The 144,179-nt window shown below is 37.5% G+C and overlaps 1 pseudogene; it reads left to right on the top strand.

The window, feature by feature from the left end:
- Positions 1-57,887: 57,887 nt before the first annotated feature.
- LOC109490385 lies at positions 57,888-121,119 on the top strand (annotated as a pseudogene).
- Positions 121,120-144,179: the final 23,060 nt, after the last annotated feature.

The raw sequence follows: 144,179 nt of genomic DNA, 5'->3' as shown, positions 1-144,179 counted from the left end.
ATTAACAGGGATTTCCTTTCGTTATTGTTGCTGCGGCTGTTTTGTTCCGTTTTTATTTTTCCAAAGTTGCCTCTTCTTTGGCTATCTGCTTCAGTACTGACAAGAGTAAAGGAGAAGGAAAGGATAAACTATGCCTTTAATTTATTACATAAATTAGATATACTAAAGCTTATTTTATAATCCTTTTCCTGTTTTCTTGAGCTCCCACACATGGTAAGGACCTAGTTGTTTAACAAAACAACTAATGTTTAACCTGCACTTGCGGGCTGAGGCTTCTTGAAGACTCTTGTGATTTTAAACTTTCCATTATAAGCGAATACAGAGATCTTTTAGGTGTCCACCAGATGGCACTGTTGACCAGAGAAATGTGACTTGCTTCAGCTCTGAAACAAACAAGCGTTAATACTGATTTAATTCCAAAAATAGAAGGGGGAAACTGTCAGAGAAAAGAAACAAGTAGATCTACCATGCAACCCACCTTAGGTCAAAAGTAACAACTTTTCACTTAGGCGAGAGGGAACAACTCTGCCCTCAGGGCCCCGGAACGTCGTTGGTGAGGTGCTTTCACATTTCACTCACATTGGACCGCGCAAAACTCTGACGGGTAGACTGGGCAGGTGCTTCCGTCAGGCCCCTTCGCAGGGCTAGACCCCTGGAAGCTTAGGCCCTGAGCTGCCCCTGAGGCCTTGTGATGAGAACATCCGTGTCCTCGATCAAGTTCTTTCATAATCTGGCCTTCGATTTCTTTGTCTATAAAATACGAGTTTGATTTTGGTAAACCTTCCAGTTTGAAAATGTAATCCCTGCTTCACAGATAAATTTCAGAGAAATGCCTTTCTCAAGGTCACCATTTCTTATCTTCTGAGTATGTACTAGAACTCAAGTCCTTCACCCCTGAACGCGGCCAGGGTCCCCTAAGACATGAAACTTGCCCTAAGCTGTTCCTTTCTGCATGAACGAAAAGAGAGACCCACGGAGCAAACTACCTTTTGCAGCCATTTTTCCATATTCTTAAATTTTTTTCTGTCTTTCTTTTTAATAGCGAGCGCGAGCAGGAGTCAGGGCAAGGGGAGAAGGAAGGGGGAAAGAACTCTCCAGCAGACTCCCTGCTGAGCACTAAACCCAGCTCCATGCTGGATCTCAGGACTCTGAGATCATGACCTGAGCCCAAATCGAGAGTCAGGTGCTCAACTGACTGAGCCACCCAGCCGCCCCTTAACAACATATCTAATTTAAAAAATGGACCTAAATAGGATTTATTGGAATATTTTTCTTTTAGCTTTCAGATGTTTTTAATGTTTGGGAAAATGGCTCAGTTTTTTTTAATGAATTTTTTTATAAATCAAAATATAATGTGTATACAGATATATTTATGAATAATAAAGTGAATACACATTTACCTACCACTCAGCTTTACAAAATAAGACATCTTTCCTACCTTACTACACAAAAAAATTCAGTCCTTGCCTGTTTATGTAAAATCATATCAAGATTTGACTTTACTCCCTCCTCCCCCTGAAAAGGAGTTTTTCTGCTAACAAAAGACTATTTCCTCCAGGATTTACTGTTCGTGGCTTTATATACTCTTAGCTTATCCATAAGCTTCAGAAGGCAAGGGCAGTCATATGTTCCCTTAGGCCCTCTTTCCCCCATTACCTTTTTCTGAGAGAGAAAAATCAAGTTAATATTTAAACTGCACTTTCTTCCTGCCTATAATCTTTCTATTTAAATTATACTACATTGTAATTTTCATCAATGCTAAAATATAAATTATTTACTTCATTTCTGGAGGAGACTTAGGGAAGAGAGAAGAAGCAGAAGAAAAGAGCTAGGGTTCATAGTGGCCCAGGAAAGAGAAAGAGCCCATGAAAATTTTTTAAGGAGGTGGGTATTTTCCGGGAAATGTCTGAAGCTGGAATGCCTACCTATAACATTTCAGCTTACTTGCCATGAAGTACCTTAATTTAATTCTTCTGTTGCACATAAACTTTCCACTGAAGCTCACATTCTGTGGAGGTTAGGGGCTGAAGAGACTAGTGCAGAATCGGAGCAAGGCCTAGAAGAGAGGTGAATGCTTCAGACAAAGACGGGAATTCGAGTAGGAAAGGAAACTGAAAAATGTAAGCTCTCCAGATCGCAGTGTATTTAGGGTGATTTTGTAAGCCTTTGAATTCAAATGTTACTAAAAAGGTTATCCTCATTATGCTAAAAGATTTGAGATAGCCAGAGAGCTGATATCCAAGTTACATTATGTGCAGAAATACAACATGCACTTGTTGGAAATATCAAAGTATCTCCAGGTTAACACACAGGAATGGTAAGGTTCACTAATAAGTTCCTTTAATTCTCTTGGAAATTCAAATTCTTTGAACTTTTTTGTGATTCACTTATGTCTCTCTCTGTTGAATTTCTTGGCCATCCTAGAAGGTCAGGGTTATTTCTCTGATTGTTTTAAGCCTGAGAAGAAGTAAAACAGTGCATTTTCCAGCTATTGGCCATTTTCGGAGCCTCTAAAAGCAAATATCTCTGCCACCCTCCCAAAGGGTTAAGAGAAAGCCGTGCTCAAAAAGGAGCAGCAATTACATACTTCCTGGGAAAATTGCCAGTCATTCCTGGTCTCTGACCTTCTTTCTCTACATGGTGTCCAGACCCTCTGCCTTTGAAATTTATCTCTTAATCATACTTTACATTTGACAGTGTTTTAGATTTTTCAAAACAAATTTAAATGCACCCTTTCCCTTGGATATTATTCCCACTGCACACCTAGATTGCTGGGGCAGATGCTATCGACTGTATGTTGCACATGGGAATTTAGGATTGGAAAAAAAAAAAAAAAGGTAAACCCTTCTTGCTCAAGGTCATACAAAGTTCAGAGTAAACCACATTTTCTTTCTCCAAGGCTAATGACTGAAGGAAGCAACTTTGTCTCTAAACATAACCACCTCTTCATTGTTGATGCTGCAACTCACCAAAGCTGAAATACATCTAAATCCTAAATTAGAGCTATCAGCTGTTTCTCTCTGTATCTATTCTTGCTCTTTTTTAACTTTCTGCCCTGGGAAATAAACTCCAGGAACGTTAGTGTCAAATGATGAATCACTTGTTTCTACAAAATGAATAGTGAAATTCGTGATGAAACTTTGAACCCAACTTCCAAGTTTTCCCTTTATGCGGAAGCTCAAGTCATTATTCACAGAGTTGCACAAAGTATCATGAATCCAGGTCTCCGTGAAATGACTTAGTATTTTTCCAAGTGTGGATATTAACGAATGTTTTATTTAAAAAAAGTTCCATGTTCAAATAGGCTGAAGTCCTTTATTAAAGGACCCGTACTGACCTCATGTTCGTGTATTTATGAACAGAGAGGTTGAGGAGTGTGACATTTCCCTAGCGCGCATGCCCGGAGAACTTTTTGTAGAATTGTTTTTTCTTCCCCCAGATCATTCTTTGTGGAAAGCTCTATCAGAGAAAAGAGTTTTGTGATAATGTCTTTAATGCTGTTTCTCAGCATTATTCTAAGGAGCTTTATCTATTTATATATTTCGGAATAATATTAAATCAAATAACAGTTGAATGAAACCTTCAGGTAAGTTTGGATAAAATGTTTTAAGTTGAAAATACACAAAGGTATTACTTCTTCTTGATTGATTAAAGAAAAATAAAGCGAGAGGATTTCATCTGTACTATATATTGGTTCAAGGCACCAGTGACCAAAACTTAGAGAAGCTGAACATGTCAGGGCCCTAGCACTCACTGTGAGGATAAGAAATGTGACAACAATGGCAAGGCACAAGTTCACAACAAAAAAATGTAATTTCCTTAAGTGTCCTCAGTGGAGGGTCTGCAACCTGAACAATCAGAAATCCTGATACTCCTGTTTGCTCCTCTAGCTTCTCTGTCTGGTTGAGACCGAGCTTCGCGGTACGTTCACGAGGCTGGTGGGGAGCTTCTGTTTCTCTCCGCAGCTCGCTTTGCAAGGATTCCCCAAACCAGTTGAAGACGCCCATTCCCAGATGGAGCATGTCAGGTTGGATCGCGGGCTCAGTTGTATCTTTGAAGGGAGAATGCGTTAGTTCTTACTTCTTCAGGACTTTCACAACTGGAGCAGCCTGGAAAGAAACAAAATCACAACCGCTCCACTCACACCATTTGGTGGTTGTTAATCTTAATGATTCCAAACATTTTTCTAGGACTTTGAAATGATTGTAACAGACTTACTGTGAACTCTCATTTCCACTTCCAGGGATAATGATCTCTGTTGTATAAGAGATCAAATAATGGTGCGGGAGAATGTGGATGGTAACTGCTGGGAGGGGTCGCATCTGTGACTCTGTCCCTCCAATAAGTGGGGTTTTTTTTTCATTACATATACAAGCCCACTTCTTTGAACAAGGCACCATTTTTAAGATAACATCAAAATAAAATATTTTGGTTATTAGTTTTGTCAGCCACTGTGCTAAGCTCTGACCTGATTTATCGGGTATGTGGAGCTGTATTAAGAACTTTAACAATCAATGAAATATGTACCACTTTTCTTTATATATTATAGATACATTACTTTTTAAGTTCAGATATTTATATATAATTACCTAATGGATTTGGTTTGATGTATTTTGACAATTGCATATAATCATGTAATCATCACATCAAATAGTATGTAGAATATGTCTATCATTCCAGAAAGTTGCCATGTGCCCCTTTGCACCCTTCACAATCCCAGGAGAACCATTTTTAATTCCTGTTACAGTTATCCTCTCTTATCCAAGGGAGGGGATATGTTCCAAGATCCCTAGCGGATGCCAGAAACCACAAGTTGTATCAAACTCTATATACACTATATTTTCCCTGTACATACATACACCTATGACAAAGTTTAATTTATAAATTAGTCACAGTAAGAGATTAATGATAACTAATAATAAAATGGAACAAATATAATAATCCACTATAATAATTTATCTGAATGTGATCTCTCTCTCTCTCAAAGTATCTTATTGTTTTATATTCGCCCTTCTTCTTGTGATGATGCGAGATGATAAAATGCCTACGTGATGAGATGAAGTGAGGGAATGAGGTAAGCACTGTGACACAGTGTTAGGCTACTACTGAGTCTCTGACTTGTATGTCACAAGGAGGGTCATCTGCTTCTGACCGTGGATGACCGCTAAAGCCATGGAAAGTAAAACAGCAGATAAGGGGGCACTGCTGTATTTTAGATGTTCTTGAACTTCATATAATTATAAACACGTATTATTTGCTTTTTTTCTCTCAACATAGTGTAGAGCTTTTTTTCTCTCAACATAATATTTTTTGACATTTCCATGTTGTACTGTGTCTGGTTTTTTTTGTTTAATTTAAATTCAATTTAGTTAACATATACTGTATTATTAGTTTCAGGGGTAGAATTCAGTGATTCATCCGTTGCATACAACACCCAATGCTCATTACATCATGTGCCCTCCTTAATGCCCATCATCCACTTACCACAGCCCCCCACCCACCTCCCCTCCAGCAACCCTCAGTTTGTTTCCTAGAGTTAAGAGTCTCTTATGGTTTGTCTCACTCTCTGTTTTTGTCTTATTTTATTTTTCCTTCTCTTCCCCTATGTTCATCTTTTTTGTTTCTTAAATTCCACATATGAGTGAAAGCATATGGTACTTGTTTTTCTCTGAGTGACTTATTTAGCTCAGTGTAATATACTCTAGCTCCACCCACGTCATTGCAAATGGCAAGATTTCATTCTTTTCAATGGCTGGTTTTTTTTTTTTAATTGATGAGGAATATTCCGCTGTATTAATGTATCATACTTTATTTTTTTCCTGTTTCAAATTGAACATTTGGAATTTTTCCACTTTTTGCAATTATGAAGAAAGGTCCTTTAACATTCTCAAACTCGGTTTTATTTGGACATATGTTTTTATGTCTCTTCAGTAAATACCTAGGATTGGGATTTCTGGGTCATATGTTTAACCTTATAAGAAGATGACATTTTCCCATTTTCCATTTCCACCAATAGCAACATGTGAGAGTTCTGATTCCTCTGTATTCTCATCAAATTTGATACTGTGATTTGATTTTAGCCATTCTATAGGATGTGAAATTGTACCTCCTTGAAGTTTTGTTTTCCATTCCCTGATGACTAACGATGCTGAGTATCTTCCCAGGGTCTAGTTGCCATCTGTTTATCTTGCTTGCAAAAGTGAGGGGTGTCTGGGTGGCTCAGTCGTTATGGGTCTGCCTTTGGCTCAGGGCCTGATCCCAGGGTCCTGGGATCGAGCCCCACATTGGGCTCCCTGCTCTGCTGGGAGCCCTGCTCCTTCTTCTCCCACTCCCCCTGCTTGTGTTCCCTCTCTTGCTGGCTGTCTCTCTCTCTGTCAAATAAATAAATAAAATCTTTAAAAACAAACAACCAACCCCCCACACACAAAAGTGAATGTCTGAGGATTTTGCCTAGTTTTTTTAAAATTATTGATTCAAAACAGTTCTTTACGTGCTCTGTATTTGTTTCCTTTGTCAGATATGTGTCATAAATATTTTTTTCTCTAAACTGTGGTTTTCCCATTCATTTTCTTGTTATTTTTCTAATTGAAGTATAGCTGACATGCAATATTATATTAGTTTCAGGTATAGAACATAGTGATCTGACATTTATGTACATTATGAAATGATCACCACAATAAATCTAGTTACCATAGGTTACGATGCAAAGTAACCATAATATTATTGACTGTAGTCCCCATGCTGTACTTTATACCCTTGTGACGTATTTATCTTACGACTGGAAGTTTGTAACTTGTAATCCTCTTTACCTATTTTGCTCATCCCTCCTACCTCCCCTCCCCTCTAGCAACCACCAGTTTGTTTTCTGTATTTACGAATCTGCTTTTGTTTTGTTTTTCTTGTTCATTTGTTTTGTTTTTTAAATTCCAGATATAAGTGAAATCATATGGTATTTGTCTTTCTCTGGCTTATTTTACTTGACGTAGTTCCCTCTATTGTACATGCCACAATGGCAAGATTTCATTCTTTTTATTTGCTTGTTCATTTTTCTTATGGTATCTTTTGATGAGCAGAAATTTAAAAGTTTGTTAAAGACCAACTTGTCATTTTTTTTTCTTTTTGTGTTTAGTGTTTCTACAGTCTTGTTTAAAATATTCTTTGTCTAACTCCAATTTAATGAAGATTTTCTCCTAAATACTTTCTAGAAGATTTTTGCTTCTTATACTTATGTTTAGGTTCATGGTCTAAGTTGAATTGCTTTTTGTATATTGAATAAGGTAGGATTGTTTTATTTTTTTCATATTAGGAAATCAATCTATTTCAACTCTATTTGTTACTTTGCTTTCCTTATGGAATTGTTTGCTGACTTTCTCCAATATTGACTGATGTTATAGTTGTGGATCTCTTTATGGGCTTTCTATTTCATCAATTTATATTTGTTCATATTTTGACAATCCTGGACCATTGNAAAATACTTTGCTTTCCTTATGGAATTGTTTGCTGACTTTCTCCAATATTGACTGATGTTATAGGTGTGGATCTCTTTATGGGCTTTCTATTTCATCAATTTATATTTGTTCATATTTTGACAATCCTGGACCATTGTGATTACTATACTATAATTGTAACTGTTGACATCATGTGGTGGTGTAAGTTCTCCAACTCTGTTTTTATTCTTTTTGACTCTATTGAATTTCCATATAAATTTTATTAATCAATTTATTTCTACAAAAGTCATGCTGATATTTTGAGTGTTAATTCTATAGACAACTTTGGAAAAGAATGGACATCTTACCGTATGATGTTCTCTAATACATGAGCATTGAAAATGTGTTTATTAATGTCTTATCCAATTTATCTCAGCATGGTTTCCTACTGTTTAGGGTAGGTGCTTTTTTGAAATGTTATTGTATTTTTTTTTAAGTTTTTTTTTTTCTTTTTTTATTTGACAGAGATAGAGACAGCCAGCGAGAGAGGGAACACAAGCAGGGGGAGTGGGAGAGGAAGAAGCAGGCTCATAGCAGAGGAGCCTGATGTGGGGCTCGATCCCATAACGCCGGGACAACGCCCTGAGCCGAAGGCAGACGCCCAGCTGCTGTGCCATATTGTAAATTATATGTAAATTATTGTATTTTATATTCCAGTTGTTACCAGCTTATTGAAATATAGTTACTTTGTATATTGATGATAGGTGTTGTATAATGACTGTTAAGAATNTGCTGTGCCATATTGTAAATTATATGTAAATTATTGTATTTTATATTCCAGTTGTTTGTTACCAGCTTATTGAAATATAGTTACTTTGTATATTGATGATAGGTGTTGTATAATGACTGTTAAGAATATCTATAATGACTGCAAATATAATGTTAAAAATCCTATACATTTTTCATAGAGTCCCTGAAGAAGTTCCCTTGTATTCTTATTTGTTTGAGAGATTTTTAAAAATCTTGAGCAGATACTAGTATCCATTATTAATGCATATCTTGAGATATCCATTTGATTTATGTCCTTTATTCTGTTAACATCATAACCCATTATTGTTACTTGTTAACATGCCACATTAGCATCATGACATACGTTAACATAAATGACATACACTGGCTGCTTTCACATGTTAAAGTAACTTTTGCATTCCTGGGATAAACTCCAGATGGAGTTACTTTTTGCTGGATTTAATTTGCTAATTTTCTTTTTTCTTTTAAGATTTTATTTATTTATTTGACACAGAGAGAGAGAGAGAATGAGTGAGCAGGAGCAGGGGAAGGAGCAGAGGGAGAGGGAGAATCAGGCTCCCAGCTGAGCAGGGAGCCCTATGTTGTGGGGGGGGATGGGGACGGGGCAGCCTGGTTCCATCCCAGGACCCTGGGATCATGACCTGAGCTGAAGACAGATGCTTAACTGACTGAGCCACCTAGGTGCCCCTAATTTGCTCGTTTTCTTCCAGAATTTACTCCTCTGCTCTTGAGGGCTTGTAAGCTGGCTTTATGTCTTAGTATCATGATCATCAGTTTTTGCTAACAGAGTTCTGCCTTGCGTGGAGAAAGGCCCCGTGCTCCTCAGGAGGGGCTCTCTTTCAGCTCCCAGGCCCTTCTCACAGGCTCCAGAGCTCTCTCCCCTCTGCTGGAGGGAGCCTGCAGGGAGGGGCTGGCAAGCAGGTAAAGACTTGCTCTGTGACTGGGCATCCTCGGAAGGTTAACCTTGACCAGGTGGCCTGTATGAAGCTATGAAACGTTATTAGGTGTTTGACTGTCTCGGTAGTTTCCTTTTGCCGTGCTGTATGGGGTAAAAGCACCTCAGCTCTCTCCTGTCCTAAGAAAGGTTCATCACCTGTCTGGAATTTAGTTCATTTAGGTTTCTTTGCATCCTCACCTCTTGAATGGGTTTTTATTTTTTAAATTTTTAAATTTTATTTTTTAAAGATTTTATTTATTTATTTTAGAGAGAGAGAGAGAAAGCACAGGTGTGAAGGTGGGGGGGGGCAGAGAGAGAGAATCTCAAGCAAACACCGTGCTGAACATGGAGCCTGACTCAGGGCTCAATCTCATAACCCTCGGATCGTGACCGGAGCCGAGCTTGAGACTCGGTCACTTAAACGACTGCACCACTCAACCGCCCCTTGATTGTTTTTTTTAAAAACTATGATGTTGTAGTGTATCTGTCTTGTTCTTGCTATTCCAGTGGGAGTGACGATCTCAGTGATGGTGTGCTTTCTGTCCAGAAGGCTAATTCAGAATGTACCACTTCTATCCCTATTTTATGAATGACAAAATGGAGTTCCAAGTTCCCCCCAACTTGGAATTACTCAACTGGCATCTGGAGTTTAGTTCTCTGACTCTACTATACATGTTCTTAACAGATTACACAGAGTCTATATTCGTCACTTTTCATTTAGAGAAAAAAAATTCATTTTCTTTCTTTTTTTTGTAAGCCAAATTTTTACCCTTTCCTGCAGCATAACTTCAATGCCAGGCAAGGGTTTTCTAAATTAGCTTTACTTTGATCTTCATTGATCTCCAAAGAGTTTGAAGGAGAATTTACAGAAGAATCCCTGCTTACTTTCTATTGGATACAAGTGTGGAGAAAAGTCAGCATGTACTCTATTTGCACCTCTTAGAATAAATTGAGCTTTTGCTCAAAATGAAATACAGGTCTCTAACCTATTAATTTTGAAGGGGAGAAGAATCAGTTTTTATATTCACATAATTGGAAATTTCTTGTTCAAATGTAATAAAAATACGAAGTAGCTCTAGCATATTTTATTTTATTATTTGTTTTAACTTTACCATAATTTACATGAACAAAAGAATTAAAAAGGCAATGTGTTGTTGTAAATAGAGGAAGATTTGTCTTTTTTGCTTTGCTCTGTTGTCTTTTGGAGGAGGTAGGCAAGGGGAAGTTGTTTTCTTCTCATTATAAAGACCCCCAAGTACTTTGACCAGAGTCACTGGAACCACTTTCTCCCTTCCTACTAGCCAAGTCGCTAATTGTCCAATGTAGCTCCAGGAAACAGGCTTTCTGACACCTGATCTCCTATGCATACAGTCTAAGGAAACTATTTCAGTTTTCTGAATTTCAGGGAAAAGTTGAGAGTCTAGAAAATGAGACTTCTTCTGGGGGGGCTAGGTTGGAGCCTAGAAAAGTTTAGAGAATTCTAGACAGTTAGAGGAACACAAAGTTTACTTAGATGAGAAAGCAAAAAAATTTTTAAAGATTTTATTTATTTATTTGAGAGAGAGTGAGAGAGAACATGAGCAGGGGCAGGGGAGAGGGAGAAGGAGGCTCCCCACTGAGCAGGGAGCCAGATGCAGGGCTCCATCCCAGGACTCTGGGATCATGACCTGAGCCAAAGGCAGACACTTAACCAACCGAGCCACCCAGTTGCCCCAGCACCTGAAGAAATTTTTAACTTAAAGAGAATAAAAGCTGGAAAAGTTTATCTTCTTTACAGTTTGTTTTATGGCCAGCCTAGAACTGTGAATAAGGTTAAGTATTCAATGTTTTTTTATTAGCCATAATGTAGAACTTCTTTTAACTTTGCATGATGCAGTAAGATTTAAAAAGAATAACTATTTTTCTATTTATTATATACCATCTGTTAGAACTTTTCATCAGGGACCTCAAAACTCATATTCTCTAGTAAGTAAAAAACACTTAAATATAAAGAAGACACAAAATAAAATCATATAGACCACATGCTCTAGGAGCATAGAGAAGAAAAGTAAATAGTGATCTTTTCATAACAAAAAAATTGGAAAATAATTCAAAGAAGTGAAAGTTGATTGGCTTTGAATCTATATGTACTTTACAAGGACATAAAAGACAGAGGGAACTTCCATGGTCAAGGGAATAGGACCCCCTGGCTGTGACGCCCAAGTAAAGAGACAGTTGAGGAAAGGTCTTGGTGTTCATAGAGAAATACATGTAGTTCATGGACCTGAGGCTAAAATGAGATGAAGAAGACTGGTAGTGAAAGGATTTCTAAGGCTTGCACTTTGTTCTGTAGACAACAGGGTTCTGTTGTTGAACAAGGTTGTGCCTTGTTCTGTAGATGACAACAGTTATTGAAAGAATGTAAGTCACTGCTAGAGAAACTGAGATTCCCCACATATAATAAAGTAGAAAGGAAGACACATATAGTTAGAGTATCTAGGTTAGGGTAACAAGGATGGCTACCTTGGATCCCAGCCTGGTGAATTGGAGAGAGACGAGGGGATAAGGTTTCTGTGATTTCCTTTCTTTTTTTTTTACTGAAATATATGTGACATATAACATTGTGTAAATTTAAGGTGCACAACATGTTGATTTGATATTTCATGTGTTGTGATATGATTGCCATTGTAGTGACTATACCTCCATCATGTCATGTAATTATCCTTTTTTGTGATGGAAATAATTAAGATCTAGCCTCTTACCAAGCTTAATGATTATACAATACTGTATAGTCACTCCACTCTGCAGTAGACCCCCTTATTTCTAAAATTGACACTATCAGCACTTTTCGCCTTTATTTTCTCAATCTCTCTCTTCTTTCTCTCTCTCTTCCTGTCCCACATCTCTCTTTCTCTCTATCTCATCTTTCTGTCAAGAGAAGGAGCCTTTAAAGGAGTGCCCATCTTGGTAGGCATGGCCTTTGTAGGCAAGGTACCATATCTTTCTTGGCAAAGTCCTGCCTAATGAAATTGTGGTGATTTTGATCATTCAAATTTTGATTGTTTCTTCAGCACAATTTATACAAAAGACAAGAGCTGCAGATGTGAATGGAACAGAGGGTTTGGATACAGACTATTGAGTCAATGAAGAAAGGGCGTACCAGCCCATCGCTGGCTGGCAAACACATCAGAGGCTTGGAGTAGTTAACTCAACCTGTTGGGATGGTTGTTTTGATTTACTAACATGTTAAAAAAAAAAAAGTTCGGGGCGCCTGGGTGGCACAGCGGTTAAGCGTTTGCCTTCAGCTTAGGGCGTGATCCCGGCGTTATGGGATCGAGCACCACATCAGGCTCCTCCACTAATGAGCCTGCTTCTTCCTCTCCCACTCCCCCTGCTTGTGTTCCCTCTCTCGCGGCTGTCTCTATCTCTGTTGAATAAATAAAATCTTTAAAAAAAAAAAAAAGTTCACTTGTGGTTAATTCCAGGTGACTTACAAAGGAAACAAAGGTGTTGGGGTTATGTTCTAGCTGGAAAAAAGAAAATAACTTCATTCTTTGACATTGAAAATAAACAAAAGAAAAGGAACAACTGCTCAGACATTTCTATTACTGACTGGGAATGTTCCCAGGGCACTAAGGGAAAAATGAACAAATATACCCACCTGCTTCCCAGAAGTCATTCTTATTCATGACCCATTCTCATGGTAGTCTAAGATTTCCTTCATGATACTTTTCCTTTCTTTTGGAAACTTATTAACAATCTCCCCAGTTTAAAAATATTAAAACATTTTATTAAAATTCAAGACTTCTAAAAAACATAAATAAAACACCAGCAAGGCTCTGAATTTTAGTTGTCTGCTATAAATGCAGCATGAAATCGACCGGGATTTTACATCACAAGTAGGCTGAACCAAAGTGTTACTTTCCTCTGGGTTTTGATTTGTGTTTACACCTTTCTATTCTTTTATTTTTTTTTCACTTGCTGCTTTTTTGGAAACTGATTTAGGTTATATATTCTGAGATGAACCAAGATCTTCCAGGCCCTTAAGGGATGTAAGAGATGGGCATGGCATCCTGGGGAAGGAATACTAGTATTAGACGCTCTGTTATGCTGGAAAACCCGAGGTTTTGGTAACGCACAAGCAAAACAGTGATAGCAAATAACTTTCTGAAACTGGCTGACGTTCTTGGCAAAATAAGCTCAGGAAAACTTATACACCAAAATGTATATTTTTTTAAAAAGGTCTTTATTCATGTCTTCTTTTTTCTCTCTCCCCTTTCTTCTCCTTGGGCTCAAAAGAACTTACAATTATGTATCTGAAATATGTCAATTGGTGTGAACATTATTATTTGGCTTGGGTTGGCAGAATATTTGATAAGACATCACGGCTTATGGATTCTTTATTTAAATGTCAGAGTCAATGTAGACATTAGGGATAAAAATATAGTGTAGGAAATTCTTACAAACTAATTAGTGTGATATTATTTAAAGTGGGCCATTACCCAGTTGGTCTCTTTTGCTTTTTCATGCACATCCCATGTTATAATATTTAACGTTATCTTTTTTATACGATAAGGTTTGAAAAGAGTAGAATTACCATGAAGACTAGAGAATAGCACAATTGGTTTTAAAATGGCACCAAATTGCAAAATAAAGTGAAACAGATATTGTAAAATGCAAAGAAAAGCAGAAACTATATTATAGGAGTAAAGTCTCTATCCTGACGCAGAAATACTAAGGGATGACTATAATTAAATATGTATCTCCAGAATAATAGATCAAAAAAACACGGCAACAACATCGTGCAGTTGCATACAGTGAGTTTCCTTTCATAGGGCTCCAAAGATATTGTGCATGGACCACTAAACATAGTGCAGAGTCTTCAGTATCAGAAAAGTAAAGATAAATTAGAAAGGGCTCATGAGCAGAAAGACAGATAAGGGCCTGTGGAGTTTACCCATTAGAAAGCATAATTGAGTGAAAAATATGGTTTGACTCACCACTAATGTAAGATATAGCCTTTAAGAATGTGATAAATGTGCGTAACCCAGGCCTATGGAATTTAATGAGTATATGTGAGAAGCACTATAGGGTGAACAGTTTTTCCCATCTGAGGGGCACAAATGTTCTAACTAGACAGCAGGGCTGATTCTGCCTGTGGTTTTAGGCTTCTGTGAAGGTGAACAGAGATTTAAGGTTAGATTCTTAGCCTTAGAGGAAAGACAGTCTGTTGAAGAACATAGGCCCCTATTTGGGGGAGACTCCAGGCAACGCTCAGAGTGCAAGAGACCCTCTGCATAAGCATATCCACATTGCATGTGGGATGGCTGAAGGAATCTTTCCAAGACTGTTACATTTCCCAATGTAGCGATCTGTGAACTGATGTTGTATCGCGGTGACCAGAGAGCCGCCATAACTTGTGTCAACCTTTCTAGTATTTTCCTGCAAATCAGTGACTCAGAAGCAAGGCCTTTGCCTTCCAGCCAAGTTATAATTCCCCATGGAGACCATGATGAGGGTAGCAGAGACCTTCAAACCTCCAGTAAGGAGAGCAAAGGACAGATGAGTCAGAAAGAGCAGTGACAGGGCATGGTTAGATGTGAGTTCTAACCAACGTGGAGGAAATTTGAACCCAGAAGCACAGTGGGTGTGACATCAGAGGGTCTGCATTGATCGGGAGACAGGGCATCTCAATGGTGTTGAGTCCCCAGCTATTCTAGATGCAGGGAAATTTTAGAGCAAATTGTGCATCAGTGTGCAAACTACTCTTCCTCCAGGAGATGTTGAGTAAGGCCGTGGTAGGTAGTTTTGCAGTGGGTAGCGCTAAAAGCTATTGCCCTTTTGGGTATTAGGGAGAGTAATATAAAAACTTTCAGAAAAATTAAATGAGTCAGTAAGTCAGAGATGACATTGTCTGACCTCAGCGGAGGCTGTGTACAAAATCTTGGCATGGAGCCTCCTATGTCTAAACATGCCTGAAGCAAGCCTTTGTCTTCAAGGAGACATTTTTGTCCAATCTGTGGGTTATAAGGGGATAATGACAAAAGGCTCCTTTACCAGCTATATGCAATCTTGTTAGCAGAAGGTCATTGCAGGAGCATGTGCTGGTCTGTAATGGGGTGCATTCAAGTACATAAGGATTATATCTGTTTCACATCTATGGATACATTTTTAACTGTTTAATCTCATTTCATTTTCTCATACTCAGCAGTCATGTTCTTATGAAGAAACTAAATAGGAACATTTCTTGCCTTTATATGTTCTTACCTATAATTCCACCTCTCAATGTGTGTATGAGTTTGTTTGCATATGTGATATAAACAGTAGTCTTCTATACGTCTTTCTACAGAATGGTAGTTATCACTGCCTTTATGTTCACCGGTAGCTCTAAATTAGAGTGCGTGCTTGTATGTGTGAATCTGTGACTATTGTGTTTTAAATAGTGATGATTTGTATAAGGCCAGATAAAGATATAACAAATTAAAATATACCTTATATATAAAAAATAAAACAAGTATTTATGCAGTGTTTTACAATTTTCCATGCACTGATATTGGCCTATGCACAACCAGGTGGCCCAAGGATGTAGCGATCCTGCTGGGATCTAGTCTATACTACTTACATATGCACCACTACTGTTCCATACAAACCAACAAGGAGAAAATATTCTGTCCTTGTAAGTGAAGAAGCTGTTAGACACTCACAGAAGAAGTTTTTGGAAACTAATAGCAGGTGAATATGGTGGGAATACAATATCTGCGACATTCTTTGAGAAACAAAAGATGAGGGAGGGGTTGGAAACATGAAGGTGATATACTCTAAACAACTTTTCCCCAAAGCAGAATATATGAGAAGGAATGAAAAGATAAAGCTTGGCTCCTCACAGTTGTGCCATTCAGCTGATAGAAGCAAAGGCTTTTGTTGACGGGTATGAGGCTTAAAGAACACTTATTGGTTCTTGTACTTTCTGTGGAGAATTTTTCTGGAAACCATCTTGAAATCTAAAAACACTTTATGAGAAAAATAAGGGAAAATCTCAAGGTTTCCACAATGTGGCTTCAGAGATGCTGGTTTGTATGTAATGTTTCAGAGTATTTGTGAGGTTGAAAATAGACTATTTTTAAGTTATCCTAATGGATCATGGGAAAAATTGAAACCATTGTAAACTGATACATTTAAAGACAATTCAGCTATTTTAGCTGACCTTAGCAAGGCGATTGCAAGGATAGTTTTAGAGACACCACACTTCTTCCTCTATGTTATTTAGGGAGGGGGGTGAGTTATAAGGAAGATTCATCTTTGGCTGGAAAGAGATTCACTCTTGGCAATGAACCAGCATCTTCGATCAAAGAAAACTAGATCATGCCAAGGAAAAAGAATTGTGTCCCCTAAAGGGCACTCCAACTTTTTCTTCATAGTTTTATTTATTTTACTAACAAAGAAAGATAAAGAAAATATGTTAAATTAGTCAATCTGAGGTGATGGAAACATGGCCATTTCTTATATTATTTTTCTGTACTTTCCCATATTTTCAAATTTTTAAAAATAAAAATATGTGGTTGATTAAAACAGAATTGTGTTATAAGAATTGCTTATATCTTACATCTTTCAAGGTGCTTGTGTGAATGTAAAAAAAAATGACAGAATGAGCAAGTAACCAGAAAAAGTCATAGATAAAGACTTAATATAACATTTTTTATCATGTCTTCTGCCACTTGAAATGATAGCTACACATCGCAGTCCCCATGTTTCCTATCTGACCCTTTATACTTATCTTAGCACTTCATAATGAAATTGAAATGAAGCCAGTGAGTGCTCACGGACCATGTCCTGTGTGCTGGGCCGTCTGTGAGCCACTGGGGGTGGGACAGGTGGAAGGCAGATGGGCTTGTGGGTACAGGTGGGATGCTGGAACCAACTGCCTGCCTTTGAAACCTGGCTGGGCTCCCAACTAGCTGTGTGTTGGGTAAGTTATTTTGTGTTTTATTTCTCAATTTCTCATCTGTACAATGTGGAAGGAAAAAATGGTAGCTACCTCTTGAACTGTGAAGCTTAAACTGTTGTGAAGAGTTACTTCTTAAGAGTTCGTTTAATTGTTGTAAATGTGTTATTACTCATTTAATACTAAAGAAAGGGACTGGCTCATAAGCATTCAATAAATGTTCATATTATTATCATTATGGAACAGAGACTCTTGTTCTCAAAGAGATGCCTCTAATGTCTCTTAACGTTTCATAATCTTTTTTACACAGAAATCCTTTTATATAGAAAATAAATGTACATTCTTTAAATAAACTATAAAAACCTCAGGAGAATCTCTCTGAGATCAGCTCCTTTGGGAGACTCAGAGCATAGTGTTTCAAAGTGAAAATGGGGGGTGTGGGTGGGGGAAGCTCTAGTCCATAAAGGAAAGACATTAAAGAACATTAGGAAACATACTAATCTGATACATGTCAGAAAGTACTAACATCATGGGCTAAGGAAAGGACCAAGCTCAGGTAATGAATACTAATTAAACATTTAAAAGAGTTTTATATTCCTCAGAACAAGCATCGACAAGAAAGAACAAGCCATGCTTCTCTTTAGCGTTGTTGGAAGAAGGAAAGGAAAAAGTAATGGAGAAGAGAGAAAAGAAATAAACATCTGAGTTGGTTTTGATTTAAGGGGGCAAACTGAAAAAAAAAAAAAACAACAACAACAACCAAAAAACACCATTTAAACAGAATCAGAAACCACCTCCCTTTCTCCAGGTCAGGAAATGTGCATACAGCGGTGTTGAGGTGCCATTCCTTTTGGGTGTGACCTCCCTTGGTATAAATTACTGAATGAACAAATCACACTTTTTTTTTTTTTAAACGTACAGAGACAATCTAGTCTTGAAATATACACTAGTCCTTCCATTCATCAGGCTTCTAATGTCCTATACCAATACTCAGGTTAGATATTCCAGAAATTGAGTTTTATTTAAAAATCTTATGCTTTTAAAGCTTTACTAAAAAAGAAAAAAAAAAGAAAGAAAGAAAGAAACACCATTTTGCCCGATTTTTTTTCTTTTTCTTTTTTTTTTTTTTTTCATGCCCCAGTGTAACATGACTCCATTCATGTGATTTTCCAGATCTGACTCAGGACATCACAAAGAGCGTCCAGTTGTATCAGTGTGTAGACAAACTGGATGGCTTGCTCTTTCCTCAATATGCCCAGTCCTGTCTTCTATCTGATGCTTTCCCCCTACTACCAAATGTATGCCACGTTCCTTCCCTGACAGTCTAGATTCCAGCTTGCACAGATGCCACGATCACCTGAAACGTGATGCAATTACTTTTAGTTGGAAGCAACTTTTCCAACTCTAAATCCGCATTGCATTTTATCTATGTCTCATATGATACCTACACATTTCTACCTCGTACTATAAGTATTTTCATCCAGGCTTTAAGATCATATTCTGGACATTTTTGTACGAGCGAAATAATGCTTACATATTGCATGCAGCACAGATCAGTAACCACTGTTGTCATTTGGCATATTTTCTTCCTTTCTTCTCCAAGAAAATACAGGAAAATAATTTATTAAGATCGGAAGTGGTTGTACCAACTTAGCTCTGCTCCAGCAGGGGGAGAAGAGGCAGCTTCAACCATTCCTTTAACAGCACTGTTTTCGTCGTCGTTTAATTCCTGATGATTTTCTAGGAAAAAGCACAGTATCTTGAGATTTTGAATTTCTTAACAGAATCAATGTTCAATTTGTTCAGATTTTGGCTATATCCAGGTAATAAGCTAAGGGGAATATTTATAAAAGCTCCTATGGTAATAATAGTAATACCAAATATGTATGTACCGAGTATTATCCTAAGCACTGTATAATTTTCAACTCATTCGATCCTTATGAAAATCCTTTGATGTGTGTGCTAGTATGATCCTGATGTTACAAAACATGAAAATGAGATATCAAAATTTTAGGTAACTCTTAAAACCTCAGAGCTACTAAGCAGCTCAGAAAGGACGAACACCCCTCCTTTTATTTCAGTGCTACACAGTACCTCTCAACACACTGCCACCATCGATGCTATTTGGGGGATACTTTTCAAGCAATGGCCTCCCGTCCCATTTAGGGCACAAGTAGGACCTTAAAAAGCCCAGATCAGTGGCAGTTCCTCTCCTGCTTTCTAGAAAAGTTTATTTAAAATTTCCTTTGAAGTATTTTACCAGACAGACATCTATATTTAGTAGATTAATAAAATAACGTTTAAAAATAATTTGGGCTTTGGCATTTTAAACGTTTTAGCCTATCTTGGAGCCATCATTAGTGTGGCATTTCACTGACTTTTTGTTCACCCTTCACAGTAGAATGGAGCCCAAACACCTTCTAAGGGTAGAGTTATAAAGGTGAATTTACTTGCAGTGAATATGATATGCATAATATGGACAAAGAAGCAGACAGCTCAACAGTGTCTTAAGGCCAAGATGGCGGGGGGGTTTCATAGTACTGTTTATTGGAAAATTCCCTTATTCCCTTATTTGCATATTCCCGGACTTGGTTGGAGACTTTCTGGCTTTGCTTATTGCTTCCTGGGATAAAAATCATACAGCTATTCTTAACAGATTTGGATACACATTTTGTTGAATTATTAAATGCATTCAGTAAAAACAAGGGGAATACTGGTAAGATTGGAAGATCTCAGGAGGCTTCCTTATAAGGTCTTTCACCCCACCCCCAAGTATGGTAAGCTGACTCAGAAGAGCTATTCACAAGCCAGCATCTGTCTCTGTAATAGTGAAACATTCCATATTTTACCTGCTAACTTCTCTGATAAGTCATCTTTTCCTTACAGCATCTCAAGTGTGTCATCTTTTATGACATGTGGGTCAGTCATACTCCTCTTTGTATTCAAGTGTCTCATCTTTTATTACCATATGTTCCAGGAGTATACTCTTCTCTCTGCCCCGCCAGGACATCTTTTTCTGTCTATGTGTCTAGTACGTGACAGGCTTTTCCTTTCATGTGTTTAGGGAGGGACATCTCTTTTCAGCATGCATTCCATTTGTGACATTTCCATGTCCTTGGGGCATCCATATTTAACTTTTTATTTTCAGGACTGAGTATTTGCATTGTGAATGTTGTATTTAACTTCTCTTTGTGGACAAACAAAAGTTTGCATGTTATTTTACTGTCATTAAGTATCACCAATGAACTTTCATTTCATTTTTACATGCTGAATTTTGTGTTGGGACAGTAGATCCACATTTAACTTTGTATTTTGGGATGGGGGTCTGATGGAGTTTGGTGAGGGAAATGGGGTATCTCCTTTTCACATTAGGTAGAGATTTTGTGTTCCTACCTATGCCAAAAGAATTTCCCCTTATTGCCTTTCAACTCTGCCTCAATATCATTTTCTGGAAAACTACTTTTTATTCTAAGTAATCTCATGACAGGAAGAAAAAAGTGTGTGTGTGTGTGTGTGTGTGTGTGTGTGTGTGTAAGGGAGTTTGTTCAGTGAAGATTAGAAGAGAGGGAAGGATGAAAGAATTATTTATGTCTAATATGTGATAAACACGCTGGTATGTGCTTTCATATATTAATCCTCATTTAATTGGTCCTCAGTATGGTGTAATAGATAAGAGCACAGATTCTGAAGCTTAAGTGTTTGGATTAGTAACCCAGCTTCACCATTTGCCAGCTGTATGACCTTGAGGACTTCTCTTAACCTCTCTGTGATCTGATTTCCTTATCTGTAGAATGTGACCATTATCATTTGCAGAAAGTGTTGGTTGTAGAATCTAAACAAGTTAAAATTGAATAGTTTGTTTTACATTTTGGTCCACTCATGCCTGGCATTTACTCTGGAGTCTTTATCTATGATTTCTCCTTAAATGGGTGTGAAATAATAATTGCCTCCATTTTAAAAGATGAAATAAATTGTTCAGTGGGAGAGTTTGCAGGAATTTGTCTGTTAGTAAGTGTCCAATAGGTGATGGGATGGAATCATGACCGAAGTCTGTGTGTTGGTTCAGGTATAGGTTTGGCTGCTGTGAAAAGACCTATCACAGCATGCTAGAAGATGACAGACGTTTTAGATCTTGCATAAAAATCTAGGCTTGTGTGAGGGTCCAGCAAGATTTCAAGGACCCACGATTCTTCTAGCTTCTTGGTCCACCATACTTAAGGTGCCCTTGCAAGCACAGTGCAAGATGGAAATGGTGAAAAGGGAGAGCGTGCCTCTTCCTTGAGGACAGTAGCTCTCCAGTTCAGGGTTGACTTTAGAATCACCGAGGGGAGTATTTAAGACATACTGTTCTTCAGTACCTTCTTCTCAGAGATTCTCACTCAGTTGGTCTTGTATAAGGTCAAGATGTTGTTTTTGATTTTGTTTTTATTTTTGTTTTTGTGTTTCTTTTTAAGCAAATGATTTAACTGCTTCCTCTTCAGCCCATTGGTGAAAGAGAGATTCCTGCTCTAGGGTTATGGGGATGACCAAACACACACACCTGGCACCGGACAGATGAGACTGACATTAGTTTGTAAGTCACGTATACTCATAGCCTGTGGGATGTGGATACCACATGGCACGTGGGGCCATGGAGGGGTTGCACTTAGAATCAGAGTGAACAACTGGGGGAAGTGGGAGACAGGCTTTGCAGTGTCAAGAGGACAGTGTATCTCCTGGTCCCAGTGAGAGGATGTTATTCCCTTGTTTGAATAATTCTGTGGACTGGCATGGTACTGAAACCCACTATTCAGGGAAGAGCAGAAACTGTGCCTGGTCCTTCAAGAAAGAGTATTGTGCAGCTAGGACACCTTATCCATAGGAGCAGAGGGGGAAGGGGAACGTGCAGTTAGGCCATTTTAGGCCCTCCCAGTTGACCAGGCATCAAAGCGACACATAGCGTTGAGACTTAATTTTAGGTCTTGCACCATGATAGGCCATGATGGGTTTTTGAGATTAGCTGGCAGCCCACGGAAGTACTTATTAATTATTTGATTTTTTGTCTTCTTAATGGTACCCAGGGTATAACCTTTTATCTGCCTGGGCTTTATTTCCAATGTTTTTGTACTCAGAAGTCATAATCCTTGCTTCTGTTTCTTTTTCCATATGATTAAATGTAACTTCCTTCCAGGTTTAGCTAACAGGACTTTCTTCTCTTGTGAAATCTCTCCAGGAGACTCCAGGAATTTTGCTTTAAATCCTTCTATCCACACTTCTTTTGAATTACTTGATAATAATAATATCAAGAAATTGTGTTCTTTCTTTCTTTCTTTCTTTCTTTCTTTCTTTCTTTCTTTCTTTCTTTCTTTTTTAAAGATTTTATTTATTTATTTGACAGAGAGAGAGAGACAGCCAGCGAGAGAGGGAACACAACAAGCAGGAGGAGTGGGAGAGGAAGAAGCAGGCTCCCAGTGGAGGAGCCTGAAGTGGGGCCCGATCCCAGGACCCTGGGATCATGCCCTGAGCAGAAGGCAGACGCTCAATGACTGAGCCACCCAGGTGCCCACTTTCTTTTTTTTTCTAAGTGGGTTCCATGCTGGGCGCAGAGTCCAATGTGGGACTTGAACTCATAATGCTGAGATCAAGACCTGAGCTGAGATCAAGAGTCAAAAACTTAACTGACTGAGCCACCCAGGCTAACACCCAGAATTGTGCTATTTCTTACAGTTTTATTATATAAGTTATTTAATTCCTTTGTCAGCACTCCATTTTTTCATGTTCAATTTACTCAATTTGACCAGAAGTATCTAAAAGATATGCAGTGTCCTGTGCTTAGTTTTGTTTTCCACGGCACTTCATGTTGGCCTTTTCACAGAGTAGGTGGGTAAATGCATTTGATATACGTACACAGATTCATACCCATGAAAACTCACACCAATAACAAATATAGTTAACTGGTGTTTTTTTTTTTAAGATTTATTTATTTTTTATTTGAGAGAGAAAGAGACAGTGCATGAGCAGGACGGAAGGCAGAGGGAATGAGAGAGGAGAAGCAGACTTCTTGCTGAATGGGCAGCCAGATGTGGGGCTCAATTTCACAGCCCTAAGATCATGACCTGAGCTGAAATCAAGTTGGATGCTTAACTGACTGAGCCACCCAGGCACCCCTTGACTGGTATATTTAGAAGATGACAGATGTTTTGGATCTTACATACAAATCTAGGGATATTTGGGGTGTAATTAACTTTTGGGATGTAATTAAAATGCAATATTATTTGGTTTCTTGTTCTCCATTTAAATTGTATTCAGCAGTAAATTTTTTCTCCGCCACTAAATAAAAACTATGGTAGACCTCACAGCTTTTATGACCAATCCTAAACAATAGAAAATCTTGAAGTTATTTTTATTCACAGAACATTCTCAAATTTGGAGGAAAAAAAACCCTAGAATTTCCTGTCCAATGTATTAATCTTCTTCAATGTCCACTGAAGTATAACATAGCTTCCTCGTGTCCCAGTTAGTATTTACAATAGGCTGGCCACCAATCTGGGGAAAGATGAAGGGCTAATTGGCTTCCTGTTTCCTTCTTTCTCTCTGGCTACCCAGCCTTTGTCCACCATCATTGTCTCTCATTTCCCATCTCTACTAAAGAAACCTGATTTTGCGAAGTCTTGCATTTAGGTTGAGACTCTATATCTCTTTCTATACACATTAGTTGTTTCCTTATATTACTTTACTAAATTTCATGGTAAATTTCCCTTTACACTTTTTTATTACTTAATTTACTTATATTTTCATCTCCCCAACATGTTCTCAGAACTCTCTTCCGAAAGTTTTACTCCTTTTCTCAGGAAAGCGTTGAGTTTCTTAAGCCGAAAAACTTTATCTTTCCTCCTTCCCAGTGGAGGGCAGGAACAATGATATTTTCTTTCTTCTTTTTATATGTCTGGTGTATCACATTTTCTCATGCTTTTATCACTGGATTTCTCCCTTAGGGTCTAAAATCAAAGTGTTTCCTTTTACATATGTACTGTTTTCTTTGTTCTGTATCCTATACCCCTTGCCTTTCTCATATTTTTACCAACACCATGAGTTCTTGTTTTAGAAACAAGGGCCGGAACTTCTGTACTCTTTGTTCCTCTATCTAGGGGCTCTTCTTTGCTGTAGGGGGCCCGTTCTCTCTTCCTGGCCATCCTTCCTTTGGCTTCCCAGGAGCAGCACCCTTTCCTCCATGAGGCCATCCTATAGTATCACTAGTAATAGTGTTATGGCCCCACAGGCAAATTCTTCCCTTTATTTTTCAACATGGGATTCTCTATTAAGTCTACTCAAGTTCAGAAAGTACTTTTCTATTCCCAGTATGTGAAACCATCACTTTTTCTTCTACTTGTCCCAAGTTATATGGTCTTTTCCGATTGCTCAGCAGATAAATTGCCATTTCTCTTCTCATGCTAAAAAAAATTTATGGTCACTTCTATTATTCATCAATTTCATATTTCATATTATGTCTATGGTTTGGGACTCTTCCTTGAACTTGAGGCTATTGTACTTATTCTTGTGTGGTTAAGAGTTTCTGAGCATTCATTTCTTCTGCTGCCTTATAAAACTTCTCTTTTATTTGGTACATCAGGCAGAATGCATTATATTCTTCCATTCAAACAGTCAGTAATCACTTTGCTATTCTCTATTATCTTGGCAGTATATCACTGTTTCTTTTTCCATAACACAGATATTATATTTTAGTGAGGGTAAATCTATATAGATATCATTTTCTCATACAGAGTTTTCATAACTTCTGTGTATAATTTTTAGATATCACAGACCTATTAAAACATAGATGAATTACCACTTGATATAATACTCAAGTTTCATAGGTAATTATTGTATTTTGCTATTTTTATCTCAGGACACGTTAATTTCTCTAATTTAATTTTCTTTTGATATCTACTCTCTATTATTTTTTCCTTGGCATTTTTAGTGCTTCTCTATTTCTCCTAGATTGTTCTCATCCAATTAATCTGTACTCTATAGATGCAAAAACAAAGATTTTAAGCTGATTATACATCCATAACATTTTACAAAATGTTGAGATTAGAGAGATGCATAAGAAACAGTCTTTGTCTTAAGAAAATCACAATCCAGAAGGGAAGGCATATGCTTAAACCAATAATTAAGTTCCAGTGTGTTATGCACAGTGACAAAATTATATGAGTAGAAAAAAGAGAGGATTATTAACCCTGATGATATGAGGAAATGCTTCACAGAGGCAGATGACCCTAGGAGGCACAGTTAAAGAAATAGTATGTCATCCTATAGACAAGGAAAGAAGAGATTTCTGAGAGGTGGAAAGGCATGTGCAAGTCCTGAGGTATGGGCAGCAAGGTCTCTGCTGGCTGACAAGTAACTCAGTGCTGCTGAGTCATTAACTGGGTAGGGGTGGGTGAGCTGGGAGCAATGGGGATGGAAAGGCAGATGTGTGGAGGTCATGAAATTATCTTCCCCATCCACACTCTAATAGGAGTGTAGATTTCATTTCTACATGTCAGAAGAAATTATTAAAGGCAAATAAGCGGGGACTGATGTAGTCAGAAGGACTGATTTGGTCACAGCAGAGGATGTATTTGAAGGTACAACACAGAAGTCTACAAGGCAAGTTACGCAGCTATTGTCTAGGAGAGAAACGTGGAGGGATGGACCCATAGCAATGGCACTGGTGATAGAAAGGAAAAGGCTGGTTCCCGACTGGACATGGACCCAAGCAGGAGAAGAGAGTCTAGGACAATGGCAGACTTCTGGCTCTGGGGGTGAGCTACCAATCAGACAGGTAACCCTGGAGAAAGAGTGGTACCAGGTCAGCCTTATTTGTTCTTTGTACCGTAAATGCAGAGTTCTATTCTATCAGAAAGCCTGACCTTTTCAAATTCCTGCCTTCACTTTCGGTTTTGTAGCTTAACATAGTATTTTCTCTGTGAGAAGCACAGTCTCACGTTCCAGAGAGGCAGCCAGGAATCCCAGGGCAGCCGCAAGGGGTGGGCGCGGGAACTGCAGGAGCTGTGATTTACAGCGTGCTGTCGCTCCTGAAGTGACTCCTGTGTGTAGTCACCTTGGGCAAGCGCTACCCACAGAATCAAAGTTTTGGTGACCTGGGGAGAGCATGATCTGTTACATTTGTTTTTTTTAAATATTTTATTTATTTGTTTGAGAGAGAGAGAAAGAGAGCGCAAGCAGGGGGAGCAGCAGAGGGAGAAGGAGAAGCAGGCTCTCCTGCTGAGCAGGGAGTCCAACACGGGGTTCGGGGCTCCATCCCAGGACCCTGAGATCATGACCTGAGCTGAAGGCAGATGCTTAACCAACTGAGCCACCCAGGCACCCCGGTTTGTTACATTTATGCTTCCAAAGTTGAGTCAATGCTATTATATGCTAAGCAATTTTATTGACATTCTAGTTAAATGATCTGTGCTTCAGGGGCGCCTGGGTGGCTCAGTCGTTAAGCATCTGCCTTCAGCTCAGGGTGTGATCCTAATGTTCTGGGGTCAAGCCCCACATCAGGCTCCTCTGCTGGGAGCCTGCCTCTTCCTCTCCCACTCCTCCTGCTTGTGTTCCCTCTCTCGCTGGCTGTCTCTCTCTGTCAAATAAATAAATAAAATCTTTAAAAAAAAATGATCTGTGCTTCAGATATGCCTAAGCATGTCATGAGGGCAAGTGGCATGTCCCAGCAATAGTCATAAAACTAGCTCCCTGGTGAAACTCGTACATGAGTATTTACCCCATTTTAAAATCCTTAAATATAATCTGAAAAAACAAAGTAAAATCTAGGTTACTGTGTCCTAGAAGAGTGGAATAATATTTGTATTGTTGGGATGCACCCTCTGTTCACTCTTACAGCTCCTGATTTTCTTCTTCTTTTTCCCTCAGTAGATCCCACGGGTATTGTTTCTTCTAGACACTGGAAGTATTTTTAGTGATCTGCCAAAGCTCTCCAATGTTTTAAATGTTCTTCTAGTGCATTCCAGGGTTTTATTTTCAGATTTTCTTCTTTTCTCCTTAGTACACTCCACTCCCCCGCCGTGTTCCCCATGGTTATGTTTCTTATCTGTCCTTCTGTGAGCTCAAAACACTCAGCTGGGATGAAGTCCCTAATACACACCTGTCACCAATGCACAAAGTGTATCCACTTACCTTTGCTTTATAATTATTATTTCCATTCTTGATATATGTCTAAGGCTTCACCTGTAACAATGCTTCCCTAATAGTGTTTACATGTGTCAGTTAGCAGAAAGTACCTCCCTTTCCCCTCGTGAGGCTCAAGAATATTTAATTTTCCTTCCGTGTTCCTAAGAGTACTGTTCTTGCTCACAGAACTGATTAGCGGCATCAGTTCCTCAACATCATCTTCCCCCGCCCTGCCTCAGTCTCCTACACCTCACTGGACTCCAGTTGCCCACCCCCTCCGCCCCTGTATGGCTCACCTGTTTCCAATGTGATCCAGATGCCTTGTATTTCCTTCCAGGGAAATGCAGGATCTTTACAAGCCATCCCCCGTGAGTCATCTTTCTGCCTTTGTGCCCAAGTCTGTTGTATTTTTCCCCAATGTGCCACAGGTGCATATGGCCCTTCTCCCTCCCAGCACAGACGTGTAATACCGTCACCTTCTGTTCTCTTATTACTGCTGCTCTTTGTGCCCCCACTACACCTTTTTGCCTCACATGCTGCTTGGCTGTGTGATCTTTTCTCATTGCAAGCTTCTATCAATATCTCTTGCTTTAGGAGAGCAAGTTGCATCTCTTGCTTGAGGAGAGCGAGACGTGTTTCTAGTTCTCCTAGTTTAGGTCCATCTGACTTTCTTCTTTTGCATAGCGTGTGGATTTTACTCTTTGGCGCTGCAAGCATTCCTCCTAATCTTCACCATCCTGGTAGGAATATGGAGTGTTGTGCCTTTCTTTTGAAACAGACTCTGGGTCATTATTTGCCTTTTCATTGATATTCATTATGACATCGGGCAGACACTTGGGCAGAGTGTGTTAAGAGAAAGGCTTGTGCCAAGTTCTATGCTCATCAAAATGAAGAAGACATAGTTAATGGGCTATCTGGTGTGTACAATAGAATCTCATTGCTAAGCTTTTGGAGAAAGGAACAAATTTCCTATACAATTGTTTTTGTGTCTATCAGAACAAACCAACAGAGCTTTATACGTCTGTAATTTCCATAAATTATATAGCTATTCCTCATCATAAACTATTTGTTCTAACTTTTGCTTGAAGTGCCTCTATTTACTAGAGCCAGGTTGGTTTGACTCCCTGTATTCATGATGACCTGGGTTTTCAGTCTCATGAATTCGGTTTGCTTACTCATCAATGCAACACAGCAATGCTGTAGTGACATAGACTCTCGCTCGTGTTCAGCATATTTACTTGGTCTTCTCAGAGTCCTGCTTAGAGCTTTCTGAGATAGCCACAATGTGTACTTCTCATCCTCTGTGGTGTGCCTTATTCATCATTGTCTCCATAAGAATTATAAAGTATCAACTGTGTTCATTAACTTTTTGCCTCCCGCTCTGATCTTCTACCTACATGCTTCAGTTCATAAAAATTCTACCTGGGAGCATTGCTAACTGTTCTCCCCGGGGAGCATTGCTAACTGTTCTCCCCGGGGAGCATTGCTAACTGTTCTCCCCTGGGAGCACTGCTAACTGTTCTCCCCCGGGGAGCATTGCTAACTGTTCTCCCCGGGGAGCATTGCTAACTGTTCTCCCCGGGGAGCATTGCTAACTGTTCTCCCCGGGTGTGGAAAATATCTCTAAAGTGCTGTCATCATCTCCTTTTGTGCTGGAGGGGGAATTGTTTTCCTTCTTAAATAGTAAGTCTTTATGAAACCTTGCTCCCACCTCAGCTTCTATCTGTTTTTGTAGTTTTCACTAACTAAAGCCATGACACACCTACCTTATCTTCTTTCTGTCCCCTGCTTAATTGTCCTTTGCTCTTTAGGGCATGGAACTTTCGGTCTTTTCCTATTTGAATACTAGGCTAGTACACTGTTTGTTAATTTTTTAAGTATTCATTCAGTCTCCGAGTATTTATAGAGCACATAGGTAGGCCAGACAATCTTCTAGGTCTAATAATACAGAAGTGAACACAAATTGCCACCTTCATAATCCTTATATCTTAGATTGGGAGACAGAAGATGACGGAATGGAGAAGCAAAATGCAGTTTATAGTACTGAGAGCCATTAAATACTTATGGGGGAAAAACCCACACCAGGGAATGGTGATAAAAAATGTGTCTGTGGGCACTGGTGTGTATGTATTGCAGGTGGAAGAGGATTTTGCTATTTTATTTTATTTTTTAGAAGACTTTATTTATTTATTTGACAGAGAGAGAGAGAAGGAGTGAGAGCACAAGCAGGGAGAGCAGGAGAGGGAGAAGCAGGCTCCCCACTGAGCAGGGAGCCCGATGTAGGGCTCCATCCCAAGACCCTGGGATCATGACCTGAGCTGAAGGTAGACGCTTAACTGACTGAGCCACCCAGGTGCCCTGGATTTTGCAATTTTAATAGGTGTACAGAGAAGGTCTCAGTTGAGGGGTGAGGGCATGAGCCATGTGGATATCTGAGTGAAGAATATTCCAGGTGATGGGAATTCAAATGCCATAATCTGGGTGTGTGCACTGGTGTGCAGGGGTATTGGGAAGAAGTCTGTTGAGTTGAAGTGTAGTTAGTGAGGAGGAGAGAGGAGGCAAGGTTAGAGAAATGATGGATTCAGGCTGGGCAGGGCCTTGTAGGCATTTTCCATTTCATAAAGTCCATATTGTGAGATCTCTCATTAAGTGTAAACTTGGCTCCTCACGGGCCCCACGACCATTACTATTTTTTCCCCTTTTCTAGGGGCTGCTGACTTTTTCCCCAGTGGGCTAAAGGACTTTCCCCTAGGGTCCCCCTCTCTCCCTTTCTCCTCCCTTCCTTTTTTCCCCAAGATATTCCTGTTTCTTCTCTCACAATTTATCTCAACAAAAATGGTATCTTATCCTTATTTGTAAATGTTTTCCTCCTATCTTTGATAACCCCAGGATATCGATTTTTCTAAGGACATTGCATTTCTTATTCATTCTCGGGTCAAATGAGAACGTGCACATACATCAAATGCTTGCTGCCAGCATGACAGGAATGGAACTTCTCATTTATATACCTCTATACTTCAGGACCATTCTTTGATTTCCAGCTGTTTCCTTTCTTCCTTGGCTCCTTTAGTGCTTTCCGTGCATGACATAAGTCAGACACTCTCCCTGTGAACTGTAGGTCCGTTTTCTCCATTCTTTTTTAAAGCTGGCGTCTCTGGAGAAGCGTACCTTTCTGCTCACGCTTCTCACAAAAGTCACCTCGGAGATTGCCAGAGGCAGCGTCTCTTCGCTTGCTCACTACCTTAGCTTTGTCTTTGCAGCTCTTTGACACCGTTTTCACCTCAGGAACACTAGATGGGGTGTACGTCTAACTTTGTACACATCCTCAAATATTTTTTGTTGGTTTTTCCGTTAGCGCTCTAATGGACTGCGAGGTGGTGGTAGACCCCCGATTTACAGAGCTGGAAACGATTCTGGGTAGTCCAACATTGCTTGATACGGGAAGCAGCACTGCTTCCTTCTTTGCCTCACAAACACAAAGGCAGAGTGCGTGGGCTCAGGGATGTGCTGCCATTTTTCTCATGTGCGTTTCCTTGAGATGCCATTGTCTTCCTCTTTGAAAAAGGAAGAGTGATGTGTCACCCTACGTGTGTTGTGACATCGTCTTTCCCATTTTCTACTTCCTCTTCTATTTTTTAAAAAAGATTTTATTTCTTTATTTGTCAGAGAGAGAGAGCACAAGCCAGGGGAGCAGCCGGCAGAGGGAGTGGGAGAAGCAGGCTCCCTGCTGAGCAGGGAGCCCAATGTGGGGCTCGATCCCAGGACCTTGGGATCATGACCTGAACTGAAGGCAGATGCTCAACCGAGTCACCCAGGCACCCCCATTTTCTACTTTCCAAATGATATTCAGCACCCCATTTTCTCTGTGAAAACTTTCTGGATTAGCCCAGCCAGCCCTTCACTCTTTCGCCCTGTTCTGAGCTATTTTACCCTTTGTGATTGATACTATGTACTTTGACATTAATTCAACATTGTTTAATACATACATATTTATTTATACACTTATATTTCTTGTTCCTTCAATTAGATTGTTAGATCCTAAGGGCAGAGTACCTCTCTTTCGCTCTCTCTCTCTCAAAATCTCTATCTTTCTCCTTTGTACGTACCACAACACTGAAAGCTATGATTTTCTTCAAGTGCTCAATAGTAAATTGTAAAAGTGTTCACAGAACACGATCTCTTTCACTCAACTTTAAAATTCTTCTATTTATTCCCCCCACCATTGGAACGAAATACTGACGTGTCATCCTAATGCCCAGTTCCACATGGACTCCTGTCCCCTACTTTTTTGGGGAAGGGCATTCACACTATCGACCCAGGAAAATCAAAGTTGATCTCTTGTTTCATTTTCTGTATATTTGCTTTTCCTTGAAATTTTCCCTATGCAGTTGTTTTTCTTCATAATCAGATTAAAACAACTCATTTCTTCATTGTTTTTCCTTTTTCTGAGTTATCTTTCTTCTTTCATACAATTATACATGTACAAGGACAACCTTTGTAGTCTGTGTGCCTTGATTTTCTGCAAACATCAATTTAATAATTATTCCACATTAACAAGAAAGAGGTTTTTATTCAATAACATTTTTCAAACCTAATGCAAAAGTGCTATACATGGCTTGTGAACGATTTGAAAAAATTACCCATTAAAATAGCCTGGAATTCAGTACAATTTCCTGGAGTTAACTATGGTGTGTGTATCTGTGTATGTACAGTATTTCTCTTCATAAGTATATAATATACATCCTGTCTTATAACTTGTTCTCCCCTTGGCATTAAAGTGTCTAACATTTTTGCATCATTTTTTATATTACTAAAATAATACTTATTTATTGGATTAAATATTTAGAAAATATATAAATAAGAAAAAGGAAAATAAAAACTGCTTATAACCAAGTACTCAGGATGGCCACTGTTCATGTTTTCACACATGTAGCGTATTGTGAAGTGTATCCCATGTCATTATATATTTTCTACTACATCATTTTTTACATATTAGAACAACGTGTTAGGACAATATTTTACCCTATGCATATTGAGTGGTTTGTTTGATCCAATTAGATTATTATTAGTTTTCCATTCACATTCCTGTTTTTTTTAATCTTGATAAATTCCTATCTTAAATTGAACTGCTGGCTGTGACATATGTCGCTAAATTGTCTTCCAGATAGCATACATCCATTTACATGTGAATCGGGGGTAGAATGTATGTGAGTGCTCGTTTACATGAGATCCTGATATTACAGAGTTCTGCCCCATGATTTCGTTTTGGGTTTTCTTTTCTTTTCCTTTTTTTTTTTTCTTTTCCAAATTGATAGGTATAATGAGCTATCATATCATCTTGTAACTGTGTATTTCCTGAAATAATAATGGAATAAAAAAATTTTAAAATAGTTCTAGGCTATTTGTATTTCTTTTGTGAACTGTTTATTCTCATTGGTTAGGATATATATATATAATTTAGTTATGTTGAAGAGATGCCTTTATAATAAAATTGATAACTGTAATATAGGTTGTAAATGGTCTTCCTGGTTTGTTTTAAATTTACTTTTTATATTTCTCATGGTGATTTTTGACATTAAATCAATTTATGAATTTATTTTGATATATGTATTCAGAAAGGTCATTCTATGGTTGAGACTAGATAAACATTCCCTGTATTTTTTTAAATTGCATTTTATTTTTTATATTTAAACACTTACCATACTTGCTAGTCAGTTGGGTATATGATATGAGCTAGGCTAGGTTTTGTTTTTCCTGAAATGATGCAAACTGCATTTTTTTCTACTATTATTTCTATTGTTCTTTTTTTTTTTTTTTTAAAGATTTTATTTATTTATTTGACAGAGAGAGAGACAGCCAGCGAGAGAGGGAACACAAGCAGGGGGAGTGGGAGAGGACAAAGCAGGCTCCCAGTGGAGGAGCCTGATGCGGGGCTCGATCCCAGACCGCGGGGATCACGCCCTGAACCGACGGCAGACGCTTAACGACTGAGCTACTCAGGTGCCCCTGTTTCTATTGTTCTATATAATCTCTTCACAGATCTGGAATTCTTCACAGATTTGGAATTTATTTTATAAAATACAGGCACAAAATATTTCTTCCAGGTTTACACAGCTTCACTCTTTTTTCCTCTTTGTTTACTTAATTATTTTGCTTATGTAATTTAATTCAGCTTTCTTCATTTGATTCCTGGCTAAGTTTATTTTTCCTGGTTCAAGATACAGGTGTCTTACGCTTTTGGCATCTGTATAGGGAAATCCCTCCTTTCCCTGCCCCACTTTCCATCCCATCCTTAAGTTGCAGAAGGCCATTGTCCTGGCTCGATTTGGATGATGTCCCCATTTTCTACCATGGAAATCTAGTAAAGACTTCTGAGTTCTGTGCGACTTTGTGATATCATCTTAAATCTCTCCCTTCCCCCTAAAATGTCATAAACTTTTCCTTGAATTCATTTTGTGCCAACAGGACCACCGTCCCACTTCTCTTGTAACCCACAAGCATTACTTTGGCTTTTTGCAAATCTGAGATTTTGTTTTGGGTTGTGCTGTTTATCACCTTGCTGCCTTTTCTTTCCTCTGCCTGGGTGGGTGTGTCATCCTCACTGTCTTGGCGTCCAGGGTGCTCAGCTCCCTCCCAGGGGCTCACGCAGGTTCAGCCTCCTGCCTGGTCCCCATTCCATGCCCTTGCGATGCCTTCCAACTCCATACACATCGTGTGTTCTCTGATGCCTGCTTCACCGTAACTAAGCATTCTCTTTTGGGGCAGTGTCAGTGCTGCATTTTTCTCTGCAGTGGACTTATGCCCTTTGTGGCTCACCTGTTTTTATTTAAGTCTTTTAAAATACTCCAAAGTTATCTTCCAAGCCATTTCTGTACCCCAGCTGCTTACGTTATCTCAACCTCCACCCTAGGTTTGTCCATTGTATTCTTGTTCTTTCGCCCTGGGTAGCTCACCAGATTTAAGGCAGTTAGTTTTTGTCTCTTGTCAGGTAAGCCTGCTTTTGTTCTTTGCACTCTTGAGAGGATGGGTGTTTTTTCTTTTTTGTCCAGATGTCCTTATTTTCTAGCTAACCTTTTGATAAATGATTTGTTTTCACCTTTACTTTGTTTTTTCCCCCCTTTTTCATTTACTTTCTCTCTGTGTTGTGAACTCTCTTGTATTTCACATTTCAATTTTCTTTTTATCCCAGTCTCTTGTCACCTTTGTGTCTGAAGAGCATTATGTTTTCTTTAATCCCTCGCATGTTATTGCAACCGAGCTAAATCACCTTTACTTTTGATAAATGATCCACTTTTCCTTTTAAAACCAACAGTAAGTACTTTATTTATATTTACTTTGTAAAGTGATGGTCCATCTGATCTTCTTTTTTTATACCTGATAACCTTTTATTTTGCTTCAACTTAAGTTTTATGTATCTGTCACCCTCTGCATCCCTCAATTACTTATGGATTCTGCATTTTTCTCTTTTAAATTCTGAAAACATATTGATTTTCTAGTAGATTCAGGGTATATTATTTTCTTTCACCTTAAATACTAAATTGCCTTAGTGATTAAATAATTAATTTATTCAACGAAGATTTACAGAAAACTTATTTACTTATCCACATATAAGAACAAAGAGGGATACACAAGCAGTGTTGGGGGAATATTAATTTGGACTACATCCCAGGAAGACTTTAGGGATAGTAGGAATTTAAGAAAGACTTACGAGATTGATAGGTTTGGGATGGTTTAAGAAGAGGAGAGGTTGCCAAGTACCACAATTTTTCTTTTATGGTTTAGACAACAACTCACGGTTTTGGAGACAGACCAAACTAAAGTGATTCAAAGACAATCAGACACTAACAATCACCAGCATATCAAGTGTCATTTATTTTCAGTGAGAAGATGGAGAAAAAAGGATAGAAGAAAAATGAACTGAACAACGACCTTTAGAACCATTAACATGAGGCTAATCCCTATAAAGGACAGCATCGGTGTATCCCAGGGGGTCAGAGAGCTACAACCTCCTTTCTGTTATCACTCTAGTTCTTAATTTATGAATTGTTGTTCCCTTGTTTCGACTTTTAATCTATTATCTTAAATTCATCATCAACCAATCTGTAAATCAATGAATATTGTTCAATGAAATGCCATGTGTTGTAGCAGATATAAAAAGGACTCCTTTCAAGGGGCATTTAGTCTCATAAAGAAACAAATAATTAAACTTTTAATTTTCGAAGGTTTAGAACATAAAATGAAATGATGTAAGAGACGATGACGTTTAAGGCTGTCTGAATTCAGAAAATAAAAAAAAAAACAAAAACCCACCAAAATTCAGAAAAGAACCGATGGTAGAATTAATCTACAAAGTCATTATGTAGGTACAAAAATACAGCTGGACCTTGAGAGGTACGGTTAAGTAGAATAAAGCAAGAGAACAGTCTAAAGATATAAATATCTAAATATAATTACATGTCTCAGTTCATGAAATCAGTGATTAGTATCACATATACTTACATTAACTTGTTAATTATCTAACCATCATATCTTGAGCATTGTGTCAAGTTTTCGTTTAGGCTTTGAGATAATAGTGATGAACAAGACAGACAATGTCTTTCCACAAATGGAATTTAGATGCTCTGGAGAGGCTCTACTTAATAAAGAAAAAAAATCAAATGAGCAGAGAAGCTGATACGAAATAGTGGAAGTGCTATGAAGAAAATTAAATAGTGTAATGTGACAGGGAGGGAGAGGGGAAGGAATATCATTAGTTTGGGTAATCAGGAGCTGTCTCTAAAAGGTAACAAGTCAGTCACATGAAGATGTAGGCAACGTCTTCCAGAGAATGGGAGAAACACATAGAGCTTAAGGCATGAATAGGAATTGATTTGTTGCAAGAACAGAAAGAAGGGTCATGGTTGAGATAGAAAGTAGTAAGAAATAAGACCTGAGAGGTAAATTGTGGGTAGACCATACAGGGCCTTGCTGGCCGTGATAAAGTGTCTATTGGCCATTGAATGCACTTCTTCGTAAATTGTTTGTTCAACCTTTGCCCATTGTGTTTAGGGAAGTGTGGTTCTCTTATTATTATCCTGCTTGAGGTTCATATAACTTCTTAAGTCTGAGGCTAGATGTCTTTTATCAGTTTTATAAAAATTTTCAAGCAAAATATCTTTTAATACTGCTTCTATCTAATTCTTTCTTCTTCTGGAACTCCTGTTACATGTATATTAGACTTATGCACCCTGTTTCATATGGTTCTTAAATCCTTTCCTATATTTTCTGTCCTCTTATTTCTTTGTGCTTTGATCTGTTTCTATCAAACTTTCCTCCAGGTGACTAGCCTGAATCTTTTCTGCTGCTTCATTTATTGAGCATTTTTTTAGGTGTGTGATTTATATTTGATTATTTTTCTAGAGCATATTAAATAGCTTGTTTTAAAGTCTATTTGTTTGAACATCTTATATAATTATTTTAAAGTCCTATCTACCAACTTCAATATCTGGACTACCTGTGGGTCTGTGTATATAGTCTGTTTGTTTTTTTAATTTGTGATCATGATCTTACTTCTTGGTATGTTTGGTAATTTTTTATTAAATGATGGATATGGTATGTTGACAATTTTAGAATCTTCAGGAAACACTCCCTTCAATTTAGAATCTCCAGGAAACAAATCCTTCGAGAGGATTTGATTGTTTTCTGTCAGGGAAATAGAAGACAGACAGATCATCTTTACTGAAGTCAAATCCCTTTCAAGTGTGCCTCATTTTTAGGGTTTAGCTCATTATGGGTCTTAACTGCTGCCTGGGATGTCCATCATGGCTCTTCTTCATTAACGGATCTTGAATTCCATATCCAGTACTAAGATATTGCTGATGTTTCTGTTTGGCTTTTTGATGTCTTAAAGTTGTTTCTGTTTGGTTGGTTGGGAGAAAGATCTGGACTATGGATATAGATTTAGAGTCATCATCATAGAAATGTTAACTGAAATCATGGAGAGAGAGAAGAATGTTTTGGATAAGTGTGAAAAGATTAAGCTAAAAAACTAAAGAGAGACAGAACCCTGAGGAACACCCACAATGCACACACGACTACTTTAGGACTAAGAAGCAAAAAAGAGTAAGAAGAGGTAAAGAGGAGAAGCTAAGGATGTAGCATAATGGAGGCCAAAGACAGAGAATTCCATGAAGATGTTCTCAAGTTTCCAAAGACCAATATATCAGAGGGTCTAAGAACTGTAAAGGGTTTATTTACTTTATTTTGCAAGCTAACAAGTCAGTCTGCCACAATTTCACGATACTGATAGAAGGAAGACATGAGACTCTTGAGTCAGCCAAAGGACCGTATTGTCTGTGGCTGAGCAGACAATATGAACTTCCTGTTTGCATCTGTTCTCTTGTCCTCCAAGTTCCATGGGGGCAGTGAAGAATGGACCCAGGTGATGCTGGACAAACAGTGAGTGTGCATGGCGGACTTGGATCTTGATGCTTAGGAAACCCCAATCTTTTAACATGGACTATCAGCAAATCCCCCAACATTGCCTGGGAGGGAGACATTATCTCCATTATACTGGGCAGTAAATAATATGTTTATTCTCTGAGAGAAGTCTCTAACTTCTAAGAAGGTATGGTCTATAGAAATATTTGTGAAAAGATGTTCCACAACAAAAAGCTATCAGTGTCTCTGTTCTCAAGATGTGCAAAAAAATGAGAAATTCCTGGAAAACTGTCTCCTATAAAAGGGAGAGACAAAAATAATTACCAACGAAACTAATATTTATTCATCTATTTTGTGCTATCATTTATCTCATTTGCTTGTCAAAACAACTCTCACATACGTTCCCTTATTTTCTCCACTTAACACATAAAAATAGATACTGATGAATTTACCCTATGTCACACAGCTAGCAAGTGGCAAAGCCATTGTATCAACATGGATACTCTTTTAAGTCCTACCATATCCTGACTCACAGACCATGCAAAAAGGGTGTAAAACATATTCATTGGATACAGGAATATCATGGTCATTGGTGACTTCACTGAAAGTGATTTCAATTGAGTGATGGGGCAGAGTGCAGATTAGAGTAAATTGCAAAATGATTGGGACAGGTATAAATGGAGGTAGTAAACATGAACAGCTTATTTGAGATATTTGCAAAGAGAGAGTAGGAACCAAGGACTCAAGAAAGGATTTTTTTTTTTAAATTCTGAAAGATTTTTGCTTGATTATGCATGGGCAGGAATTAAAAAAGACAAAAAAATAGCATGGAATATGGGGGCAGGCAATTGACAATATTTCAAGAAAGAAGGCCAGAGATTATAAAGTCCAGTGCATACATGGAGAGATAGAGCCACCTCTTCCATTAGAACAGGAGGATTTTGCAGCTGTGGTGAGGCTGAAGTATTTCCTACTTGAAGGCTTCTCTTCGATCTGTTAGGTGGAAGGTAAGGTCATCTGCTGAGTTTAAAAATGCAGGTGACTGAAGAAAGTGGTTTGATTTTGAGAACAGAATAGCTCTCTGTGAAGAATGGGTGAGAGAGTCTACAAGGAGTAGGGTATGAGTTTCTTTAGTGATACTCAGGTCCTGTTCTGCTGACATGGACAAACTGGGCAGCTGGATGGATCATGGTTGAAATTTGCCAGGACAAGGAGAATAGGGGGAATAAGGATGCTGACACAAAGTGTGGTTGATGTGATTGGCCATGAAATTTAAGCTGGACAGGAAAAGAAGTGAAGGCAGTGGGAAACTGGTACATAAGGAGAAAGCAGAGGGGTGACCAATGAACTTGAAATCCTAACTAAGTGTTAATGTGGTGAAGTAATTGATGAGCAAGCTGGAATAGAGGGTTAGAATCCTATTTTTTTAATGAAGTTATGTTTCATTAGCCATCAAAAACCATAACCTCTGCTTCTTTACACCATGTCAAGAATCTTGTGATCATAGAGACAGGGAAGTTTGAGAATTAATCCCCTGAACCTTTCTTTTTCACTGAACGAATGTTGAAGTGGGCATGGTCTACGGCAGGCACAGATAAAGTACTTTGGGATGTTGCCAGGAAGAAAGACACAGCCAGGTCAGAGCACCTAAATTATAGGAAGCCCTCTGTCAGAGGAAATAAGGAATCCAAGGCAAAGAAAATGTATGTTCTCACAGAGTGTTAAAGCACTGGTGTTAGATAACCATGAGGCACACCTGGGCTGTTTCCATGTCTTGGCTATTGTGAGCAGTACCACAGTGAACATGGGTGGGCAGATATCTTCAGGATTCTGATTTTATTTCCTTCACCTATATACCCAGAAGTGAATTGTTGGGTCCGATGGTAGTTGTATTTTTAATTTTTCTAGTTATTTTAATTTCCATAGTGTTTTCCATAGTGTCCATACCAATTTATATTCTCACCACCAGTGCTCCTGGTTCTTTTTTCTCCATATCCTCACCAGTATTTGTTATGTTTTTTCTTTTTTCTTTTTTCTTTTCTCTTTTTCTTTCTTTCTTTCTTTCTTTCTTTCTTTCTTTCTTTCTTTCTTTTTCTTTCTTTCTTTCCTTTATTAAGATTTTATTTATTTAGGAAGGGGATGGGGCAGAGAGAGAGAAAGAATCTCAAATAGACCCCACACTGAGCTTGGAGCCCAATGTGGGGCTTGATCTCATAGTCCTGGAATCATGACCTGACCCAAAATCAAGAATCAGACACTCAACTGACTAGTCAGCCAGGTGCCCCTGTTGTCTCTTTTTTAAAAAATTATTTTTATTTTTTATAATAGCATACAAATAGGGGTGAGGTGATATCTCATTGGGTGAAGGTGGTCAGAGGGTACAAACTTCCAGTGATAACATGAATAAATTCTGGGATCTAAGGGTGACTGTAGTTAACAACATTGTACTGTATATTTGAAAGTTGCTAAGAGAGTAGATCTTAAAATTTCCATCACATGAAAAACTTGCAACTATGTGAGGTGGTAGATGGGTTAGCCAACCTTATTGTGGTAAGCATTTTACAACATATACATATATCAAATCATTACATTGTCTACCTTGAACTTACACAATGTTATATGTCAACTATATCTTAAAAAGCTGGAAAAAAATTAAACACATCTGTTCTCAGCATCAGCATGAGATCTAATGTTGATATTGTTAAAGTTTTGATGTAAGTTGAGGGTTTTTTTTTTCATTTGCCCTTCCCCTCATCATCTGTCCCAGTTTTTGATAACTTTTCTCTTCTTAGATATGAGAGCACCTGAACCCCAACCCATGGCTGTATTACTTTTTAGCTACAATTCAACTGGGGGATATTTTTCAGACTTTATCTGCAGCCTTTGATTATATGGTGAAAACTTCCTCTTGAAATTTATTCTTTTCTTATAATTTCTCTCACATTTTATGGTTTTTCTCCATATTAAACAGTCCCTTTCAATCTCCTCATTGACCTTCTCTTTCACCATTCATCTCTTTAAGTATTGATGTGCCTGAAGTCTTGATGACTGGTGATTACAGAAGACATTGCTAATAGTTTACCAGTGTCTATTAAATTCCTGTATACTAGTTACATGTGCATTTTTCCTTCCTTAGTAGAAAAACTTGTTTTTAATTGAGTTCATTGTTCAACAGCTTAAAACTAGTCATTCTGGTCTCTCTGGTTGCACGATATGATCATGTGACTAGAGTGACCCATCATCCCAGTTTGCCTGGGACTGAAGGGTTTTTGAGGTTAGGAGATGTTAGTAATAAGACTGGGAAAATCACAGGCAAACCTGGATTAATTGGCCACCTCCCATCTAGTCAATGATATGTGAAGGAAATGTGATGTGGGCTATAGCTTTCTCTTTAAAAGAGAGTGAGTCTGCTCTCTTCTTTCTGCCTGATGAAATTATTAGTTCTCCAAAAACCATCTTGAAATTTGAATTGATCTTCAAGAAGTAGAGCAAAAAACTTAGGTGCTTGAGTCCCTAATGATGCTGTGGAGTCACCCACTATTATATTGCTTCCATTATTCTGGATTTTTTGTTTAGTTTTGTTTTGTTTTTAGCTGAACTTAATCCCAGGGATATGGCCCTTTTCCCTTCCCTTCCCTTCTGCTCCCTTCCCTTCTTCTCTCCCTGTACTTCTAAAGTGGAAATTAACATCTTTCACTTTAATGGCATAAAATGTCACTTGTTTGGTCTTATATGGACCTCTGGACCCATGTATGAAGCTTTATTGGCCAGCTCTACTTAAATGATCCATGTGCCAAACAAGACTTAGCATTTTCATGAGAACTTATGCTTCTCTGCTGCATTCCTTTTCTTGGTGCACAGACAGAATCTTCAGGTTGTACAAGACAAAAGTCAGGCAGTTACTCTTGAATTTCTCTCACATCCAATTGATAGTCAGTCTCACTTAATTACATATCTACAATCTGACCTTTCTACTCTAACTAAATTTGTGTTGGTTTAGGTATTCATTTTGTCTTTCCTGGGCCATTGAATTGTCCCAAATACTTATAAAATACTACACTGTTATTGATAGTAAAGCTAGAATTATCTTTTTAGAATGCAACTCTATGTGCCTCCTCTGTATTAAAACCCTTGCTATTGCCTTCCAGGAATACTATGAGGTTAATAGTTAAGTCTAGAATGAGCTTCAGAGCCAGCCTACTCTGCCTCTGCCATATCCTGTTGTGCCAATTTCTCACATGCACACCAGTGTTTTCTTGTCCTAGACAGACACATGGATCTAAATATGCCAGATACTCCCTTCCTGCAGGGTCAGTGCACAAGCCACTTCTGCCTGGAACATTCTTCTCTCAACTGTGGTTCCCAAATCCTCTTGGTTCATGACACCTTTAGTGCCTCAGTGATTTTTTTCCACAGCACCCACAGGTATTTATGTCCCAACAACTCTGTAACCATCTTAAACAGTAATACACTTACATTGAAAGAAAAATGTATTTTATATTTCTTGCTTAACCATGATTACTTATCAGAGGGATATGTGCATTTTTGTGTATTGCACAATTTCTCGAGCCTTAACAATTGGGTTGGATCTTGCCACCTTCATTTCTGATTCACATTGATGTTTGCATGCCAGGAATTTTTTACCCAGAAGCTACAGCTCTACAAAAATTCATCATCAAAAGGAATATGGTTGGATCTAATGTAAAAATTGTGAACTATTTTGAGGTAGTATTTCATACTCTGTCTGACATCTTGTGTTTCCTTAGAAGTTTAAAAATATTCTGTGCTTCTCCAGCGAGTATGCTGTAGTGCCCCAGAGTCCCTTGGCACATGGTTTGGGAACCGTGATACCAAAAGACTGGCATTGAAAATAGCTCCATAAGAGTTTATTCTTTCACTTAAAAATGTAGCAGTTGTTCTGCTCAGGGAGTGGTAATTAGTAAGTCACTCTAAGCTCAGAGACTCTAAGTCTAACATTTTTATCTTAGACTTCACTTTAAGTCTACATCAAATGGTATTTGAATTTAAAAGGTGGGCTGAACATAGCAAATGAGTGAGGAAGGCTAAAATTGAAAATATAAGCAATGGGGACTTTTCCCTTGTTTAACTACAGCGACGCAGTAGACATTGACGTGTATCACCCAGATTGCTCCTTCAGGGTCAGAACATTCATCCACCAGCTGTTGGTACTACCGATTGCTGATAGAGCCTGGGAATTGCATTTGGTCAAAATGAGCTGCCTTGCATAAGGTCATATCCTCTCCCTGGGGGCAGCCCACCTCTGAGGATACTCAGTGAAGCTGCACGAAGACCCAGGTCGCTTGCCTAAATTTGGGACACCTCTGAGGAGCCATCTTTGCTCTGGAATTCCCCAAGGGATAAGCTTAGACTTCTGTTGAACTGCATCATAGGTCAATCTTTCCCTCCATCTAAGCCTCCTTCTCTGGTTTGCCCAGAAGGGTTTTGGTACCAAGAGTTCTCGCTGATAAACTTGCTGCACGTGTGTCTCCATTTTAGAATGAAACCAGAGAATTTGACCTAAGACAAGTTGTTAAGATGATCACATAAAATGTCTTTTAATCAAGGTATTTTTTTCTAATGAATGCACCCTTCTGAAGTAGTATGAATTTCTTACTTCTTTGGTTTGTACTGTTTTACTACTGTCATTATATTAAACACAAAGTCTCAGGAACAATAGATTGAGCTATATCTTTTTTCATCAATAAATTTTCCAAAATTTTACTTCTTCATATTATGATAAGACAAAAACAAAAGAGAGAGACAGAGGCAGAGAGAGAGAGAGAGAGTTACACTGAGCATATGGCATGCCTCCTCGTCTCATTAATAATTAATACATAAATTCTAAGACTTGGGAAAACTTTGTACTACTGGAAATGATGATCCACACATAGTAGCCACAATTTTTTAGCATTTAAAAATAATCAAGTTCTTAATCATTTCCAGTGATCAAATGGTCATCAGTATTTTCATTAAAGGCAAACATATATGTAAGTTAAAGTACAAGAGTTTTTCTTATTTTATTGCTTCTCCAAAGACATGGACCAGTGACCTTACTAAATTTATGCAACTTAGACTCTTCTTAGAAGTTGAATAAATATAAATTCAGATTTTTTAATATATTGATTTAAAAAATAATGGGGCGCCTGGGTGGCACAGCGGTTAAGCGTCTGCCTTCGGCTCAGGGCGTGATCCTGGCGTTATGGGATCGAGCCCCACATCAGGCTCTTCCGCTATGAGCCTGCTTCTTCCTCTCCCATCCCCCTGCTTCTGTTCCCTCTCTCGCTGGCTGTCTCTATCTCTGTTGAATAAATAAATAAAATCTTTAAAAAAAAAAAATAAAAAAATAAAAAATATTAAATTGTCAGGGGACTAGTAAAAGCAAAGACCTTCACAGAGTCACAGTAGAAAAATAGTGTCACATTAATAAAATGTGATATAAAGCTTGGGAGTGGCACGTGCTGTGGAGAAAGGCAGAGGGCTGGAGTCCACCCAGCCTCAGGACTGAAGGAATCTGGCCTGAGCCGCCTCCCTGCTTAGTGGGGCATCCTGTGGGAACACCGGAGGGGTGTGAGGTAGTTCTCGCCGTGAGACCTGGGCACGCGCAGCCCAGCTGTTAGACATTTTTGGAGAGGTGTGTATTAGGAGCAGAAAGGTCAGGAGGATTCTGGATCCACAAAATTTGTTGTTAAACTACGTCTTTGCTAAACTGTATCTTGTATTTTTTGACTTTAGTGGGAGAAGTTAAAGAAGCTCCTGAGTTTATACCTTCCAGGTTAAAATCACTAAAAAATGGACGATGTGACTGTTTCAATTTTATCTGCATTTGGGTCGATTTTAGAAGGACGACTTACAAGACTGTAGTTGAGAGACAGCTGTTAGGGGGAAAAAAGTTAAATTCATGACTCCTTTTGGCCGACAGATGGTGCTCATGTACCTGTTAAGATCACTTAGGCAGCTAGGAAGAGGAAAACATCTTTCAAACTATCTGACGGCATGAAACCTAAGGCTGTGGAATAATGACAATGTACTTGAATTTTACCATATTGCATTGGAAATGTAAACAACTTAATTTAAAAGATACGCTTTTTTTTTGAAAATGTATTATTAAACAGGCACCATCCACAAGAGAGCTAGCGTACCAAATTAAAACCCTTGTGAAAGATGGAGGATCCTGCAACCATTTTACTATCTTCCAGTCCAACAACGGAGCTGGAAGGGAAGTATGAGAGGGGCAAAAAAAAAAATAAATAAAAAAATAAAAATAATAATAATAATTTAAAAAAATAGTGAAATAATGTTAAAGGCATATATGCTGGTTTGAAAATCAGAATTTCATTCTTTTGTTATGTAAAAATGAACATCAGGCTTTCTATGTCTGCATAAGACATGTAGTTCAGCGTCACCATAACATTTATTGAGTATCTACTGTATACCTGACATTGTGATAAGTGTTTTACATTCAGGATTTCACTTCATCCTCAAAACAGCTTTAACAAGTAGGTATAACTTGGGGCGCTTGGGTGGCTCAGTGGGTTGTGTTTGCCTTCAGTCCAGGTCATGATCTTGGGGTTCTGGGATTAGCCCCGTGTGGGGTTCCCTGCTCATCAGGGAGTCTGCTTCTCCCTCTCCCTCTGCCCTTCCTCCCCACCCCTCACAGTGCGTGCTCTCTCAAATAAATAAATAAAATCTTTTTTTTTTTTTAAAGAAGGAGGTATAATTCTTATCAAATCCATCTCATAGAGGGGAAGAGTGAATGAAACTCATGAAGAGATGGCAAACATTTGGAGTCAACTTTTGAACCCAAGCTGTCTAATTTCAAAGCTCATAGTCTTTTTTTTTTTTTTTTTTAAGGGTTCAGTCCAGGTCATGATCTTGGGGTTCTGGGATTAGCCCCGTGTGGGGTTCCCTGCTCATCAGGGAGTCTGCTTCTCCCTCTCCCTCTGCCCTTCCTCCCCACCCCTCACAGTGCGTGCTCTCTCAAATAAATAAATAAAATCTTTTTTTTTTTTTAAAGAAGGAGGTATAATTCTTATCAAATCCATCTCATAGAGGGGAAGAGTGAATGAAACTCATGAAGAGATGGCAAACATTTGGAGTCAACTTTTGAACCCAAGCTGTCTAATTTCAAAGCTCATAGTCTTTTTTTTTTTTTTTTTTTAAGAGTTTACTTATTTATTTGAGAGAGAGCAAGACAGAGAACACTAGCAGGGGCAGAGGGAGAAGGAAAAGGAGAAGCGGACTCCCTGCTGAGCAGGGAACCCGATGTGGGGCTTGATCCCAGAACTCTGGGATCATGACCTGAGCCAAAGGTAGCAGCTTAACCGACTGAGCCCCCCCAGGTACCCCTAAAGCTCACAGTCTTAACCACTATGCTATAACAAACAGCTCTGGAGTCTGTTGCCTACAATTTGAATTCCAGATTTATAAAATGTATTATTTAAAATTCCCTAGATAACTGTTACTTGTTTGTGCAATTATTTTTCATACACACATTTGGAAGTGGTAGGCATATGTTCTAGAGTCCTACGTCTTCCAACGGAATGCCAGCAATGCCACCCACTAGATTTTCTTCATCTAGAAAATCACTGCAGTACTGCTGACTTTAAGGACTGCTGTGAGACAAGGAAAAACATCTAGTGCTTATATTCAGTACATACCACCATGTGGAAGTAATTATTTTCAAAAAATATCTGACAAAATATGATTACTTTCTATAGGCAAACTCTAAACCAGCAGTGTGGAAAGAAAGTCCCATGAAAAAAGTGACTAAGGCAAATATTCATCCTTTGAGTAAAATTAGAACATATTTCTAGTACAGGTCTGTTAACTACAAAATAGTCATTAAATATATAGTGTCAGAATTGTTCATATGAAGATTACTTTTTAAGTTGCAAAATAATTCCTTACTAAGAGATTCATAAAGATACATTTTGAAATTGTAATTTGTTTTAATGCATTCATAATGTGATACAATTGACATGTTTTGTAAAGTAAATTACATAAAGTGAGATGAAAGTTAGATGATTATTCCAGATCATCAAATCCTAGTACTTTTATTACTGAATCAAGATTATATAGAATTTTATGCTATCAATTATCTTGCATATTTCTTTTACCCATAAAGTTCTAGATTAGTTTATTTCCTGGGAAAAATCCTGTGATGAGTCCTATCTGAATCAAAATTTTACTGAACTTATAATTATCTTGGAAATAAAAGTGTACAACAAATTTATTAAGCAAGGGCTACACATACAATTAAGGTAGTCTGGTTTGTTTGTATATTTTGTGTTTTGACCAATTGTAGCTATTTCCATTGTGATTTTTTTCAACTATAATTCTCTAGTATAATTTAAATTTGAGAGTTCCCCAAAGTCGTAACATAAATGTATGTTTAAAGAATCCTCAGTCCCTTGGTGAATTTATTTTAACACATCACCTCCTGCATTTCATTACATGGATTAGTCTTTAAAAATGGAGAACAGCTGGCCTTCGCCGGCTGTAAAACATTCTCCCATATTCTTCTCCAGGCTAAATAACCCCAATTCCCTCAGCCTCTCATCCTAAATCCTATTTTCTAACATTTAAATCACTCTGCTGATCAACCTGGCCCTCTTCAAATTAACTCACCTCTCTGTTATGCTAAGCAGTCATAATTCATTAACCAGTTCTCCATCAGTAATAAAGCAGCTGCCACTCACTGTGTTCCCTGCTGTATAAGAAAGGGCCCATACAGAAGAACAGCCACTGACACAAAAAATGGGGTTGTTTCCAACCACTGTTTGGACCCACACATTTGTTTATATTCATATCTATCAAAATGAAGATTTACATAATATGCACTATGTGCCAGCCTATCCCTCCTATTCATGGGACTTGTATTAGTACTCGCAATGTTTCTGGCTGCTGATATAGGGTGAGCAATACAGACCTGTCCACTGGGTGCTTATTTTCCAGCGGGGGAGTCAAATAATAACTGAAATAAGCAGGAATTCTTATGAAAAATAAAGTATTCGCATTGAGAAGAAAAATAATTTAAAAATTGAAGAAAGTTTATGCATAGGGAATGATATGTAAGAGGTCAAGTGTGGTTATTTCTTATCTTTATTGGTTGGCAGATAAAATTTGAATCTATAATAATATAATAACGATGATGCTGATAAAGGCTAATGTTCATAGAATGCCCATAGACTGGGTAATCACGCATTGTATCAACCACTGTCTGTGCATTATTTCATTGACTCAAGAGACAAACATTTCATAAAATAGATACTATTACCAGTCTAATTTCCTATTGCTAAGACTGAGGCTCAAAGAGTTTGAGTAACTTTGTAAAGTCATCCAACAACTAAGGAGGAAGGCCTGGTAGCAAAATCAGGTCTGTTGTGAGTCTAGAGCTTAATTTCTTAACCCCCATTTGGTGCTGTTGGGACAAGATAGGGAGGGAAATTCTTCTCTTTGTCTGTAGTTCTGAGCATCGGTAATTATTAAAGCAAAAGTTTTGTCCTTCCAAGGCAAGGCTCACTCTCCCAGAAGGATATTTCACGACTGTATTTTGTTACTCAAGCATTTCCTTGGGGGCCTCACCCCATTGTCTCTCTCCAAGAAGCTTTACAAAATATTCCCAGCAACTTTGATAGTACTCTCCCTGAGACTACAGAAAAAGATTTTCTTATTAGGGAGTTATATCATCTTGATATCTTTTTTTTTTTGTATAGTGTCAGTTGATACAGGCAGTTTGACTGGGTGTTCTGCCCCTTCATCTGTCAGCTTCAGAATAAACACACCAGGTGCAACACAGGATCTGGACCAATGGGCTCAAGATCTTGGGTCTGACAAGGTAGTCTGTCTATTCAGAGCATATGAATCCCATAATATAGACTCCAATGCTCTGGACAATAGAGTAAAAAAAAAAAAAAAACACAAAGGAGACAAATCCGTGCTTTTGTGTCTGGGTTGCCGAAACTCCTGGCTAGACCACGTACACACTAACAATGAAATTCTTCATAGGTGGGAGTTTTTCTTAACTCACGATCTTAACTGTATGATCTATTTAATTTCTTTACCATCACAGTCTGTTTAAATAAAACTTGTGAAAAGAAATACATTTTAAACTATCACTCTAAGGTGGTTTATCATGGCCATTGGTGAGTGTATTTAAATCACAGACAACGGCAGGGAAAACTTCAAGGTCAGGATCCGCTGTAAACCCCTATCCCCTGGTACCCTCCTTTCTGCTAACTGTCTTTCCGGGAGGAGCAGCCCTTCCCACATCCTTTTTTCTCCCATCCGTTGCTATTTCCTCCCACCCATGGGACCTCCCCATTCACACTCTTCTCCACAGACACTGCAAGAGATGAGCTTCACAGGCAAAAAAACCTGATGATCCTCTTTCACATGGATGCCTTTCAGGGAGAGCTCTCCCTCTGGCTCTGCTCCTATTCCCAGTGGCGATGCCCCCTCTTTGGGTGCTTTGCGTTTATAAATTGGGCCTGGCTTGTTGCAGATTAGTGACCCTTTTCTGGCTAAATGTATGATATTCTGCTTTCTTTCTGTAGGAGACAGAGTCAGGCTCATTATGTTGAAATAATATTTGCTGCTTCAAAGTTCTCGAAGAGAACCTTGGGCTCTTCAGGGGAAAGATACTATATAAATCCAATAAAGAATGAATACATAAATAATAAGAGGCTGGTCAAAGCTGAGTACAGTGAGATTTTTTTTTTTTGTTACTGGGTAAGAGACACCATAAATTACAATTTTTCAGAAGTGCAGCAGCCTTATTAAAAGAAAGATTATCAGATATTTTCCTTTTATCTTGAGGATAAAAGATGAAGAAATGGGTTTAAATTGGAGTAGAAGGATTTTGGGTTAGATATAGTCTGTTTCTACAGGGGTATTATACTTAAGTAGATCTGGTCGGTATGTGAGGGTCATTAAAAAAGAACTAATGAACAAATGAACCTGCAAATGAGGTTAATCCTCCTTTTCCACAAGCCAATTTCCATGCTGCGTGACATTTTTTATGTGCCAGATGACTCTGCTTATGAAGGATAGAGAGAGAGCATGCGTGGAGGTTAGGGCAGAGGGAGAAGGGAAGAGAGAATCTCAGGCATACTCCACACTGAGCATGGAGCCTGATGTGGGACTCCATCCCAGGACTCTGAGATCATGACCTGAGTGAAATCAAGAGTCGCATCTGATTTGTTATTGATTGATTGATTGATTGATTGATTTAGGGAGCTAGTGGGAGTAGAGGCAGAGGGAGAGAAAGAATCTCCAGCAGACTCTGCACTGAGCATGGAGCCCAATGCGGGGCTCCATACCACGTCCTAGGATCGTGACCTGAGCCCAAATCAAGAGCTGGCCACTTAATTGACTAAGCCACCCAAGCACTCATAGTAAATATTCTTTATAGTATTCTTGTGTGAATTAAATAAGCAACATGGTTAGAACTGTGTTATATTTTTAGTAATAAGAAAATGAGGAGAGAAAGAATAGAACTTAAAGCATTCCTGGTTGTTTCGCATGCAACTGAATGTCCAGAGAATAGGCATAGAGATGACAGAGGGGAGGAACTGTTAAGGAAATAACACAAAAGCATTCTCCAGAACTAAAGCTTTCACATTGAAATGGCTCACCGACTATTGACATATGAAGTAGACAAAAATGAAACAAAAACAGCAGCACATCATTGTGAAATTTCTCCAGAAGATAAGGAAAAAAAGAGAAGAGATTCTGAAACTTTTTAGAAGAGGAAAACAGATCTACAAGGTCTTAGAGTTTTTAATTTTAACCCTAGAAACTGAAAGACAAAAGACAATTATTCACAACTTAGAATTCTATACCCAGCCAAATCAATAGAATTGCAAGTGTAGAATAAAGGCATTTAAAACACGTAAGGAATAAAAAAAAAAAATCTTCCTTTTATCCAAGGAGTATCCTGGAGGCTTGCTACAAGATGAGAAAATTTAAAAAAAGAATAAACAGAGGGATCCAGAAAGCAAGGGATTGAACATATGGCAAAGGGAAAGTCATGACGAAATGGAGATTCTTAAATATGTGTCATTCACAAATTCATATATCAAGGGATATATGAATTTTAAATATTGACAGATCAAATTGGCCACCAGGAAGGCATGACTTTCTGACTTTTACCATCTGATAGGGTAAAAGAGTACTCAACTTCACTTTTAGCTTGTATTTATATTTCTCTTAATGTGAACCAAGAGGTTAAGCATATTTTCGTATGGTTATGGCCATTTATGAGGTTAAGGGCCTCCAACAGTCTTTCAGCCTCCACGTGGGAAAGAGTGAGAAGGTGGGTATGATTTGTGACCAGAGAGACAGAGATGAGAGCTCTAGACAGAGAGACAACAAAGAAAGGAGATATTTCCAAAGTTCTGTCTTATTCTTTCATTTTATCTTTTGTGTAGTGACTTGTTCTTTTTTCATATATGCAGTATCTTTATTTATTTTAAAAATTCATTATATTTTGGGGCACCTGGATGGCTCAGTAGGTTAAGTGTCCGACTCTTGATTTCAGTTCACGTTGTGATCTCAGGGTCCTGGGAGGTTAAGCATATTTTCATCTGGTTATGGCCATTTATGTTTCCTTTTCTGAAAAACGTCTGTTCAAATATGTTGAACACTTAGTATTTTTATTTAGTCCAACCAACGTATCCTATAATGTATCAAGTATTACGACAGCCATGGAAAATTTTACTTTGGAGGACGGTGGGGTTGAGATCAGTAAATAATGAAACCATTCAGTGGTAAATGATATAATAATGTCTCTACAGAAGGTGCTGTTTAGACCATATTCATCTCCAATATTATATTCTAATTATTATAGCTATGAAGTCATATCACTTTATTTGAAACTGTTAATTTTTATAAGATTTATTTCTTTGGCTTAAAGCCTTCCATTCACATCTCTTCTGAAATGTGTGAAGTTCATAGTAGTTAACACACTTTAGGACCGCTCCCCAGCCCTCATGTCTCCAGCCTCCTCACTCCACCTTCCCCTACCCATTGCTCTCTACTCCACCCCCATCCCCATGTGCCAGGTTGTGTCCCACCTTGGAGCTGGTTTTCATGCTTCAAGCTCCAGTTCCATTTGTTGGAACATCCTGTCTCTGCCTCAGTAGCCTCCTTTTCTTGAAGACTGAGCACAGGTTTCACCTCTTCTAGCATGTTTCTTCCCTCTTCCCAAGTCAAAATTAGATAAGCCTTCTGCATAATAATTTCCTAACAACGATGTGCACCTGTCTCTTATGATTTACTTCTACACCATGGAACTTAAAAGCGCTATTATGAAATCAAACAGATCCTGGGCCTACCATTTGCTGTATTTGAGTTCTGTGTATTCTTTAGCAAGCTAAAGAATTTTTCTGAGCATCAGTTTCTTCATTTTTCAACAAGGCCAATAATAATAATAACACCTACATTATAGAGCTGGAGGGAGTATAAAATGCAGTATGGTACCCATACCTGATACATAGTAAACACATACGTTGTTCAGTCCCACCTAGAACCAGGTCAAGGGGCTTTTCCATGACCACTTTCATGGTCCACTGCTTGGGTGTTAAGTGATCCATCCTATTTTATTTATTTTGTTGTTGTTTGTTGTTTTGTTTGTGGTAGTATGGTGCTGTTGGACCATTAAAATGGAAAATGGCAGCCTGCTGCTCAGCCAAACTCAGAGTCACTTACTGGTGGCTGTTGATGAGGGGGCCTCACCCAACCAGCTACTCCTCAGCTGTTCTGTAGGTTTTGGCTTCTGTCAGCTGCCAGGTGTTGAGTATGAATGGTGTTCCAAGATTCTTACGCTGACCACTGTCCTTTCCTGGTTTTCTCCCTATCCAGACCTCTTATGTCTGTCTCTCTGATTACATGTCACATCCACCTTCTCACTCTTTCCCGCGTGGAAGCTGAAAGACTGTTGGAGGCCCTTACCCTTCTTCTCTGTACTCTTTGCAGTCTATTGAGGTGGTGTGATTTATATGATCCGCTCCCCTTACTAACCTTCATTTTTTATTCTCCAGAGTTTAGCTGGGAGATAACAAACAACAGTAACAGCGACCTTCTTTCTATTGTTTCTTTCTCTTTGTAATCTTGATATAGTAATCTGAATTCTCCCTGACACAGCGTGGATGGGAATGTTGGAGAAATGATTAATATTTCAGAATAATGTGTCTCGCTGTGCACGCTCAAACTGGTTGTGATTTAAAATTTTTTTATTATAAATACCTGCTTATTGATCCATATCTTCCACCAGAACATAACCTATCTGAGGGCAGTGACTGTGTCTATGACATTTTTACTTTCTTATAGTCACAGTGCCTGGCATTGTTGATTGAATGAAGATTCTGCCAAATACTCTAAAAGACACTTGAAATAAGAAGTTTGAGGCCCCACGAACCTTAACATTTTCTTGTTCACTTATGGTTATTTATTGTAAAAAAAAAAACCACTGAAGGGCTGTAAGTTTGCCAACATCAACATAGCTTTTAAGTTAGCATGATTTTGATATAATGCTTTTCTCTCAATTTAGAAATTCATTTGCAACCGTTCCCAGGCTCAGTATTGAATGTTCATGTTACAAAGTCCGATAATATACACATGGAATTCTATGCTCTAGGCTAGTGCTTCTTTACAATGTGCACAGAAGTCACCCAGGGGTCTTGTTAAAGAGAAGATTCTGATCCAGTGGGCCTGAGATTCTATGTCCCTAAGAAGCTTTCAGGTCATGCTAATCCTTCTAGTCCATGGACTGTAGTTTGAAAACTACTTTACAGGTTTTAGATAAAACAAACAAACAAAAGAAACGTCGTATGGAATTTCAAAATAAGGCAAAATGATTGCAGATTCTGTTATGCAATGTCAGTATGCCATTAAAGAATAAAGAAAAAACCCCAGTAATGATAGGAATCATAATGACAGGCAAATAACATCATAAATTGTTTAATAACATTTACTGAAATTATACACAAATAAAAATCACAACAACATAAGAAATCCCTCTCTCACTTAGTGACAATTATTTGCAGGGTAACTTTATTTTTAGGTGATTGTCGAAATACCTGCTGATTCTTAATTTCTTCAGGTGTTACAGTAAAATTTAGGCAGCTAGCTTATTTGTTAATATAAGTATTGACAAATGTGCATTTAGTTTTTATAGAAATTCTTCTTTGTTACAAATGGCAACTATAAAATTATAGGGATGAAATATTAAGTCCCGAACAATCTGCTATTCTCTTAAATTATGAATCACAGTTAAACTACCATATAGATTTATTCTTAATTGTCCTAATGAGAAAAAGCCATGTCTGTAGTTTGTAAAACAGGATTTAATTTTTAGTTCTAGAGAAAATTTCCACATTGATCAGTTCCTATTAAGAAAATTCAATATATCCAATATCAGGCACAAAAACATATCAGTTAATGCTCAAAGCACTCTGTAAATAGCCAGTGATTTTTGTTATGCCATGTCATGATTTTTGTGTGTACTATGCTTTGGTGAAAATTAGAATATGTTTGCTAGACAATAAACTGGCATTTTGTTTTGTGTTGGGAAACAGCTACGGACAAACATCTGAGCATTTTACAGCTTAAATTTTGAATTAATTTAATAGGAATTAAGAAAACTTCATAAGCTTAAATCTCTTGTAGAAGTTGTTCAACAGATCATGAAACAAATGTCTCCTCTGATGTAAAAAGATAATTTCCAATAATGTTTAATGAATTGAAGAAAAATTATACTGTTTTCTTCAGCAAGGATTCTGCTAAATTTGTAGGCATACATGCTTGCTACTTGCCCTCAGCATTTCCCACATCTGTTCCTTTTCACTGATTCCTATCTCAACAAAGCGGCAGAAGGTTTCCTTGATTACACGTGTGTACTTGCCACTTGAGAGCACACACACACACACACACACACACACCACCACCACCACCACCACCACCACCACTACTACCACCATTGAAAGGTTACTATTTTAGATGCAAATTAATTGAATAAATTTGGGTCAAAGATGCAAGGCTTTAAACAGATTATATCTATCGCTTCAAGTTCTAACAATTAACAATTTTTTTTTCTAAATAGTTTTATCAGTGGGAAAGTTTTGGGCTAATTTTGTTTATCTCTTTATTACTTTTTATTTTATCCTACTTGTTGACTATCACATTTAAATGCATGCTTTCCATTTGCAGGCCTCACTTTTCTGAAGGACTTCACTCATCCAGAATGGACTTGGAGACTTGAGGCTGAAGAGTATTTATTAGTTCTTTCTCAAGTCTTAGAAAAGCAAAAACACAAGTCTTAATGCCATGTTATTTACTCGTCAGAAAGTCCCCTTAGGAGTGACATCGTCATCATGGTAGCATGAGTCATTCCCTTTGACTCTCTCCTTCAATTTACAACCACTAGGACATCAATGACCCAAAAAAGGTTTCACTGCATAGCACAGGAGGACGCCAGAGAGAGGTACACGTCTGTACATCTGATGGTGGGCAGATTGGACCTCATGGAGGTGGTGAAACTGGGGGAGCAGGGTTGGAACCCACAGAGTAGCAGCAGCAATGGTGCCCATGACCTCAGTGGTTCCAGGAGCAGTGGTGGCCTCAGTTCCTGACAATCTTGGTGCCCTGTGCAGCAGTCATAATGCCTATGACCCCGGCGACCGTGGTGCCTCTGACAGCAGTGGCTATGCCCCAGATCCCAGTGACTGCATGGATCCGGCAGCTGGTGCCAAAGACCCTGGCAGTTTCAGGAGCAGCTCCTGGGAAGCTGTCTCCCACCTCCAGCAGTGGTGGCAGTGCCCATGACCTCACTGCCTGATATTACAGAGAACAACTAAAATATTTGTAAAAAATGCAAGAAAGCATGATTCCATACTTTAATAGACCTCAAAAATGCATCTGTATCAACAGTTCTATATAATAAACATGGGTCCAAAAGACAGGTAAAATTAAGTTCAGTATACTCTGATTAAGAAGACAGAGCAGTAAAAAAAAAAAAAAAAAAAGAGTGGTAATAATTTGGAAGTATAAACATGACCTAATTATTTGAGATATCAAAGATTATTGTCTGGAACAAAATCTCCCCTAACAATGTCATACTAGCAAAATGACCCTATGGTAGTATGACTGACTATAGGATGAGAAAACCTATAGTTACATGAGTTGCAGTGCTGAGGTGCCATAGTCTAGTGGGACTTGAGAAAAATAAGAGTGTGGCAACTACAACTATAAGTGCATACCAAATATGGTTTTATCATATAGGAGGGAATGATCAAAACAGTAGGGAGTCAGGAGGACTTCATAGAGGAGAGATTATTAAACTAGGTCTTGAAGGAGTTATAGACACTCACCAGGGAAGAAAGGAATATAGAACATAGAGGTTTTAATAATAGTTTATATACATTTCCCCTATTAATTTCCTTTCTGCCTTTAGTCAATTATCCATTACCCCAGAATAATAAGGACTAGTAAAGCAGAAGGAAGTAGAACAGAGATTATCCCATAAATGGTAGTCCATGCATGCATACTACCTAACCAGACATCCATCCATGCATCCATGCATCCATCCATCCATGCATCCATCCATCCATCCATCCATCCACTTATCACTGGGTGCCTACTTTGAAAGAAAGATCTCCACTCCCAGGTTTATTTGGCTGGTGTTGTTCAGGTGGGTAGTTGGAAGTAAGGCAACATTGCCAGAGAAGGCTAGAACACAACCAAGAAGAGTCAAGATCTGAAGATAACACGTGAAGGATTAGGTACTTAATACAAAGATACTTTTATTCCACCCCACATGCTATGGTCTGTATGTTTGTGTCCCCCTGCAAACTTTTGTGTTGGAACCTAATGCCCAATGTGATGGTCTTAGGATTTGGGGTCTTTGAGAAGTGCTGAGTTCATGGGGGTAAAGTCCTAGTGAATGAAATTAGTGCTCTTATAAAAGAGACCCCGGAGAGACCCTTTCCCCCTTCCATCATATGAGGACAAAGCAAGAAGCCAGTAGTCTGAAACCCCAAAGAGGGCCTTCGCTAGAGCCTGACCTTTCTGTCAGCCTGCCTTCAGGTCTTCAGCCTCCAGAACCGTGAGACATGAATTTGTTTTGCTTAAGTCACCGAGTCTGTGGTATTCTGTTACAGCATCCTGGGCAGACTAAGACACCACACTCTTGTCCTTTACGTGATAGCTAAATCAGTACCTGCAGCCTATCAGTAATGAGAGCTGAGAATCTTTAATGACTTTATTTTGCCATCATGAAAGGTTTTCCTGTGATACCCTTTGGGCATTTCTTGCAGTTTTTTTTCCCTCCATATTCTGAGGCTTTGCCAAATCCCAACTGAGAAAAACAAAAACAAAAACCTCTTTTGAGAGATTGAAACCATTCACTAACCCCCCTATACTAGAAAATGGGGCTTCGATCAATCTAGAAGTGAGGGTGACAATCTAAATAGGATAGGGCCCAGCAACTGTATGATGTAAAAATTCCGTAAAAATTTAACAAAAATATAAAGAAGTCTTCGGTGCCCATCCTCCTCCCATCATCCCCTTAGTGAACGTTCCTCTGGGCTCCTATAATAATTTTTATATGACCTTACTAAAAATTTATCACTTTCTATCATGCCTATTGATTTATATGTTTGAATTTCTCCCAAATACCAAATTTTTTGCAGAAAAGCATGTCTTACCTGACTTTGGATCCTCAGAACCTAGCAACTGGGCATAGAGTCGGCTGTAAATACATGGATATTGAATAACAAAGGCACGGTGGGAGGATACCACGGGCAAAGGCAGGCACGGAGCTACATAGCCTCCCATAGCCACAGACCTGCAATGTCGGCATTTGCTGGAAAGGAGATGTTGAGTGGGACAGTGGTGGGAAATAATCAGGGAAGTAATCAGAGAAAAAAAATCAGGGGCTAGGGCACAAAAGGTCTTTGTACCACAGTGAGGAGTTTGGACTTTATTCGACAAGGCATCATAAAGTGTTTTGAACCCACGAGTGATGTCAGGTGCCTGCATTTTAGAAAGCTAACTGGCTGCACTGCAGATGACGGGTTATAGTGAGGTGAGCCTGAACCGTAAGAGGTGGTCAGAGCCTGAACCAAAGCAATGGTGGTGGAAGGGAGTAGGAGGCAGTAAAGCCAGAGCTCTTTAAAGTAGAGTGGACGGCCTTGGTGTGGCCATGGACCCATCTGCGCAGTTGACAACTCAAGAGACCCGATGGTGCAGTAGGACAGATACCCTGGGATTATGTGACTGGGACCAGTGCACACTCCTTTATACCACAGTATGGGGACCCCTCAGTATTTTCATGGCCCCCACCCTAGCCAAATACACCAAGATAAACACAAGCGTCACATCTGGGCTTCTTCAATTGGTGGATTTTTTTTTTTTTAATTCCACGTGGCCTTGTCTGACCGTCACTCTCTTGGCACAATTCTGGGAGAAGTTAAGGAGGCTTTGGGGCAGTTGAGTCCACTTATTTGGGTTTAAGTTTACTTGTGTATAACCTTTGCACTGTTTCTTGCTTGTTTAATAGATAAAATGAAATGACAGTAAATTTAAACTCAGTCTCCATGGACAATCTCCCCAGTCTTTGTGGATTGACTGGTGGAGTTCACTGGTGAGTAATTGGACAGAAGTGGTGAGGACGGAGGAATTGGTAATAGCTCCTAGGCCCATGGTATAAATGGTTTGTAGCTCCATTAATTGGAATGAAGTGGGAATGTAGAAAAAGAAAAAGACCATTGAGGGATTGGTCATGATGAGTTTCGTTTTCGACATGTAGAATTTAAGAACTTTGAGCTATCCAATGTAAAGCCCTGATCAGTGGAACCACGATGAAAGTTTCACTCTGGACCATTTTGTTTGTTTGAGGGCGTTTGCTGGAGCATCAGTGTTAAATTCCATAATTCTCAAAATGCTTTCTATCTTGCTATCTCTCTGCCCCATTTTCTGCTGGAGATTCAAATTAGGCTGTGTAACACTAGCATCACCATGGTGACGAGCTCCTAAATTTGCTGACTGAAACCTTCTCCAGGGAGGCATGGGAACAGTGACGGTCACAACTGGAAACAGTATTTGAAGAAAGAACTGAGGGAAAACTGAAGATATAGCTACTAGTGTATTAGCTTTGAAGACTTATCATCAGGTTGTCTCTATTAATGCGTGGGATGGAGAATTTCTAACAGAAGACTGCATAAGCACGTTTCTCTCTAGGTCTAAAGAAAAGCTGCAGTTCCTACCCAAAGACTGCTTTGTAGATTTGTTGCGGAGGAAAATATTTTCAAGTCCTTAAGTGCTGGGATAAATAAAGACATATGATGGTCTTTCTTTTTTGTTTAGATCCTGGCTCTCATGCCTCTCCATAAGATAATGGGGAACTAATGCTGCTGAACAAAGATGATTTTCATCAAAGTCCAGACAGGACCCATGGTAGTGATAGAACTTCTTAAATCACCTGCAGCAGAGACTAAAGAAACCTACACACAGGCAAAGAACCAGAGTTTCTGATGTTTGGCCGGAACTGCGGCATGTGAGTTGGTTTCCATAGTGTGAGATTGTCTGTGTAGGTGATTTAACTCTTTAATGTTTATAATAAAAGTAACTTTTTCTTGCTCTCTGAAACAAATGGATGCAGTCTCTTAGACTTCTGTGATTGCATCTAGCAAAAGAGAAATTACACCTTTTGGTTGGATGCTAGGAAAAACAGATAGTGGCTGATTCTCCTAGCTCCCAAAAGGCATGAAGGGTAAGTTACATATTTAATGAGATATTTGTTTTCCCTTGATAGTCTGTTCTGATGGACAGATGTCCTGGAAAAAGACCCAGACAATTTAAACTGGAGCTAAGAAGCCATTTAGAGACTGCTAAGCCCTGCTCATATTTTAAAAATTTATCGTATGTATTCCTAGCACCCAAATCATGTCTGACAAATAAATATAGGCTTGATAAATCCTCACTATATCAAATTAAATTTACCATACCTTTTATTGTGCTGTTTCCCTAATTAGTCTAATTTTTTTCATTTGAAAATAGATTATAGATTATTAGTTCCAAAATGCTTACAGAGAGTAGATATTGTATATAAACACTTGCTGAATTTAACTGATATGCTTGAGACAATAAAAAATCAATTCCCTATTGGCAAATGTAGGTGATAAAGAGATTTCTCAGAGAGTCAAAGAAGGAACTATGTAATAGCCAACATGTTTTTATTCCTAGCATTTATTACAGTGTCTGACATGTAGTAGCTGAGATGACCAACTTGTCTTGGTCTCCCCAGGACTTTCTTAGTTTTAATAGAGAAGGTCCCACATCTCAAGAACCTCCTCAGCCCTGGACAAACTAGGATGGTGGACCATCCTACATCAGGATGTTTATTGAATGAGGGAATAAATAAAAGAAGAATCAGCTTATTAATCTCTGAACCTATTCATCAGAGTGCACAGAAGTGCATTCTCTCTATTTATTACATAGGAATATGTAATCTGAATCATAAGTCCCACTCCATGTGATCATTTTTAACCTGTGAGCAGACCTAAGGGGAAGTCAGATGTTGATAGGTGAAAGTGAGAGCCAAAGGAGTTCATTAGAAGAATTTAATGTTACTGGCATTAATTTAGGGTAACCTGACAGATAGAGCTCACCAAATCACCAGTGAGGCTGGAAATCCTTTACAGGATTTCATAAGGCAGAGAATGCTGATAAATTTTGTGTCCATGATGTTTTACGCCTACATGTTGAGGCTCCCTATCCCCCTTCTCTCTGATATATTCTCTCTTCACATATGTGAATTTATTAAATTTGGGCTTGTCTTGATATGGAAGCTATATTGTAACTTCAGGAAATTTGCATATCTGTCACTTTATAAATCTTCCTTCTATGATTCACTCATTCCTTTATTTATTCATTCAGCAAATAAGAGTAGAATTTCTACCCTGTACAAAGCACTGTCTTGGTGCTGGGATACCACAGTGAATAAAATAGACAACTGTATCTACTCCGATAGATCTTTCTAATGTGGAGAAACATAAACAAAATAAATAAACTATGTAGTAGGTTAGATGGTAAGTGCAAATAAATCAAGAAAATGAATGCGGTATTGGGGAGAAGCGGTCAAGGGTAACCAGTGATGTCATTTTATTGTGTTTATTTATTTATTTATTTAAAGATTTTATTTATTTATTTGAGAGTGAGAGGAGAGAGAGCACAACTGGGGTAGGGGGATGGGCAGAGGGAGAGGGAGAAACAGACTCCCCAGGACACTGTGGAGAAGGCAGCTGCTTAACTGACTCAGCCACCCAGGTGCCCCAGTGATGTCATTTTAAATAGGGTCATTAGGGAAGCCTATACTGAGAAGAGGGCATGGAATCAAGATTTAAAGAAAGTGAGGAAGGCTGGCCAGAATCTCAATGGTGTAGAGTGCTCTAGGCAAAGGGAACGGAAAGTGGTGCATTCCTGAAACAGGACCTGGCCTTTTCAGTTCCATGAATATGTGTGTGAATACTCTTGAATAGTCAGTGTGGCCAGAATAAAGTGAGCAAAGAGATAAGTAACAGAAAATGAAATGGGAACTGGTGATGGGGGCATAAGTAGGCCGCGAAGAACACATTCTACTGGGCCATTTCAGTCATTCTAAAGATGTTGACTTCTCTGAATAACTAAGGAGACTTTGAGGGAGTTCAAGATGGAGAACACTTGATCTAATGCACATTTTAACAGTACCTCTCTGGTTGCTGTGTTGACAACAAGCTGCAGAGACACTAGGCAGAGCTAGGAAGACCAGTTAAGAGGGTATTACAACAATCCCACCAAAAGAAATTCACTCCTTGGAAAGGACTGGAGACCATAGAGGTGATGACAGATTTCAATGGTAGGGCTTTCAGAATTTGGGGGAGGATTGGAAGTAAAATATAAATAATAGGAAGAGGAAGTGATGAGTGCAAGGTCCTTGGCCTGCACAACTGGAAAAAATAAGCAATGTACTAGTCATATGAACCTTAAGTACAACCAGGCCCCCCATAACAGCGATTTCTCCAGTCTGAATCATTACCTTTTATTTCCATATTGTAATGTTCAGTGGTCAATGTGATTTTTCTTATTTTCAAATTCTTGGAGTAGGGAGGTCACATTAGTATCCAAGAACTTACAGAAGTGACTCTATATGTTAAGGTTAATTTCTGAGAAAAAAATCCACAAAGCCACAGTGTTATCAGGTAATAGGAAACTTTGCTGACCACTGACTTCAATAAATATTCTTTTAAGACAGAATAAAATATTCTCCCACATTCAGCAATCGATCATTTCACACTGACTTTTTTTAAAATTTTTTAAATTTTATGTTTCTAAACACATCCTTAGAATTGTCTTTTTGATTTGTTTTGTTTGTGTGTGTGGAACTTCACTTGTAAAAATAGTTCGTTGAGAAAGTTGGCAAACAAAAACAAAAACACCTCGACAGTCCATGTTAGAATGTATTCAAAGCTTAGAAAACTTTCTCATTACCTGTAAATTTGACAACATAATTACCTCTATGGAGAGTTTAGATGTATATTTTTATTTCTCCCTCATTATTATCCACATAAAGTACCATATTGGATAAATGTCATGACAAATGGCACACTGAAGAGATACTAACCATTAGAAAGATGATTAATTGACTAATGCACCACAGAGCTTTTTGTAATAAGACAGTTTACTTCTGATGATGATCACACAACATATTTAGATTTGTTTTAAATCTTAAAAGACTCTACATCTCACTTTTATGTAAGATGTTGACCTTCGTGAAGCTTTCTAGGGAGTCAAAACTTACACAATAAGGCTGAATCTTTTCTGTTCTGAAAAATGAAAAAGGAATCTCCATTACACTTCTTGTAAATTGAAGTCATTGCCTGCAATGGAAGATAATCATAAATTCCAACTCTTCAGAAAATGAAGAAGAGTGATGTATTTTTAAAGGTGTGAAAGCATGTATTGCAGCCTGAGAGAAATCAAACCATAAACAGATTCTATCTTTCTTAAAATAGTGGCCTAATATTTCTTAGGATGGAATTTAAAGTAGCAATAAAATAAAACATGAAAGACCTATAAACTATGAAACACAGAACACAGAATTGTGAACCCCTTTCACATAACTTATGGAAGGAAACTTACAATTCGTCTCTCACACATAAATTCATTTGTTGGGTAAATATACATAGTTAATTTTCCCTACTTAACATGTTTCCTACAAGTATCTGAAAATTACCAATTAATCTATTTCAGGGTATGGTCAGCAGACAATTTAGATACTCAATGAGATTATTTTTGGCATAATTTAATTGTGACCCTGGACCTATATGGCATTTTACTTGATGGCTTGTTTGTTTACTTTGTGTTTGGTGTGTTGCAAACTGAATCCAGTAAGAGGCCCCAGATCTAAAAAGGAAGTATGCAATCTGTGTTAGTTATTAATGATCTGTTTCTATTGATGCCAACAGAACAGACTGAAAAATGTAATCAAGTGTCATTTCACTGCTTGTTTCACTGGATATGCCTTATTGTTTTAGCATCAAGTAGACATCTTCACTGCCAAGTTTCTAGCATTCTCCAGTAGAGCTTGTGTTCTTTCTAGCCTTTAGAACTTGTCTTTACTTTTTATGCATCTTAGATCCCTTTGACAATCTCATAAAGGCTATGGGTTCCTTCTCTAAATACTGTTTTTTATATATCTAGGATAAAATGCATAAAACTATAACAGAAACAAAGCATAATGAGAATTAATTTTATTTACAGACACTTTGGGATCCCACATTGAAACTGTCTACTGTCTTCATCCATTTGGGCTGCTCTAACATGATACCATACACTGAGTGGCTTATAAATAACAGAAATTTATTTCTCACAGTTTGGAGGCTTGGGCATCCAAGGTTGGTGTCTTGTGAAGGTCTGTTTCCTGGCTCACAGTAGCGTCTTTATATTACATCTTCATATGATGGAAAGGACAAGGAAGCTCTCTGGGTATTTGTTTGTTTGTTTGTTTATTTATTTATTTATTTATTTATTTAATGAGTGCTAAATCCATTCATGAGAGCTCCATCATCATGACCTAATCACCTCACCAAAGCATCACCTCCTAAAATCATCTCAGTGGGGGTTAGGCTTCCAACATATGAGTTTTTGGAGGACACAGATTTTCAGTCCATAACATTTACTTTCATGCAATATGCAGAAGAAAATGGAGCCTGTCATTGAATTTGAAGTTAAGAGGTCACTAGAGAAGAAGCTTTTACTTCTGTCTCTAGTTTATCTTTCTTGCTGAGAATAAGCAATCTTGATACAAGTTTTGTGTAGATGCAAGGGGAGATTTTAGTGTTTCAGCATATACCTAGGGATAGGAAATAATGGAAAATATCAACAAGGTTATAATTTTTCTTTGTGAAAACGATCATTTTGACTCATGACTTTCAAGAAAAATTCTGAATCCTTGTTAATTTGTATCCACCGCCCAGAAAGTTTTTCTCAGTTTAATGTTTTATGAATTGGCCTTAAAAGTACTAAAACTGGGGGGAGTTGTGGATGTTTCCTTTTTCTACTGTATATATACTCAGAAATTAGTTTATTATGTAGATTGTATCAAGCTACTGGGACAAAAGCTAAAAGGAGAATTTTTCTCCAGATTATCCAGTTACTTAGTCAGTATAATTATCGGTGCCTGAAGCAGCATTGTTTCTAGAATTCTATAAGGTTTGAAGAGATTTGATAACTACCTACCTCCAGGGAGTGCTAATGTCAGATTATTTAACACTGTGCATTTAAGGCACCAAAATGGAAATACATTTTGGAAAAATTCATCTAGGTTACTCCAAGCTTGCTATCCTGCTCTGAAATGATGCCCTTGAATTTACCTTTGGTCCCTAATTTGCTTTTATCCCTGGACCTTAGGTTTTTTTACTTTCTCCACTACCTTCTCACTTCCCTATGGATCTTTCACCTTCTTTCTATGAAGTCCTTGTGCTAAGATATTTCTTTCAGACTCTACTCATGCTCTTATTAAACTGGATATTCCTAAATACTAACATAAGTTGTCCCTGGTCACAATTCTAATAAATAGCAGGTTGCAAAAAATTATTGCATACTACAATCTAAGATTTGAAAATAGAAGTTGTAAATCTTGTTATGGGATATGAATATCACCAAAGTACAATCCAAGCAAATTGTTACTGCTTACAATTTTTTACTTTTGGAAGACAACCATTAGGAAAATCCTTTCAAAAGATCTCATCCATTTGCTCTTTGTTAAGAACATTTTACAGGAGAAGAATAAGTTTGGTTGTGTGTCCTGAAGGCTAGATCCCTCATTCAGACCTTTGTTGGCTTCTGTTTCCAGTTCATCTTGGCATATCACAATGTGAACGGGCAAAATAATGATGACAGATGGGCAGGCGAACAATCGCGCCAAGATTCCAACCTGCACGCTACATTTCAATAGTTCGTGAGAAATTTTTGCTCAAGAACATGAATGTGACAATGTTGGACAATAGCCTGTATGTTTAAGTTGACCTATCTCAGTGAACTTATAAAAGATATTAAATTGCAAAGTCTGGACATGCATATCTAATAAATCTAAGTTCATCACATAAATACTAGCTTCAGGATAATCTCAAATAACTGAAGAGGAGACATTAAATGATGCCATGAATGCAGACATTTATTAACTTCCCCTGGATGGAGATTTGCAAGTGGCACCTAAATGAGTCTAGAGTCCAGATTTATGTTTTGTCAAGTAGATCGAAAAGAAGCAGACATAAAGCTGAATCCCACTGTGAGAAACAATGAAGGAGACCCTATTTTATTATTTTTTTCCTCTGGGATATCTGTCAAAAATCAAAAGAAATTGTTGTAATACACACACCCATGGATCATCACTGGGGGTTTTCATATCATTCATATAAATATGCAATTATGGAAGTTGTAATTTCTCATTTTTTAAGTGAACTTGGTGTTCCAATATAATTAGTTTAACAGACAAAATCTCAATAATCAGAAAATAGAATATAAATGAAGATAGCTGAAAAAAACATTGCTCGGTTAAAAAAATCAATCAAAAGAAGCATAAAAAATTAACTTGTAAGAATGTGTGCCATGACAACGGATAAGTTAGCTGTAGGTAAAGTGATCATTGTTTTGCTGAAGATCGAGTATTATAACATCTGCTGTTCTTTTAACCATAAATGAATTTTTCTGCCTGCCTGATTTTGTAATCAGAATCTGCCAGAGTGCTATTTACATGAACCATCATTTGCAAAAGCAGAAACACATTCAGGGCATCAAAGTTGATAATACATAAAGTAAAGGGATTTGCTGCTTTCTGGAAACTTTGTTATTTAAGTGAAATACTGACTAAGATGAATCGTGCTACTCAAAAAAGTTAGGTTAGTCCATGCACAATTGGGCAACTTTCAATTATAGAATTCTTGAAGCTTCCCTTGAATAGGACTAGTTATTAACATTGGCCTCACACTGAGATAAAACTGCATTTTTAATCTTAAAGTACTCATGGTGTATAAAGCACCACTGCTGTTAGAGCTTTTCTAGTTTCATCCTCACTTTGTCAGCACCAGGAGAAATCTAGTCTTTGTGAATGCTCAGCTCATGGCATTAGGAGACTATAGAAGAAATGCTGGCTATTTACATGGGCCGTGCATATTTAATTTAGTCTCCATCATTATCATACCTGTGCTTCCAAAATGCAAACTTTTGTATTAGAATAGAGCATGTCATTATTATTTCCTGCAAACAAAAACCTCATTTCTTCCTAGGAGAAAGGGGGTAAAAAAGAAAATCTAAATGATCCTAATGGAGATTTAGGGAAGCAATTGAAAGTAGAACTAGTTTTGAACTGCTTCTCTGACTCAAAAATCGATCATCTATCACTTCAATAACAAGAATTCATTAGGGTTCCCATGAGTTAAAATGTGATGTAAAACTACTATTGCTCAAATGGGCAATATCTGTTCTTTGTTTTCATTTGTTCAAAAATAAATGGAAATAGATAATTTGCCTGTCATGTAGAATAAAGCAGTAACAAAATTAAACAAGATAAAGGTGCTTTTAGATTTTGCTGGTTTCTTGGTTCTAATCACAAGAAAATGTTCTGTTAAGGCTTTAGAAAGGAAAGTATTTTTAAATCTGAAGGACTCGAAAGTGGTCATTATAAGCCTGGATCTCTAAGGTGAACATCAGGTTGAACATTAGAAGGATAACAGGATCCAGTGTTCTTCTTCTTATTAGAATGTGATTCAAAGAAAAGATGAAATAAGGGGAAGACACTTCAGATGGAAATGTACATATGTACTACAAGGGGCTACACTGCCACAAAAGTGACCTAAGTCTTTTACATTGAAGAAAGATTGAAAACAATTGAAAATTTTGTAGAAATCAAACACAGTTTGAAAATCAGAAATCACTAATCAATGCTGAATCCAGAAGAGTAGAAACTGGGGAGAAGCAAATTTCCTATTAACACTCCCATGCTTTATGAAGGAGAGGATGTGCTGATACTAGATGATCGATCCTAGTTCTTTTGTATTTAATTTTATATTCTTTTGAGTTCCCATGTTCTTGAGAGTACAAAGAAATATGGAAGACTTTAGATAACTTTTAGATCAATAGTCCAAAGTAAATATTAAACAAATTGGAAAGATTATCATGTTAAAGAACCTAAGGAAAATCAGTGACCATTTTCTCCCAAGAAGTTATAGTTATATTTTTTTGAAGAAAGGAACATTATTGGGCTGTGCTTGCTTCATGAAAATCTCCCTTAAGACCACACTTTTGCTCTGATTCTAATACTCATAAAGCTTCTGATTTTCACTTATTTTCTTCAGGTAGCTTCACATTAGGAAATAAAACAGCATAAGAAAAATGACCATTTCCCAGAATCTAGTATATCTTTCATTATAAAATTAAGAAGTGGTCATTTTTGATATATAAATAAGTCTTTGGAATTTGAGGAATTTGAGGAGAAGCATAGCCTAAGTCACCTGCCTAAGATAAGAACTTAGACTAAAGACAAAGATACCAGAGTCTGAACAGCCCACAAAAATAACATTTAACATTAACAGCATCACATAGTTTGTAACTAAAGATATGTTGTGGAATACATTTGATAGATGCTAAGGTTGTTAAAATGTCAACATGTAGGGGGCGCTTGGGTGGCACAGCGTTTAAGCGTCTGCCTTCTGCTCAGGGCATGATCCCGGCGCTATGGGATTGAGCCCCACATCAGGCTCCTCTGCTATGAGCCTGCTTCTTCCTCTCCCACTCCCTCTGCTTGTGTTCCCTCTCTCACTGGCTGTCTCTATCTCAGTTGAATAAATAAATAAAATCTTAAAAAAAAAAAAATGTCAACATGTAGAAATAAGCCCTCGCCATAATATAGAGCACAAAAAAATTTGTTATTGCTGTTTTTTTTGTTTGGTTAAGGCATTTTTAGAAAATTTTGTCTTAACACAATATTAGAGATCATAATATAGGAGAGAATAATCAAATCATTTTCTCAGATAGGATCCAAAGTTAGTGAAATTTTAAAGCTGTATTTATTTAAACAAAAAAAAAGAACCCTCATACACCATTGGTGGGAATGCAAACTGATACAGTCATTCTGGAAAACAGTATAAAGATTCCTCAAAAAATTAAAAATAGAACTACCCTATGACCCAGCAATTGCAGTACTGGGTATTTACCCAAAGAATGCAAAAACACTAATTCAGAGGGATACATGCACCCCTATGCTTATAGCAGCATTATTTACAATGACCAGGATATGGAGGAAGCCCAAGTGTCCATCGATTGATGAATGGATAAAGATGTGAGATATAATATATATATATATATATATATATATATATATAATGGGGTATTAGTCAGCCATAAAAAAGCATGAAACCTGCCATTGGCACCGACTTGGATGGACCTACAGAGTATTACACTAAGTGGAATAAGTCAGTCAGAGAAAAACAAATGCCATATGATTTCACTCATATTTGGAATTTAAGAAATGAAACAAATGAACAAAGGGAAAAAGAAGGGAGAGAGGTAAATCAAGAAACAGACTCTTTAAATAACAGAAAACAAACTGATGGTAATCGGGGGTGGGGTGGGGGGAATGGGTGAAATAGGTGATGGGGATTAAGGAGCGCACTTGTGATGAGAACTGGGTGATGTATGAAGTGTTGAATCACTATATTGCACACCTGAAACTAATATAACACTGTATGTTAACTAAGTGGAATTAAAATAAAACCTTAAAAGACAAAAAATAAAGAGGGAAAAGAATAAAAAGTACGTAATGTCTATACTAGTCTATCTTTATTGATCTATTTTGAAATTTATGGATTCTTTTTTTTTTCTTTTTATCTCCTTTCTGCTGTTAAACACAACCAGTGAATTTTTATTTCAGAGGTTGCAATTTTCAGTTCTGGAATTTGTACCTGATTTCTTTGTATACTTTCTATTTCTCTACTGAGATTTCCCATCTATTTATTCATTAGAGCCATAATATCATTTATATTGTACAGTTTAGTAATTAAAAGCTGCTTAAATTCTTGTCTGCTAATTCCAACATCTGGATCATCTTAGGATTGGTTTCCATTTATTGCATTTTCCTTTGAGAATGAGTAACATTTTCCTGGATTATATAATGAACAGGGTTACTGTGGTGTTGTAGAGGCCCAGAACGCTGTTGTAATCTTCTGAAGAGTCTTGATTTTAGTTTTATTGAGCAGTTAATGTGGTTGGATTTAAACTGCAAACATTGCCTTTTGGGAGGCAGCTCATATCAAAATTCAGGTCTTTTACCCTGAACTGGATGCTTTAATTTTAGATCATGCATAGTCTCATGGTCAGCCAAATATTTTGGCAAATTTTATATACAAAATGTTGGAGTTCCCCTATTACTTTCTGTTTTCTGGGATTCCCACATCCCTCTTTCCAGGGACTGCGGTTGGCATGAACTCTGTCCTCTGGTTCTTAAGGGCAGAAAATGGTGCCCCTGCACCCCTCCCTCAGACTATAATTCTAACTTTCATAAACTAAAATCTTTATTGACAAGTCCAGATAGGGTCTATCAGCCACAACTAATGAGTTAGTTTTAAATACTGAATTTGTAGGAACCATGTTATTTTTAGAGTGACAGTAGTTTATATAAAAATGCAACCACAACTCTTCTAGTTAGTTCTCTAGACTCATAAAAATCCTTTAAAAAGTTGGCTTAATGGGTATGGTTAATTTATAGGCAATAGCCCATGGAACCAATTGCTAATAGTGAAATCTTGGCCAGCAATCTATCCCGAGTAGCTGTATTTTCAAGAGATGATTAATGCAGAAGAAGACAGAGATAGAGAAACACAAGGACATTTCTTCTAGCTCTCAGTTCTGAAAGCAGGTTTATTAAACTGAATTTAAATATGATATTTCTCCCCAAAGTATAGCTATATGCCATCATCGTACTTGAAAAAGTTTAGCAACAACACTGATCTTGGTTTTAATTCTAGGTGTTTAGCAAATTAGGGAGCCTCTCTGACCCTCAGTTGTCTCAGAGGCAAAGTGGAGTCCTAACCTATACCAGGCACCATTTAAAATAGTTGGACATAACAAACAGTGACTATTATAATGCTTGGCACACAGTAGCTGTCTATTTCCTTATTTGTATACATACCTCACTGCTTCCTCTGGATAGGGATTAATTATAATGAATAATTTAGGTACTCAATAATTATTTATCGAATAAATGAATAACAGGAATTCAGATTGTATTTTATGCTCCATATCCCATGTCTTCAGACCTGAAAAAATATTTGCTAAAATCAGCATTTCTTGGTCATAAATAATAGTTTTAGACATATGTCCAAAATTTATTTGTTGGGAGTTTTCTTTTAATATCATATTGTAGCTCTATTTATTCTTTTTCCTTTATTTATTTATTTTTTTAAAGGTTTTTTTTATTTATTTGACAGAGAGAGAGAGACAGCCAGCGAGGGAGGGAACACAGGCAGGGGGAGTGGGAGAGAAAGAAGCAGGCTCCCAGCAGAGGAGCCTGATGTGGGGGTCGATCCCAGAACCCTGGGATCACGCCCTGAGCCAAAGGCAGATGCTTAACGACTGAGCCACCCAGGTGCCCTGCTTTTTCCTTTAAATTCCATGATCAATGTGGCTTATAAATTAGCATCTCAGGGGCATCTGTGTGGCTCAGTTGGTTAAGCGTCTGCCTTTGGCTCGGGTAATGATCCCAGTGTCCTGGGATTGAGCCCCACATCAGCTTCCTGCTCAGCAGGGAGACTGCTTCTCCCTCTCCCTCTGCTCCTTCCCCATGCTTATGCTCTCTCTCTCAAATAAATAAAATCTTTAAAATAGTTAAGTAAATAAATTAGAGATAGAAACGAACACTAAATTTAGTTACGATTATTTGTAATTCTAAGGACAAGCAAATAAACAATTCTTATATATAGCAACAGATTTTCTCAAATGGGATAAGTTCCCTCAACTAGGTATTATTTTCTAATGTACCATTTTGCCTTTCTGTATGTATGAGTGATTGTGTCTTTTCACCAATATACCAGCACCAAAAACTGATTTCGTGATGATATTTAACTTTATGGGTGGTTTTATAAAGGTGAATGTCGTGGTCACTTTATAGATAATTCTGATTAACTGACACATTCTTTACCACTTTCCAAAGTGCTTTCTTAATGTACTCCTTATTTTCCTTGATGTGAAGAGACATCTTCTAGAAACCAGAGGCATATTTTCCTACTGCTAACCATGAATAGTGCTATTTAATTAGCTCAAAGGCAGACGTTTTATAAATATGTTTAATGGAGCCTTTTCTACTTGAACTATTTATTTTATAATCTGTTGTACTTCCTGGAAAGTTCAGTTTCCAAAACACGAACCTGGGATTGATTATAAGAATGTTTGACATTTTGCCTCCTTTTGCTAAGGTTTCAAGAAACTGGTCCATTTGATTTCAAAGTACATAGCCGTGAAACTTAAAATATTCTGGACATTGAGGGTTTTTTTTTTTTTCTGTGAAAATGTGTGGCGTATGTGGGAAGACATGTCCTGTCTCATCAGTCAACATTATTTTAGACAGAGTACTTGCTTCTCCGTGGGTGACATGTATGCCAATTATCCAGAGGAATCCAATTCTGTTCCAGCTGCTTCCAGTTCTTATTTATAGGTCTGATTATCTGACAGACCATTCCTAAATTTGTAGCTCGTAGTCTAAAAATGTCATTCTTACCTCTACAAGACAAACAATTTTGATAAACACTGCATCTAAACTTTAGAAGTAACCCAAAAGAACACAAATGGCCTTGAGATTTTTAAAAAATTATATTTTTCTGATCGAAATACCTTTGAAATATAAACACTTACACGAGAATAGTAGTAATTGAAGCCAGTTTATGGCCCTAAAATTGTACATTGGGTTCATCTTTGAAAATGCTCACATCCCGTAGTAATAACTATTTGCAGTCCGAATAGATCTTTCATCTTAGGTTGTCAAACTACAATCATCAGTCTGAATGGTGAGGGAGATAAGTATTGTATTCACTTCTTAAGTGTTTATCCTAAAGCCACTACAGATGCCAAGACAACCAATTGAAAAGATAAGAGGATTCAGTTAAAATGGATGCCTGTTTGCCACACAACAAATTTAGATAATTTTACTTCCCTGTTCCAGTTTCGTAGATTTAACTGAACTGACTTGAGATTTGAGGTTTAGATTTTAATCTGTGACCACATACCCATCACAATGTGGTTCTGAGAACTGTGCTAACCTTTCTTAAAGACAAGGCCACGTAACAAATGCCTATATAGAGATGGGGCAAACTGGCCATTTTGGTGACTCTGCCGTAGGTCAGTATGAGACTGGTCATTTGGCTTAATATACGATCAGAAGATCCTTAGAATGTCTCTGCTGTTGTTTGTATGGACGCCATTTTGATATTTAAAAGGTTGTAGGATATTATACTGTATCATTTCAATATGTTAATAATGAGGAGGTATTGTCTTTCATTTTCCCTTTTTATTCTTTTATTTTTATTTTTAAAGATTTTATTTATTTATTTGAGAGTGAGAGCATAAGCAAGGGGAAAAGCAGAGGGAGAGGGAGAAGCAGTCTCCCCGCTGAGCAGGGAGTCTAACTCAGGGCTTGATTCCAGGATCTGAGCTGAAGTAAGGACGCTTAACCAACTGAGCCACCCAGGTGCCCCTCATTTTCTCTTTTTAAAATTTGCTGACATTTATACACTGTTTTTTAAAAATCTGCACCAGAAACAATATGAAACACTTCACAAAAATTAACTTAACTCTCAACAAATTAAGTAGATGCTATGATTTTCTCCATTTTACAGATAAGGAAACCGGGGCACAGAGTGACTAAGTAATTTGTGCAATGTTACACTTCTAACTGCTGAAACCACAATTCTAACCTAGACAGTTTGACTCCAGGTTTACTAAGGATGATTTTGATCATGAAGCATCAACAAACAAACATGCCCTGTTACCATGCTCTGTGAACTTAGCCAGTCATAGAAGGACAAATACTGCACGACTGCATCAATATGAGGAATCTGAAATAATCAACTCATAGAAACAGTAGAATGATGGTTACCAGGGGCAGAGAGAGGAGGAGATGGAGTTGCTGTTCAAAGGGTATAAAGTTTCAGTGGCACAAGATAAAAAGTTCTAGAGATCTGTTGTACAACACTGTGCCTGTTTTTCAGAGGGTAGAGCTCATGCTAAGTGGTCTTACCACAGTAAAAAAAAAAAAAAAATCTAGTAAAGCCCATTATTTTTTTTTTTAAAGATTTTATTTATTTATTTGACAGAGACAGAGACAGCCAGCGAGAGAGCAAACACATGCAGGGGGAGTGGGAGAGGAAGAAGCAGGCTCATAGCAGAGGAGCCTGATGTGGGGCTCGATCCCACAACGCCGGGATCACGCCCTGAGCCGAAGGCAGACGCTTAACCGCTGTGCCACCCAGGCGCCCCAGTAAAGCCCATTATTATCCTAAAAGCAAAATGCTCTCAATTTATTTTTAAATTCTTATATGTGGGTAGAAAATTTACATTAAATGTATTATTTGTCTATTAACTTTCTAAAAAATTAAAAGCAATCCATTTGAATAAATGTGCATATTTTAATTTTATTTATTTAGAAATTAGTCTATTTCTACTTCTAAAAGTTAGAACCCTGAAAATTCATTTTGGATTTTAAAAGTGTATAAAACCATGTAGATTAGATATTATGTTACCTAAAAAAGGACATTTAGTCTAGCTCTAAGTTTTAAAATAGTTAAGAAAAAACAATAAATGGATTAGAAGAAAAGATTATGGGCAAAACCAGAGGACTAGAATATCTTGTTATCCTGTATTTGTCAAGTTCTTTAACTGTACATTTTGATTTAATCTTCAATACAGTCCTTTCAGAGAAATATATCATCCCCGCTTTACAAAATAGCAGCGTGAGCCTCAAGGAAATTAAGTGTATCATCTTCCAAGTTCCCAGGGCGAGGAAATGATAATTTCCGGAACTTGAATCTGCTTGACAAAGCCCACAGTTTTTCCATCCCACATCACCTCCAATGTAAAGGCAACATATATGTAACTTCATTTCTAGAGATAAACTCTTTTCAGGAATTAGTTTTACTATGGAATTTATCTCATGAATCTTTGCGTAGGTTGTGATGGTTATAAAAGTGGACAGTGCCTTAATCTTTTGTATAACCTATTATATGGCAGTTGAAATAGATGATTCTTGCATCTAACCTCTATAAATGGAGTTACTTTGAATTATCAAGTCCAGATACATCTGCCAGAGGGTGAATGTAGGAGAAGGGAACATGGGGGAACCATAAAGAGTAAAATTCATATGGAATGATCAAAGAAGCATTGAGGATAAGGTACAATTGATCTGACTGTTGAAGGATGAGTGAGGTATCAATTACCAGATAGCTAGAGAAAAGCACTCAAAACATAAGAAAAGGAACAAACAAACCTGAGAGGATAAGAAAATGCCAGTACAATACAGAAATGTCAGTGATTATTACCACTTTTGAACATATTTTGTATGTATATATATCAATTTTATCATATATTTATATATGATATAAATATATGTATATTTATATATATCAATTGCTTATTTTTTTAGAGGGGCAGAGGGAGAGGGAGAGAGAATCCCAAGCAGACTCTGTGCTGAGTGCTGAGTGTGGAGCCCCATGAGGGGCTTGATCTCAAGACACCAAGATCAGGACCTGAGCTGAAACCAAGAGTGGGACACTTAACCGAATGAGCCACCCAGATGTCCCTGCGTATCAATGACTTATTTAATATGAGCTTTAATTCTTACAAGTTCCCTTAATGATACATATCATTATCACCATTTTAGAGAAGAAGAAAATGAGACTCAGAAATATTAGTAAATGAAACCAAGAAGCAAATAATAAACTATTAGAACATGAAAGTGCAGCTGATTGAATATCATAATGTGGATCAAGAACTGACTGTGGAAGATAATTCTAATAACCATCATTTATACATTGCTCACTGTATTTAAGCATGGTCAATATAACTTCTTATTTAAGTCATTTCCCCTCAGGACTATTATTATCACTATTGTTGTACACATTAAAAAAAAACCCTAAGAATCAGAGAAATTAAGTACATTTTTATGTCCTAAAGCAACTGGTATGAACCTCTTGGTATTGTAGACATTTTTGTGCAGATTTGCTTATATGCATTTTCTGGGGAAAGAGAAGGTAGTTTTTATATCAACTTCTTGAAGGGGTTCATGGTATAAAAAGAAGTTAAGAACCACTGTGTTGGAACGTTCAAGGCAAAGGCATGGTAGGCCAGCAGGTGTGCAGTCCATAAGAGGAAAGCTTCTGTGTGACATGGCCACCTGCTAGAGTCTGGAGATTGTCTATGTAGAGGAGCATTGAATAAATATGTAAATATATCAAAGGTAATGAGAGGTGGGCTTCTCACCATTGGAGAAGGGAAGGACAAATATGAAATGGTGAAAGCTTGAATGAACCCTATGTTTTGGAGTGGAATTCATGGTACTGGTGTAAACTCGTGACTGTCAAGATGTAGAAATAGATATATGTGTGTGTAAATACATATGTAGTTTTAGCTCTGCACCCCCCACCCCCCGTAACTATGAGCATACCTCAGGAAAAGACTAAGAAACTTGGCTCAAGTCCCAGCCAGTGTAGGGAAAAGTAAGGATTGGAACTCAGGCAGTTGGATTCCATGTATCTCCGTCCTTTACCACAATGTTATAGAAGTTAAGAGAGTTATAGTCAGGGGGTGGAATGTCAGAAATCATTTGTGTCTACTAAAAAAAATATATTTTCTGAAGTTGTCGATAGAACTGTTCCATTATAATGTTAAATCTTTGGATTCTTTGCAGTATTATCCAAAACCTATCACTTACAAATATTTTTCTAGGTAAATCTGTACTGCCACTACTCTTTGAAAACATAAAAATGCCTATTTTTTGTAATTTAAACTAATTCAGATTTTTTTTGCATTCATGGATCTAATGGTAAAAATTAAATAATTGCTAAATGTATAAAAAACTTAAAAAAAAATCCAGACAGTCTGGTCGCTGCTTTACATAAATTTTCTCAATTAATTGTACAACAACCTTCTGAAATTGGGTCTGTTACTGTCACCATTGCATTGACCATGAATCTCAGACTTAGAGAGTGGCTCAATAAGTTTTCTCCAATAATTTATGTTAGAGGGCTTTACACTTTGCAACTGATTATTGTAGCCCTACAACACATTCATTGCAGGATCATGGATGTGCGGTACTAGGACTCAAATGTCCTGGATATCTATGAAGAAGAGAGTCAGCTGAAAGATATCACTGTTTCTCAAAAACAAAGCCTTTTGTGGAAAGTGACTGCGTGACCCCATCTCTGTAGTCTGTTTCACCCTGGATAGAGGGACTTTTGTGATATTTTAGAAAACTGTTTTAAGGAACTTAAGGATAGTTCAACATGAAAGCACATATCAACTATTGTTATCAGACTTATTTTTGTGTTGCACTGTTCAAAAAAAAAGAGGTATTTTCTCATGTAGAGATGGGCCTCGAGCTAATGTGCTCCACACATCTGTCAGTGACATAGGGACTGGTCAACTGACAGAAATGTCAGTGGACTAAAAACAAGGCTTAGAGGGGCTTTCAAGAGATCGAGCAGCACTGAACTCACCGAGGAAGGTGTAAAATTATAAGCCCCAAATGACTCAGCTGAAATCCCTGCAGAGATTTGAACCAATTGCAGTTACAAATACAGAGCAGAGCCAGCAGAGAAAGGCACGGATGAAAGTTAAATGGTGACATAAAAAGCAAATAGAGTCAAATTTGAAATCACAAATGGATCATTCAATTCCCGGGGAGGGTAAAAAGAGTTTCTCAAGTTTGATCAAACTGGGGCGTTTAAGAAGACACATATCCCTGAGGAGATACGATATGGGGTAACTAGCTGAGACTGCAGCTTTCTTCATAATACATTTAATTTATGTCAATGATGAAGTTATTTTTCATTTTATTTCATGGCTTCATAAGGATCGGTAGGCAGGAGAGTTGAGGGCCTATGTGTGGGCATGAAATGAGACAAGTTTGTGAATCTACATCAATAAAGCTGGGCTATGCCAGGAGGACTGTGCGTTAAAAAGCATGATAGTTCAGAATTGATTAGTGTTTGGAAAAATATTAAAACACTTTGCAATTTTCATAGCGAGGGATGCTTATAGACAAAAACGTGTGATGTTTCAAAAGTTGCTTTCCTACCCTCCCCACTTCTCAAGGCTTTTTTTTAACCCCAGTTTTTCCTGGCACAGGAATCTAACGATCTCTGACCTCTTCATTATGTATCCTGGGCCGTATCACGCTGGAAACTCTTTCCTTCAACTTCTCCTGCGTCCCCTGGAAAGGACTTACGCTTCAAACCCAACCAGACCTGCTTAGACACCCATGTTCTGCTATTGACTTATTCTTATGGTTTGAGCAGGTAACCGTATCTCTGGGCTTCATTTTATCTCGGAGATCAAAAAATAAATAATTCCAACCTTTGAAGTTTATTTTGAGAATTAATTAGAATATAGATCAAAAGCTTAGCACAATCTATGGAACATATTGGGGTGTCGGTTCATATCAAAGAATGATGATCTGCCCACGACTCTGCTGCCTTTATGTCAGAAGGAACATACACTGACTGTAAACATTTATACTGAACTGTTACGGATTTGTTTCCATGGACATTTGCACTTAAAAAATGAAATGTTTCAACTAAAGACGTTACTGATATATTAAGGATTTTTAAGGACATTTAGAAGGAATGTTTTAATGTTCTGGACAAACTTAAGTAACACTATGTAGTTCCAACTACTTTTAATATAGATAAATTATAGGCATCCAGTTTATGTATATATAGTGGTAAATCTGGCTCGGGCTAGAGTTCTCGCTCTTTCTCTCAGAAACAAGTATAAAATACTCTGTTGGAAAGTATTTTAAAATTAAATGTGTAGATACATTAAATTCATGTATACAGAAACCCTAGTTAATAAACCCTCTCCATATATCCACATTCTAGAAGACATAAAACTGTAAAGCAAAATTGCGTAGTATGTTCTTCACCAAAATCTTAAAAGATGCCTTTACTCTGCATTCAGTCAGGTTGATATAAATTTCAATAACAGAACTAAAATATAGCAGGGTAACATTTCCAAGAGGCTGGAAGGATGTGAAATCAATGGAAAATTGGGATTTATATAAAAAAGAAACTACAGAGGTTGATCAAAAATCTATTTGCTAATAATACATAGTGAATGGATATATTTCACTAAAATGGAAAGGATGAACAATCATGTTCACACTGTCACATTCCTTCTTTTTTCTTTCCTTACTTCCTTCCTCCTCCCTTTCTCCTCCTCTTCCTTCTCCCTCCCTTCCTTCTTTTCTTCCTTTTTTTCTCCCTTTTCTTTATTGTTGTTATTTATTTTTTTGATATGTATTACACTGTATACATGTAATTTACAAATTAAGATGTTCTCAACATCTTTCCTACCTGGGTTAAGAAATCGATCATTGCAGTATCTCAGGATACTGCACTCATGTGTCCTTATCCAAAATATTCCCATCTTTCTCCTTCTTTCCTTGGTAATGTTTCTACCTATGTACATATCCTTAAATAATACAGTGTTTAATTTAGAAAAATCCATAGCAAAGACAAACCTGGTGGCAAAAGGGAATGATAATATCACCACTGTTAGAAGAAGGATCCAAGAGAAGATAAGCTGAACAGAGCCTCTAAATCATAGTTGTCTTTAACTGCTTTGAGAGTTTAACAAAACTCTTAACTCTCAGTCAGTGGGGAAGTCAGTGGGTAAGGACATGAAACGGTTCTAAGAAACAAGACTGGGCAAAATTGGGTCATCAGACAGACCTAGACTGTGGCTGAAAGTCCAGAAGTGGTATGGAGTCTCCTGCTTCTAAGCTCCAGGGCCTGCCTCCTGCTCTTACATAAAGATCAAAACGACTACTTGCTTTGAGGGAGAAATGAGAGTCATCAGCTGGTCCAGGAAGCAGAACATTAAAAAAAAGAAGGACTTCAACACAAGGTCAAAGTAACACCGTGTAGATATGAATCTGAGTGAAGTTCTCCGAGGCCTTCTGTTCCGAGGTTAAAGAGATGGTGCATACAGTGACGATGAGGATCCTGGTGATAAGAACTCTCCTCAGATCTGGTTCTTGAGGCAAAGCGTTCTAATCTGGACCCATCATCCTATGTATCATGGATGTGCAGCTGCCAGTTTTGGGCTCTCCCTTCTCCATCCTCTTGGGAAATCCATTGCTGCATCCTTTTTTGTTGAGTTTCTCTCTGTAGCTCACGTCTTCCTCTGTCTTGGTTTGTGTTCTAGTTCTGGTGTAATGCGTCCTCAGTGACTTTGTGTGTGTGTGTGTGTGTGTGTGTGTGTGTGTGTGTGTGTGCTGGTTCTGTGGACCCTCTGAGGTTGGGTTGTGATCTTGGATAGGAAATACTTTACCTTCGTGGTAGTGACCTTGCTGAAATTAGCTGGCCAGCCAATACCTCAGCTCATTCCATATCCATCCTTTCAGTGTATGTGATCCCACCACCACCCAGGTGCCATCCATATCTGGGACTAAATCATCTCCAGAGAATAAACTAGACTTAGTCCCCCCTTTGGCTACTGTGCCGCATTGCCAAGATTACTCTCAAGCGGCAGCCTGCAGATTCAGTGGGTGTGGGAGCAGCCTCTGAAGCAACTCCCCCAAGTCTCCAGTGGGAAGCCACTTACTTAACACACCTTCCTGCTCCAGGAGTCAAGCCCAGAAAATAGAGACGTGTAGACACAAGTGCATTTGACAAACCCTAACAAGGCATTTACTGTGTACCAAGCATGGTTTTAATGCTTTGGTTTAGATTGCTTTAGCATTTAATCTTGAAAACCACCTTACGAGAAAATGACTTTGAAAGGCAGTTCTCCTCCTCCTCCTCATCGGATAATAATAAGGCTGATAATGACGAAAATGAGTGTTGGGATAATTTGTCTAAGGTCATGGGCCGAAATGTTGGGGCTCGGATTTGATGCTTATTTAAGCCACTAGGCGCTGCTGCCTCCAGGTTGACTCCTCTTGGTATCCATTCCTCTCACAATCCGTCCTTCCTCTTTCTGCCAAGAGACCCAACAACTTGCCTTACAGAAGTGATCTCACCATCCAGGCCAAGTGTTTGTTTTCCAAAATAAGAGCCAATGCACTAAGAAATCCTTTCTCTTACAAAAGCCAGGGTCTTATGACTCCTCTTGCCAAAAAAGTCCAGAAATAACAGCTTTCCTGCTACCCTAAAGCCACCCCATAGCTGACCAAAGGCTTGTTTTCTAGTAAGACTTGCCCTCATCCTCCCTTAGAGAAAGCCTTAGGAAAGGCTTTAAAAGAGATAAAGCGCAGCAGTGACATATCTGCAGGTCGTTATTCTTGTTAGAGAGATTACAAAATGACCCCAATGGTGTAGCATCGCAAACACCATAAGAAGGTGTTTCCACTGGAGACAGTGATTTTTAAGTGGAGGTTAGGGAAAAAGCAGACTGATATAATTTATGCCTTATATGGCATAAGAGGTGACCTCTGAGAAGAAGCACATCGCCGAGGAATGAGAACAAACGCTCCAATGGGGATGAGTAAGTAACGGAGAGAGAAGGCAGGCGTGCCTGGCACATTCCAGATGTTTAACACTGACAGGGAAGATAAACTCACACTTAGAAAATCAGGCGCTCAACACTGGCTGTAGACATTCAGTGTACATTTCTGACAAAAAAAATTGTTTTTTTTTTAATCTAAGAAACACAATTACTGAGAAAAATAAAATAAAATCTGCCTGCAAATGCTTAGCGGCTGTAAACCTACGTGTTCCCCTTCCATGGTTCTGTAATTATTTTCCTCAAGTTTTTCTTTATGTTCTTTTCTCTTTAAACACTAAAAGGGGCATGTTGATTTAACTGGCCACGTAAAGAATGGAAGGAGGGAAAGGTCAGAAATTTCTATTGGCTTTACAATGCAATGCTAGTTTGCCCAGATTTTCCTTGCTGTTTAATGAAGTACCAATTTAGAAGGCTAACGAGAACATTTATAATTGTGCTTGACATTACTATGTTCAACTTGACTATTTAATTACCAAATTAATTTTATGGTTATAACCATAGTATTGCGCAATGTTTATGATGTAAACGTTTGGGGACTTTTAAATATAAAAATACTTAATATCCTTAAACTGTCGCAGTGCGTAAGTAGCTATTGGATTTAAAAGGTCTAAGAAACATGCAAACAGCTATAAAATAAATATATACCTTTGATATAGCACTACAATTTGTACAGCACAATTGCTTTTCTAATATCATTTGCCCTTGAATTTCAGTTGTGCTTCACATGTTTGATGTGCTTGAAAAATCAGTATTGTCTCCACAACAGCTGGCCCAGCCATGAGGTGATAATAGTAGCATTTCATGACAATTATGGTGAGGACAGCTTTAATGAAAGGTTGTTGCCTGAAGTTAGTAAATCCCCCAAAGTCTTGTTAACAGTCAGAATTTACCATGCTATTATTAAAGAAACAAACAAACAAAAAACACACAGGAAAAGACCAAAAAATAAACCAAAGCACAAATCTACTTTGCCGAGTATTCAGTGGACAAATCTATGTAATTATGTCAAGAAAATGATGAAGCTGATGTTTTACTCTTGATAAAGAAGCAGAAGTTATTTTCTTTAAAAGGTCTGAGTTTTGTGTATCAGCTTTCCATTATTTGTTGGTGGCAAGGCAATGGCTCCAAGTACCATTCAGTTGGCTTACCCACTGGAATACAAGTAAGCGTGGAAGAGGTAAGTGAGGATGATATCCCGTTCAGTGTGTGCTGTGTCCTCATAAACCACACACAGTTTCTGGTGGAGATCCCAGGACCAAGAAAGAAGCCAGGTGAAAAGTGTGGCTGCCACTGTTACCAGGAGACTGAGCACAGAACGCTTAGGAAGCCCCACTGTGGCCCAACCCTGTTCTTCTTTGGGTCATGAAATCCTCATTCTAGGACCACACAGCAAGCCAGCAGCAGAGCTGGGCTTTTAGAATTGCTTTTTTTTTTTTTTAGCCATTTGAAGTTTTGGTCTTTTATGTTCTGTACTTGTTCTTTCCAATATGGTAGCCACTAGCCACATGGTTATTTCAATTAAAATTACATAAAATTGAAAGTCCAGTTCCTCAGTTGCGCTAGTTACATTTTAAGAACTCACTAGCCACCTGTGGTTGGTGGTTACTACACAGCTCATTTTCAACATCTGGAAAACTTCTATTGGGTGATGCTGCTTCAAACACTAACATCATGTACACATTTCTGATTAATGCAGCAGCCTTATTTACAGAAGCCTCTGAAGATGAGGTTTTAGTATTTCGTGAAGCCTCTTTACTAAGAGCCCCTATGAATATGGTAAAACATAAAAACACTGGGGCGCCTGGGTGGCACAGCTGTTGAGCGTCTGCCTTCCGCTCAGGGCGTGATCCCTGCGTTGTGGGATCGAGCCCCACATCAGGCTCCTCTGCTATGAACCTGCTTCTTCCTCTCCCCACTCCCCCTGCTTGTGTTCCCTCTCTCGCTGACTGTCTCTATCTCTGTCAAATAAATAAATAAAATCTTAAAAAAAAAAATAAAAACACTAAGAAAATGTAATTGGGAAAAGGTGATAAAATAACATTACTTAAATAAAAGTTGGAGTTCTACTGAAGAAACTGCAGGGAATTGAACTCTCAGATGTTTGAAACCACAAAGGAGAAAGCAAATCTAGTTTTATTACCTCTGTGTAATTTTCACTCATTAAAAAAGAAAAGCCCCGTTCCAAAAGTCTCTAAGCCTGGGTACAAATGTTGAGTTACAGTGGACAGTTTTGAACAAATCAAAATTAAAATTTCAAAAATCCAAAAAACAAATCTAAGTATTATCACATTTGGATTCTGTATTTGCCTGAGGTAATAGCAAAGAATCAAAGGTAAAATCATTTATAGCAGATGAGTAGGAAAAAAGCCCTTTGTTGATTTTTTTTATTACCTGTTTAGCTTTAGGGACTAGGGAGTAATAAAAACAGCAAATAGTACCTAGGTGGCCTGATAAGTTAGTGATCCTTCCAGAAGTACAAACTCCCAGTGAGTGATTAGTTTAAGCTCTCACAACACCTAGCTCACCAAATGTGATTTATAGTAATTATCCCAGTTCTTCCCTCTAGGCTTTTCCAGATGATTTGTGATAAAGTCCAACTAAATACTGTTTAAACACATACTGTCTGGAACAACAGTGTTTTACATTATAATGCACTAAAACATAAACAAGGTACTTCCCTTTAAATATTACATAGTAGAGTTTTTAAATAACACATATAGTGTCTGAGACAGTGCTGTGCATAATTTTTAGTCAATGAAGAAACAGAAATTTTAAGAAGTGTATTTTCCAATAATAGGATTGACTCATAGGAGGAATGGAAGTCAGAAGAGCACAAGCTGGGTGTAAAGAAAAGTAAGTGTCAGAAAGGACATGGCAGGGTCGCCTGGGTAGCGCAGTCGTTAAGTGTCTGCCTTCAGCTCAGGGCGTGATCCCGGCATTCCGGGATCGAGTCCCACATCAGGCTCCTCCGCTGGGAGCCTGCTTCTTCCTCTCCCACTCCCCCTGCTTGTGTTCCCTCTCTCGCTGGCTGTCTCTGTCACATAAATAAATAAAATCTTAAAAAAAAAAAAGAAAGGACATGGCAGTAATATTCTGAATATGGTCGGGCACCTCTGTGTCAGATGACCCCATCAACCAGTCACCGTCCTCTCATGTGTCCTACGAGAGACTTGGATGTCTTCTGGGTGGGGGCTGGTTAGCATAAAAGAATAAGTGAAACTCAAAGAAAGCTATTTGGCTCAAATGGCAATTGGATATCTGTAGTACCAGGAGTCAATCATTAGTGCTAACATTCTTAAAGCAGCAGGTTGTACAAGGATCTATAGAGATGGTACCCGTAGTCCTTGGCTCCATCATTATCTCCAACGTCAGGATACCAGGGCACAGGGAATCAACAGCCTTAGGACGTATGTCTCACTGTGTCATCAGTGTCCACATCCTAGGTAAGCATCAGCAGCCCAACTATCACTTAGAGCATGAGCTGGGATAGGAGGCAGCCCCATGGCCCCATGGCAGTTCAGCAAATACTGCAGCAAAGGGGGCTAGATTGCAGTAGACTCTTTAAGAACTCCTTGAATTGTTTGGAGGTGAACTCTGAAATTTTTGACACGGAAAATTTCAAACAACAAATGCAAACACAGAAAAAAGGATAATGAACTCCTATCTACCCATCACCCCCTTCAACAACTATTCATTCATGGCCACGCATGTTTCACTTTTTCCTTCATCTATTCTCCACCCACTGGCTTGTTTTTAAGTAAATTTTAGGGTATTTCAAGGAAACAGCTTTTTCTCTACCATGAATTAGGACATAAATAATGTTCTTTGACTGCTCTCCTGGCCATATTTATACCTTAAGGACGTCAGGAATGAGGCAGGAAAACAGAGAAGTATGTGAAGTGGTTTCATAGAGGTAAGGGCGGGGACGATGGAAACAGGCAATGCCATGGCTGGCAGGAGGCTGAGGAAGAACCCTAAGGGTTTGTTGTCTCCCCTGAATTGTGGGGGAAAGGGAAGGATAGATTTCCAGGTACAGGAAACGCTAAATAACGAATTGATGAGACAAGCGCATTTATAGGAGTCGTCTTTTGTATACTGTCTTACATACTAGGATTACAAAGGCGGGGAAGCCCTCATACCTCAAGGATCAGTGTGTATGTGAGACACATGTGAGTGTGGGTTTCATAGAAGATGTCACATTCAAGATCCTGCCAGCATTCAGAAATATGAGAGAGAAGGTTTCGATGTGGTGGTAGTGGCGGTTTTAGAAGTTGTTGTAATAGCACCATAGGACAGTGCTCTGTAAGGAGCAGCAGCTGGAGAAGAATGGAGACGACTGTGATGACAATGGTATGTATTGTTTACAAAAGGAATCATCTAGAATTTGATATTCCCAGACCGTGAAATATTTTTAAAAATACCTTCTAATATGAGCGTGGTCTGTGAAACATTTGAGTGGGTACTTTTTATTATGGTAACTGGTGTTATGTGAATATAAACAATGATTCTCCCTTTAGAGGAAATACACTTATTATAATGAACTTGAAAGATTGGGTCAGAAAATGTTTTCAGATGTCCCAGTTACATTAACGGCTTCTGAATGTTTTAAAGTATTCTCCAAAGAATAATAAAAATAATTGTAAATCCTTTATATCAGTTAGAGTTCAGTGTAAGAATACATAAACTACTCTAGATTTTTCAAGTGGAAAGGGACTTAATAAATGGAAGTGGTACTTACCCAAATATATTGGGAGGTTTGGCATAAAGAAGTTGGCAGGAAGGGGCGTGGGCACAAGGAGGTTTCCGCGTCGCACTGAAACAACTGTCTGAAGCTCAGGAATTTCTTAGTGGTGGCCAACATCACAGCTACCCCATAGTCCCAAATCCAGTAGAGGCACAGAGTACAGAGCTCCACTGTCTACTGAACGTTTGCCTCTGCTAAAGCCTATGCTTCAAAGTGCTGCAAGAGAAAAAAGATCCTGTCGTCTATTCGAAACTCTTTCCAGTCCATCTCCCTAGACAAAACTCAGTTGTTTTCAGAATTCTTGCACAGAGGGAATTTGGAAATATATTTTCCAAGGTTCCAGTCCTTGTAATACAAAGAGCAAATAGAAGTGAATTCTGATCACCAGTAGACAATATCCAACATGCTGTTTAAAATTAGCAAATTGAATTATCCCCATGAATGTAACATTATCATCCAATATTAATGCCGAAATGTGCAGTACTGCGGGGTCTATTTGTGGATCCTTAGTATAATTTTGGGAGGCCAGCTAGTTTTCCAAGGAGTCTTTTTGTTCCTTTTAGAGTAGAAGGGCACTCCAAAAGCTAGTTCTGAATCCTACATATGATCATCGCTACTTAGGTAACATTGCTTTTGTGCCCTTTTAGCAAATAGAGCTAGGGAAATTATTGTTACTTTTATCGTTATTGTTATTATTATTAATCATGATCTTATACTGATATCTCCAGTTCAAATTTGACAATACAGGTTTCTTCCTCACCTATCCCATTCCACATTTGTGTTTCTTTTCTTTCATAAGGAAAAAGCTGCTTTAAAAACATATATACATATATATGCTTTCTTCCACTATTCCCATAGAATAATTTTAGAATTATTACACAAATACCACCCCACCCCAAAACTAAGTCCAAGATGTTTCTTTTTTTGGCAGTTCTGTTTATCCTTAAAATGCTTCAGATATTTGTTCATGAGTTGACTTGACTTAAGGTTTTTTTTTTTTTTTTCCCTTTTGCTCTTACAGTCTTATTTTGGCATACAGTTAGTTTAATTTCTTTCTCTCTGCATTCAATTTTATATTTTTTCTTTTTCCATTTATTTTTTTAAAATGTAAAACATATACATGGTTTACAATTTTTGAAAGGGAAAAAAAAAGTTTTCTCAGAGAAGTTTCCCTTTCACCTCTATTGTATTTGTCCTCATTCCCATATCCTTTTTCCCAGTTTCTGGTTTTTCCTTACTGTGCTTCCATTAAGACTGTTCTCTCCGTCTCTGATTGTTTTCTGGGTCCAGAATTTGTTTTGTTGGAAAAGATGTACTTACTTTCTAGCAAAATACTTATTTCCCTTATGCATAGAGTGAGCAAGTATTATAATATGAATTGCTAAGCAGATGCTCCCAGTCTCTGCTCCTGACAAAATAAATATCACATCCCAAGAGGAATTGATGAGATTGCACAGGACTGGTGTTTCTAATCTCATATCCATTAATCTCACCATTTTGGCCTGTGCATAAACCATGAGTCATGGAGAATGACTGTATCTTAAAATGACTTAATCAGGTGGCAATGCCGGTGTTTGTGGTTACAGATGTGCTATCTTTACTGGAGCCAATCAGCTTCCGTCCTGACATCTGATGTGTTAATCCCTGAATGCTTTGTCTTTTCCCTCATATCTCCCATGAGAGGAAAGCAGAAGCATTTTGCCTCCACACGGCAGAGACATGTCTCCTTTTGTTGACTTGCCTCAAGACGATGTCAGTTCTCTGGCTTTTTTCTGACTATGGTCGCGTGCTATCTTGATCATCTTGACGTTCAACAGGATGCCACCCGGGTTCATTGCATTTATGGGATTATGGCAGCTAGAACTGATGAGTAGGAGAGCACAAACATCCCAGATACTTTAGTAAGACGTGCGCTGCAAGAGATTGTGAAGTTTCTCAAGGTCCGGGGGTCTGTGGCATGTTGAGATGCCCTTTCGAAATCAAAGATAATTTGGTGTTCTTGAATCACCTACCACAAAAAGCGAGATACAATAGCAAATGGGCATCTTTTAATTTTAGACGCAACACATACATCATTTGTTGTATGACTCTAAAGCCTGCTAGTTTTTCTATGTCTCAGAGCAGGGAACATAAGGCGTGATACCAGCTACTCTTACACTTGGGCGTTAGGAAGAAGTCCCAAATGCCTGCAGCAGATCCTGTACAGCCAGCTTCCACGGTAGCCCGAGTCAGACTCCTGGTGATTTTTAGGAAGCCCGTATCCTCTTCTGACAACACATTTTGTTCATGGAAAATCAGCTCTTGTTTTGCAACTGGTACCCAAAGTGACTATGCACCCCCAAGTGCCCTCCATAAACTGAACATTATCTAGTCTAGCCAACCGTAAAATTGGATGTGCACAGCAGCGTTCTCCTGTAACATGGAAATGGTACCTGGAAGACGGGCGGAGCAGGATCAGAAGGAAGGAGTACATAGTCCTGGTAGGGAGCTGGGACTTCCATCAGAGCTGCTCCCTCTATGTGGTGGATTCTTCCTTAACTCGCTGTTTTCATCAGGTGGGGAGTTACCTATGGCTAATCAACAGAAGAAAAAACGCAGGTCTGATTTATGGATGCGTCTGCATGATACCCGGGCTTGAGGTGCAGGTGGATGGCGCCTCCGCTACGGCGCCAGTCGGAAGCTCTGAACAGCCGTGAAGGGGAAAGCTCCCGATGGGAAGAACTTCCTGCGGAACCACACTTCCATTGCCTAGAAGATCCGCTGTTCTTCACTTGCCCCACCACCCTCCCCTTCATCCAATCTCCCAGCAACCACAGATTTTTTTTTTATCGTCTCCATAGATTTTTTTAAAAGATTTTATTTATTTATATATTTGACAGAGAGAGAGAGAGAGCGCACAAGGAGGGGGAGCGGCAGGCAAAGGGAGAGGGAGAAGCAAGCTCACCGCTGAGCAGAGAGCCCATCCTAGTACCCTGGGATCATGACCTCGGCTGAAGGCAGATGCTTAACTGACTGAGCCATCCAGGTGCCCCTCCAAAGATTTTCTCTTCCCAGAATTTATATAATTAAACTAATAGAGTATGTAGCTGGCTTCTTTTACTTAACAATATGCATTTAAGTTTCGCCTATGTTTTTTCATGGCTTCATAACTCATTTTGTTTTTTTTTTAATTGTGGTTAAATGCACATAACACAAAATTAACCATCTTGACCACTTTTAAGTGTACGGTTCAGTGGCATTAAATACACTCATATGTGCGACCATCACCAGAAATCTTTTTATCTTGCAAAATTGAAACTCTGTATCCATTAAACAATAACTTCTCCCCTCCCCCTTCCCCCAGCCCCTGGCAGCCTCCATTCTATTTTCCATCTCTATGAATTTGGCCATTCTAGGTACCTCATATAATTAGAATCATGTAGTGTTTGCCCTTTTATGACTGGCTTATTCAGTTAACATCATGTTGTCAGGGTTCATCTGTGTTGTGGCATGTGTCAAAATTTTCTTTGTAAAGGCTGAAAAACAATCCATTGTATTTATGTAATTTTTTTCCCATTAATTTGTCAATGGATACTTTGGTTGCTTCTACCTTTTGACTATTGAGAATAACACTGCTATGAATATGAGTGTACAAATGCCTGTAGCCTACTTAGCAGTTTCTGGTCGCTACATGGATTATGCTTGGAGCTAATATATTTATTTATTTTTTGTGAGTTACTGGGGTATGTCTTTGTGGCAATTTTTACATACCATTTGTGCAGTGGTTCCAATTTAGTGCAGGAGATTTTCATGTTTGCTATGTCTTATCTTTTTTTTTTTTTTAAAGATTTTATTTATTTATTTGACAGAGATAGAGACAGCCAGCGAGAGAGGGNACAGTGGTTCCAATTTAGTGCAGGAGATTTTCATGTTTGCTATGTCTTATCTTGATCCCCTAAGTATCTTCTACTTTTTTTTAACCACTTGATCATTAAAACATGTCTTTAGTTAAAAAACCTTTGGTTTGGGGCGCCTGGGTGGCACAGCGGTTAAGCGTTTGCCTTCGGCTCAGGGCGTGATCCTGGCATTATGGGATCGAGCCCCACATCAGGCTCCTCTGCTATGAGCCTGCTTCTTCCTCTCCCACTCCCCCTGCTTGTGTTCCCTCTCNTATGTCTTATCTTGATCCCCTAAGTGTCTTCTACTTTTTTTTAACCACTTGATCATTAAAACATGTCTTTAGTTAAAAAACCTTTGGTTTGTACATTCCCAATGGAGAGTCAGCAGCTGCAGGATCCAGAGTTTATTACATCTTTGAACATTTCTCTTTAAATTTCATTTGTGTTCTGTTTTTCTTCTCAAGATCCTGAATGTTGCTGATGTTTGCTCTTCATTTTTCTAACTTCCTAAGATCTTTTCTATAATCATTTTTATATCTTTGCCCTTTTGCATCTCATTTTGTGTGACTTCTCAAGTCTAGCTATCATTTTCTGTATTTTTATAATATTTAGTTTATACATAATGCTCTAATGACTTTCATCTCTCTAATATTTTTTTATTATTTTCTCTAAATTCATGCTGAGCTCTGCCTGCTCATTTTTAATTCCCTCCTTTTGCTTTACAGCCATTGTATCTCTATTTTGAGCTCTCTCTCCTCCTAGAAATGTTGTCTTTATTTTTTGTGACTATGCTTGGTCATTTTTATAGTATCCTTGAGCAATTTCTCTTGTAAGATTTGTTGTTACCCTTATTTTGCTTAAGTTTATTCTTTCACTTAAAACATTTATAATGCTTTTTTCTTTCAGATTATTTCTTATATTGGAGTAGGGTTGGCTATTGGCTCAAGAAGTATGTGTGTGTGTTTGTGTGTGTGTGTGTCTGTGTGTTTGTGTGTGTGTGTGTGTACAGGGGGCAGGAGCATAGCCCAGAAGTTCATTTCAAAGGTTTTATTTGGCAACAAATCTGAGTGGGGCCAGAAGGTCTTTTATATACATTTCCCCCCTGGGGTGGGTCTTATCTTGGTTTGGATGTTCGTGAGGTCTCTATGCTAATAACAGGGCCCGAAAACTGTTTTGTAAACTCATAATTGTCCTCAACTCTTCCATCCTCAGCCCAGTGGTCTGCGTTAGCCAGAAATTTCATGTCAGCAAGGTTTTTTCTTTCAGATTTTCTTTCTCTTCCTGTTGTAGCGAATTTCGTTTTTTTTCAAGAACATTTTCTCTTTCTCCCATTGATCATCCTCTTCCTAGCTTTGTTTTGTTTTTTGCCCTAGTCAAAGGATTAGTGGTTAGGACTTTTAAGACTTTAATGAGTTTATGCACATTTTTATCATGTTTTGGCACTTAGAATGTATAGTCAGCTCTTAGAACACAGGGGCAACATTAAAATAGATGGCATCTTTAACTGAAAGCTCTGATCCAAGTGTTTAAAAAATGTTCACCTCAGTTCTCATATATTACCTCTTCTGATTAAAAGAAGCAGGAAATGCACTGTTTACAAATTAGGAGAGCCACAGTTCAATTGCTAAAGCTGACACCATTAAAATATAACATGGAGTTAAAATCTTAGATTCTATATTTTTGTGTTTTCTATGCTTTATACAAATTTTATTTCAATGTGTTAGTAAAAATCCTTTAATATGTGTATTAGATATAACAAAATGCCACAAAATGCTTTGGGATATTTCTGCTGCAATTGGAGCCTTCTTTTGCTTGTTAGGTATTATTTGTGTCTCTAGGACATCTGATGAGAAAATTCCCTCATCAGGAAGTTAAAAGACACTCCTCAGAGCTTTGGTGGAGCTGATGAACTAGAATCTTTCCAGACAGCAGGGATTCCTTAGAACCTAAAGCTTTAGGATTCCTTCTGACCACCTGTTCAATCCAAGTGCAGCCTGTGGACATCACTTAGGCTTTTCGTAGTTTACCCCAAATGTATTGGAAACTTCTATAAAATCAAATCCCAAGCTCTTAAGTTTGGCAATGGACAAAGTGACTTCATTTAGAAGTGTGGCTGGATTTTGCTTCACTTTAACTATTGTGTTTCTCCTCCATTTTGGGGATCTCTCACGGGTTTACGTGGTTATTCATGGTGTAGTCTAGCTCTGTTTTAGAATACTCACCTATTGTTTTACTAAGGCTAGGGAATAATGGAAAAAATAGCACAGAGAGCAATGTAAAGGTAAATAATCTGGTTAAGATTAATTTATGCATTTTCAGCTCCCTCCCTGGCTCCCTGATTCCCTCCATGTGGCAATGTGTTTAGCTGTTGTCCTTAGAAGCAGACTGAGGAGTCTTCAAAGAACAGATCCAAAAGGGAAAGATCCAGAAGCAGGTGGAGATTTCTTTTCCCCTTAATGAAGAGCCACATTGTCAGTTCTGCATTCCTCTCTAAATTCCTTTATTTTCTTCTTATTATTGATGCAGGGACATACCTCCTTTATGAGCAACAAAGAAACGTTACCTATCCTGTTGACTCAAAAAGTTCACTGTATCAGAGGCCAGTGCAATAAATGCAGAATGTATATAAGGGATATGTAATAAAGTGAAAGACAATATTATCTCAACATTCTAAGACTCACTGGGGGAAAATAACATTAACATCAAACACTGACATTTATTGAGTGCTTCCTCTGTCTAAGATGCATTATCTCATTTGGTCCTCAGAACAATGACATATGAGGTGGCTATTACTATTTCCTCTATCTGGCAGGCAAGGAAACTAAAGCTTAAAGAGGATATATAGCTTGCCTAAGGTCACATAGCTTGTTAATGGTGGAGTCAAAATTGTACCAGTCAGGTTGTTGGACTAAGCTATCCCAATTCTTGCAGCCCATCCCCAACTTCCCCCTTAGGGCTGGGTATGTCTCTAACTTTCTGTATTTTTTCAGTGTTTCTGCTGGAACTGGGCAGAACATGGATGAGCAGAAATAAAGCAGTATCATGGATCACCAGGAAAATACTCCCTATCCATGAGCAACTGCATCATGTAGGACACTCTAGTCAATTTAGTGCTTAGTTAGTAGACAAGTGTCACCAGACTTTTCTCTGGTGTGGAACCCTGAAAAGAGTTAGAATGGTCTTCTTCAGAAGCTAGGGGACAGAAAACTTGAATTGTTTAGCAGTGTCTTTTAATAAATTAATGTATCATTCCGAATGACCAATTTTTAAATCTTGCAGTAACATAACCTACATTCTTTAAAACACATTTTAAAGCTATATTAAGGGGTGCCTGTGTGCCTCAGTCGTTAAGCGTCTGCCTTGGGCTCAGAGTGTGATCCCGGGCGTTCTGGGATAGAGCCCCACATCAGGCTCCTCCGCTGGGAGCCTGCTTCTTCCTCTTCCACTCCCCCTGCTGTGTTCCTTCTCTCTCTGGCTGTCTCTCTTTCTGTCAAATAAATAAATAAAATCTTTAAAAAAATAAAGCTATATTAAATAATAATTATCATATGGCAAATAGGTGTACCAGATGAAAAATATAGTTCAGTAATGGGAGCTTACATTGAGCTGTAATTTAATTAGATTATTTATTTATTTGAGAGAGAAAGTGAGTGAGACAGTTAAAGCACGAGGTGGGTGAGGGGCAGAGAGAGAGAGAGGGAGAAGCAGACTTCCTGCTGAGCAGGGAGCCCGACATGAGGCTCAATCCCAAAACCCGTGATCAGACGCTTAACTGACTGAGCCACCCAGGCACCCCACTTAGTTGTTTATTATTATTATTATTATTATTAAGTGAGATCAATGCCCAATATGGGGCTTGAACCCTAGACTCTAAGGTCAAGAGTTGTATGCTCTACCAACTCACTCAGCCAGGACCCCTTATTTAATTAGTGTTTAATGTTGAATTCTTTATGCTTGCCTCTTTTGATGTCTTAACAAGTTATTCTACGAAGGGTAAGCAAGATTGATTAGATGATGAAATTAAGATGTGTACAAAAAAGAAGAGAATGTATAGCCCGTGTTCACAAATAATGTTTATATTTTTGACTGATTAGATAAGCAAACCCAGGAAACACTCAATTTGTTTTTTATATTGTTAATTTTCATCACTAGGGAAGTTGAAGTGTTCTAAAGAAGAGATGCCAGTTTTTAACAAAGCCTTTCTGGAAAACATCTTTGAAATCATCACCAGTCCTTGCAGGTCTGGGTTCAGATAGAGTCGGCTGTGATGAAAATAAATTGATATACTGTAAAAAGGACTAGCAGGATAATTTATATTCAGCAGAAGCTCAAATACTAATTCAGAGAGAAGATTTCAAGATGAAATGTATCCTGGAGTTAAAAAAAAATCTAATTACCCTGACTACTGCATTTCTTAGCAAACCACATTTTACTTTTGTATTGGAGCTCTGAAGGCAGTGTTCTAGTAGGGTTTTATGGAGTTCTTTTTTTCATTAAAATCTACAGATTTTGCATGTTCTTGAGAATAAAGATGATAAAATTTTCAGAAAGATTGATTCAGGGCAGTTATTTTTAATAAGTATATCTGTCTCTCAAACCAGATTCTTAATTCATCTTTTATTCAGTAATTACATGTGTTGAGTCTTACTAGACAAAATGTTGAAATAATACAATCTGAATATCAAGAAATAAAAATATGTATCATTTGTGTCTTCTTATTGCATTAATTTTTTTTCTATTTGCTAGTGGTATGCATTTTTCCTTCTCATCCTCTTGGGGGTTCACAATCTCATTGTTTGCACGTTTTGCTAATCCTTCAATTTACAATGTATTTTAGATGCCCTTGCCTGATAAAAGCACCTGAGCAAATTACAGCCAAGAGAAAAATAACACATGTCACCATTGCAGGCTTAGACTATCATAATCTCTAACTTTCCTGTCAAAGGGATTCTCATCTTCCTTTTGTGCAAGTATTTAATTGCTCAGGATAATCCGATTTATGTTGTCAGGAAGAAGGAAAATATAGCTCATTCTGAATATGACCTTCTTTATTAAATATTCTGCTAGCATCACTCATGGTTGCTGAATTGTACAGGCTATTGAAATAGATCTGGAAGCCAACAAGGACCCTGATTACAAATAACAAGCTATGCTTTATTAGTCTTCCCAATAGCTACACAAATGTTTTTTTCTCCCAACTTCTTGGAAGAAGAGCAGCATAATGGGTAGATCAATGGAGTTAACAAAGAAAAGAATATCACCATTGGATTTTTAAAGTTTTAGTCCGTTCTTATTATGTTAATCTTTCTGGCCACAAGGCAGTTTAATACCCTTTCTGTTTCCTTATAAAATTGTACTTCTTGAAATTAAAACGTGAATACTAAAAGACTTACACCTGTAGGATGGACGACTGTTTAAATTATTTGTAAGGTGTTTTCATTAATTTTATTATATTTTAAGAGAAATTTCAGACTAATAAGTGATAGTGATAACAAAGAAAAGATTGTGTAGATGGAGATAAAAGTTATATTTGTTAAAATCCAAATTCAGGCAAATGCTTAAAATGCAAACAGGAAATCATTATATCAAGATCATAGAAGACACAATATCTTGAGAAAACTCAAAAGCAAATTTAGCATGTAATTTAAGAGTCAGCAAAGTTTTCAGCCTTGAGCTTAATCAGTAGAACGGCATAATGACTGAAGAAAGAGCCCTCCACCAAGCCAGAAACAGAGGAGAGCAAGACATAGAAAAAATTGGAAAGAAATAAACTTAGAAGACTCAAATTAAAAAGAGAATTAATGAGGGAAGGATGAAAGAAGAGAGAAGTAGAGAGAAGTTACACGGTTATACATCCTTCAGGTAGGTAAAATACACACATCGGCTTTGCATTTTGAACACATCTGCGTCTTTAAGGTACCAAAAGAGGTATGGCTAGCATCTGGTTTATGTATTTTAAAAAAATATTTAATTAAATATTAATATCAAGTTTCATTAATTGTATACCCCTTGTGTTAGATACGATTGTTCTGTACTACCCTTTTAATTGTTATTGTGTATGTATATCCAATTAGCTATCCCTTTAATTGGGTATGTATATCTAATTAACGTACATGTATATGTGAATTAGTTTTTTATTCCTTTTAATGGTTATGTATATGATGACAGAGTAGCATAGATTATGTGAGAAATCAGGAGACTTAGATTCCAGTTCTGCCCATTACTTACTATATTTGAAACATGGGGTGTATTTCTCTACTGTAAAGTGGAAATAGTAATACCAGCTCTGCCTACTCGGGAAAGTTAAGTAGTTATAACCGTTAGTGGACATTTCAGTTTTCCTTTACAAACTTGCCTCCCCTACACACCTGGCGTCTGCCAGTGTCCGCATATTCTTTCCTAGCCTACAGCAATATTCCTTGTCATACTACTCATAGATTTTGAGATTCATTTTTAAAAACAGTTTAATTTCTGTGAAATTAGGATGTGTTTTATCACCTGTGGGGGCTTATCATCAGTGCTGGCTAGTCAACAGCCATGGGTTAGTGGTTATCATATGCATGAACCTGGCTCTTTATTAGACAACGAGAGTTTTGGAGTTTCAGTCCACAAACCTTTTTAAAACTGCTTCAAGAAGAATTTATGTGTTTCACATTGACACCTTCTGGTACGATTAAAAAAGTGACGACATCAAAAGTTGGAAAGCTTGGAAGAAAATTTCATTGCCGATACATTTAATGATAATGTGTGAAAAACACAGACATAAATGGCTTTGAGTTGCAAAATTATTCAAAAGAGTTGAACTCAGAAAGTCATGCTAGAAACATTCTAGCCAGTTCATTTTGCTTTCCGTTTTCCTTTTATACATGCACAAGACTGATGTATAATAAAATTGATGTTTAAGAAGGCTCACTATAGTTTTAAAATGAGTAAAAAAAATATAAATATCAAGTTACAGGAAACATTGTGTTTAATTGGCAGCATTTTAAATTCTGTGGTGGTATATTAAGTAATAGTGCATCTAACAACTGATAGTATCTAGGACTTTATGTGATGCATGGATTTCCTAAGTGGATTTCCTAAATCAAGTCTCATGCTTCAGAAATTTCTTTCCTCCCATATCTATTAGAGAACACTGTTTCCTAGACTCTATTTCTCCTGGGCCTTCCTGTATGTAGATTAGTCAAATTAGACATTGATAGCAGCCCTGATAGCTTCACAGGAAGTAATGGCTTTGTGTACTAAAGGACCAACATAATATATCTGCATTTTATCAATGATTTTTGGAACCCAGAAGCCCAAGAGTATGATTCTAATGATAGTTATCTCAAGGACCATGATCGCTGCATGCTTAGACCAACAATGGCTTGTCAATAACAACAATTGTTTTCTCCATGTCCTCTCATCTGGGCTCAGTGAGGGAGGCTCTTTTTATTAATATTGTTATTTATTATTCTGTTTATATAATAATACATGTATATTTTGGAAAATATGGAAAATTCATAAATGTAGGAGAAGTGGCAGAATATTCAAAATCTTACAAAGAAGACATCTGTAGTTTACATTTACTTATATTTCTTTTTTGTCACTTCGTTGTTTTTAATATATTCGTGGTCGTGTGTGTATAATAGTGCTTCCTCCTTTTTTTCACCTAATACTGAGAGTTTATTGTGCTATTCAATTCATAGTACACATTATTTGAATGTCTGTACATTCAATCAAGTACATAGACTTCCTTTCCCTATGGTGAAAAATTAGGGTTATTTTTAACTTGTACCTCTTTAGTAAATATCTTTAAACACAAACCTTTTTTCTTGCATAATTCCTAATCATTTCTTTAAGATTTCAGAATCCATTGTCAAAAAAGAATGACTTTCTTAAAGGTTTTATGCTTTTATCACCAAATTCCTTTCTGAGAGCCTTAAGATCTATTTGTAGTCCTAAGAGCAATGAGTAAGTGGACAGGAGCATATTTTCCATCAAAGATGAAAAAAATAATTTATCTAACATATTTTCTTCAAGATTCTTAGGTTTTCTATCAATATTAATAAGACCCTGATGAAATCAGGGGATAGCCTGGCCCAGACAAGCCTGTGGCAAAACAAAGCAAAGCAAATAAGCAAAGCAAAGTAAGACACACAGAACATGATGGATAATAGAATTTGGACAACATAAGATGAAAAGAACCCAGGGGAAATCAGGAAGGGATTATAATGACGATTTTTGGCTAAGAATTCCGCAATCATTAAGTGTGAAGGGAATTGAAAATTGAGAGCTTTATTTATGTAATATCTGTGATGCGTATTTATATTTATGCGTACATCGCATGATATGGTGCTAATGTAAATATCCAAGTCTGGGCTGAGAGAGCACTCTTTTCTATCATAGTGTTCTACTCATAGAAGAGTCTGTCCACAGATGTGCAATTTTTCCAAGTTCACTCTGAAAACTGAGTCTTCTGGGGACGCTCGCTATTTCAATGTGTTTGCCAAAGGTTTTCCCACTAATTATTTATAACCTTGGGGAATCTTTCACTGTCTGTTTATGTGGCCTTTTTCTTTTCTGAGCACTTTGTGTTCCATAGGCTGCAATGAAGGGACAATTAAATGTTACTACTTTAGATGGGAGCAAGACCTGTGTGATTGAGGCACAATGTGTACATTGTAACATTTTGCTAAAGCTATTAAATGTCCTTCCTAACTCACAGAGATCAGCCTTTTCATGGTTTATCACTTAGATTACACTCCCACGTTGGTTCCATTTACCAAAATCCTAACCTAGTTTGTGATCCATAAGGAAAAGGCATCAATTAACCTCCTTAAAAGAGGTTATTAGTGTTTTAGGTGCATAGCTTATAAATATGATTGTTTCCCCAAATCTTTCCATTGTCTCAATCATACCTTTGACATCTTAACATATCTTATATATGTAACATATTTTATATATATCTATACATCTTTCTTTCTTTCTTTCTTTCTTTCTTTCTTTCTTTCTTTCTTTCTTTTCTATATGAGAATTTTGGTTACATAATTTCAAAATTTAAATTTTGTAACAGGAGTGTTTTTGAATCTTCTTTTCCACCTACTATTTCCCTTCTGCCTTCAAAACACGGCAACATCTTCTCTTGATTCTGGTACTTTTCTTATTTACTGTATTCCTTACCAACAATTTATTGCAGGCATTTATAAGAAAACAAGAGTCTGATTTTTCACTTTTCACTAGTATTACACATCATTTGCAATCTAACTTGTATACTCACTGTTCTTCTCAAATTACTCATTCCAGCCTCAGTATTAATTCTCTAATTTGAGAAAGGATTTTTCTCAGTTTTCATTAAATTGATCTAACAAGCACCTCCTCTTTTTTAAAATTTATTTTTACCTTGATTTGGAGGTATCGCACTTCGTAATTATAATTCTACCACTTCCTAAGCTCCTTTAAGATTATACATAATCTTAGACATAAAATTCAGTGCAAAACCACCCCGATCTTCAGATCTGGAGTTCTCTTCCTATTGCAATAGCCTGAATGAAATAAATTTCTTTACCTATGTGATTTCTGTCTTTGACAGTGTCTTAGAATAATCTTCCCCAATTCATTTCTTTTTACTTTGTGTTGATTTTGTGCGATCTTGTACACTCTAGACCCTCCATCTACCTGACTTTTAAAGTTGTTCTGTATGGTTTGGCTGAAACTGTATTCCTTTTTAAATTACAATGTTAACCTGACTCATCAAACCCTTTCAAAATTCTCAACTTCCACCAAATGGTACCTCTCTTTGAAACTCCAGCTATATACTTAATAACTTACTGAGTCTTTCCAGGTAAACATGAATTTATTCTTCAAATTCAACATGTACCAAACCAAACTCATCATTTTCCCCCTCCCTGCTTTATCTCTATCTTCCTCCTATATTTTCATTATTGGTAATTGGCATAACTACCTATTCAAGTTTCCAAAGCAGGATATTGACTATATCTTTGACTCTTCCCTTATATCCAATATCCCATTAATCACTCTCTCCTCTTTATTTCCTCTCTTTGCTGATTTCATTCAGATCTTCATCATCTCTCACTTAAAAAGCTGCATAAATTCATACTTGCTTCCCCTGCCTTAGATCATAATCTCCCTACAAATCATTTTCAGCAGTGTTACTAAAAATTGTCTTCAAGAATGCAAATTTGATCATGTTCTCCAGTTATAAAAAGATAATATCAAATTCCTTAATTTGGCACTGAGGATTCTTTGGAATGTGGACCCAGCCAATCTCTCCAAATTCTGATCCTCTAAACTCAATCTGTGTTCCAAAAAATAATTTGTCGAAATGCCAAGCTACCTGCCATGCCTCACAGATACTCCCTATACTCTTCCTATACTCACGCTCATTTTCTAACACTGGCTGGAATACTCATTACCTTTTCATCGTCTTGATTCCTTTTAAACTCCATCTAAACATTTCTTCCCAGAAAGATTTCACATAGATATTTCCGTTTTAATTTTGAGTTATGTATTCCTCCTATATTCTCTTATACCATTCGTATCATACCACATTACAATCATTCAATTGTTTCACCCATGTGAGCTCTCTATATAACTTCAGAAATGAATAGGTGCACTCTAATTATTTTTATATTCTTAGAAACCCATACAGTGCCTTGCAATTCCCAGTTATGGCTCCTGGAGGAAATTGTGTTCAGACCTCTTCCCTGCCACTTGCAACACTGCAAGAACTTCGGAGTTGAAGTTATTTAGCTCCCCTCCTGGCCCTGTTGTTCATGATTATCTTCGTGGAGATGCTGAAAACAAACTGCATCCCAAACATTTGTTACCTTAATGAGAAAAGGCGTCAGCTATGGTCTGAACATTTGTGTATTCCTCCCACCCCCAATTCTTATGTTAAGATCCTAACCCTCATAGTGTTGGTGTTAGAAAGTAGGGCCTTTGGCAGGTGATGAGGTCATGAAAGCCAAGTTCTCATGAATGGGATTAATGCTCTTAAAGAAGGGGCTGAAGAAAGCTCCCCTGTCTCTTCAGCCATGTGAAGTTTCAGTGGAAAAATGAGTGTATGAGGAAGTGGGCTGTCACCAGACACCAAGTTGCCAGTGCCTTGGTCTTGAACTTTGCAGCCTCTAGAACCATGAGAAATGAATTTTTGTTGCTTATAAGCTATTCAGTCTATGCTGGACTAAGACACCATTCCTTCTAATACAATAAATTTGAAAAGTGATGCTAAGATAAAGACCCTACAGGGGAAAGAAGAGATGGTTCCAGCTTGTGTACTCTGGGAAGAGCCACACAGCCCAAGTTTGGAGAATAAACAGTCATCCAACGAATGGTTTTATAGAAACTTTGCCTTTTGCTATACATTGCCATATGTTTCTCTAGGCCAAGAACCACCACCATTGAAAAAACTGTATAAAAGTTGTTCTTACTTAGGAAAGAGCAGGAGGGTAATTTCAAACCATTTTCCAGATATTTTCTCTTATTGCCTAGAATCTGGGTACTAGATTTTTAGTTAACACACTTCTAGTTGTTTTAAAATCACCTGTAGTTTCTGAGACTCTAATTCCATCAGTTTTATTACTCTGTCTCTCCAATGAAGAAAATAGCAAATGTCAGCTCTTTTTACCTTCTTCCAAATTTCAGGTACAAAGTTCCATTCTTCAAAGATAACATGCAGGATTGGAACATAATTTTTTTAGTCAGATACTTTATTGTTCTCTTTAAAAGCATTATGGGGCACCTGGGTGGCTCAGTCAGTTAAGTGTCCACCTCTTGGTTTTGCCTCAGGTCATGATCTCAGGGTCATGGGATTGAGCTCCACGTTGGGCTCTATGCTCAGCTCAGAGTCTGCTTGTCCCTCTCTCTCTGCTCCTCCCCCGCTTATGCTCTCTCTCTGTCTCTAAAATAGATAAATAAAATATTACAAAAAATGAAAGTATCCTTTTCAGTGGCAATGAATCTGGTTGAGGTTTTTTAGTTTGACAAAACTAGTTTGTATCCTGACTCTTCATATGGGACCCTGTGAGACTTTTGCCAATTTAATCAACCCATCCACCCCTGGCTTTTTCACTATATTCCTAGTAAGCATATTGTATATTCCAATAAACATACTGACTCAGGAGCATACCCTGATGTATTCTTACTTAATATCCCTCCCCAACTCCTTTTTTCTAAATTCTGACATTATTCAGATATCTATCCCTCATCCACTTGTTGCGTATCTCAAGGAAAGCTGACCTGACCTCAGAGATATGTTTAATTGTAATCCCATTCCCTCTACCAATGACTGTTTTTGGAATAGACATATGTAGGTATGTCTCAATTCCTAACACTCTCTGGACTCTGATAAAATTTTATTCAACACTTTGTTGAAAAGCCGTAATTGTCCCAAAGCTGAACATCCATTAGTCAAGTAAGTGGATGAAAATCATTTGCTTAACCATCACCACCACCCAGACTCATTCTTCCTTCTCCCAATTGATTCTGAGATCTTACAAACGCTAAACCCTGAGGATCCCTTGAAATGTCAATGGTTTCCTCAACTGCTTAGTTTAGAATGATTCCATAAATTGGGGGAGGCATATCTGATCTCAGTTTCTCTTGCCTCTGTCTACGTGGAGTTGGTCAGGAGGCTGTGAGTGGAATGGGTGTTGATGAGAAAGAAGAGTATGGCCAGGGACTATGTAGGTGGTTTTGCATTTTTATAGATGATTAAAAATTAAAAAAAAAAACAAGAATATTTTTTCTGGTGACTCCATCAAATTACGTATGTGAGTGCATGCACACACACGCACACACACGTGCGCACACACACACACACACACACATTGCTTTCACCCTATATCCTGCAAAATAATAACTCTAAACGTTTTTCATGAAGAGCACATCCATCCCCACTGTATCTTCATTAGGGCTTTATCATGTGAACACACAATGATTGAACCAATGGACAAATCAGCTCTCTCTAACCCCAAGAACTCTCCTCCGACCAAGGGTATGGTAACAGCAGGTCCAATTTATTCTACCATATTTCAGAATCGTCACACTCTCATGTCTGTCTTATTCGAAATTCTCTCTACATATACCCCTATTACAAATGTTCCAGGCAAACTTATGTTATCATTATCTTCCAAATATATTATTTAGTCTTTCTTAATCTGGCCCCCTGACCCGCACTCCCAGACCATCTCTTGCTATCTTTTTTATTTTCCCCACATATCTGAGTGCTCTTCTTTGCAGAGCTGGTCACAGAAGGGATATCAGCATATCTTAGAGGTAAAAATCTTTCCCCAAGCCCTGCTTCCTGAGATCTGAAGTTATATAGAGCTGTCAAAGTGGACCAGGATGGGCCCACTGAGGGTTCGCTGGCAGAGTCAAGCAAGGAATTCACTGAAATAGAAAATTACCTTTTACCTAGGAAAAGGGTTGTATGGGCTAAAATCAGAGCTCAGAACATGAGCATAAGAGTTCACAGAGGTAGGGCTTTTTCTGGAAGAGAGAATAGCTAAGTTTGAAAAGGAAAAGAAAGAAGAGAGAAATATACATACTATACATATAAGATATTATATGTAGTATATAAGAAAAAGATACAGATATCTTATATCATATATATTTTTATAATACATAATATATAATATAAAAGCAAAAATATATATTTTATATATGTTCTATCATCTATCTATCTATCTATCTATCTATCTATCATCTATCTATCATCTATCATCATCTATCTATCATCTACCAACCAAGAGAAATCTACATTTAAGAAGGAGGGAACTTGTGTCAATGCTGTGCTTTGGGAAACAATGCCTGAGCACTAGTGTTGTGACTTTGAAACTCAATTTTTGTGCACCTCTGCAGCCTGTGCAGACACTTGAAATCAAGAACATCGTCTCTGAGAAACAAGACTGTGAAGGTCAAGGTACAGTGTCAAAACATCAGGATGACACGAACCAGTGGAAGTAGACTATTCAAGCTTTAACTTTCTATCAAGTGGGCATTTAGAAAGGAACATATCTCATTTGTGTCTGACAAGAATCTGGGGGTAACTTAAGGTAGACTCAAGTCTTCCAGTCACGGAATTTGGGTGTTTAGATGATAGCATCTAAAAACTAAACCAAAATAAAGCTAGCATAACCCAATAGTGGTGCAAAGAGTAAATAGAGGTGTGTCAAGACTACCTGCAGCTAAAATATGTTAGCAGAACAATTTCAGCCTCCATGTGAAGCAAAAAGGAAAAGCAATTAATAAAACCACGTCAACAACTCCTCCAGCTAATGAAAGAAATTGCTTACCAAGTGAGAGATATAATTTCAGTAAAAATTGAAAGGTGGTTGACCCAGTAGGAAGGTGTGTGGACATATGTCACACCGCAAGGAGGTGCGATTTTGAGGGAAAGATGCCTGCATAAATATTTCTGTGACGCAGGAAGCAGTGACACACCGTTACGCCAACAGAACTGACCTTTCCCACTACAATGCTAAGTTCAAGAATTTAAAAAAGTACTTCTTTTCCTTCTCTCTCTCCCTTTTTTTTTTTTTTAACAGAATGTGAACTTAACAGAAGAGTCTGCATTTGATAACCACGCTATTGCAGAAGCAGTTTCTCTGGAAATTTAAAACAAAAACTTGAGAGGTGAAATATTATAGGTCAGGGCAATTGTTCAACAAGGAGGAATCTGGTCTGTACTAGAAGAAAATGCCTTGGAAAAGATGTATATTCAAGAAGAGGAAGAAGGCAGGGTTGAAAACAACCAAGATTTGTTTTTGTGGAAATACAGCAGGCATTTTGATTACTTTTGGCTCTTCCAATTCCATTATATTAAAAATTAAGGAGAAAATCCTCTTTCACATGTGTATATAGTCTAATGGAAATAAATTCTATTGTGGTACAATTCTTTTCTTTATTTTGTAACACTTTCATGGTGGAATGGGAAAAAGCATCTTGCTTCACAAACCTTCAGGTTAAGTTATGCCCATGATAGATCCTTCTACATCTGTGGTGAGCAAGATATATGTTTTAGTGGTTCTTATAAATTTTTGGATTACCAGATTCCTCAAAATCTATTTTTCATGACAGTCAATGATCAGTTTTTCTGAAAAAAGGAGAAACTGATAACTGATGAAGCAAATCTGTTTAAAGTCAAGATTAACAGGACCATTCAACAATAATACCAAAGCTTTGGTAAGAGGCTGCATTTCTGAACGATAGTAAGGGGACCAGTGGCCACAGGTGATGTTAGATTTTGTTGTGCTCGAATATGGACATTTTCTGAGCAATGCAACAACCATATGATCTTCTGTGCTATAAAGGAGGTTGGAGAAGCATCGATATACAAGGAATGTTTTTCCCAAGTTAAGCCTTGGCAAGTTCAGCTATCAATGTCAGTAAAGGGGTGCCTGGGTGGCTCAGTCTGTTAAGCATCTGCCTTCAGCTCAGGTCATGATCCCAGGGTCCTGGAATCGAGTTCTGCATCAGCCTCCCTGCTTAGCGGGGAGTCTGCTCCTCCCTCTGCTCTTCCCCCTCGCTCCTGCTATCTCTGTCTCTCTCTCTCTAAAATAAATAGATAAAATCTTAAAAAAATATATCAGTTAAGATGTTTTATGTGAAGCAATCCCAAGTACCACCAACTGCTCGAAGAAGTGGCTTTAGGACTATGAACGAGTTGCAGTCAGTATGGAATCAAGCTGAAATATTAAGCATGTTATTAGACTCATTACATAAAAAATCTTATTTCAATGATAAATAAAGTTACTAATAAATGTGAAATATAGATATCCATCAGAAGCCAAATGGCCAGAGCCTACTTGATAGTGACTTTTAGGTTATTCAGAAAAACAAAAAGAAAAGAAGGAAGCAAAGAAGGGAGAAAAAAGAGAAAAAGAAAAATGGAATAGAGAAAGAAGTAAAAAGAGATTGGACCCAATAATATGGCTGTACTAACCTAGAATTTTATCAATGAAATTATGTGATTAATGTCTTCAAGTTCACTTAAAAATTAGTGTATATACACTGAGGATTTTCCACTACTGAAAAATTACCTGGTATTTATTATCACATAATGCCCTGAATATCTTAAATATATATACATATATATATATTAAAGTATATAAAGTATATTAAGTATATAACATATATAAATATATACGTGTATATATTTGCCATTAAACCATTTGCCTAATATTTGCCTAAATACACAAAGGTAAGCAGCAGCAACAACATCCTTGCTGTTCTCAAATTATCTGTCCCTGCCTCTCCCACCAAGGGACCAAGACTTTAAAATAAATAAATAAAAATGAATCCTCAGGAAAGAAATGACATTCTTGGATGTCTTGGCAATGCCATATTGCAATGAAAGTTCCTAAACACCAACTCTCAAATAACGTATTGATCTTGTCATGGACTATGTTAGTTTGTAGTCTTCCAGTGACCTCCAGGTCAGACATTAAGAAGCATTGCTTTGAAGAGTATATTTGTGGGGGTACGGTTTTTCCTGTGTTGGAGATTTACTTGTATAATTACAGAGTTAATGCTAGAGAAAAACTTTTAATATCTTATGACACATAATTATCCAGATTTTATATTAAGGTGTGTGTTTCTGATCACTTGGTTGGCATATCCAAAGAGTACGGAGCTGACATTTTGGGGCATGTAATGTTATTTAGGTAACTGTGTGATGTGACAAAAAACAATTAAATACCTTCTTTTATAGCTTAAATTTATGAACTAATTTATGTGATAGTACATTGTGGCTTACAGTTTGGAGAGACCAAATTTTAATTATAACCAGAAGGGAATCTGATTAAGAAAGGATGATCTTGATATACTCGGCAAGGATAATAAATAGCTTCTCATCCCATCAGCATTAATAGAGAGTGTCCATAACAACACAACACTTCAACTGACAGCTTATAATGAGTCTGTAAGGTTCTCACCCTGTCTAAAAGCTTGTAGCGGTTTTATATTATCTCAAATTTGCTGCATTTCTACACAAATAATTCTCTAATTGCTGCATAAATTTACATTTTAAGCTTAACAGCAACTTAAACAGCTTCTAAACACCATTGATATTCAGGATGCTATCTAACGTACATCAAGACAACAAAATATTTCTTGAGGCTCAGAAAATTATCCATCCAATTATATCTATAAATTTATCATCTCAAACAATTATTGAGGCAAAGCTATTTAATCTTTGCTTTTTTTTCCTTGAACATATTCATTCCTACAATAGATAAATGTTATTAGGAGTTCTACTCTAAAAAATAGTGGATTTGGGGTAACAAATCATATATATGCATATTCACTCAAAACATTCAATATTTTAAAATTTTAGTTGTCTAAAGGAAACTGTAGTACTATATCTAACTAGATGATAATTCATTTTATTTATGAAAAGTATGCACACAGGCTTACCTTTGGACAAATTCAAGTTGTAGGACAAAACCAGCTTTAAGAGAAATACTGAATAACCTTGAGCATACATTTTCTTCCACATAAATTAAGATACTCATGCATTCTAAAAATGAAGAAAAATTTGATTCATGGAATGAAATATATTTTAGCAAATCATTGTTATTCTTCTCAATATCAAAGTAGCTATAATATGTATATAGATGCATGCGCATACATGTTATATATAGACAATTTAGTCCCACTCAATAAGCAAGTCTTTTTCCTAATATATTTGCTGTACTTGTGATGGAATTTATATAAAGTTATAGCAGAATAGTTTATGTAAAATTCATCTTTGTTCTAAAGTCTCTTATCCTGGTCTTTGTTGTAATTATATACATTTTTCTCCCACTGTTTGAGGTCCTGAATATATGATCTCCTTACATACAATGTTTCTATCTATTGCTTTACTTACAGGGTGAAATAAAAGAAATTCTGATGATCAATTCAAACTATTTTTTATTACTTTACATTATTGTTCCTTTTATGGAAAATATAACATCTTACCCTTTACAGCAAAGCTTTTTAAAGGTAGTTGTTGCCTCCTGGTTAGTCCTAAACTGACTGTATTCTACCTACCTTCGGGCAATCCCAATAAAACATCTCTCATTAAGATTATCATTGGTTCTACTCCTAACTCAAGGGTCACTTTTCAGTTCTTAATTTATCTGAATAGTTTGTGTTTAATTCCATTTTCTATCTCTCCCTTGGAAGTCCCCTCTCCTTTTGCTTTTATATGACACTGCTCTCTTTTACTGAAAAGAGACAGTGCTCCTACTTAGTGACATTTGAAGACATTCATTGATTGATCTTTTCTTCAAATGATGCTGTTGCATAAAGCTCAGGTCTTAAAATACTTCTCTTCTTACATACTCTTCAGAAATCGTATCTGCTCTCATGGCTTTAATTACCGTTCCTAAGTGGATCATTTCTTAAGTAATCAGAAGAGACTAGGCTTTTTGTAGTAATAAGCTAGCTCCCCATTTCTCCATGTCTTATCCCAATAAAAGTTAAATAAACAAAGGAGCTGGGGTCAGTACTCTTTATAGTCATTCAAAGGAAGTGGTGAGTTACATATTGTCTCTTAAAACATCTTTGCAGATATAACATGTATCGATGCTTATCACATTTTACTGTCACAGCCTGCCTGACAATAAGAAAGAGCTGGAATATTTGTGAATAACTCTACTACTGTCATATCCTCTAACTTCTATTTCCTGCTTAGAGCTTAAGACTTATATACTGCTCTGTCTTTTAGAAACCTATATTTATACTCCTATACGAATTTGAAACATGTACTACATCAAAAACTAAGGATGTATTAGATGTTGGTTAACTGAACATAATTAAAATAAATAAATAAATAAAATAGAAGAAAATTTTTTAAAAAAGAGACGTGTACCTAAAATGGCACTCTTCCCTTTTCACTCACATTAGAACATCTCTTTTTTATTTCCCCTCTTAATGAATGGCATTTATTGTCTATCTGGTAGCTTAGGTTAGAAACCTAGGAAATCATCCTCAATTTGCCATCAGAGTGATCTATATAAAATTAACTTTCCCATACAAAGTCCTTTACTTTGACCAATCTTGAAAATAAAACACAATTTAAAATTTATCACTCTAGCAAACAATGGCTTTCATTATCTTGCTTGAGTTATCTTAGAAACCTTAGGACCCACCACTTACAGTTTGCAACTTACACTCTTGCTAAATTGAACTATGGATTCTTTCTAGTTCCTGAAAATGTCTCATGTTATTTCTTTGCCTTTGGTGTAAAGGTCTAGAAGATCTTTCTGAGGACTCTCTTGAACTGATTTCTGTTGGCCCTTCTAGACTCAACACATACTGTCTTCTGTGGTTATCCTTCTCTTGTTTCAGATCTCTCGTCCAACCTGGGACACACACAATACACTCAATTCACCTCCTCTCTCAAATTTTATTCACTTATATAGTCATTTGGGAGTCACAGATTTTTTTTTTTTTTTACTACCTGCTATAGAAATGATCCTTATCCTCATAGACAAATAGGCAGAACTACTTAGGGATGAGTGGAGGAACACACAATAAACCCTTAAATAGATAATCACATGCTATGGTACCAGTTTTAAGGAAATAAAGAGTTATGTGATAGAGAGTATCTGGTAGTGTGGGGGGCTGTTTAATGATCAAGAATCAGCTTCTCTGAGGAGACAATAGTTGAATAACAACAGCAGGAAGAGCCAGCTTTATGGAAAAACAAAACAAAACAGAATAACAACAACAACAACAACAAAACAAGGCCAAAGGTTATGAGGTAGGAAAGGTTTTGTTCAAGGAACAAAATGGAGGCTAGTGTGTTAGTGACCAAGAAAGAGAGGTTTGAGATAACTCTAACGTGATAAGCTGAGCAATATTATGTGGGGCCCTGCAGGGTACAATGAGCTTTATCTTAAGAGTAATAGAAAGTCCTTTGAGGGCATGAAAGAGGAAGACAGATTGGTGAAAGGAGGGAGTGGACAGAGAGTGAAATGATCTGATTTATAATTTCAAAAAATGTACCCTGGCTCTTTTATAGTCATTCAATTGTAGAATGTGAAGGGAAGTTGATGGTGGTAATCCTGTGAAATATGTCATGTTTTAGCATATATCATCATATGCGCTATCATTGTGCAATAGTGCATCACAGTGTTTCAAAATTTTCTGTTATATTTGTGGGTGAACTTCATGTGTTGGCAAGGTGTTGGCATCCCAAAGGCATAGCATAGTGATCCAAGGATAAAAATCTCTTAATAATATTTGCTAAATGATTAGTACATTAAAGAGGAAGAAAAGACCAAAAAGAGGGAAAAATTTGTTGGTGCACCTTAAGAGTACTTTTATAGAATGACATTGTTTTCACGTACAGTTATCCATTAATTATAAATTAAAAATAGTTTTGAAGAGCTGTTGGTTTACTTTTCAGAGATAGGAAATTTTAAGAAAACCTTAAAAGAGATCACTGGATAGCTGTAAAAAGTTTATCTATGGTGGTGCCCTGGGTGGCTTAGTTTGTCGAGATCAAGCCCCCCATCAGGCTCCCTGCTCAGTGGGAAGCCTGTTTCTCCCTCTCCCTCTGCCTGCCGCTCCCCCTGCTTGTGCTCTGTCTCTTTCTCTCTGTCAAATAAATAAGTAAAATATTTTTAAAATGTGTATCTTTTTGTTCTGGGAGGAATTGTAAATCAGACAGAGCAGAGGGGCATGTGTAAGGCTTGAATATACAAAAAGCTTGCAACAGACTTGCATGCCCTAAATAAATTGTTTGTTTGTGTACATAAAGAAACTCATGGGGGTGCCTGGATGGCTCAGTCGATTAAGTTCTGACTCTTGATTTTATCTCATGTCATGATCTCAGGGTCAGGAGATCAAGCTTCATGTTGGGCTCCGAGCCAGGTGTGGAGTCTGCTTACGGTTCTCCCTCTCCCTCTGCCCCTCCTCCCTTAATGCACACATACTCTCTCTCTAAAAAAAAAAAAAAAAAGGAGAGAGAGAGAAAAGAAACTTCTGGATTTGTAACCAGCCTGTTTTCCTGTCTTTTCTTGTTTCTTCTTTTTCTCTCCTCCTCCTCCTTCATCTTCTTCTTTTTATTTTTTTAAAATAAAGTAGATTTACTATGAGGCATTTCTCCAATTGGTCATTTACATGAGCTTAGAACTGAACAACTGAATGGCTTGTGAGTTTGAGGTCAGATTGTAAGATCAGAAAAAAAGGAAATTTACCCTTCAAGGGTAAGTGTGAACCTAAAAATGAAGGAATTCTGCAGAACAAATGGGATTAACAAGGAATGATTAGTAATGAATTGAATGGAGAAAAGTCCCCATTTACATACAAGAAATGTGATTGTGTGCTCCTTGAAGGATTAGATTGTATCTATGGATTACTGCATCTTTAACCGTTTCTGGTTTATATGCAAGCACTAAACAAAAGCTGTTGAATTAAATTTGGAGACCATAAGGGTGAATAAGGATGCTTGGCTTGATTTGATCTTAATTTTATAGAAAATGGAAGTAGCTTCACAAGTGAAAAGAGGCTATAGTTTGATAGTCTGATGTTCAAGAGGAAAAGTCATGCAAAGAACAAAGCAATCAGCACAAAACAGCTTAAAGAATTTTTGCACTGCTGTTAAAAATTAGAAAAGTGAATTAGAAAACAGTTTGCTGTGGATAAAGTAAAAGATTAAGTGAAGTGGAATAGACAGTAAAGGAAATAAAAAATGGTAAAAGGATCTTCAAGTTGATGAAGATAGATTATGAACAATCAAAGGTGACTGTGAGTATGGGAAGAGAGAAAATAGTCTATTATTGAAAAGTTTAACATTATTTTTAGAATGTTAATATCCTTTCAATCTGATAAACATTATTACTTAAATATTCTGCATTCTTATGAAAAAGGAAGATACATGGGTTTTTGATATGCATAGCAACATTAGCCTGCACCAAAAATGAAGGTCTTTAACTAGTAAAATTGTCCTCATTTTAGCAGTCATGATTTTTTAATCTTTTCCTTATTCAATTTATTTTTTAATCCCTCTACTTTCAGAAATAGAATATTAGCTTTTGCAATTGGTTTTCTAGGGAGCAGGCCTTAATTGGAAAAATCAGCAAAAATATTTGAACTAAGCATTTAGCAATCAAGATAATTTTCTTTCTCTCTTTTTTTTTTTTCAGAAGGCAATTGAAAGATAAAGGGTCCAGTTCATTACACAGTGCTTGGGCATATAATTGTAATCACATACCTTTTCAGCATAAGAATTATCTTATCCATTGTGGGCTTTATTTCTTAATTAAAAGGAAACAACACAATTCAAGTAATGATCATAGTTTCTTAATATTTGTTTAAAGAACAAGTCACTTAAGAATCTAATTTCTTGGGAGAGACATCTCTGTGGTATATTTGTGTAGATGTGCACGGAGAATAAAGACTACTTTGAATAATAACACTTTCTCACATTCATTCTCTGTCTTCTATAAAATACTTCAGTAATCTGACTCTATTAAATTAAAATTTCTAATAATATGCTTAGGGACTGAACTGAAGATTACCTTATATTGCATATGAATGAATGTAATTTTGATATCATTATTTTTAAATTTTTCTACATGTTAAAATATATGCTTATTTAGTAAGAAGAGTGTGGACCCACATAACCTACAGGCAACTGCTCTTGATGTTTGCATAGTTCTGTCTAAACATTCATCTATGTATTTACAAACAAATGTGATTAATATTGATTAAACAATCTCATATCTGCTTTTTCACTTAACAGTTTCTCATGTAAACAATGGTTATTTCACAATCTTTGCAAACACAGTTTTAATGGCTGCAACATATTTCAGTTTTATAGTTTTGTAATGACCTCCTTAGCTAGCGTTGCTGAACATTTCCTTTCTACTTTTTTATTTTATAAGTAGTCCTAATGTAATAGCTTTACAGGCAAAGCCCTTGACCTTCTATATTAGACAAGGCTCACTCTTAAATTTTCAAATGCCATAAACAAACTCAAAGTACTTTAAATTGAGACAAAAACCAAAACTAGTGTGTTGGAACAGTTTGACAATTTGATGTGTTACAGAATATAAAGAATCTTCCAGAATAGAAGGGATTCTAAAACACTTGGAACTCATGACTCAAAGAAACCATGTTAGTCCTCCCGGGATGTTTTTGTCTTGCAGAGAGTTGTAAATTGACTTTCCTCTTCTCTCCTTCCTCTGCTCCTCTTGCGTACGTGAATTGTAGGTGTTGTAGCTGTTCACCCTAATATCTTTAATAACGGGTAAGAAGCTCACACAACTCTCTCCGTCTGGCTCCACACACAAAAATCCAGGGCGGTGTTCTTTAGCTCTACCTGGGTCTGGCACATATTGCTGAACGCTCCATACTTGCCCGGAGGGCAGCAGAGTGCGATGAATGACCCAGCTTGAGCCCGGTGTCCACCCTTGGACAGATGACACAATATAGCATCTTTGCTTTTGCTTAAGCTAAGTGTAATAGGAGGTGTAGACAATTTTAAAGGATCCCGTGACAGGCAAGTCACACCATGAGAACAATCTCCACCATTCTGCTGATTGGAAACCAGATCCTTCCTAAGGCAGGGCATTGCTGCAAAAACTTGGACATTGTGATAGGTAAAGTTGGTTGGTCTACATTGATTGGTTGAGGAAAGAGGAATGCAGGTGAGATCTTTCTACCATTAAAACAAAATAAGTTGTTAGTAAACAAAGTTAGGCTTTCTGATGAGTCTAGATCTGAAATCTAAGACTTAATATATTACTACTGAAGTCAAGAACTCAGTGAGTGTCTTGAACACAACTGAAAACCCTGCTACAATAAAACTCAGTTAAAATGAATGGCAGTGTAAGTGCCGAGCCTAGTCCTGGAAAATGCAACATACAGAATGACTTCTGGGGCTTCACACAGGATTCCTCCACTATGTTTAAGTAACACAGAACCATGCAACAAATTTTCCTTTTTGCACCCACCCAACCAACTAAAATCAGTGTGTTAGCAGCATGTCTGGGATAAGCAGATATGACCATCCTGCTTATGAAGTTAAGGATATATTCTTCACTCCAAGCGCCCCTCTCCTTTACCCCCCACCATCAGATGTACTCTATACACCCTGAACAGAGATACATCTTAATAAACATCCACTTTTTATTTTTTATTAACATATATAACGTATTACTGGTTTCAGAGGCACAGGTCAGTGATTCATCAGTCTTGTATAATACCCAATACTCATTACATCACATGCTTTCCCAACCACCCACTTTTTAAAACAAACTATATACAGTATTCTAGGTGGCCACATTTCTCAATTTGCAGGAGCCCCAAGACACCAACTAGAAAGAATTTGAACTCTATGTTCACATTTATATTAAATATGCTGAGACATGTGTTACAAACTTTAGGGAGCAAAAGGAAAGCCAGAATGTGGGAGAAGTGATAGACTCCTTCAGAGAAAACAGCCAGAGTGAAGGAAGAGTCTGCCAGGGTAACGTGGAATGAGTGTCAGGTCGTGAAGGCTTAGGGCTCTCCATTAACTCCTGCCTCATTCACAGCTACCAGGGCTCTGGGGATTTAGAGCCTTGTACTGACCCAACACTTGATTAGCAGAGACTCTAAGTGCTGTGTAGTGAAAAAGAAAACCCTCTGCAACTCTGGATAAAAATATCAAATATTTTTGGTACAATGACTCATAGATCTGAAAGTTTCCGGGAAGGTAGAGTAACAAACACCACTGAAAGAGAATTTAGATGCTCGGGGTCTGTTAGGTCTGAGACCACTGTTTCCCGACCCGGTAAGGCAGGAATCTGAGCCCCAGGACCCACAATACAACACTGTGTAGGCCCTGGAATTCTTGGCAATGCCTGGGGAAGGAAAATCTCTGAATGAAGGGAGATTTAGGATATAATTATAAAGGTGACACATTGTGTCCACCTCTTAAAGAAACTCAAGGTATATCAGCTACTCTAAGAAAAATGAAATATTTATCAAATCCATGATTGACAAGAATTTTCTGAATTCAAAAGCAATAGAAGATATCATGAAAGCACGTCCACATGAGTTTGACTACCAAAGAAGGATAAAACTTTCTTGTAACATAAAAATCCACCCCAAATGAAAAGAAAATCAGCAAATAGAAAAGAAACTGCAATAAATGTAACGAAATTATTATTCTTAATATTCTCAGAACTATTTCCTATTGATTAGAAAAACAAAATAATAATGTAGATAATAGAGTGAATACCTATCAATTTTAGAGAAAAAAAACTATTCCTGTACCTACACACACACGCACACACACGCACACACACATGCACACACACATGCACACACGCACACACGCACGTGCACACACGCACGCGCACACACACGCACACACACGCACAGAGAGAGAGAGAGAGAGAGAAATATATACATATATAGTCCGAGAATAGTTCAGAAAATATGGTGTCTTATATCTTTGCTCATTCTTAAATTTCATGCATTAGAGGGGTGTTTTTTAATGAACATAATTGTGAAGAATATGAAGAATGTAATTTGTTTAATAGTCATAATAATAACATCAATATCTGGCATTTACTGTGCTTTCATTGTGTGCCAGGCACTGTTCTCTGTGTTCTAACATCTGTATCTCTTTGTATTTTCACAAAAATCCTGAGATTTTGAGGTACAAAAACTTCTTATCTGTTATCACAGTTTCTGTATCCAAGAACATGTGTTGTGGGCTGAATGTTTGTGTCCTTTCAAAATTTATATGTTGAAATGCTCACACCCCCCACCCCCTACCCCATGGTCAATGTGATGGTATTAGGAGATGAGACCTTTGGGAAGTGACTAGGATTAGATGAGGTCGTGACAGTAGAGGCCTCATGTGTGGGATGGGTGTCCTTACAAGAATCAGAGTATTTGCTTCTCCTCTCTGTTCTCCATCATGTGAGTATATAAGTCAGCCCTCTGCAGTTCAGCAGAGCACTCTCACCAGAACCCTGCCATGGTGGTACCCTGAGCTTGGACTTCTGGCCACCAGGACGGTGAGAAATAAGTTTCTATTGTTTATAATCCAACCAATCTAGGGTTCTTGTTATAGCAATCCAAACTGACTTGCACAACCTTTGAAAACTGAAAGCTCTTTTCATTTACTTTATGACAAAATTTATTTCATGTTGTACTTCTCGGCTGAACTGATTTGAGGTTAATAGTATTTAACTAAACCTACCCAGTGTGAATGTTTATATGTTGAGCTAAAAAATTGTCTTTTATTATGAGTACCGCTGTGGTTGTCATATAGTATATGGAATATGAGTGAATTACTTCACTATCACACAGTTTAAATTGAGAAATACATACGGCCCCAAAGATTTGGGAAAAGGTATTAAGGAATTATTTCTAATTCCCATTTACTTATAAGGAAACTGAGGCCCAAAGTCCTCAAGAAACTTGACCAGGGTCACATAGCCTGTGGAAGAACTAGTATTAAAACCCAGTCTTAGATGGCTAACAGTAATTTTCCTAACTAGACTTCAGAAATGACTAATCTATTTATAAACAAGTGAAGTATGAATAGACATTAATGAATAAATGCTGTAGAAAAGTTATAATTAAGGCAGAAAAGCTTTAGCCTGAATATCTTAAAAGAGGAATTCTAACCCAAGTTCTATTACTAACCAGCTATGTGGCCTTGAGCAAGTCTCTTAAATTATCTCTGTCCTAAATTCTTGTTCATGTGGTGAAGATCATTATACCTGCCTTACAAAAATCTTGTAAAGCTAAAATGCTATAATTGTGGTGAAAGTACTTTGAAACTAATTAGTGCTGTACTTATATAAGATATTATTATAACAGTTTTGTAATATAAAGAGATATTTTTATTCTTTTAAATTGAAAAGAACATTAGAAACATTTCAAACTTAAAATACTCAAGAGAAGAATTTCCCAAAGAATGTTTCATGGAACACTAATCCGCAGAATGCTGCAGGGCACAATGTTGTGGTCCAACATAGGTGGGAAAAGGTACGTATTATATCTCCCTTCTAAAGATTCACAAAGTTAATGTAAATACTAAAGGTTCTTAGAGTCTTGCTTAAAGAGAACTTTTTCTTTCTTTTCTTTTCTTTTCTTTTTTCTTTTCTTTTCTTTCTTTCTTTCTTTCTTTCTTTCTTTCTTTCTTTCTTTCTTCTTTCTTTCTTTTTTTTTCTTTCTTTCCTTTCTTTCTTTCTCTCTTTTTTCTTGGCTATATTTAATCCAGGACATCCAAAATTTATTAAGCCACCTTCCAGCAACACCTTTGAACATCTTGGAAACCATTTGGTTGAATATGTTATAGGAAATTTCCACAAAAGAATTAGTATTTAAAATCCCAAGATTCTCATTAATGCTAATGTGCATTTTGTCTCCACATGGAAAACTATTTAGTTCTTCTAGGAGTACCACCAATTCTGTTTATATTTAGAAAAGTACACAGGTTTTTCTTTTACCAAAAACGTGTTCTACTTTCAGAAGATATTATTTGTTTTTTTGCCAAGTTTTCTCCAATAGCAGTATATCCTAGTGGTATAGTAGTAACTCATTACAGTTCATTAATATTGTTGTAGGCTTACCACATATAAATATAATCAACTTTTTTTAAAGAGTTCTCATTTCTCCACATTTTCTTCATTTTATTTGTGGTTAAAAAAAACCCTGCATGGAATATTCCCTCTCGAAATAACTGATGATTAATTTTATGTGTCAACTTGACTTAGAAACAGGGTGCCCAGGTATTTGGTCAACTATTACTTTGGCTGTTTCTATGAGAGTGTTTTTGGATCTAACATTTGAATCAATGGTCTAAATCAGATTGCTCTCTCTAACATGGATGAGCCTTATTCAATCAGTTGGAGACATGAATAGATCAAAAGGCTGATCCTCCCCTGACTAAGGAAAGTCCTCTGGCCTGACTGCCACTGAGCTGTGACATAGATTTTTATCCTGCCTTCAGATATATTGACAAACTGAAACTTTGACTCTCAGCGTGGAGCCTCTGACACTCAACTGAGTGTTGAATCTACCAGCCTTTGGGATGGAACTGCACTATAAGTTTTCTTGGTTCTCAGGTCTTCAGACCTGGACTGAAATTATCCAATGGTTCTCCTGGGTCTTCTGGATCTCTGGATGGATATATGCATATATATCTGTATATGCATGTATATGTACATATATGTATATGTATGTATATGTACAGTTTCTCTGGAGAACATTGAATAATACAGATTTTGGTACTGAGAGTGGCTTTAGAGGAACAGAATTTTAAGGTGAGTTTTATGAATGGCTTCTGGTGTTTTTGGAACTGGCTTTCTAATATAATCAGATTTAAAGGTGCTAATGACTCAATTTCCAGTAACAAAGAGAGTACTGATAGTCCATGATGTAATTTGGCAGTAGGGACACACAAGGTGTTTCCATTGGATACTCCTAATCAACCACTTATAAAAAGGAAGGATCTGGATGCCTGTGTATATGATACTTTTGAACATTTTTCTCAAGCTAACAAATACAATGAGAATGGCTGGTTCCTCCTAATGTTGCTGGACAAAGTTGGAGAAAAAAATGATGAACTGAGAAATTTGACTTTCCAGCTCAAGCACTGCATAAATGACCTAAAATTTCTATGAGTGCCTTAAAGGAGACCTTTTATTTCCAGTAGCCTAAGGCTGAGATTGCTAAAAGTCAAATGAAGACATCCCATTCTGTGAGTGGCTGAGTTATAGCACAATTTGAACTCCTAGGCTTTGTAAGGTGTATATTGCTTAGTGAAGGCACTAAATATGATGGGATAGGGTCCTGAGAGTTGGAATGGAAACATGAAGGAATATCCTGGTGAGGCTGGGGACACTGAGCCCCTAAATTCTGATCAGTCTTCTTTGCCAATGGAAGTGGTTTCTCCATTCCCAGTGAAAGGAATCTCTCCACTCACATCTGAAGGAATAAGTCCTACATTGTTTGAAACAAACAAACGAACAAGCGAACAAACAAACAAACAAGCAAACTATATTGGCCTCTTCTGAGACAGCTGCCATGCAAGACAATACTTATTCTTTTAAGGACCCATCCTGTTATCCCCTCTTTGCTTCTTTGCCTATAACTAGACTCAAGCCCAGCAAACCCCTAAAGGTGAAGTGCAAAGAGTGATCTACAGATATGCGACACCCCAAAAGAACTACTTGAGTGTTCTAATGTACACAGACAGAAATCCAGGGAACCTGTGTGGGAATGAATGCTAAAGGTGTGGGATAATGGTGGAAGAAACATAAAGTTGGATCAGGCCACATTTACTGATATGAGCTCACTAAGCAAGGATTCTGTGTTTAATGGAACAGCTCAGAGAGTTATAAAGGACTACTGCAGTTTCTTTGGTTGATTGACTAAAACACAGACCAAAATATAGTCCTCAATAAGTGAGTGGGACATTCCCAATCTGTGTTGGTGTAATGGAGAGAAAGGGATTCAAAGGCTTAGGGAGACTGGAATGGTAGAGTGGATTTGTCATAAGACAAATAGGTTGTAAGACCTATTTGCTCACACTGGAGGGTCCAGAAGACAAGGCTTTTACCACCACTATGAGCAACAAATTTGTGAGGGGAACCCCAATATCCTTAAAGAGCTCTATGAATTTTCTTCTCTGTAACAGACCTCACAGAGGAAACTGTGGTCACCAAATTGGGAAACCGAAATGCAACTAGAGTAATTGGATCCTGGATAGGAGGGGCCAAGTGGCAGCCTTCAACCACCAAATTCAAGGTGGGCTTGGATACTGTCATAGAGAGCAGAGTTAAAGCAGCAATCAGAATAGTCGGACTTGTGTAGACTAATGGCTTTGGCTGGTTCATCATGGTGTTCCTAGGAGTAAAATAGGAAGCCTACTAAATTCTTATTTGATCTGTAAAAGCAGAACAGTTCTAGGTCAAATGAACAGAAGTTCAACACAAATCATAAAGACAGAGTCATGGTTCTTCAATTAATTTTCAAATTTGAGCCAGTTTACAAACCCAAAATCCCTTGAATGAAGGGGAAGTTGAAGAGGGCAGTGCCTTTGAAGAGGGGCGCTACCAAAAACGTATACTGTGAATCTTTCTCCCAGCCTTCCCCTACGGCCTATTACCAGGGTACATTGGGAAAATGGAAATCATCAGAACTTTTGGGGAATACTGGACACTGATTCCAGGAGACCCAAAACATCCCTGTGGTTCTCCACTCGGAATAAGGGCTTATGGAGGTCAAATGATCAATAGAGTTTTAGATCAGTCCCATTGCACTGTGGGTCCAGGGTGTTCCTCAACCCATTCAGTAATCATTTTTCTCAGTTTTGGAATGCACAGTTGGAATAAACTAACTCACCAGCTGGCAGAATCTCCATGTTGGTTCTCTGATGAGTGGAGTAAGGTCTATTATGGTGAGAAAGGCCAAGTGGAATCCACAAGAACTGCCTCTATCTAGGAAAAGAGTAAACAAAATACTGGATTCCTGGGGGGATTGCAGAGATTAGTGCTGCCATTAAGGATTTGAAGGATGCAGGGATGGCAACTCCAACATCCCCATTCAACTTCCCTATTTAGCCTGTGCAGAGGACAGATGGATCTTGGAGAATGACAGTGGATTATTGTAAGCTTAATCAGGTGGAGAATCTGATTGCAGGTGCTATACCAGAAGTGGTTTCATTGTTGGAAGAAATGAACCTACCCTCTGGTACCTGGTATGCAGCTATTGATCTGGCAGTTGTGTTTTTTTTTTCTTCCTCCAGCTCTGTTAATAAAGGCCAACAGAAACAGGTTGCTTTCATCTGGCAGGGTCAGCAAAACACCTTCATGATCCCAACCTAGAAGTATATCAACTCTCTATGTCATAGTTTAGTTCACAGGGATCTTGCTAGGCTTTTCTTTCCACAGGATATTTCACTGGTCCATTACATTGATGACATTCTGCTTATTGCATTTAGAAAAGAAGAAGTAGCAACTACTCTAGACATTTGCATGTCAGAGGGTGGGAAATAGATATGTTTAAAGTTCAGGGGTCTTCTGCCTTTCTAGGGCTTCAGCAGTGTGGGGCATGTTTAGATATCCCTTCAATGGTGAAGGATAAGTTGTTGCATGTGGCCCTCTCATAAAAAAAGAGGCACAAAGCTTAGGGAGCCTCTTTGGATTTTGGAAGCAACATATTCCTTGTTTGGGTGTGTTATTCCAACCCATTTACTGAGCAATCCAGAAAGCTGTTTTGAGGGAGGCCCAGGACAAGAAAAGGCCCTGCAACAGGTCCAGGTTGCTATGCAAGCTTCTCTGCAATTTAGGCCACATGTTCCAGAAGATCCCCTGGTGCTTGAAGGGTCAATGGTAGATAGGGATGCTTTTTGGAGCCTTTGGCAAGTCCCTGTTGGTGAACAACATTGCAATCCCTCATGATTTTGGAGTAAAAACCTACTATCCTCTGCAGAAAACTACTCTCCTTTTGAGAAACAGCTCTTGGCCTGATATGGGGCCTTAGTAAAGACTTAACACCGACTCTTGGGTCATGAAGTAACTATGTGATCTGAGCTTCTGCCCAAAACGAAATGCGTGTATAAAATTAAACATGACTTTGTTACTGTCTTCATTTGTCTAATGACAATACGGTCTAAGCGCATGCATATGTGTGCCAAGCAAGGAGTAGACTTCCGATGGTTAATATTTTTTGTCAACTTTACTGGGCCATAGGATGCCCAGATATTTGGTCAAACATTATTTTAGGTGGGGGTGATATTGGATAAGTTTAACATTTAAACAGGTAGAATGAGAAGAGCCGATTGCCTTCCCTAATGTGTGTGGACCTCTTCTAATTGTCTGAAGATCTGAGTAGATCAAAGTGCTGACCCTTAGCAATAAGGAAGTATTTCTTTCTGCCTGATTGCCTTTGATCTGGAATATTGATTTTTTTTTCTCTGCCTTAAGACTTGAACTAAAACATTGACTCCTCCTGGGTCTTGAGCTTACCAACATTCACACTGGAATTATATCATCAGCTTTCATGGGTCTTCAGCCTGATAACAACCCCCACTGATCTTGGGACTTGCAGCCTTCATAACTGCATGAACCAATTTCTTATAATAAATCTCTGTCTCTCATCTCTCTTTCTCTCTCTCTCTCTGTCTAAACACACACACACACATACACACACAACACACACACACACTTTATTGTTTCTGTTTCTCTGGAGAACCCTAACTAAGACAGACTCTTTTAAAAAATTCTTACATCTTCACTCCATAAAGAGAAACTCTAAAAAAGTTCTTTTGTAGTTGATGTTTTGTGGCAATTTCTGAACTATGCTGATCATACCGCAGAAGTTATTCGATAGCTCAATCATTCTTCTCAATCTTTTCATTCCCTACTAGTAGAGAGTTAGGTTTTCTCCTCACATTTTCTTCTTAGCATATGATATGTGTGTACATATGAGGCTATATTAGATTATCTGTTCACTTATTTATGTTTTCCCACAACTCACAACTGATCTCTGGAACAGGGACTGATTTATGTATCTTTGTTGGAATTTCCAATATACATCTCAAGGCCTGACAATTTGTTGGTAGCAAATACCAGTTGAATTATTAAGAGGAATGTATAGTAAAGATCTCATTAAGGTCCTTAAAATCTGAACCTTTAAAATCTTGCCTTTCTACCCCTTTAAAATAACATTTCAAATGAAACAAATGTCTTAGTGTGTCAGATATTTTGTAGTATAAATAATGTTTTTTGGCCAGCAACACTTTATGGTGCTGTAGAAATGAAGACTGCCAAAATGAGAACAGAGAGAGGCTATTTACTCAGAGTCAGCCACCATCACTAGCATTTGGCAACAAGTCAAAGGCACGCAGAGGAGTGGGAAAGCTTATAGTATATAAAATGAAGGCTCCAGGTGTGCTCTGATTGGAGGCTGTTGGCATGGAGAAGCTGGGGGTGGGTTAACTGGAAGTGGGGCATCTTGTGTGATTGATTTGAGGGCCATATTTGGCATTCTGTAGTTGGTCCTAAGACAGAGAAAAGGGCAAAAATTAAAGAAGCTGGCAGTCATTGATCAAGGCCTGAACATTCTAGGCTGATTGAAGCAGAATTTGCTGTTTGCCTTTTTGGACTGTTTGCTACCGAGTTTTTGGATCAGGGCTCTATTGCCCTGTGTTATTTGTCCATTAGTTTATGCAGTCTCTCAGTGTGAATTATTATAATATTATACTGAAGTAACTTTAAAAAATAAAATTATAAAATCTCACATCATCTATACCTGGGGGGAGGGGGGAAGATATACTGGCACATACATAGTGGTGATTAGCTGTCTGTCCAAAGTACCCCGTTACTGATTGAGAATATAGATGCACAGGTCAAAGACGTGGACAATGGTAGAGAGGTAAGGTGAAATTTCTGAAAACACATCCTATGGATTTAAGTAACAAATGAAAGGCACACATAGCCTCTTTTCTGTGAAAAGATGCATCATCTCTTCCAGTGCACATTGTTAGAATATACCTTCTTCTGATCTAACTTTAATTATGGCAGCATCAGCAAATTCTACACTGCCTCTCCAATTTAGAAGATTTTGCTGGCTGACTTTAGCCAGTTTATCCCGGCAGTTGGTCTACTAATTCACATTAGCCCCGTGGAAGAGAAAATTGCACTTATGTAGAGGAGTGATGTGCTCAAATGATAAATGTTCACCAACTAAATCCTTCAATTCAGGAATATGAAAAGGTGAGAAGCAGAAACATTGGTGACTCATTTTTTTTCGTTGAATTATCATTTTCATCAATCATTTTCAAAACTTAAATGGACTCTTTTTGTTCCCACTCAACTATATCTCCCATATATTATCCAAGAAGAATGTATGCATGTCACGACTCTAAGAAAATGATGTATATGTTATTGTGCAGTAAAGCATTTATTTTTCAAAAATCATAAAGAGAAAGAATTATTTTTCTCCCTCAGCAATAAGATTGTTTTGCTAAAATACAAGTATTGGATTCTTTAGTCTTTCATAAACATTGTCTAATACAGTTACAGACAGAATATTTATGTTACAAATAAAATACTTAAATGCGGTTTTGTCTTTCATTTTCATACTTGCATTGAATAGAAGGCTATCATTTATATCTTCAATTCCTCTGAAAAGTCTTTCAGGGTTTCACCTCCATAGACCACTAAGTTGCAAATAGTACAGCATCTCGCTTCACAAACTAAAGTGCCGTCAGTAGCAGAAAATGCATTCAAGTCCTCAGGTGCCAATGGGAGCCACGTATGGGAATGGGAGCATTTTCAAGGTTCTTTGGAGGTTCTGGGGGGGTGAATGGTCAGTTTCTTAGGGGTCGAGTTCTTTGTGTCTTTACATGGCTACCTTAAGGGTCTCTGATCAGCAATCTCTGAGAAATGATCATGAAAGTCTTTTTCACTGAAGAAAGAAGGCTGATAATATTTATTTTACCATGTATGCTATGTTTCATTGTGAAGTGAACTACTGGTTCAAGCAACTCAAAGTTGTCTCCATTTCTCAAATTTAATTTTCACCATAACTATCTTTTTCCTTTGTCTGACTCAAAGCTCTCTGATGCACCATTTAGGAAAACAACTTTACAGTAAGTAATAAAGTAAAAATACTTAGCTTTCTTTTGCATTGTTGATTGAGACCGTTCCTTTTTGGAAAAATATCTATTAAATATATTGACATCTGACCCTTTATCACCAAACTCCTACCTGACAGCTTATTACTCAGATGTTACAGATATTCGATTTTCCATATTTCATTTTATCCGTTAGCATGCAATCTTTTGTTTCCACATGAAGAAACTAATACATTAAACTGCTGTTAAAAACTGATCAGGACATTCCTCATAAAAAGCCAAATATATCCATTTACTGAAGCAAAATCCCTATATTGTTTTCCAGTTATTATAAATTGGTCTAAAAATGTGAAATTTCAAATCTTTTTTTAATACAAGTCACCATTTTTAGAATTTCAGTTGATGAGAGAAAGAAAATGTGCAAGTGAGACAATATAAATCAATGGTAAGATGGCTAATGATGCATGTGGTTACTACACAGACAACTATTCTCCCACTTTTTTTGCCTCTTGATTGTGGTGAAAAAATTACGTTACATATCTTCTGAAATTCATTCAGCAGCTATTTTAGCATCAATATTTTGTAAACGATCAACTTAGTGGTGTGGTATCAGAATGCTATCTGTAACTTTACTCTTTGCTAAGATTATTGCGGCAATCTTAAATCCATACTCTCCCTCCAGCTCCTGTCTTCCCAAGACTGGCTGGCTCAGGACCTCTGCCCTTGAAATTTCGGAGGAGTCTCAGCTCCCTCATTGCCCCGTGCTTATGATGACTACAAACACCATTGTCTGAGCTAGTCGTTTCTCTTTCTCTTTCTCTCTTTTTCTTTTTTTTTTTTTTTAAAGATTTTATTTATTTATTTGACAGAGATAGAGACAGCTAGCGAGAGGGGGAACACAAGCAGGGGGAGTGGGAGAGGGAAGCAGGCTCATAGCAGAGGAGCCTGATGTGGGGCTTGAACCCATAACGCTGGGATCACGCCCTGAGCCGAAGGCAGACGCTTAACCGCTGTGTCACCCAGGCGCCCCAAGTCTCTTTTTCTTTTTGAAGCGAAAGTAGACTCATCAGATCAGTTGCTTTTATAATAACGTCCTTGGAAGAGTAAAATTTAAGCGAGTCATAGGACTTACAGAGTTCTCACATTCTGGAGTTTTTGTAATAGAAACCTAGGTGAAATCCTCCCATTACCCTGCTACATTTGTCCATCGTGTTTCCCTATATTATACCTAAACGCTGAATTATACGGCGTCACCTATTGAATAACACAACGAGTTTTAATTTACCCAAAGCATAATCAACTAAAAGGAAAACGGAGCTTATTTTGTCAGAGTAGAGAAGACTAACCTGTAGGACAGTAAATTTCAAACATGACATTAAATAGAAGCAAGACGTTACTGCATGCGCACTTCTTCCAACCTCAAAGCTCTAATATTTGGAACTATTTTTTAACTCTTAAAATTGTGATATGTCAGGTTATTCTATGCAGAATATTTTCTTTGTAAGACAGTATTATTTTAGAGATGAGAAAGATAAAAGTAACCAGGGACATAGATAAATGATTTTAGAGATCATTTTGTTATCACAATTTCAAATTGCATTTTGATCGTAATCCCCATCATTATACATTTTCTTAAAGCAAACATAAGTGCTGGCCCCTTCAGTTGTGAGATCTCTTTCCCCACCTAGAGGAAGAAAGGATGCCCAGGAACATCTTCGTGAGTGGGGGGAACAAAAGCCAGCCTGGAGTCCCAAGAGGGGCACTATCAAGCAGCCCTCATGAGAGAGAAAATGTCATTTTCTGAAATTACCAATTGTTTGGGGTCCAGGTTAAGAATGGTATTAACTTGTCTCGAAGTGGCGATCTAAATGGGTCAAATCCAGATGCTGCTGACTATAATAGCACCCGTCCTAATACTGGGATATCTAGGGAATAGTGCCATTTAGAAAAATGGAAACGTGAAATTGAAGTATAAGACGACTTGGTCTTCACTCCATGCTTTAGTCACACCGGCAATTTAAAAACCTCGCATTTTGATCTTTTCGGGCACAATACCACTTAAATTCATTCTTCCTCTGTGTGTTTGGGGGCGGGGATGATAGGTGGCAATGCATTATTTTAAGCATGAATTTCCAAGGCCCGCCAATGGCTTAAGATAGAACCTTTTGAAAAGGAACTGAGAGACAACGCAGATTAGCTCTCCCCGTGAATGCCTGGATATGCAGTCTGAAGAGCGTGTTTGGCCCACTGCTGGCAAGCTATTTAGTTCCTGCCAACAATGAATTCTCCAGGATGACAGCGGGATTTGTCAGTGGCTGCTGCTTGACAGGTTGAAGGGAAAGAGGTACAAGAAGATGGAATGAAATCACGCCGCCGCACAGCCTCGAAGGGTTCAGGCTGGCCCTGGGCTGCAGCACACCACGGCAGCTGAGCAGGCAGCCAGACAGACGACACTTTCTGAGCCAAGAGAGTGTGTCATCCGTGAGAGGAAGAGGCCCCACAACTAAAGCTGCATTTTTGAAATGTCTTGTCTTAGAACTCATAGCTGTTAAGGGCACACTGAGGTCCAGCATGGTGAATGTCACGTACAAATTTAAATGACAAAAACCCAAGCGTTGGTATTTGGAGGTGAGGGGAAGGAAGGAGAGAGAACAAGGAGGCGTGCTTTTCATAAACATGGATTATTTGATCAGTGTCCCCCCCGCCCCCGCCCCGGAGTGAAGGTGAGGTGGGAGTCAGGATGCGGCTGTTCTCCTAGGTCGTTCACGGGGAGGTCATCTCCATCCCTGTGCATCAACCGTGTTACTGAAGTTCAAAGAAACAGCCTCTCTCTCTCTCTCTCTCTCTTTTTTAACAGCATCTCTCCTAAAAACATGCAAACTACTTTAAATAATTTCAACCAAAGCTGAGAGACTAAAGTGACTGACATGGTGTGCTATTCTCTAACTCAACCACTTTATAAACGATTTTCGAGGGAAATTTTAGCCCGGTATAGTTTTCATCTTAGGCACTGACTTTAGAACATCATCTCTAGGTAAGACGAGCACCATGGTAAGCATATGCATTTCCCTGGGAAGGGGCAAGAGGACTTTTAAGGCGTGTCACAATTTGTGGGTAACATTCAAGGCAACAGCGACACGCTTCATAAGAAGAGCCCTGGGTACCCTAGTATTTGCATTTTGATGGTATCATGTGAAATGTTTACAAATCCTAATGTGACTACTGCATATGTAGCAAAATTGTCACTAGAGATTATTACTTCACACAATAATATGTTTAAAATAATGATTTTTGTTATCTCACGTACTTAGAATGGTAGCCGGGCCTATGTGTGAGAGCAGGATGGCTCACTGGGGTAGGGAAAGAAAACATTAGAATGTATATATTTTTTAATATAAAAAAGGAAAACATCTTCATTAATTTTGATTATAAATGGACAATTCTGCCCTTAGTTTTTTTAAATTTTTATTTATTTGAGAGAAAGAGAGAGAGAGCTTATGCATGTGAGCACGTGGGGGGAGGGGCAGAGGGAGAGAATCTTTCAAGCAGACACCATGTTGGGCTCAGAGTCTGACGTGGGGCTGGATCGCAGGACCCATGAGATCATGACCTGAGCCGAAACCAAGAGTCGGTGGCTTTACTGACTAAGCCACCCAGGCACCCCAACTCTAAGTCAGTTTTTATGTCAAACAAAATTTTCTTGTGTACAACACATGAATGCACTGAGAAATATTGGAAGTTTCATTAGGAATCAAAATATACAACTACTTGTTATTATTATTATTTATTTTAAATTATAAATCTCAAGCCTGGGTCACAATAAATGTTTTTTATTGTTAAAAATCAGAGCTAGATAACAAGTATTTCATGCCTGGTGTCTAACCAACTCAGTACTGATTGTAATAATGTAAATATTTGATTACTAAATTATTTGATTAATTAATTAATTAGATTGTCAGTTCAAAAGGTTGTTTTACCTACTGCAATAACCTACCTTCTTCAAAAAATTAAAAATAAATATATCATTTTTAAAAAGAACTTCATTCAAGGATAGCTGTTTCTGCAGCTCAATTCCTTTTAATTCATCCTTTCGGGGACCTGCCTTATTGTCTGGAATCTTCCACATGTCTTAGGTAGAAATGTTTACCTTCACAGTAAAATTATTTGTGGCTTTCAATTTGTAGAAACATTTCTTTTTCTCCTCCTCCTCCTTCTTCTTCTTTTTGGTACAAATTTCACTGTTTTTGACCACCTAAATGGCTGGGGGTTTTTGTTTTATTTTTGGATTTTGGTTTTTGGTTTTGGTTTTGGTAGGTTTTGTTTGTTTCTTAGTACTCTCATTTATTTGCAAAGGGAAATTCAATGCCTTGTTTCTTCTTACATTGAAGTATTAAGTATCCCTGCTATTCAAGAAGAAGTAATGGTTCTAAAAAAAAAAAAGTAAAGCAGATTTAAAAGAACCATTCACTAATTAGTTCAAGTGTTATTTAAATAGAAGGGCTAAATATACTTGTCTTTTGTTCTCGGTGGGAAACGATTTAACCTCCTGGAGACAAGCTGTTCTCAAATCTCATAGTATTAGGTTGCTAAATTAACAACCAAAAGAATATTGAACTTAACATTATAATAAGTACTCATCTGTAATTTAAGAGTGGAGTTAACTCCAGACTTACTTTAGAAGTTGCCCCAGTTGGCCCCTTTTGGTACCTCTTCCCCTGTAGTATCTTCTCCCTATCCTTCTCACACTCTCTGGTTGCTACTTCCAAGGCATGGCTGTATGGGACCTTTCACTCCTGCCCTAAGAACCTTACTTATGTAGCCCCTGGGATCTCAGAGAGATAAAGTTACATTTTATTATCCAAACAATCAGACTTGTAATTAGAATTTCATGCCAGTTATGGGGAGAGAGATTATCAGGCAGGTCAACGAGGGTCATGTTTGAACCTTGGGGAGCCTTCAAATCATAGCTGGTTGGAAATTGCTTATTCTCTCTTTTATGGGCCTAACTCAGAGAAAGAGTCTTAATGTAAATATCAAAATAAAGTTTAGAAACATTTTTATAGCATAAAGAATTTTTTAAGATGTAAAGGACTTCATGAATTACCTAATCTCTTCTTCATATGACAAAAATCTGTAATTAAAAGAAGAAAGTTTTAAAAATTATCATTGTAATATTTATATAAATAAGACTAGAGATTGTAAGCAAATTTATGGAATACAGTTTTATATGTGAATAAAAGCATTACCCAAAGAATAGCTGTTATGAACATTTCCAAGGTGAAAGAACAAAAAAAAACAAAAATTTCTCCAGAAATGGAAGATGTATCCAAAACTTGCAAATATATTTTAATCTCAGGTCATAAAAACCTTAAAAAATGTCAGTGAGTGCCCATGACAAGAAAATAAAAAGCCAAACATCCATTATATGGGAATAAGAATGAGCAAAATCAAATTTTGGTTCAAAGAAAGGACAGAACAGAAATAAAGTAATTGGAGTTGTGCACAGAAAAAGTTACCCAAGAGATAGAAACAGATCTAAGTGAAGATAAAAATCAACTACACAGATCTTAATAACTCTTATTGTCAATGTAAGTAGAATCCCAAAAGAGAGACTGGAAAGTTGAACAATTCATTGGCTGGCAATAGAAGAAAATAAAATGTGGAAACAGCTAGACAGGGACCCAGATGTTATTTTAAAGTTAATGCTCTGTGAAAAGGAGCAGAGAAATGAACAGACCCAGCATCGCTGTAATAACCAAAGTTCAGAAAAGTTGGTAAGAAAATTCAGTGCCTCTTTTTCATATTCTATACACAGAGGAAACAATCTGCCAAGAAATTTTTATAGTAGGTTTGACACCAAAGACTTTAAAAATCAGATGAACTGGAAAACATCATTAGCTAAAAAAAGGGAAAAAAACATAATTATGTAACAGACTCATCTTTTTAAAAAGTGGAAGAACTAAAAAAATGACAACTTAGAAATACAATGGGACCATTTATAAATGATGCTGGGGACATGGGCAATGCCTTCTTTTGAAACATATTATGTTTCTTTTTCTATAAATGTTTTTCTGTGTGTTGAGGGACAATGGTTTGGTTAGATCCTTCTTCCATACTCCCAGTAAGTCTTCCTAACTTTTGTTTCCCCAATTTCCCAATCATGAGTCCCACCCCCTACCACACTCTCAGAAGGTCGGTTTACTTCTCTGACCTCTGACTTTGTTGAAAAAATTGAGAACCTCAGGGTTGAAATCGCTCTACTACCTTGCATGCGGTTATAGACTTACTTATAACCATCCTAGGCTTACCTCCAGGTTCAGCGGATGGGTGCAATTTTTGTTTTTTAATTTCAACAGCTCCATCCTTAACCTTGACCCCATTCTTTTTCATGTTCAACAAAGACTTGGTCTGTAGATTGACCAACATGGCCTTAATTTTACCTGCATCTTGATTACACTTTAGAAAGGCTTCTTCCTGGCTTTAGACTTACTTTAGAAAACTTAAAATGGTAAGTCTTTCTCTGCCCCTTAGAGATAGAAGCAAACTCTTTTTAAAGCTGTCTGCCTGTTTACAACCAGGGAAGCCTTTCTCCAGAACCTGAGAGCCATCCCTTTGGGATGTAATTATCATGGAAGACAGGCCCCATCTTCCAGTATCTGTGGGAGGGTAGAAGACTAACTTTGAAAATATCCTGCCCCAAATTATGAAACTATCTCCTGCCGTAAAGATAGGAGAAAGTTTACTTCCCTTTGAATGAAGCCTATGATATCAGATGGCCTATGGTCCCCCTACCCCAGATCTTCAAAAGTTTCCTGTCCTTTTTTTTTTTTTTTTTTTTTTTTTTTTTTTTTTTTTTTTTTTTAGCAGAGTGCAACTCAGACTGAGTTCTGGTTTCTCTTCCCTTTTCCAGCAGCCCTGGAAAAAGTCATCCTTGCCTGTTTAACTTTGTGCAGTGCAATTTTTGCTTTGACAAGATTATCTCAACTTTTTCCAATATTTAAAAACTCTTCCCATTTGCTGGGTTACCTTAATGCTTAATGACATGCTTAGCTGTCCCATACTTCCCAAATATCCCTTTAGTTCTCTAGTTACCAACTTATTTTTTTTCCTCTGTTATCCAAATTTCTTCAACAATTAGTGCCCACTCGCATATTCCATTTAATTTTCTCACCTACAATTTACTCCTGAAACTACTGTACCACCATCATTCCACGGTAACTTTTCTAGCTCATATACACATAAACCACATACCCAAATCTGATAAACACTTCATCAGCACTTTGCAGTACTGTCATTGACTACTTCCATTCTTCTTGAAATTCTTCTCTTGGCTTCTGTGACAACACGCTTGCTTCCTTTGGCTCTCTTCCTTCCTCCTTACCCACTGTTTCTGAGCCCCCTTTGTTGGATTCCATTTTTCCGGCCATCGCTTTAATATTCTTTTTTTTTTTTTTAAAGATTTTATTTATTTATTTGACAGAGATAGAGACAGCCAGCAAGAGAGGGAACACAAGCAGGGGAGCGGGAGAGGAAGAAGCAGGCTCATAGCAGAGGAGCCTGATGTGGGGCTCGATCCCCTAACACTGGGATCACGCCCTGAGCCAAAGGCAGACGCTTAACCGCTGTGCCACCCAGGCGCCCCCGCTTTAATATTCTTAATCCTTGCCTGCTTCTCCCATTCCACTCACACTCTTAGAAAGAAATCATCCACATCTAACAACAATGCTGTTAGCACAAGCAGCCCTTCTGACTTGTAAACTCAGGTATCCAACTGCTTATTGGACATTTCCACTTGATTCTTAAACAGGCTCCTCAGACATAATATGCTGATCATCTGAACTCACCTTTCTTTCATAAGGTGTTTTTCTCCCTTTGTCTTATCTCTGAGGGTGGCACAAGGATTCATGTGGTCTCCTAAGTCCAAATTCTGTGACTCCTCTCCACATCCCCCTTCCCTTTATCCTATGCATCCAAGTAATCACCACCTCCTGTCTCTATAAACCTTCTTAAAAACCAATCCTTTCTTTCCAGCCCTTTGGTGAAGATGCTTATCTTTTGCATGATTGATTGCTAGTAGGAAGTGTTATTTGTTCATATGGTTTTGCCCCCACCCCTTATCTATCCTCCGCTCTTGTAAGAAACTGATCTCTCTAACATATGTATCTGACCTTCGCTCTTACTTCAGTTCAATTGTCTCCATGGCTCGCTGTCTCTGACAGAGGAAAGAGCAAGTTTTTTTAGAAGACATATTGAGCACCTGTGACTTGGACCCAGTTTATTTCCTAAATTATATTCCCCCCATTCTTTTCCTTGCAATTCAACAGTATGGATGTATTTGCTCTTTAAACTGACTGTTATTAACAGCTGTTTATTTCCTCACACAATGTCTCAAAATTCTTTCCGTTTATTTGTTAAGACTCAGCACAGGTATTATTTCCACTGGGTAGAGTTTTTTGCCAAGCTACACCCCTCCCCTACTTGATATCTGACATAAATAGGGTATCAATGAGGTTAAATTAAAATTAATAAAATTATGAAATATTATAATGTCATCTTCTTTAGAAAATTTGTATTTATGTTTCCTTTAAAGCATTGAAATATTAATTGGAAAAAGCATATCAAGAAAAAATGAGGGGCGCCTGGGTGGCACAGAGGTTAAGCTTCTGCCTTCGTCTCAGGGCGTGATCCTGGCATTATGGGATCGAGCCCCACATCAGGCTCCTCCCCTATGAGCCTGCTTCTTCCTCTCCCACTCCCCCTGCTTGTGTTCCCTCTCTCACTGGCTGTCTCTATCTCTGTCGAATAAATAAATAAAATCTTTTAAAAAAAAAGAAAAAATGAGAGTGAATTTTCAAAGGTGGTCATAAACAAAGGTGCTTTTTTTTCTTTGTAAGTTGAGAAGATATATATAATGTAGCAAGGTTTGATAAGGATCCTTTTGAAACACTTCCTATGCTGAAAAATACTTATGGAACAAGGACACATCAAAATTCTGTCAGGAAGTACACTATATCTTGTTATTTTCTCAATAATTTAAGATGATGACACAATTTCTTCAATTCCAACTAGAGCTAATTTAATAAGAAAATACAGTAGCTTTTTCTCTCATGCTCACTAAAGGGCAGACCAAGGAAGTTTTAATATGTTTTTTTTTAAAGTATACATTTTAGTTTTTGCAGTGAAACTTCTTCAGATATCCCCCCTTGTACGTTTTAGCTTACATTTTGAGACCAGTCGGGTTTTCCCTGGCAAGGGAATAGATAAAGGCAAGATAGTGAGTTTACACTAATCACATCACGTTATAGGTTGACAGATGCTAATTAATTGAACTGAAAGCTGTGGGTACAGTGATTTATATACAATTTTGTAATGGTGCGTGAAAATATACCCTTTAATAACATTTACTAAATATTTACCGTGTACCAGGTCTTCTTCTAAGTACTTTGCGTGAATTAATATAACTAACCCTCTGAACGTTCCTTTGAGACAGGGGTTATTATTCCTCTTTTTTTTTTTTTTTTTTGCAGGCAAGGAGACAGAAAAGCAGAGTTTTAATAACCTGGTCAAGGTCACACAAGTAGAAGCTGGCAAGTAGAAAGTGGCGAGTGGTTTGGCTCAAAACTCATGTTACTGAATTTTAAAACTCATGCTAAATAAAATATAATGTTCTGGTAACTTTTTAATTAATTATACTTGTCTTTATACTATTCAAATATAAAAAATTGATGTAAAATTTCTTTTCAATTTTGGGGACTCAAAGGATCTATCCCATCTTTATATCATGTGTTTTCTTCCATAATACATATTCCCATCTTCTGTTCTTATTATCCTTCCCTATCATTTTTGCCACAGCATTTCTCAAATGGTGACCTGTTTTAATGTTATTATTTATTTAACTGCTTTTATAATATTTATTATCCGCACCTATTCTTCTAAGATCTTTGAAAATATCAACTTATTTAACCTTCATAACACATCTATTGATTTTTTTTTTTTAATGTCAGATGAGAAAACAGGCAGAGAGAAGTTAAGGAATATTTCCAAGGTCATAGAGCTGGGAAGTGGTGAAGCTGGGATTTGAACTCAAGCATTTCAAATAGATCCAGAAACCATGTTCCTCATTAGGCTGTGTTGCCTATGCTTATCAATGTTTAAAATCAATCGTTTACATTGAACATAATCTCTTTGATCAGAAAAAAATCTCTTGTCTATATATTTGATCTATTAGCCTACAGAAGGTATATAAAAATAGTTTTAGGGTTTTATTAAGTTATTCTCATTTTATACGTGGAAAACTAAGGTGCAAATGAAAGACAGCAGGGACTTAGAATTGATGCTTCAATAGCTGTAAACCTTTTAAAGAGTGGCAAATCTTTAGAAGCCCTTTGTAAAGGAATGGATAACCTACGAATGCTCTTTGGGGGCAATGCCAATATCGAAGTTTAGAAGACTTGCCAAATTTCACACTATTAAGTCATCCCCGAGGTAAGACTAGAATAAGGGTGCTGATCAAATTGCTAACCCATTTGCAACAGTTTACATATGTTGTGGTTATACCTCGGGGCATACACTGTGCGAACTCCTTTGTATTTGCCAAAGAATAATCCCAGCAAGTGTAGGATGGCCTCTCATTTTATTTGCATTTGATAGATCCAGGAAGCAAAGACTTGGGGAAATTAAACCGTGTTAGTTTCCCAAGCTAATGAATGTTGCTAGCTGATAGGTGGAGAAGCCCAGATTTTAATTCATTAGGTTTGTCTCTGGAGCAACCTTAGACGTTGCCAAAAATCAATTTTTACTTTTCGTATTAAAATTTTATGTTGGCTCTCCAGAATGAAAGCAATGAATCCACAAAGGAATGAAGGTTGGAAGGGGATGTGAAAAGCAGGAAAAGAAATGGCTTTGATATTTGCTGAGGCCGCATTTTATAAAATTCGTCCATGGAAATTTCAGTTGTTCTGTCTTGATATTCACCACAGCAACTATGAAAATTGTTACTAGGGTAAAAGGAATTTCTAACATAAAGAAGTTCGAATGCAATTTGTAGTTGTAGAAGAAAGAGTATAGCCAGTGATTACAAACTTACTTTAAAAAAAAAAATCTGAGGACATGCCTCAAGATAGAAGAAAATGAAGGAAAGGAGAATAACAAGGTCAGGGGTAGCAGATGTATCCTCGTTGTTGTCGTAGAGACAAAACGACAAGTGAGTAGCTGGCAGGAAGCCCAGAAACCCAAGGCTGACACTCGGAACATTCTTTCATAGCAAGCCTAAAATCAGGACATGAATGAGAGGCCTCCACCAGGTAGGGAGAAGACGCAGACTGCTCAGTGACAGTGGCCAATAGCGTCTCTGTGAGCACTTGTGTTGCAGCAAGGTAACAAATATGAAAGGGTGACAAGAAAGGACAGAAGGAAAATCAAAGCTTCTATTGGCTACATTTAGGGCCATGAGGATTTTATCCTTTTATTTTATTATTTAATTTTTTATTATTTAATTGTTTTGCCCCTAAACCTTCTTTGTCCTCCTAGGATAGTATTCCTCACTTTCTGTTTGTAATTTTCTCTACGGCCAAGATTAGACACTATCTGAAAACAAATGACATTGTCATGGCTTCTCTGTTCAACTTTTTCATATTTAGCTTTCATTGTGGTACCCACCACTCCTCCTCTTTCCCCCCCAACCCCCAGGGCAATGGTTTATGCTTGGGTAAACTATATTATCTAAACTTTGCTATTTTGAGTTTCATTTCTTACACTCAAGCTCTCTGTTATTTGAGAATGGATGCTAATGAATTGATACATTATGCCTTGTGGGCAATCCATCTGCATTTTAACTGGTGTATTTTAAATGCCTGATTCCGTAGAAGAAAATTGTAATTTTAACGTTACAAGGAAAGGGACTTTTAGGAAAAATCTTCTCCTCAAACCATGTCATTCTGGTGGTGTCTGTTTAACTCTGTTCCCCAAAAGTAGCCCCTGCCTCTATTACTAAATCCTGTACTTTAGGGGCTCATTTGATGACACTCCCAAGTATTCATTTAGCAGCTATGTATTCTTTACCTCCTATGTGTCAGGTACTAAGCTTGGCATCAGTGTAGCAAAGACGAAAAAGACAATGCCTGTACTCAAGGAGGTCAAGGCTAATAGGGGAGACTAATACATAATTACAAAGGCCATTGCAACATGATGGCAGAGATAAGCATAGACTTCAGAGGCTTTAAAAAAAGGGTACCAAGTGACGGTAGTATAGGGAGCAGCAGAGAAATGAGAGAGGACTTCTGGGTGACCTGATGTTGCAATTGTACAAGTATCAATTTGTATTGATGTCTTCAAGTACAAGTTAACACAAAAATATATGAGAAAGAGGAAGGAGGCAGGAAATGGGAAGGGAATGTTATAGACAAGAAATGGCATTTAACAAGAAAAATCAAGGTGTGTGTACAGCTGTCAGCAATTCCATGTAAATAGAATATCCAGTGTGAATATGAGAGGGATAAGAGACAAAGCTGGAGAGGTAATTATGGGCCAGTCAGATCAAACTTCTTAAAGGAGAACATTTCCTTTATTTTTTCCCATGTTCAAAAATTCTTAAATTTGAAAGACATATTTTAACATAGAATAGTGGATCTTCAAGCTAGATATTAAGCAATTCTTCCTGCATTGATGGCCATGGCATAATGGTTTGCCTACATAAATTACCTTCTTTCCTCTCTGGGTTTGAATTTCTCCACCATCTTTAATCTTTTATTTCCTCTCAGAGATGTTGACCTTCAGGAATGACTTGTGTTATAGGACTTAAGAATTTAAACTTTGTGGTGAACGTTTTCTCCCCCTCTAATCTGAATTAAGGCTACACCTAAATATATAGACCTATAAATCCTGTTTTAAAAATTGTACGTGCCTATGAATTTGCATATGCCATATTTAGAGATCACAAAAAATATTACCTTAATCTATTTTTGTTTCTTCCAAAGATGCCAATGAATAGGTCACCAGAGAGACTGTTAAGTGAAAAGAATCAGGCTCTCAGATGGCTTTCTCAAGTCACCAGCTTTTGGCTCACTTAAATCGGGTGTCGAATGTGACATCTGTCTTTAAAGGATCTCCTACAAGCGTGTACCATGAAACTAGCAGCAGTATGGTCTTGAACAGGATAGTTAAGCTCTGGAGACTTCAGGATCTTCCTTAATAAAATGACACAAAAACAAGCATACGTGTATACTTGGACACTACTGCGTCCAAAAAGCCCAGGAGTCTATTCGAAGACCTGTGATGGGATTTTTTCTCCAAACTGAAAATTTCTTTATGAGACAAATATTTGTGAATTTTTAATTTAATATTTTTTAACATACATACACACACATTTCACATTGTAATTCTAATTCACCTGCACAAGCTTACACTACTGAAGTTATGTTTTGTTTTCTTTTTAATGAACTGTATTTTAAAACTTGTTACACAATTAGTTTAACTGGGTTTTAAAATATTAATTTAGTTGTGGCACTTAGAGGAATATGTACTCACAATATTCCCCCTCCTTTTTTTTTTTTTTAACATCAGAGTCCTTTAGAAATGCTGAGTTAACATTAAAAGGAAAAGAAAATCTAAATCTTCCTTTGATTTGACCTAAGCAGACTCCCAAAGATTTGCCTCACCATTTACCTGAAAAGCGTCTCACATTTTTCGTACAGAAACTAATCAGGAAAAGATTATGGTACATAGCATCTTATATGAACTGGGAAACTGCTGAAAAATTGAATTTTACTTTTGAACACAATTGCTTTTGGAAAAAAATAATTTCCATTCTTTGTTTATCTTTTCACATAAAATGATAATTGTAGACATTTTCCTGGTCTTTCCTATTCATTTTGGCAGAGAATGGAATTTAAGTTCATCCTCATAAATTTCCTCGGGGACCTAACATATAATCACTGTCAAGATATTTTGATAGATGACAGTTTGGAAAGATTAAGTGATTCATCTAATGTGACACGATGAAGTCCTTGTGCAGAGCTGAGAATGGAATTCAGATCACTGGGGTAGTCATTAAGAAATCTCTATCTTTTATCAAAATGGAATTTAGTTTTCCTACAAAATCAAAACATTTGTTATAAGCCATTTGTTAAATATAGGGTGTTTAGTTGATACTTGGATCCACCTCCCAGACTTTTCTAATAGAATGTAAACACTCATTCTTTATCTTGAATCATTCCAAACACACTTATCTTCATTATAATGTCTTCTGAATATATACATGATAGACATTCATCGCTGACTAAATACTGTATATGTAGTAAGAAAAACGTTTCCCCTAAAGACATGGTTTCAAGGCTCCACCTCCATTCTCCCTCTGCTTCTGTACATCTGACCAAATCCTGATAAAGCATGCTGTAGGACATTCAACTATTCCCAAGACTATAGCTGTTGGAGCTTCCAGATTGTGTCCTCTTTACCATGTCATTCACCCTTGCTTACTGCTGGATGTGCCATAAATGCCAAATAAAAATATGTTGAAAATCTAGAAAATGTGGAAAACCAATGGAAACAATAAAGCATTTCATTATGCATATTACTGAGATAACCAAATTCAACATTTTGTTTAATTTTAAACATTTTAAGATATTTTTTATTCTAATACATGAAAATATGTCACTTTGTTGTCTAGGCATAGTACCCATTTTGCTATCTTTATATATGGCTATAGAATACAAAAGAAAATACAACCAGATTCCAACTAGAATGTTTCAATCCTTTCAATTAAAAATTAACAATTTATTATAAATAATTATTTATCTGTATACATTTTAAATGGTAATGGTTACATAGATTTAGTTGAATGGAGTTTACTTAAGCAACTTAATAGTGTGAAATTAGTTTTTCCAAATATTTAATATTATAAACAAAATTGTGACAAACATGGCTGTGAATTCACTGCCTTTTTCAGGACTGTTGGCACATAGTTGGTACATAATACATTTGTTGGATGCATTAATGAATGATAAAAGGTAATAATTCTTACCTTTTTTTTGGCAAGCAATGAACTAAAATCATATTGGAACTACTTAATAAACATGCCTGAAAAGCTCTTGAAAATATTTAATTAGATTTTTATGGTAAGGTATTTGTCAAATCTCATGGGAACCAGGAAAACAATAAAAAAAGATTATTTGATTACAATTTCTTTGATCATATGTTTACATTTTATCAAAAACTGAAAAACGGACTTTGTATATTTTATAGATTTCTAGTTCATCTTTAGGTTAGTTATGATGACATAGCAAATGAAGGGTTAAAGATACATAGCGACTTTTCTAAGTGTAACCGTGAAGATTTTTTACTTTTTATTTTCTCTTTCTGCTGAGTCAGTTAGCAGGTTGTGGCAAAATTTTCTCTACATCCATAATGCTAACCTCCAATTTGAGAATAGGGACCTTTTCTGAACAATTCAATGTCTTGTGTTAGTGTTTAAAGCACTTCATCATTTAATTCTTCAAATAAAATTTTATTTATGATCTATGAAATGAATAGGTGTTGTACTTGCCTAAAATTGCTCATTTACTCTTTTGAACATATTTAAGGAACACCTCCAATGTGTCGGGCCCTCAACTCTGCCTGCTGATTTCATAACTATCTCCTGAAAAAATGTAAATGGCGTCAATGCTGTATTTTAATTGGGGAAAAGAGACAAAAAATTAGTATGCTTGGTAGTAATTTTACACCAAACAGAAATTAATATTGCAGTGCGCGTTAGTCCGCTCAGTGTCATATCCACCATCAATGTGGCTCTTCTATAGGTAGTCCTAAAGAACTCGAGAAATTGTTCCCACTGTCAAAGCAGCAGAATGGTCAGCATCGTGTGTCAACAGTATGATTCTTTGGGAAGAGAAGACCATTCACAGGAACAAATGACCCAACTTTAACATGACTTACTCTACCCCAATTTTTTGTTAGCTGTCTATCCGATATTTAAAAAGCAGAACACAGCCGAAAACATGAAAAGTAAGTATTTTGGGTCTTTCTGGTCTTCCAGTACCTGGGGTTTTTAAAGTGCTTTTGCCTCCAAAGGAATTTTCATAGATTTTTAATAGTCTTCCAGTAAATGATCACATTTTTAAAAGATATTGGACATTTCAATAGAGTCGCAGATGAAACGGGATTGACCACTTTCCATATAATGATACACACACACAAAAAAGGACTCTAATCTCCAAAGATAAAAGCTGAGCGTTGAGATAATTGAAGTCTAAAACATTTTTGAAGGACGTGTGTACTGTAACTTCAGATTTCTTCATTTGATCTCTAATTATCAGAGTAAGGGTCACCTTTCACACTTGAAAGGGATTATAAACATATAAAAGTCTTTTCCCAGAAAGGTGATGTTGTTGAAAGATAGAGATTCAGGAATAGTTGAGATAAATTAATTGATGGCCGATGCACGTCAGGCTGTCAAAGGAAGTTAGAGATCTTCAGTGTAACATTTTGAGAAACCACTTACTGGAATGCTTAAATGATTGATCTGCTCCAGGATGACATTTTTCTCATATTTTCACACTTTTACTGGTAATAGAGACATTTAATGTTTCTTGTCAATTTGTTCCAATAATTGTGTGGCTGCAAATTATTCATTACATTGCCAGAAAGTCATAACCCTAGTTTTTTCCTCCTAAATCCTAATGCAGTCTTTAAAGGAGAATAAAGACCCTGCATCATGCAGCTGCTAGGGCCTCTTTCTTGGATTAATGTGGGAGAGGTAACCTCTGCCCTGTGCCATTAGCTTTTGGGGGGGACTTGTCTCCTCTGCTTTAGCCAAAGACTGTGAGCAGATTTTTTCACAGAAGATGCTCCAAGCACGCACTGGCTCATTCCTTATTCAGACCAATTTTCTGTGTTCTCTCCAATTTTAGCCTTTATCCAACGCTTTGACTTTTGTATTTCAAGATGCTCATAGACACAACATTTATATTCTATGCCACATCATTTTCTGGTATATCATTTCTACCCTTGGTAATAATGTTCTTTATAGGCATATATGTATGTATATCACTATGGTAACGTTCTTTAAAATTAATGTCTTGACTAACTAAATGAGTTTATCGGTATGTATCTTTTTTTTTCCCCATCCATATTGCAAATTCCTCTCTGGAGTAAAATTGCTTATGGGTCTAGCACTACCTTATAGGAATAGTTCTGGAAGGGATCTTGAATTCATCAAGAAAGTGAAATATAGATTTTGTTATGTCTCACTTCTGTGACTTCACCAGACCACACATGATTTCAATGTTTGAGCTTTAACATCTTTATAATTACAATTTTAAATTAGGTGATCTCCAAAGTCCCTCTTTCCCCTAAAATTTTATGACTCTGTTATTCTAAGAAGTTCCAAAATATATGTTTTGTACTGTGATCAGGAAGGATAACTCTGGGAGAGGGGAAGTTGGTGGGTAGAGAGGGGGGTGGATTAATGTTGATGAAAATGTGTTATTGCATCACACAAAATCAATGTCCCTTCAAAAGACTTTCAAGCTCATACTACTGCCCAAGAAGGGGGAAGTGGAAAACTTTTGGGGGGGCCAGGATTTTTAAATCTTTAATGATAGGAATATAAAATTTCTGTGGCACAAGATTAATACATTTAGGTGGAATTGCCTTTTTGGGTATCATTTTGCTATTAGCTTTAGCTATAGTAATTAATTAGACACTGATTATGTATTTATCAATTAATTTAATATATAGATAGTTGTGGAGTCTAATTTTTTTTTCACTCCAAAACTCACAGATGACAAGTAATACGGAAGGCCAAAGTGTAAGCGTTTATCATGTGACAAATGTAGACTGAGCCACAAGGGAGACATGGGATAGTGCAAAGAAAGTAGACTGGAAAGAGAGGGCCAGGGTCATACCCAGGTACTATTGGAAAATGCTGCATTATCTTTGGAAAGTTAAGCTACCGTCTGGGCTCAGTCTTCTTGTGTTAAACGATGATAAAAATATCTATTTCATGGTGTTATTCTGAGAAGTCAATGTTACGTCAAAAAGTCTTAGCCAAGTGCTTGTCATGTGGCAAATACAAAGTAATTAGTGGTTTAAAAACAAATTAAGAAAAAATCAAGTTTTTTATACAGCTAATATTTAAAAGTGATGTCTTCATTCAGCTATGACTGGATTTTTGTGTTTACTTTTTCTTGAATTTCTGTCATCTGTATGATGGTGGCATCTGTCTTTTGTAAAACGATGATAAAAGAAGGAATTTTCAGTGACGCTGCCTACGTTTCTGTGAAATGCAGGAAGCTTTCGAACTCAGCTTCAATCTGGAAGATGCACTCTGTCAAAACTTGCAGGGGAAAAAACCCTTTCCCATCAATTTGGTGAGAAAATAAGATAAATGAAGGGCTAACTAAACTTTTTGCAAATGTATTACATGTCAGATACTATGCCCTTTATATGCATTATCTCATCAAACCCTCCCAATAATCTTATGAGTTAAGGAGGAAGACTCTGCCTCCTACAATGATGCAAGCACTGAGGTTCAGAGAAGTTCAACAGTTGCAACAGTTCACAAATCTAGCAAAAGGAGGTGAGCCAGGACTTGAATGCGCACAGTTTGACACTGGAGTCTACACACTTACTACTTTTCTGTACTGTTGCTCCCGAAACTAGCCTCATGGCATCACTGATACTTCAAATTTCATTTTGCCTTTGCCACATCTCTAATCTATCAAAACTTGAACAAGTTAAATGACTGCACAGAGCCTGAATTTCTTAACCTATGAAGATCAAATAATGGCATCTATTTCTAGATTAAAAAAATCTAAATTAGAAAAACAAAGAGCATGAATGCAAAATGCTGAACAATATATCAGTTGTATAGACAGTATGATAACTGAGACCATCATCTGAGCACCTGGGCAGTGTCCTATGCCCTTCAAAAGGGACAGAAATAGGGAAATACAAATCGAGAATGAAGGCAAGAACGTAAGTGGCTGTCATCTGCATTTACTACTTATCAATGTAGCTGAGTGATATAATCTGTTTGAATATAATGTCTCTCTTCAAAATCTAATACAATGTCTCTATATAATATAATGTCTCTATTTAAACAGAAAACTTTGGGGTGTCTGGGTGGCTCATTTGGTTAGGCGTCTGACTCTTGATTTCGGCTCAGGTCACGATCTCAGGGTCCTGGGATGGAGCCCTGAGTCGGCTCCGTGGGGTGTCTGCTGGAAATTTTTTTTTCTCTCTCTCTCTCCCTTTCCCTCTGCTCTTCTCCCCGCTTTCTCTCAAATAAAGAAATCAATCTTTTTAAAAAAAAAAGCTGAAGTTTGAGAATAAGGAAATTCTGATATCACATAACAATGATTTAAGTACTTGATACAAGGGAATTTCTGAACTACCCAGAAGGTCCTGAAACATTTTGAGACCCATAGAGGAAAGGTAGTTAAACCTGGAAAATGGGAAAGAAAAAGCTGATCTGGGCTAAGATAAAGACAGTTTCACAGCCACATTGGGTCAAGTGGTGCTATCAAACCACCAAATGAGAATAGAAAAATTCAGATGATAACTCCTGTGTGGTAGCTGTAGTTCTGAAACATAATGCTATATAAAGTAACAAGTAGTATGCTCTCTGACTAATTTTCATCGTGCTGGTTCAGAACCCATTCAGGTATTACTGTAATTTGATAGATAGCTAAGCCTACAAGACATCAATACTGTGAATATACCTATTATCTGCAACAATCAATGAGTGTTATTATTAAAGAAACCCGGGTGTAACAAGATTTCATATCTTGAGACTGAATAAAGTGTTTCATAATCTGCCAAACTCAAAAACTTGGCTACAGCAAGACAGGAACAAGTATCTTTAAGGAACCTTTTCCTCTTTCTTTGTCTACAAAGGCAATGAATAACACAGTCTATCATGAGTCTCTACTTAAAATTAGTGGGATAGTCAACTTATATGTTTATTTATAAGTCTCA

Source organism: Ailuropoda melanoleuca, chromosome 8, assembly GCF_002007445.2.
Source record: "Ailuropoda melanoleuca isolate Jingjing chromosome 8, ASM200744v2, whole genome shotgun sequence".
NCBI lineage: Eukaryota > Metazoa > Chordata > Mammalia > Carnivora > Ursidae > Ailuropoda > Ailuropoda melanoleuca.
The sequence above is the reverse complement of the archived record's forward strand: the minus strand, read 5'-3'. Positions and strand labels throughout refer to the sequence as shown.